General features: G+C 43.6%; 1 protein-coding gene across 1 annotated transcript; it reads left to right on the top strand.

Moving 5' to 3' along the window:
* The first annotated feature begins 278 nt into the window (after positions 1-278).
* BFSP2 (beaded filament structural protein 2) lies at positions 279-86,148 on the top strand. Its single transcript, XM_064277303.1, has 6 exons — positions 279-1,044; positions 37,972-38,054; positions 54,504-54,660; positions 57,383-57,544; positions 80,090-80,221; positions 85,924-86,148. The coding sequence occupies exons 1-6, from the start codon at positions 556-558 to the stop codon at positions 86,146-86,148; spliced, it is 1,248 nt and encodes a 415-aa protein (XP_064133373.1). The 5' UTR covers positions 279-555.
* Positions 86,149-121,896: the final 35,748 nt, after the last annotated feature.

The raw sequence follows: 121,896 nt of genomic DNA, 5'->3' as shown, positions 1-121,896 counted from the left end.
CCCCCAGGACTGCCTCCCCCCATGCTGGCCTTCATCCACTTTCATCCTCTATTACCTGTTGACACATGTGCACATTCAGACCAGCAGCACAAACAGGCACTGAAATGAGGCCTGGAACACCTGGATGAAGCTTTGGCTAAACCGCTCGCTAATGAGCTGAGGTCTCTTGTACCTCAGTTTATTTATCTGTGAAATGGGGCTGCTTGAGACCTGCCTTGCCCTCTCTTAGATAGTGAAAGCCTGTCAACACATGTGGCCCAATTACATGAACCCCCCGATGAACCACCCTCACAGCCTGCACTGTTATAGCCTCCCCGCCCCCACACCAGCTAAACAAGCTAGGAGGTTGGGCACGTGGTCCTGCAGAGAATGCCTGAGTGCCTGTCTGCAGCAGCCCTGGGCAGGGCCTGTCTCAGCGAATTATGGAAACTCATGGAAGTAGCAAACAAAGCAGCCTGGGGGCGGGGGAGCTTCCAGAGAGGTCTGTGACCAGGCCACTGGGACTGGACTCCAAAAGCCACTGGACTGTGTAAACCCACAGAGACAGAAGGGGTGATGAGCGAGAGGCGAGTGGTGGTGGACGCACCCACCGGTGCCAGCTTCAGCATGTCCCTCCACAGGCGCAGGGCGTCCTTCAGGGGGACTCAGTCATCATCTCCCCTGGAGAGCGCCCTGGGCTCCAGGGCCAATGTTGGGGGTAGCCTGGTCCAATCACCTCTGATCTATATAGGCACAACACCCACCGGGTACATAGGTGGCCAGGGTGCCCACGTGACCTGCCGAGCCCTGGGCATCAGCAGTGTCTTCCTACAGGGCCTTCGGAGCTCAGGCCTGCCCTCTGTGCCTGCTCCTGGCCTGGAGGGGGACCATGATGCTGCTGAGGACTTGGGGGGCTGCTTGGTGGAATACACGGCCAAGGTACGTGCCCTGGAGCAGGTCATCCGGGAGCTGGAAAGGCAACTGCGGACGCACCTGGAGAGCAAGGCTGCAGGCTCGGGAAGCTGGGGTGCCCTCAGGGCCTCCTGGACCAGCAGCTGCCAGCAGGTGAGTGCCTGGGCCGGGCCACCTCTGCAGAGGGCCTGGAGGGAACAATGAAGGCTGCCTGTTGTACCATCTCTGGGGTCATTGTCAGAGAGCCCAAGGGCTGGGGTAGGGGACAGGGGAGTGAGTGATCCAAGGCCCAGAAACTGACCGCAGACCTTTACCCTCCCGTGCTAACAAATACTACTAATGATAATAATAACAACAACAGTGACAGTGGCTACTATTTACCGAGGTTCACTAGGGGCCAGGCCCACACTCGTTCCTGTATGCACGCTCTCTCCTATAATGTTCACCGTGTAGGCAGTGGCTCCATCATGGATTTCATCTTTCAGATGAGAAAACCAAAATCACAGAAGTTAAGAAACGTGCCCACGATCACACAGCTAATTGGGAGTTGAACCTGACATTTGAACCTGAAATTTTCCATCTTCAAAGCTTGCACTTGTCCCATTACCCTGGGCCGCCTGTGTCAGCCTTTATTGTTGTTACGTGCCATCGAGTGGATTCCAGCCATCATCAAATTCAATACCACTGAATGGATGTGGTACTAAAAACGATGAGAAAATGGAAGCGTGTTCCTCTATCCACCCATAACAAAACTGTCCAAAAGAAATGTAACATGAGCCACGGAGGTAATTTCCAGGTTTCTATTAACCGCCACAGTAAAAAAAAAAAAAAAAGGGAAAAAGAAACAGGTGAAATTAATTTAACATTATATGTTATTTAACCCAACATATATTTTTTTTTATCCAAGATGTTATCATTTTCAATATGTAATAAAAAAAAAAAAAAAGCTTTCTATCTTAGTACCTTTGACGGGCCACCACCTGTCTGTCAGTTTGTTGTACCGCGGTGGCTTGCATGCTGCTATGATGCTGGAAGCTGTGCCACTGCTATTTCAAATACCAGCAGGGTCACCCACAGTGGACAGGTTTCAGTGAGGCTTCCAGACTAAAAGGGACTAGGAAGAAAGCCTGGTGATTTACTTCCGAAAGTTAGCGAGGCAAACCTGATGGATCACAACAGTACGTTGCCCAACTCGCTTTCTGTGGACATCCGGAGGGCTCAGTCACTGGAGGAGGATGTCATGTTTGGTGAAGTACAGGGCCACTGAGGGTGTGGGAGACCCTCAGTGAGATGTATTGGCACAGCACCCATAACAATGGGCTCGAACATAGTGGAGATTGTGAGAATGTCGCAGGACCAGGCAATGTTTGGTTCTGTTTTCCGTAAGGTCACCATGAGTCAGAGTTGGCTCATTGGCAGCCAACAACAACTTTTAATGGCACTTTTTTACCACTTTTTGAGCAAGAGGTCCCATGTTTTCATTTCACAGCGGGACCCACACATTACATGGACCATCCTTGTTACAGAGTTACTGTATTATGAAGTTCCTTTCCATTTCCCAGCCTCTCTCTTCTGGCTCCCAGGCTGTGTCCCACCCTCCCAGCCACTTCTCTTGCTAAACACGGAAGCAGACTGAAAACCCCCAGGCACTGGGCAAAGAGTCTGAGGGGGACCCCCGGCCCCTGCACACTTCTCAAGGAGTGTTTCCCTCTCGGCCTTGCCAGGGGCTCCAGACTCTTCTTGCCACGTAAAGGATGTTGATAATCACCTCTGGCGGGAATATCAGGCCCTTTTCATCGTCAAATAGGCCAAACACAGGCTTGGAATTTGGCAGCCACCCTGTCTGCCTCAGAGCTGCAGATAAAAGGAGAGGGGACGGAGAAAGGAGCAGGAAGGAGCTGAGGCCAGGGTTAGGGGGACGCTGGCTGGGGAAGAAGGGAGGAAGTGTGGGCCTTTAAATTGTCACCACTCTGTTATGGAGCCACGGAAATTAGGGGTCTCCCCTGGAGAAAACGTCAGCTTATACCTCCAGTGGCAAAGGCTGGCAGCTGGAGGAGAAGGGGAAGTGAATATTATAAAAAGTTAAGAAGATTAGAATTTAAAACGGGCCTGATCTGAATATTTTTCCTGCTGCTCACAGTCCCTGTTTCTGCCCCTTGCAGAGAGACAGCCCCTGCTCTGGGGGTCTGCCTATCTGGAGAAGATGCTGGAAACTTAGGTAGTCTAAGTCAGGGCCAAGTTTCTCTCCCCACAGAACCTGTGGCCCTAGGAGCTTTTTTTTTTTTTTCTTTTAAAAAAGAAGAAACAAGAACAGTTCCTCTGCTGAGTGAAAAAAGAAAGGCAACAGGATCATTGTTCATGATTCAAGACCTGGTGTCCCTGAAAGGGGAGAGGGACTTGAGCTATTTTTAGCGTGTGTACTCCCTGAATTAAATAATACATTGACCCAAGACAAAGCCACCCAGCCTGTCTGGTCAGAGCAGGTCACTCTGTTAGCCAAGCTATAAGGGACACTGCAGTATCATTAAAATATAACTACCAGGAGAAAAATATATTTAGGAGAGTTTCAATTGGGGAAAGTGATATGTAAGACTTCAAGAAATATTTTGACAGGCCAGGGGAGGGGGCAGGGGCATGAGATCGCAACCAAGGAGGTTGGTCAAGTAATATTAAAAAAAAAAAAAAAAAAACCCATTGCCTCCTGGCTGATTCTGACTCAGGGCAGCTCCATGTGCGTCAGAGGAGAACTGCAAGTTTTCTCGGCTGTGCTCTTGCCACAGGAGGTCATCAGCCCTTTCTTCTGTAGCACAGCTGGCTCCACCAACCTTTCCGTTAGGAGCCAAGAGCAAAGCGTTTGTGCCACCCAGGGTCCTTCACTAAACTGCTTGCTAAGAAAGGTGGCTTCTGATTTCCTTTTTTTTTTTTTTTCTTGTTTTGCTAAGTAGACCGCGTCTGGGATGGAGCAGAATTGCTGAAGAAAATAAGGAGAGACTGAGTCATCCCTTGGGGCCTCTTTCTGTGCCCTTCCCGTACATCACACTCAGCCACTCTTAAAATCTCTGAGAGCCGGTTGAAACCAGTTGCCATTGCATTGACTCAGACTCATGGCAACCCCATGTGTGTTGGAGTAGAAATGTGCACCACAGTGTTTTCAATGGTTAATTTTTCACTAGTAGATTGCCAAGCCTTTCCTCTGAGGCACCTCTGGGTAGACTTGAACCCCAACCTATTGGTTAGCAGACGAGTGCATCAACCATTTGCACCTGGGGGCTCCAAGATCTCAAAATGTGAGGTCCGTGTTGAGGAATGGAGGGTCAGGGGCATCGATGTAGTGAAAAATAGGGAGATGTGTTTCAAGGATTGAGGATTCTGAAGCCAGATAGCCCTGAGCTCAAACTCTGCATCCCTCCCCCAACACCACCCTCCCACCACTAACTTGAGCTAAGTACTTTATTGATATCTTGAGCTAATGACCTTGATCTAAGTTCTTCATTGATCTCTATCTCAGTTTCTCGTCTGCATAATGAGGATACCGGGATACTTACGTGACATGATAAAACAGCATTAAGGGGGAAGCATTAGAGGCCTTCCTGCAGAAGGAGGAAACAAGAAAAGAATGCCTCTATTACTCTGTAACATTGGTAAGAGCTAGTAGTTCTGCGATTAGATGGGACAAAGCAATTGGAGGCATAAGAATTGGAAAGGAAGAGGGAAAGGTATGTGTATTTGTGGATGGTATGGTTATATTTCAGGAAAAGATCAAGATAAACATCTTACAACAAAGAGTAAAATAATTTCATGAAAGAGCAGGCTATGAAGTAATCCCCAAAACCAAACCCACTGCCATCAAGTCGATTTTGACTCCTAGTGACCCGAGAGCACAGAGTAGAGCTGCCCCATGGGGTTTCCAAGGCTGTAAACCTTTATGGAAGCACATTGCCACGTCTTTCTCCCACAGAGCAGCTGGTGGGTTCGAACCTCCAACATTCTGGTTAGTAGCTGAGCACTTTATCCACTGTGCCACCAGAATGCTCCTTAAAAGTGAGGATGGTGAGACTTGTCTCTCTTTCTTTGGACATGTTATCAGGAGGCACCAGTCCCTAGAGAAGGACATCATGCTTAGTAAAGTAGAGGGTTGGTGAAAAAGAGGAAGACCCTCAATGAGGTGGAGTGACACAGTGACTGCAACAACAGGCCCAAGCACAGCACCGATGGTCAGGACGGAGCAGCACTGGCCAGCGTTATGTTCTGTTATACAGGGACTGATTCCACAGGCCCTAACAACAAAGTAATATCAAAAATCGATGGCCTTCATATATACAAACAAAAGATGTGATTGACAAGAAATTTTGATTTACGGTAGCAAAAAATAAAATGCCTATAAATAAACTTAACAAGAAATGTCCAAATTCTTGGTGAGACAAACAATAAAACCCTCCTGAAACACACAAAAGTAGCCTTGAACAACGGAAAGAAACGACGTCTTCTTAGAAAGACAGTAGCATAAAGATGCCAGTTCTCCCTCAGCTAGTTTATACACTTAACGCAATCCTAATTTTTAAAATACTATAGAGTTTTCTTTTTTTCTAGAACGAGGTTGATAGCTGTAAATTTCATTTGTAAAAACTAAAAGGCAAGAATTGCCAGAAAAGAAAAAACTGAAAAATAAAGGTGGGGGAGAAGCAGCTCTACCAGACATTACATTACAAAAAAAGCCACCAAACTCGATGCCGTCGAGTCTGTTCCGTTACATCAGGTTTAAAAAAGAAATTGTTGGAGAGCGAGAGTGTCTTTTCATAGATGCATTTGAGCCAACAAACAAAAAAATGATGCAACCATAATAAAGTAATGGATCCAGGCAATGATCACCAAATGGCTGCTAGCACACCCCTCCTGGTGGAGTATACGCCACCCCCCATGAAGCCGTCTTGCCAACAACACTAATGATAGAAACCGAATGTGATTAAGCCTCTAGATAACACAGCTAACTTACGGGAAATACAATGGTCAGATGAACACAGTAATTGACACCATGGGAAGGAAATCAGTGACATCAAGATTATGGAAAAAAAGACACAATTTTTTTCAGCAAATAAATTGCAATGAAAAAAAGAGAGATGAAGAGAGAAACCTACAAATTGAAAGCAACCAAATAGCTTTATCAACCAATTGAAATGTTTGGGCTTTATCTGGATCATTATTCAAGCAAGCTGTTAGAAAATATTAAACAATTAAGGTAAGATGAACACTGAGGATATTCGGCAATATTGAGCCATTATTTTTAATTTTTAGGTGTGGGTAATGATAGCAAAGTCATGGTTTTTAAAAGCACCCTTATTTTTAGCAGTACATACTGAAATATTTGAAGAAGAAATCATGTATCTGGAATTTGTTTAAAATAATCTGGGTTGGAGTGGAATCGTGCGGGGATGTAGGTGAAGCAAAATTGTTGCTGTTGTTATTGGATGCCGTGGAGTCAATTCCGACTCATAGCGACCCCATGCACAGAGTAGAGCTGCTCCATAGGGTTTTCTAGGCTATAATCTTTACAGAAGCAGGTCACCAGGTCTTTCTCTCTCAGAGCCTCTGGGTGGGTTCAAACCACCAACCTTTTGGTTAGCAGCCAAGTATTTAACCATCGCACTGTCTGAGCCCCCTGAAGCAAAATTAGCCATAATTTATAATAATTGAAGGTAAAGAATGTATATGTGGGGGAGGGGGCTTTTATACCATTCTCTCTTCTTTTATAAATGTTTGAAATTTTCATAATAAAAAGGAAGATATAATACCTACCTCATAGTGTTGGCCCATGGTAGTAAATGAAACGATGTATGTAAATTGCCTGATACATAGTTAATATCTAATTCCTGTTTTTTGAATTGAATAAACTTGAAGATACATGTATAAATGGGTAGTAACGTAAGACAAGGTCCCTGGGTGGTGTAAAGGGTTTGCACTCAACTAACTGAATCCACCCAAAAACTCTATGGGGCACAGTACTACTCTGATACACATAGGGTTGCCATGAGTCAGAATCGATTCAATGGGTTTGGGTTTTCTTTTTGGTTTGCTGTTGTTGTCAGGTGCCATAGATTTAGTTCCAACTCATAGCAACTTTATGTACAACAGAATGAAACGCCGCCCGGTCCTGTGCCATCTTCACAATCATTGCTATATTCGAGCCCATTGTTGCAGCCACTGTGTCGATCCACCTCATCAAGGGTCTTCCTCTCTTTCACTGACCCTGCACTTTACCAAGTGTGATGTCCTTCTCCAGGGAAGGGCCCCTCCTGGTAAGTCCAAACTACAAGAGACAAAGTCTCGCCATCCTCACTTCCAAGGAGCACTCTGGCTGGACCTCTTCCAAGAGAGAGTTGTTTGTTCTTCTGGCCGTCCGTGGTATATTCAATATTCTTCACCAACCCCATAATTCAAAGGCATCAATTCTTTTTCTGTCTTCCTTATTCATTGTCCAGCTTTCACATGCATATGAGGTGACTAAAAATACCATGGCTTGGGTCAGGTGCACTTCAGTCCTCAAAGTGACATCTTTGCTTTTTAACACTTGAAAGAGGTCTTTCACAGCACATCTGCCCAGTGCAAATCTTGATTTCTTGACTGCTGCTTCCATGGGTGTTGATTGTGGGTCCAAGTAAAATGAAATCTTTGACAACTTCTATCTTTTCTCTGTTTATCATGATGTCACTTATTGATTCAGTTGTGAGGAATTTTGTTTTATGTTGAGGTGGTTTATGCTCATGTATTCATGAGTTATTCAACCCACACATGCTGTGGAAGTTTAGAGAAGGAGCAGGGTATTGACTGGTCCTCAGTGAGGCCGAATGTGGGGCTCAAAGAACATGGCAGAAGATGGGTTTTCAAGGGGCCCAGCATGGACAAAGTTTCTGAGTCAGGAATAGGCATGGCCATCTGTATATGGGGCAGGCTTCCTCACCAAGCCCAAGCTCTTCAGGATTACCACCCTGTCTCCTTCACCTCTGTTTTGAGAGTCTGGTTCAGAGAGGATATACCATGGCACATAGTAGGTGTTCAGCCAGTAGTTGGGCCACGAGGGCTGAATGTGGAAACAGAGGCCTAAGGTTTCACATCAGGACCCTGAAGAGAGAGCTGCTGCTTCTTTTTCATAATTTATTTTTTGTTGATGTTGACAATGTACACAGCAGAGCACACACCAATTCAACAGGTGCTACATGTACAAATCAGTGACACTGATTACACTCTTCAGCTTGGGCAACCATTCTCACCCTTCTTTTCTGAGTTGTTCCTCCCCCATTAACACAACCTCACTGCCCCCTAAGTTTCCTATCTAATCTTTCAAGTTGTCGTTGTTGATTTGGTTCCATATAGATAGTTCTTAAAAGAGCACAATGCTCAAGGCACACATTCTTTACAAAATCAAAAACCAAACCTGTTGCCACTGAGTCGATTCTGACTCATGGCAACCCTATAGGACAGAGTAGAACTGCCCCACAGATTCGAACTGCCAACCTGTTAGTTAGCAGCTGAATTCTTAACCACTATGCCACTAGGGTTTATTCCTTACTAGTTAAACTAAAATATTATTTGGTTTTCAGGAGACTTCAGGGGATTTTATATATATATATATATATATGGTTTAAATATTATCTCAGGGCAATAGTTTTGGGTGTTCATCCAGCCTTCGTGGCTCCAGAAAGTCTAGAGGCCATGAGAATTTGAAATTCTACTCTGCATTTTCTCCCTCTTGATCAGAATTCTTCTATAAAATCTTTGATCAAAAACGTTCAGTAACAGTAGCTGAGCACCATCCAGCTATTCTGATCTCGTGGCAAAGGAGGCAATTGTTCATGTAGGCAATTAGCCACACATTCCATTTCCTCCTCCTATTCCTGACTCTCCTTCTTCCTCTGTTGTGAGAGAGCTTCTTTTAAATCTCAGATCAGACGTAAAAGACAGGAAACAACCTGAAAGTAACTTGCCTCAGAATCCTTTACGGCTGTAAGAAAAGAACAAGGAAGCTCATTATATATTGATGTGGAACAAGCGCTAACATGTAAAAGGGCAAGCTGTAAATCACTGTCTGTGCCCTCCTACTATTTCTATTCTCTTAAAAAAAAAAAAAAAAAAGGCAAGTAGGTTAGCAATTACCAATAACTGAGGGGGAGAAGGGAATGGGGAGTTTAGGGTACAGAGTTTCTGTTTGGGATGTTGAAAAAGTTTTAGAGGCAATTAGTGGTGGTGGTCCCACAACATTGTGAGCATAGTTAATGTCAACGAGTTGTACACTTGAAAATGGTTAAAATGGCAAACTTCATGCTATACAGTGTATATTTTACCACAATTAAAAAAAGAACAAGTGGGAGAGCAGACTCTCTCTGGAAGCATACATAGAGGAGAGGGGAACCGGTTGGCTGCAGACGGGTAGGATGAGCCTTACTTTTGGCTATATATTCTTTTTTACTGTTAGAATGTTTTACCTCAAGAAAAACATGAAGCAATAAATAGAACTATTGCCAGTGGTTTATTACAGGAGGGTGAGTGTGCTGGGTCCCAGTCACATGAGGGACCGGTGAGTCTCACAGGAGCAAGAGAAACTTTCTACTGATACATCCCAGTGGGAGAGGAGGAGGCCATCTCAATAACCCCCTCTCATATAAAAATCCAACAAACTTAAAATTCCATGAGTAAGAGAAATAGAGAAGCCCTGATGGTGCGATTGTTAAGCACTCAGCTGCTAACTGAAAGATCAGCGGTTTGAACCCCTCATCAGCTCCCTGGGAGAAAAGACCTGGGGATCTACTCCGATAAAGATTACAGTCTAGAAAACCCTACGGGGCAGTTCTACTCTGTCATATAGCTTCTCTATGAGTCAGAATTGACTCAATGGCACCCAACAACAATAACAGGAATAGGAAAGACCTTTCCATGGGCTCTCCTTCCCAGAAGAGCAAAATTAAAACTGAATCCAGCATCTGGCACAAGTGCCCGGGACATACGTGGTGGCTCTTTACGGGGAATTACTGGAAGAATGGCTGAACCAAGCAGAATGTTACACAGGGTCCCTGGCATTTCCCCAGAGGGTTTATGCTGATCCACTGGAGTTGAGGACTCAGTTTAGGAAAATAAAACCTAGTTTATCGTTGTCTGGCTGGGGAAAAGCACATAAAGCCTCATTTATCCGGTTGTAAATGAGCTAGTAGAGCTGACTGTCACAAATGCATTATTCAGCAGAAATGAGAAATTATTTCAGCTATTATCAGTAGGTAATGAAATGCAGTGACAGGGAGTGGAAAACTCCATTACAAAACTGACCTGCTATTGGAAAACAACTTGTAATTTTTATTTATTATCTATTTCAGGGGCCAGTGAGTAAGCACCTAAATAAGTCTTAGCGGGAAACATTACGGTGTGGAGAAAGAAAGAAACTAAAGGTAGAAAGGCTCCTTCCAGCAGGCTCTGGGCAAAGTTATACAGGAGGCAAAGTTCCTTGGCTGAATTCTAACTGCCTGTGCCTGTCCAGCCCACCCCCAACACCTCATCGGTCCCTGTTCCTGCTCCCTCAGCCTGCCTCAGCCCCTCCTCTTCACCCCTGCTGCCCAGAGCACTTCTGGGCATCCTCCCAGCTATAACTGTCACCACATATTCATTCCCACCACACCAGGTGAGAACCCAGCCCTCAGGCCTACTCCAGGCCAACTCTTAAACCAGTTGGAGTCCATTCTAACTCATGGCAACCCACTGTGTGTCAGAGTAGAACTGTGCTCCATAGGGTTTTCAGTGGCTGATTTTTTAGAAGTAAACCACCTGGCCTTTTTTCCAAGTCAACTCTGGGTGGGCTCTAACCTCCACCCTTTTGCTTAGTAGCCTAGCACTTGTTAACTGCCACACCCAGGGACTCCGGCCAGCTCTTAGGAGGAAGGTTATCTGGTAGCTGAATGTATTGTCACTTGGTTGTCCAGGAACCTTGGGCATGTCTCAGTCTGTTGATCTGCATAACGAAGATGGAAACGTCTCTCTCACAGTGTTGCTGTGAAAAATAACCAAGAGGAGGAGGTAAAGCCCCTGGGGCATCTCAGGTGTTCATTGAAAGTGGGCTCCTTCCCTCTCCTAAAGGAGTGCCATTTGGGACGTGAATTGCTCATGGTGGTATTTTGGGGACTCTGCTGCCAGGAACCACCTCCAGGGGGCAGCCTTGGGCAGGTCCCTGAATCCCTGGGCTTAGTTTGCCCAGATCCCAGCCACCCCCCTGGAATGAGCACCAGTACTCCAGAGGTTCTACAGGTTCGCCTCCAACGCGGACTTTGAGAGGACCCGTGAAGATAAAATCATCCACACCTTCGCTGGGAACAGCAGGCCACAGACATGGCCCCCCTAGTTGTGTGGCACTTGCAAATGTTAACAGGAACTTTTATTCGCTGTCTAATTTGATCCTCTCACCCGAAGGAAGATGGGGTTACTTCTGCCAATTTTATAAAGAAAGCGAGACCCAGAGAATTATGCTCCTCATTGAATTAATATCCCAGTCAAGAGAAATTCAATGTTGTTTCTACCCCCCAAAACATTGCTAAAAGCCTCCTGTTATAGTCATTTATAAGGAGCCCTGGTGCCACAACTGTTAAGTGCTCCCTGCTAACTTAAGGGTTAACAGTCTGAACCCCTCAGCAGCTCTAAGGAAGAAAGACCTGGCAATCTGCTTCCATAAAGATTACAGCCTAGGAACCTCTATGGGGCAGTTTTAATCTGTCACAAGGGGTCATTATAAGCCAGAATATACTGGATGGCACCCGACAGCAACAACATACTTATCTTTAAGACTAGCGTCAGTCTTGATGGAGCCAGTCAGCACCGGCCCTCTCCATGAGGAGTTTAACTGGGGGATACAGCCTCCTTTTCCGTCCCTTCTTTGCCCCTTTTAACTTGGAAGAACCCGTCAGAAGTGGTGATTGATCCCCACGGGAGCACTGCACTCCTGGGACTAGCTGCTGTGACAGGGACGCAGGAGGCTGGGGCGGTTGGGGCTCCTAGTCAGACAGCCAAGACCTGAGGCTTGAAAGTTTAATAGCTATGCTGCCAGGGAATGGCACAGCCCCCTGGGATTTCTATTTTTCTTTTTCAGTGATTTTAATCCTTAAAAAAATGTGCTGAGCAGTCAGCCCTGGAGGCAGAATGTCTTTATCTGAGCCGAGATCAAGGCCTCCCTGTGGTGCGTGGCTCCAGGCGGGGGGGGGCATCCGCCTGGGTCGGGGAGGCCTCTGCCTACAACCCAGGCCACATCAGTGGTTTTCCGAGACGTCTGGGCTGGGGTCCCTGTCCCCTATAGGGGTGGGCGCCTCCCCACTGCCACTTCGATCATAGATTACTTGAAGAGCTGAAAGAGTTGGGTAGTAGTAGGAGGCGAGAGGCCATGCCCAGTGCAAGAGGCCCCAAATGCCAAAGTCCTGTGGGCCCTGGTCTGGAAGCCCACAGCCAAAGACCCAAGAACAACCTGAAGGTGGACACAGGTTTCTTCGCTTGCTGCAGCAAGGAAGGAACACCCTAGGAGGATCCAGGGCATCTCAGGAAGAGGAAGTTAGGAGGGGCTTGTTAAGAGATTTGGGTTTGTGCTGGGTGATTTTGGCAAAGGCTGAAGGAATCACGGGCTTGTTCTGCATTTGGTGCTCTCAGGAAGCGGGGTCATTTGATGGCTCGGCACCCTACTCATCTCCTCCAGGAGGTGGGGGATGGGGCAGACATAGTTGAAGGTAAAGAAGCAGTAGCCACTCCTCTCTCCTGTTAGCTGCAGAGAGGACGCTTGGTTTGTGTGGCTACACAGTGTCCTTGCCTGTATGTCCAGACCTGATTACGGGTGGCCTTATCATGATCGTAGTGTGACCTTGGCTGATCATCCTTGATATTCCGTGAAAGTTTATGTTCAGTGGAGAATACCATGGCCTAGCTGTCTGCTGCCAACTGTTAGGGCTGTGGTTTTACTTCGTCACTTCCAAACTCCCTCACTCTCTTCATCCACAGGTGTGGGAGGCCTGGGGGGATGTGGAGACAGAGCTGGTGAGTTAGGGGGCTTATATATGACTCTGCAGGATGCTTAAGGCCATGGGGCTGAGGTGTGCGTGCCTTAAGCTGGCTGTGACTTTAGGAGGCAGGTCCGCTTGGTAGCTCACAAGCGCTAAGTGGGACATGTCTCTGGGACACACTTCCCTATCTGCCCCCCTCCCCACTCTCCCGGGAGTCTGCTCAGGCAGTTGTACCTAAGCCATAAACGGAGATAAAATCAAGTGATGGATAAGAGCAGAGCAGTGACCTCAGACAACACCTAGCTCTAGACCCAGCTTTATCCTTACCAGACAAAAGGCTTCAGTCAGGTGACCAGTCCCCTGAGAGTCAGTGTCTTTATATTGTTGTTAAGTGCTGACAAGTCGATTTTTGACTCGGCAATCCCATGTGACAGAGTAGAACTGCTTCGGATTCCTGAGGCTGTAATCTTTTTTTTTTTTTAGTAAAGCAAAAAGAAAGTTTTATTCCGAATATATTCAAAAAGGCAAAAGTGGGAAGTGGACATTCATGCTGCCAGCCATGTCTGCCTGAGACCAAGGAAATATTACAGAATAAGAGAGAATGGGGAAACAAACAGGCATGCTGCCACAGCCATGTCTGTCCAAGTCCGAAGAATATTACAGAATAGGCAAGAATGGGAAAACGGACAGGCACGTTGCCATGGCCATGTCTGCCCGAGTCCAAGGAACGTTACAGAACCATCAACATATTAACGTTATAAATGGGCAAAACCATTGAAGACTTCACCTTTTCACAGATTGGCTAGAAACGGTGATCCTGCATTTTGAATTGCCTTTCTTAACCATCATTGGTACAGGTTTCAGTAAGGGACAGTCAGAAGGGTCTTCACTGGTCCATCAAATTTTCTATTCATTAAATGCTAACAGGAAAAGATAGTAGAAAGTCTTTTATGTTCTGACTTATGTGAAAGGTTCCCTAAAAGATATTTTCCAAGATTATCCTTGCTGCTGTCTTTATACCTCAGGGCCCAATTGATGTGTCATTGTGAGTCTTTGTGAGCCCTTGTAAACCCAGCTCCAGCTGGGTCACATTCTCTATGCTCAAGGACAGGGAATAATGATTCCAATATTGTTTCCTAAATCATTCCCTCCTTTTACTCAGAGATTGAAGATAACACATTGATGATCAATACCTGGATTTAGTCGAACTCCTAAATGGCCGCCATTGTAGGCTCTTTAAACTCACAGTGCTGGTTTTCCACCAGGTACCATTTGGATCTTCTCCAGGATATTAAGTAAGAGCGATGTTCTTAATTGCATTGTGAGGAATGAGTAGACTCAATGTCTAGGCTGTAATCTTTACAGGAGTAGATGGCCAGGTCTTTCTCCCCTGGGTGGGTTCAAACTTCCAACCTTTCGGTTAGCAGCCAAGCCCTTAACCATTGCACCACCAGGGCTCCTCTTCCTTATCTATAAATTAGGAGAAATTATTCCTATCTCATAGGATTGTTATGAGGACTCTGGGAAACAAAGTGCGTGAACTAGAAAGTAAGCTTCAGGATGCAGAACTTAGCCTCTTTTGCTCCCTGCTCTTTCTGTAGCACCTAGGATGGTGCCTGGCACATAGTAGGCACACAGTAAATATTAGGTAAATGAACAAATGGGAGTGCCCAGCAAAGCAATAAGTTAATAAAAGGTAGCTTTTTTTTTTCACATTATAATCCTGATTTAAAATGTTTTGTCCTATTTCCTTAAATGTCATTTTAAAAGGTTTCAGAAATTCTAATATTTCTGTACCTAACTCATTCACTCTCACTTTCTTTTGCACTTGAAATCAGATCCCAAATCATATCAAACCCAATGCCCCAGCTTGGGGTTCAGTAAGTACAGTGTAGTACAAAGAGCCCAAACAAGTATTGTTCACATAGTAAAAATACCAGTTGCCATCAAGTCGATTATGACTCATGGCAAGCCAGTGTGTGTCAGAGGAGAACTGTGCTCCATAGCGTTTTCAACAACTGGTTTTTCAAAAGTAGATCACCAGGCCCTTCTTCAAAGACACCTCCAGGTAGACTCATGCCTCCAAACTTCTGGTTAGCAGCCAAGTACCTTAACCACTGGTACCACCCAGTGACTCCATTCACATGCTGTGTGACCTTGGACAAGTTACTTCTCTCTGAGCCTCAGTTTTCTCAACTGTTAAGTGAAAGGATTGGATCAAACCGACATCTCCCTGCTAAAACACAGGGATAAACCAATATTCTCTTCCATGACTCCAGTCACACAGAGTGGTCATTTGACAATCCTCTGTGGACATGAAGAGGCATGCCCAGTTGACCACTGCCTTCACTTAGGCTGCTGACTGGTTGTGTGCGCTGAGGAAAATCCCTTTCCCCCAGAGCTTCCGTCTCTGCCCTTCCAAGCCTCGAGCTGTAGACCTGTCCCTCTCCCTCGTCATCTCTGAGCAGTGGATGAAGCCTAAAGAGTGAGCCCATCTCCCAGTCCTCTAGGGCCCCGGCTGGTTGACGGGCTGGGACCGGCCATGTGGGCCACCTCCTGTATTCTGAGGGTCAGGTGGCGTTTGCCCCAACACTGACAAAGCAGCAGTTTTATTAACTCCCCACAGCTGCCCGAATGTATCCCAGGTCTGGCCAACTGGCGGTGAGGGGAGAAATTGGCTAGAGAAGGGTTTACTGAGAAAGTTCAAAGATCACACCTCACCCAAGCGTCGAATCACTAGATTAAATTAAACCAACAAGCTGCTGGAATTTCCAACTTGGACAACTCTCAGCCTCACTAGTACCGGATACACACGAACCTCTTTTCCCCTTCTCTGACACACTGCCATCATGGCCCCAAATCACCCCACTATTGTAATTCTGGGCCTGCGTGCTACACTGAGAACACTCAAGAACAGGTGTATGGTCTGACCATTACTAAAGCTGAGACCTAACACAATGCCCACAACACCCAGCACAAAGGAAGTTCAAAATGAAGGAGTGCAAGGAAGGGAGGGAGTGAGGAAGACAATAGTTAATGCTGCAAGCTACAAAGTCCAAAAAAACTAGATCTAAACTCTGGCTTTGCCATTCACCAACCTTGTGACCCAAGACAAATCTCTTAGCCTCTTTGAATTTCAAAAAAGGAAGATAATAACATTTACACCCACCGGGTTGTTGTGAGGATTAAAACAAATAATTCACTTGTAGCGCTTAGCACAGTGCTGGGCCATGGTAAACACTGTGGTAGTAATTTGTGTCATTATTTGTAGTAATTAAAACAACTACTCAAATCAGTTGGACCTCCTGCCACCCTCTGCCAGCCAACTCTGTAGGACCCAAGAGGAAGGAATTAGCATTTGCACATGGGCATACAGGAACGGTCCTCTGGTGTCTGGGGTGCATTCCACTTTGTGGCAGAAATCCCAGCGTGGACTCCAGGCCAAACCAGAGCGGCTAGGTAGCCCCTTGGAGATGACAGAGTCCCGGCCTGCAGCCTTTGACCAGGTTCTCTTGGCAAGTGGCGCCACCTGCTGGCTTCCCTGGGCATTGTCTTGCATACCTAGTTAAAAAAAAAAAAAAATTTACCCAGCTGCAAAATCCTCTCTGTCAAGAGCTGGATTCCCATACGTAATCATCCCCTCATTGCTGAGGCCACCCTGATCCTGACAGGCCAGCCTCACAGTTACCACCACCCTGCTTCACTTACGTCAGAATTTCCATGACAGCTCCCAATTTCCTGAGGATTATAAATCAACCACAAAATTTCACTCTGCCCTGAGATTTTGCATATGTTAGCCAGCAAGCCTGTTCCCGTTCTCTTCTGCTTCCATTTGTGATGACAGATACTTCCTTATGCTTTCCTCTTTCAGTTGCATTTTGCATTTGCTCTGGGTTTTAGGTCAAAACTTGAATTTGGAGTCAGGGTCCTGAGTTCTAGTCTCAGCTCACCAAATGCTTTGCCCAGATCAGTTATCCCTCCCACCTTCAGCTTCCTCACCTGGGGACAGCGGGGGTAATTACACCACCTCATGGATCTTCTGAATTTAAAGAAGAATCGCATGAGAGAAAAAGGGCTTTGCCAGTGTCAGCGATTAGGCTACACTCCTCCGGCTCAGGGGGTGTAATTAGCATCTCAGGTAGGTACTGAATCTTTAGTGCTCTTGGCATGCATCGGGCTTGCCTCCTTCCTCACAGCAGCCTCGACAGTGTGACATTTGTCAGGGTAGCTAGTGGGGACCTGGTACAGAATTCTGCTTTATTCTGTTCATTCATCTCAGGCTCTGAACGCAAGCCTACTGTGCACCAGGCACTATGGGAATTCAGATACAAAAGAGGCACGGTTCCATGAATGCAGGACCTGAAGGTCTGGGAGGGCTGCTGAGTAAATAAATCCACACATTGGTTAGACCCTGCTGAGCGCCTGCTCTGTGCCAAGTACAGTGCGGGGCACGTGATGGATGTCAGCCGTGAGCTAAACCAGACAGACACACGAGGTGAAGTTATAAACGCAGCTGTGGTTTTTCCTCTCCCACGGTCCCTTCCAACCTGCTCAGTGAATGGTAGACGCGCCTCCTGCCCCTGGATGAAAACCTGGAGGGTCTCATGATTTTTCTGATCACTTTTAGGTAACTAAAAATTCCGCAATCACTCGAAGTCACAGAATATAGCCTCAATTCAGTCAGTGGAATGTCTCTATCCATCCCCCGTTGCCGTGGTCGATTTAACTCATGGCGACCCCAAGCGTGTCATAGTGTAACTGTGCTCCATAAGGTTTTCAGTAGCTGTAATCTTACAGAGGAAACCTTGGTGCTGTAGGGGTTAAGAGCTACAGCTGCTAACCAAAAGGTCTGCAGTTCGAATCCACCAGGAAACTCTATAGGGCAGTTCTACTCTGTCCTACAGGGGTTGCTGTGAGTCAGAATCGACTCAATGGCAATGGGTTTTATTCTTACAAAAGCAGATCACCAGCTCTTTCTTCTGCAGCGCCACTGGGTGGATTTGAACTGCCAACCTTTTGGTTAGTAGTCGAGCGCAAACTGTTTGCACCGCTCAGGGACCTAAATAGAATGCTAGTCAATTATTCAACATATCAATCCTCATTTTCTCCCCTCCCCAAGTAGGACCAGAGCCCACACCTGGGGAGAGGATGCGCTCGGCTTCTCCTCTCTCTCTTGCTGCTCTTTTTAACCCAGCCAACTTCTAAGCAGGAAGGAGGTTGACGAGAGGACGACAGGAAAGCTTTTCCTTGGCAGATACTGTAGTAAGATGGCTAACATTTAAAGCAGATTATTTCTCTTGGGGACACTTTTCTGGATTCTCCTGAGGACCCCCTGATGGACCAGCTGCAAGATCAAGCCCCTGCTTCAGCTGACCACTGCAATCCCCCAGCTTCTGGCCCTAGAGTGTCCCCCACAGCTTCTTCCTACTGGCATCCCCTCACCCCAGCATGTTGCCCCTCTTGGGCAGGACTCCTATTAAAAGACCCCAGGCTGACACTCTTGTTATAGGTTCCACATCTGCTGCCCAAGATTGATGCACTTTTGGGGTACTTTAATAGGGATACCCACCACCCATCAGTCAGTTTGTCATACTGTGGTGGCTTGCATGTTGCTGTGATACTCGAAGCTATACCACCAGCATTTCAAATACCGGCAGGGCCACCGTGGCGCACAGGTTTCAGTGGAGCTACCAGACTGAGACAGACTAGGAATGAAGGCCTAGTGATCGACATCCAAAAATTAGTCAATGAAAACCTTGGGGATCACAAGACATTGCCCGACTAGCTTGCTTTGGACATGCCATCAGGAGGGATTACTTGCCCGAGGAGAGCATCATGTTTGGTGAAGTGGCAGGCCACTGAGGGTGTGGGAAGCCCCCAGTGAGATGGACTGGCACAATAGCCACAACGATGAACTTGAACATGCTGGCAATTACAACGATGACGCAGGACCAGGCAACATTTTGTTCTGTTATACATAAGGTTCCCATATGTTGGAAATGACTCAATGGCAGCTATCTATCTAGAGGGATGCAGTGGCTTCCCCATCTCAGCTCTGTATCTTGTTCAGATAATCTAAAATCTGCTTACATGTACATTTCTTTTAATCATCTTGCTTGCCTTGGGGAGAAAGTTTCCTTATCCCCATTCTACAAATAGGGAGGCTTTTACAGCAACACACAATCACCAGTGACAAAGACAGGTCTGAAGCCCTGTTTCGCCAAGTTAAGCCCACGATCCTCCCATGAGTCCTTGCTGCCTGACTCCAAAAGGCAAAGGACCGACTCTGGGGTCTGGGTCAAATCACTAAACTGCTGTCTGCCTTGGTTCTTCATATTTCATGATCCCTAAGAGTCCTTTTCAGGCTAAAACTCTGTAGTAAAATCCCTGAGTTACACTAGCCTGGAAGCAGATTGCTAAGAATTCTGCCAAGACCTCATTCTCGAGTGTCAGAGCACCGCAGCTTCGATCTCCCCTTCCTGGTCTCAAACGTGCGTTTGCCTTAAGTGAGCGCATGTGTGGGGAGGGCTGAGATACCACGGAACGACGCTGGCAGCTCTGCTCCCTCCCTGAGGGTAAGCTCCACACTGAGCATCAGCTGGAAGGCATGAACTAGCTTCCTCTTTCCAAAACCAACTGCTGTCTAGTGGACTGCAGCTCACGGGGAACCCGTATGTGTCCGAGCGGAGCTATGCTCCACAGGGCTTTCAATGGCTGATTTTTCAGTAGATTGCCAAGCCTTTCCTCTGAGGTACCTCTGGGTGAACTCAAACTGTCAGCCTTTCAGTTAGCAGCCAACAACTGAGTTAATCATTTGCACCACCCAGGGACTCTTGCTTCTTCTTCAGTCAGGCTCAGGTCCCACATGCCTCTCATGGTGAGAGGCTTATGCAGTGCGGAGCATGATGCTGGTGTTTCAGGGGAGGAATTTTCCAGATAACATGACTGCTAATTTAAGTCAACTGCCTCATCTGGAGTTCAACCAAAGTAACAACAATGTACACAAACGCTGGAGAGCTGCGCTGGACTTCTTGAATGTGGGTCTCCAAGATGGCACCTTTCTAAGGGATTTTCAAGGATAATCTAGACTATGCAATTGCAATGTTCTCCTAACACCCTCACACTGGCACCTAAGAGAGGACTCCAGTGCATAGCAGCCCACAATATCCAGCATGTTCTCAAACCCTGGTGGTGTAGTGGTTAAGTGCTACAGCTGCTAATCAAAAGGTCGGCAGTTCGAATCCACCAGATGCTTCTTGGGAACTCTGTGGGGCAGTTCTACTCTGTCCTACAGGGTTGCTATGAGTCGGAATCAAATCAACAGCAAGAGGATTGGGTTTTTTTGGTTTTCTCTCTGTGGCTCTCTCTAGATCCTCACGGCCTCCCTCTGGAGTAAGGAGCACAGGTGTTACTACTCCCTTTTCACAGATGAGGAAACTGAGGCTCAGAGACATGCAATACAAGGTCTGATAAGAAACAGAGACAGGCCTCCATTTCACAAACCAAGTCTAATACTTTGACTTCCTATACCCTCTTTCTTGCTGATGTTCACAAAAGACTGAGTGGGCGTTTCCCTGCCCTTCCCTGATCCTTGACACACCAGAACCGCATTCCCAGACAGAGCCCCAATATTTCTTCTTGCTCTTCAGCCACCCCAGTAGTGGGAGAGGTGGTGGTGTCTAAGGCAAAGGAGGATGAGGAATCTTCAATAATCCTTTCAGCTGAATTTTGGCCACATCTACCCTGTCAACAATCCACTGAATTGTCCATTCTCTTCCATTGTGATAAACTGAGGTTGTATGTAAACACAACAGAGAATGGCTTGTTCCCTTCATTAAATTAGTCAAGATGTGCAGATCTAGGCTCAGGTGTAAAATATATCTATTACTTGATTGCCTTTCAGTGCCCCTTAAATTTCATTTATTGAGCATGTACTATGTGCCGGAATTTGTTCTGAGAGTTTTGCATATTTTAACTCATTTAATCTCACAGCACGCAGATACTTCATGACCTCTTTTTTATAGACGAGGAAACTGAGGCACAGTTAAATAGCTTTTCCAAGGTCAGACAGCTAGAAAGTGATAGAGATGAGATTTTTAACTTGAGTAGCCTGATTCCAGAGTCCCTGCGTGGTACAAATGCTTAATGTGTTCTCACTGCTAACTGAGAGGTTGGAGGTTCATGTCCACCCAGAGGCACCTCAAAAGAAAGGCCTGGCGACCTAATTCCGAAAAATCAGCTCCTGAAAACCCTCTGGAGCGCGGCTCCACTCTGACGCACGTGAGGTCGCCATGAGTCGTCAGAGCTGGCTCCTCAGCAGCTGGTTTTGGGGGATTTTTTTTTAGCCTGATGGCAGAGCCCGTGTGCCTGGCACCCTTCTAGACAGACAAAGGCTCAAGATACCCTGACGCCCTGTGGATTTCTAGGAAGAGGAGCGAGAGGTGAGAAGAACACCTGTCTTACATTGGAGCCCCAAGAAGCAGAGCCCAAGGTGAGGACTCATTTGCGGAAGTGCTCCTGGGGGAAGCCTGGAAGGGAGCAGAGGAAGCCAGACAAGGGGGGGCGGGGAACAATCCAGGGGACATCTCAGCCTGCCCCACAGGGGGACTCAGCAGTGAGGTGAACCTCAGCGTTGCCCCAACCACAAGCGAGGAGCTGGGCTTTCCTACACCCACCCCTGTTGGTCGTTCCTTAAGGGCCAGTCCCAAGTAACATAAAAGTGGACTCGAGCAGCCTGAGTGGGCTCCTTCAAAGAAAAGCCGCAAGTACTGACTGTTGGAAGTGAAAACACGCCGAAGCTCGGAGGGGAGATACTCAAAATAAAAAAATGGTGGGGGAAAAAAAAAAAACCCAAGGGGATCTGGGTGGACCGTTGACACTATCTGCTCCATCAGTCACACCTGAAATATGAAGGAGAGATCGTTATTTGGTTTAGGTCTCAACAAGTCCCAAGTGTGTATCTGAGAAACACAAACTCCTCTGACATTGGCAAGTGCCCAGAAAACAAATCTTCTCAGCGGGAAGCCGGGGATAAGAGAGCCGGAGCAACGTGACCGAGTCCATGTGACCCACCCACGCATCCGCGGCCCCCTCGCCCGCTGCTTCGGCCCTGTCACCAGGCAGAACTCACAGTTCCCTTCGCTCTCTGCTCCTGCACTTCCACCCCTCACCTTTGCCGGCAGCGCCCTCCACCCACCGATTCCTCTTCCTGGACGGTTCCCATCCCATCTACCTTCCCTGGTGCTGTATGAGACCCTTTCTGGAGTGCTAGAAGCTCTCACTGGTGGCGCCACAGTTAAGCGCTAATTGAAAGGCTGCTGGTTCAAACGCCCAGTGGCTCTGCAGGAGAAAGACCCGGCAATCTGCTCCCGCCACGATTACAGCCTGGAATGCCCTCCTGGGCAGTTCTGTTCTGTCCTGTGGGGTGACCGTGAGTCCGGCCATTCGGCAGCCCCTGACAACAGAGGCTCTCCCCTTCCCTCCATCCGTTCACTGTCTGCCCTTCTCAGGACTGCCTCCTCCATCTAACCTGCCCCAGCCAGTCTCTCCCTAGGGGCCTACTATGTGCCAGCCACTGTCCTAGCTTCTTTTCTTCCTACTTAGTTTTGTTTATCTCATTTTTTTCTCCTTAATTATGAAATATTTTCAAAACTGTAAAAGAGTGCCCCAATACCCAGCATTGTCAACTCAATGTTACCTGTTGCAGGCCTTTTACTTTTAACATGAAATCAAAGAAGCCCATTGGTGCTCCATCCTAATTCAATTTCCCTCCCCAAAGGTCAAATTTGCTGTAAATTTGGCATTTATCATTCCCACAAATATTCTACTTTGCTATGTATGTATGTAAACGCTTTATAGGATTATTTTCACATGATTTTAAACTGCACATCGAGTCTTATCATACTGTTTACTTCTACAACTTGATCTCTTCACTCCTCATTGTGTTTTTGAGATTTATCCATGTTGACGTATATAGCAGCTCATTGTGTTATACCACAGGTCATGAATTTCTCTGTTCATGGACATACGTTGGCTTCCAGTCTTTATCAGAAATAAGAAACAAAAAAGTTGTCAGTCAAGTCAGTCCAGACTCGTGGTAACCCCGGTGGGTCAGAGTGGAACTCCGCTCCAGCAGATTTTCAACGGCTGATCTTTCAGAAGTAGATCACCAGGGCTGTCTTCCAAGGCCCCTCTGGGTAGGCTCAAACTTCCAAACTTTTAGTTAATAGCTGGGCCTGTTAACTGTTTGCACCACCCAGGGACTCCATCAGAAACAAAAGGGGGCATAAACATTCTCATGGAAATATAGGACAGTTTCTTTAGTCAGGGGTGGGCAAGCTACAGGTGGGCTAAATCTGGCCAGAAACCTGTTTTTATGAATAAAGTTTTATTAGAGCACAACCACGCCCATTCATATACGAATCTTCTATGGCTGCTTTCACAGTACAGGGATAGAGTTGTGCCATTGAAACATAGACCAAATGGCCCACAAAGCCTAAAATACTTACTGTCAGGGCCTTAATAGAAAAGTTTCTGACCTCTGCTCCAGGTCAGTCCCTGGTGTAGAACAGCTGTGTCAAAGTCTGTGCCCATCTTTGCCTTTTATATGGTATTGCCAGACTGTCTCCAAGGTGGTTACACCGATGTATCCTCCCACCAACAACGCACGAGAGCTCTGCTTCTTCCTCTCCTCACCTCCGTCGGTATTGTCAGACTGTAACCAATGCCTGTGAATAAGTTTCTCGGTGTTGTTTCATATATTCAGCTCCTTAAACATATATCACTTATTCGTTCATTTAACAAACATCAATTAGAAGATACTATGTGCCTAGCGAGGGCAATGGTAGTTCAGTGGTAGAATTCTCACCTTCCATGCAAGAGACGTGCGTTCAATCCCCAGCTAACGCACCTCGAAAGCACCCACCACCAGTCCGTCAGAGGAGGCTCGAGTGTTGCTGTGATGCTGAACAGGTTTCAGGGGAGCTTCCAGGCTGAGACAGACTAGGAAGAAAGGCTTGGTGATCTACTACCGAAAATCAGCCAGTGAAAACCCTGTGGATCACGACAGTCCCATCCTGTTGTGCATGGGGTCACTATGAGTCAGGGGGACCAAATGGATGGCAGCCAACAGCAACGAGCGCCTGGTACTCTCTCAAGCTGCCCCATTGTACAAGAGAGGGAACTGAGCTCATTAGTGTTAGGATCACGATTCAGACATAGGTGGTAAGGCAAGATGGTTGAGCATAGGTTTTGCAGCCTGTCCTGGAGAAGGTAGCACTGTGAACCAGAGTAACTGGAGAGCTGACATTACGCTGCAGGCTGGAGGATGCTTAGTTGGAAAATAAAACAATAATTTGGCTATCTACCCATCTCTCCTGACAGCGAGAGGAGCCTACATCGTAATTCTTAGCAGAAAGAATGTATATTTCACACAGGCATCTGTAGACTAGTTTAGTAATTAAACTGTTTTTTGTCTTCCTTTTTGACCTTAGAAAATAAAACAGCTGTGATTATAAGGGAGCGAGTGCGCGCAAGAAAGAAACTGGCTGTAACTGCTGCAGCAAGAAATAGAGCTTTAGTATTTAGTTTCCAAGCTAGCCAGTAAGGGAAGCGGGGAGCGGGTGAGAGAGTTAAGTCTTCATCCGTCATCCAGGAACTCAATACATGGTGTCTGTGGCTGGAAACTCAACAGACCAAGCAGACGTGGAGAAATACGGGAGTAAGTCCTGTCCCTATGCAGACCTGAAGCTGCAGGAAAGTAGGACACGGGGATAGGACCTGAGGGCAGGGAAAGATACTTCTTTAAAACGTCTTCCAAAAAAAGCCCAACCCACCGTCGTCAAGTCGATTCCAGCTGGTGGCAACCCCGTGAGTTACAGAGAAGAACTGCCCCACAGGGTTTCCATGGCCTTCATCTGTGTGGAAGCAGGTCACCACGTCTTTCTTCCTTGGTGCCTCTGGCTGGGTTTGAACCACCAATCTTTAGGTCGGTAGTCGAGTGCAAACTGTTTGGACCACACAGGGGCCTTATAAGATCTTCAGTATTGTTTAAATTTTTAATGAAAGGCATGTATTACTTTAATCATTTCTTTAATTAAAGAACAAGAACTACAAAATATAGAGAACAAGAGCCACTGGCATATTTACAGATGAAGTGATATGCCGTCTGGGACTGGCTGCATAATAATCTCAGAGGTGGGGGTAGGAGTTAAGATAAAAAGGGGCTATAAGATCACAATTGTTAACTCAGGGTAACGGATGTGGGGGGGGGGTCATTGTTTTAGTCCTGCCACCTTTATGAATTGAACTTTCCCTTAATAAAAAGTTTTTGCTTTTGTGTTTTTCAGACAAAAAGAGCTATAGAGTCGAACAGATCTGGGTTTAAGCTCTAGCTCTGCCGCTTAGTACTATGGGCAAATTACTTAAACTCTCTAGGCCTCAGTTTCCTCATCTGTGTAATGGGGATAACTACTGTTAAGTCCATTTTGCATGACCTATCACATTGGGTTATTGTGGGGATTGAACGCAGTCATTCCTGTGAAGGGCTTAGCACGGGAATACTGCATAGGAAGTGCTTTCAAAATATTTGGGTTTCTTTTGTTTGGTTGCTTTTATTTTGGATTTTATGAAGAAAGTTTGGTTCTAAAATTTGTGTTCTGCTTCTCAGGCACTTTATACCTTGTTCTACACATCTAATTATGTTTCGCTGTATATGTTTGCCATTGTTTGTTTTAGTTTGCTCTACCCAGCTGTCCTGCTCCATCTACTTAACTAACAAATATTTATTGAGCCCCTACAGTGTGCCAGGCACTGAGCTGGGTGCTGAGGAGACAGAAATGAGAGATGGTCCTTGTCCCAAAGAGCACACAGGTCAGTGGTGGAGAAAGGCAGAAAAAGATCAGAATAAAATACAGCATGGCAACTGCTTTGAGGGGCTATGGGGAGTATAGAGGATGTCTGTCCCAGCCTGGAGGCTCAGGTGGCTCCTCAGAGGGAATGGCCTGGGCAGGGTTTTGAAGGATGGGTAGGAGTTCGCCTGGCAAAAAAGGAAAGAATGGAGAGAGGATGGCATGGTTAGGGTGTGACATGAGTGAAGGCCTAGAGGCTGGAAAGGCTTGAGTCTATTCAGAAAAATAGTTCAGTCCATGGCGGAAGGAGCGGGGGACAAGGGAAGCAGCAGGTGGGAGAGATAAAACTAAGGCGACAGGCAAGGGCCAAATTGCCAGGGGCCTATATGTGAGCCAGCCTAAAGAGCTCATAAAACATAGGGGACTCGGGAAGTTTTTTCCCGGGAATGAGGCATTCAAATTTTCATCTTAGAAAGGTCATTCCAGTGGGAGGGGGGATGGGAGGCTGGAAAGCAGATGCTCCAAATATAGAAAGCAGAGAGAGAGAAAAAAAAAAAAACAAAGTTACAGAAGCAGAGGAGATCAGCTGGTTGCCCAAACACAGCCTCCCCTGGTGACTGTACCTTGATGTGCCTGGTGCTCAAAACTTAGATTTTGTCAGAGCATCAGAGAAAATTAGGCCCTGAGGGCTGCTGCCTCATGACAAACAAACTCTTCAGTGTCTGATGTACACACCAGGACAACCTTATTAGCATACCAAACAAAAAAACCAAACTCATTGCCGTTGAGTCAGTTCTGACTCATGGTGACCCTGTGTGTGTCAGGGCAGAACTGTGCTCACAGGGTTACAGTCTTACAGAAGTAGATTGCTAGGCCTTTCTTCCACAGTGCCACTGGGTAGATTTGAGCCACCAACCTTTCAGTTAGCAGTCAAGCACAAACTGCACCACCCAGGGGCCTTAATGGTGATTAAACTTCTTTAGTGTCTGGCACCGGCACCTGCTGTCCAAAGCAAGCCCTCCCTATTTGCAGGGTACCTGGGAGGCAGATGCTAAGTGAGCCCAGAACCAGAACTTAGAGGGGCGGAGAGGCTCACTGGGAGGGGGAGGACAAAGGAACTTCGTCCTCATCAAAGCTCCTCTGGGGACCAAGGTATTCTTGTCTGCACAGCAGTGGTGATGAATACCACTCACCAGTCTGGCTTTCACTCCATGCTCACCTGACTCCTATGAACACACTCTTTCTTTGGCCAGAACACAGTCTGATGGTGAGGTCAAGGCTTATTTGCAGTACAGACTCAGAACGGTCCATTATTCGGGCCCTTCTGAGTGAGACCCAACCTTAGCCTTCAGGATCCCTGATTCTCCTTGGATACCCAATGGCCGAGACTGTGCTGGGGTGAAGTGTCTCTGCGATGGCTGAGCTTCATTACTTGAAGACATTTTCCCTCACTCCACTTTCCAATACAAGCTTAACTCATTGTGCTTGGGCTTCTTATTTTCTGTTCCCCAGGTAACAACTATGAGGTTAAACCTGAAAAGAGATAATTAAGGCTTGAATCAAGCCTGGATAATGGAGTTGGAATGGATTTGAGGCACATCTATGTGATGAGTGGATAGTTTTGTTTTTGTTTTTGTTTTTTAACTTGGGAGATGAGGGAAAGGGTGGCGGCGTCACAGGTGATTCTCAGGTTGTGGTCAGCCTGAGGGTAGGCACCAGGTCTACCCTGCTTTGGTTCTCCATGAAGACTGTGGCACTATTGCTGGGCTCATTCATTCAAGTGATGCCTACTGGCCAGGCACTGTGCTAAGAATGGAACGACAAACAGGGCAGAAAGGCAGTGCCTGACCTCAAGGAGTTCATATTATGGTAGGAAACACAGAGAAAATAACTAGTATACCACTAAGTAAAAAGTAATAATAATTACAAGCTATGGTAAGGGTTTTAAAGAAAAACTAAAGAGGCAGAGAGGAGGAGAGTAAAGGGGAGGTTCTACTTCAGGTAAGGTAGTCAGAGACGTGAGTGCCATTAAAGATGGGGGAGCCAACCATGCAAAGAAGAGGGAAGGAGTGGTCCAGGCAGAGGTGTCAACATATGCTAAGGACTTAAGGCAGAAGAGAGACTAGTGTGGACCAGAAGGACCAGAATTCAGAATGGCTGGAGCCTAGTGAGCAAAAGGGTGATTAACAAGCCATTTGAAGGCCACCATTAAGAAGTCTGGGTTTTATTATACCCACAAGAGACACCTCTTGGAAAGTTTTAATTGGGCTCATGGAATAACATGATCTGATTTGAAAAGGATAGAGGATGAATTAGAGGAAACAGAAGCACAGGGTTGGGAGGATGTTGCTGTGGTATAGGACACCGTGATGGTGACTTGTACCAGGGTAATGTCAGTGGAGATGGAGAGCAGTACACGGATTTAAGACACACTGTGGATGTAGAATTGACTAGACTTGTGTTGCCACTGGTTACTGGGTTGTGTTGGATTAGATGTGAGAGATGAAAGAAAGTCAGGTGTCAAGATAACTCTCCAATTGCTGTCAAAGCAACTGGGTAGATGGTGGGGCCATTTACTGAGATGGAAAGGATTAAAAGGTGTGAGGAAAGGAAAGTTTTGAAAAAGAATTCCATTTGGGGACATGTTAAGTTTGAGAAGTCTGAGAAACAGCCAAGTGGAGAAACATTACGGGAGTGAATATGCAAGTCAGGAGTTGAGAAGAAAGCTCTGAGCTAGATTATATATAGCTCTAAGGACTAAGGTGCATCTGACACAAGCCATGGTGTTTTCAATTGCCTCATATGCATGTGAAAACTGGACAATGAATAAGGAAGAGTTGAAGCCTTTGAATTATGGTGCTGGTGAAGAATATTGAATATACCATGGACTGCCAAAAGAACAAACAAATCTGTCTTGGAAAAAGTATAGCCAGAATGTTCCTTAGAAGCAAGGATGGCAAGACTTCATCTCACATACTTTGGATGTGTTCTCAGGAGGGACCAGTCCCTGAAGAAGGACATCATGCTTGGTGAAGTAGAGGGTCAGCAAAGAGAGGAAGACCCTCAAAGAGATGAATTGACACAGTGGCTGCAAAAATGGGTTCAACAGTAACAATGATTGTGAGGATGGTGCAGAACTGGGCAGTGTCTGTTGTACATAGGGTTGCTATGAGTTGGAACTGACTTGATGGCACCTAACAACAACATATATATACAACAACATATGTACATATATACACATACATCATTATCACACAGATGATATTTAAGTCCATGTGACTAGATCAGATCACTTAGGGAAAGAGTACAGATAAAGAGAAGGAACTTAAGACCCAAAGCTGAGGAAATCTAGCATTTAAAGGTCAGATGAAGGAGAAAGGCCTAGCAAAGGAGACTGAGAAAGAATGGTCAGTGTGGTAGAAGGAACTGCTGGAGATAGTGGGGTCATGGAAGTAAGAGAGAAAAGTACATCTCCTGTGACAAATGCAGCTGGGAGATCAAGATGAGAGCAGAGAAGCATCTGTTGGACTTGCTAAGATGGCGGTCTTTGCAGTATCACTGGGCACTAGGGACAGAAAAGGAGTTCATGTTTACTAATAGACAGAAGCAAGTCCTGCTGAGCATCTGTCCTAAACTTGAATGTCCGATAAGCAGGAGAAGGGCTTCCAAAGGGGATCTTGCATCTCATCGCTGCACCAGCTGAGTTCAATCTCCCAGGAGCCCAGCCATGCCCACCTCCTCCCCAGGCCTTAGCTTTAGCTGCTAGGATGCCAATATTTTCAACTCCAAATAAAGCATTAATTGTACCCTTGGGCCCTCTCTTGGATATCTAGTGCTGTTATAATAGAAATACCACAAGTGGATGGCTTTAACAAAGAGAAATCTATTCCCTCACACTATGTGAGGCTAGAAGTCCGAATTCAGGGTGCCAGCTCCAGGAGAAGGCTTTCTCTCTCTGTTGGCTCTGGGGGAAGTTCCTTGTCATCAGTTTTCCCTGGTTGAGGAGCTTCTCAGCCCAGGGACCCTGGGTCCAAAGGATGCGCTTTTCTCCCATCTCTTATTTCTTGATTGTACGAGGTCGCCCTGTCTCTCTGCTCGGTTCTCTCTTTCATATCTCAAAAGTGATTGGTTTAAAACGACCTAATCTTGTGGGCTGAGTCCTGCCTCGTTAACATCATAGAGGTAGGATTTACAATACATAGGAAAATCACAAGAGATGACAAAATGTGGACAATCACAAAATACTGGGAGTCATGGACTAGCCAAGTGGACACATATTTTTGGGGGACATGTTTCAATCCCTGACAGGCCCAAATAATAACCCTTTTAAAAATGCTGCTTGTCCTTGCCTTTTAAATACAATGCTGATCAACTCCTCAGCCAGCCACAGCTCTGTTTAATAACTACATCCACAGTGAAGACTGCAGTAGGAAGGAATAAAATCCTTATCATCAGAGGACCAGTGGGCTGGGCTTTTCAAGTGACTATGGACAGGAAATTCTGAAAGAAAAAAATACCAAGCCACCAGATGGAAGTCTTCATTCAACAGTGTGTGCATTCAGGATGAGCTAAACAGGAACCGTGCCAGACTGCACCAACCATCAAATTCAATTTGACGGTCATTTAACAACTGCTCTGCACAAAGGCAAATAATGATAGTAATGAGAGGCACCATTCATGGCACACTGACTCTGTGCCAGGCAGTCTGCTGAGGGCTTTACATTCATTGGCCCATTTAATTATCACAGCTTCTCTAGGTGGTAGGGGATAATATTATCCTCCATTTATAGGTAAGGAAACTTGAAGTCAAGTTACTTACCCTAAGTAACAGGCCCAAGCTGGTGAGTGGAGGCACTAAGTCCCAAAAATAGGAAAAAACTGTCATGGTCTGTAATGCATTTATACTAAGCGTGGTAAGAAAGGATACTGTGTCACCAGGTGGGATGCAATTCAGGTGCAGGAATGATCCAAGAGGGAGGAAGAGAATCAGCAAAGGCTGCACCATGTCTCTAGGAGCTCAGGTTAAAAGCCTACGGCTCATCCTTGATTCTTTTCCTTACTCTTCCTTCTCACCATGCATCTCTCAGGTTGTCCTACTCTGGGGCCTTGCATGTTGCTGTGATGCTGGAAGTTATTCCACTGATATTTCAAATGCCAGCAGGGCAGAGGTTCTCACTCATCTTTACCAAGAAACCTGGCCAACCAACTGGAAGAGATCCATATACATGCTCATTCCAAAGAAAAGTGATCCAACAGAATGCAGAAATTATCAAACAATATCATTAAAATCACACAGAAGTAAAATTTTGCCAATGATAATTCAAAAATGATTGCAGCAATGACGGGGACCTGCCAGAAATTCAAGAAATCCAAGCCGGATTCAGAAGATGACATAGAAGGAGGGATATTGTTCTGGATCTCAGATGGATCCTGGCCAAAAGCAGCGAATGACAGAAGTTTCCCTGTGTTTTATTGACTCTGCAAAGGCATTCGACTGTGTGGATCATAATAAATTATGCGTAAGGGTAACATTGCAAAGAATGGGAATTCTAGAACACTTAATCGTGTTCATGAGGAACCTGTACGAAGACCAAGAGGTAGTCTTTGAATAGAGCAAGGAGATACTGTGTGGTTTAAAATCAGGAAAGGTATGCATCAGGGTTATACCCTTTCACCATACTTATTCAATATGTACGCTGAGCAAATAATCCAAGAAACTGGACTATATGAAGAACAGGGCATCAGGATTGGAAGAAGACTTATTAACAACCTGCAATATGCAGGTGACACAACCTTGCCTGCTGAAAGCAAAGAGGACTTGAAGCACTTGCTGATGAAAATCAAAGACTACACCTTTCAGTATTGATTACACCTCTACATAAAGAAAACAAAAATCATCACAACTGGACCAATAAGCAACATCATGATAAATGGAGAAAAGATTGAAGTTGTCAAGAATTTCATTTTCCTTGGATCCACAGTCAATGCCCCTGGAAGCAGCAGACAAGAAATCAAACGACGTATTGGATTGTGCAAATCTACTGCAAAAGACCTCTTTACAAATCAAAACTACAATAAGATTCCATCTCACTCCAACAAGGCTGCCATTAATCAAAAAAACACAAAATAATAAATGCTGGAGAGGTTGTGGAGAGACTGGAACACCTAGACACTGCTGGTGGGAATGTAAAATGGTACGACCACTTTGGAAATTGATTTGGCTCTTCCCTAAAAAGCTAGAAATAGAACTACCATACGATCCAGCAATCCCACTTCTTGGAATATATCCTAGAGAAATAAGAGCCTTCACACAAGCAGATATAAGCACACCCATGTTCATTGCAGCACTGTTCACAATAGCAAAAAGATGGAAACAACCAAGATGCCCATCAATGGATGAATGGATAAATAAATTATGGTATATTCACACAATGGAATACTATGCAATGATAAAGAACAACAATGAATCTATGAAACATCTCATAACATGGAGGAATCTGGAAGGCATTATGCTGAGTGAAATTAGTCAGTTGCAAAAGGACAAATATTGTATGAGACCACTATTATATAAGAACTCAAGAAATAGTTTAAACACAGAAGAAAATATTCTTTGATGGTTATGAGGGTGGGGAGGGAGGGAGAGGGATATTTACTAATTAGATAGTAGAAAGAACTGTTTTATGTGAAAGGAAAGACGACACACAATATAGGAGACGTCAGCACAACTGGACTAAACCAAAAGCAAAGAAGTTTCCTGAATACAACTGAACAAAGGCCAGAGTAGGAGGGGCGGGGGTCTGGGGACCATGGTTTCAGGGGACATCTAGGTCAATTTGCATAATAAAATCTATTAAGAAAACATCTGCATCCCACTTCGGTTAGTGGCATCTGGGGTCTTAAACACTAGCAAGTGGCCATCTAAGATGCAACAATTGGTCTCAATCCACCTGGAGCAACGGAGAATGAAGAACACCAAAGACTCAAGGTAATTATGAGCCCAAGAGACAGAAAGAGCCACATAAACCAGAGACTCCATCAGCCTGAGACCAGAAGAACTAGATGGTGCCTGGCTATAACATATGACTGCCTGACAGGGAACACAACAGAGAATCCTTGAGGGAGCAGGAGAACAGCGGGATGCAGACCTCAAATTTTGCTAAAAAGACCAGACTCAGTGGTTTGACTGAGACTAGAGGAACCCCGGAGGTCATGGTCCCCAGACCTTCTGTTAGCCCAAGACTGGAACCATTCCCAAACCCAACTCTTCAGACAGGGATTAGATTGGACTATAAAACAAAAAATGATCCTAGTGATGAGTGAGTTTCTTGGCTCAAGTAGACACATGAGACTACGTGGGCAGTTTCTCTCTGGAGGCAAGATGAGAAGGCAAAGGGGGACAGGAGCCAGCTGAATTGACATGGGGAATGCAGGGTGGAGGGGAGGTATGTGCTGTCTCGTTAGGGGGAGAGCAACTAGGAATACATAGCAAGGTATATACAAGTTTTTGTATGACAGACTGACTTGATTTGTAAACTTTCACTTAAAGCACAATTTTAAAAAAAATGATCTTTTTAAAGTGCTGAAAAGTAAAGATGTCACATTGAGAACTGACCCAACCCATGATATTTTCAGTCACCTCATATGCATGTGAAAGCTAGACAATGAATAAAGAAAACAGAAGAGCTGATGCCTTTGAATTATGGTGTTGGCAAAGAATACTGACTATACAATGGACTGCCAGAAAAACAAACAAGTTTATCTTGGAAGAAGTACAGCCAGAGTGCTCCTTGGAAGCAAGGATGGCGAGACTTCATCTCACATACTTTGGGCATGTCATCAGGAGGGACCAGTCCCTGGAGAAGGACCTCATGCTTGGTAAGTACAGGGTCAGCGAAAAAGAGGAAGACCCTCAACCAGATGGACTGACACAGTGGCTGCAACAATGGGCTCAAGCATAACAACTATTGTGAGGATGGTGCAGGACCGGGCAGTGTTTCTTTCTATTGCACATAGAGCCTCCATGAATCAGAACCAACTAGACAGCACCTAACAACAGCAAGAACTCTTTCCAAGGCCATTCCATCACCAAATACTATCTGTTCCATCCCTCCCAATAGGTTTTAAACCTGTCTGCTTCTCTCCACCTTCCCTACAACCACCCAAGTCAAAGCCACCAGCATCTCTCCCTGGGCTATTGCAAGAGCTTCCTTTCTGGTTCCATGGTGTCCCTTCCTGCCCCTCCACCATACACCCTCCCCACAGCAGTTAGAGGGATCTACTTAATACAGATGACATCTGTGCCCTGCTCAAAACCTTTCAGTGGCTTCCCAGGAAATCCCATCTCCTTGCCATCGTCTCCTAGTCCTCCCGTCAATGACTTGGCCTTTGTCTAACTTTTAAACTTCATTTCCTACAATAGCTGCTGATTCCCCCACAGCCAGCACAGAGCCTGACACAGAGTAGACAATAATTAAGTTCTGAAGAAATTAAGGCAAGAACAAATGAATAAAAAGGCTTTGTAGAGGAAGCCGTATTTGAGGTGAGCCTTAACGTGGGGCAGGATTTCTCAGGCATCAAAGGCTGGGGTGTGTGGGGTGTTCTAGATATGGGCAACAGCACATGCAAGGATATGAGCTCCAGGCGCAGCATGGGAGACAGCATAAATAAGCTGGGAGGCAGGTCTGTACAAAGTAGCATTTCTCAAAGTTGAGTGTGCATCAGAATATCCTTGGAAAGCTTGTTAAAACACACACACAGAGATTGCTGGGACCCACCCCCAGGGAGGCTGACGCATAGACCTGAGGTAAAGTCTGAGAATTTGCATTTCTCACTAGTTCTCAGGTGACACTTACACTGCTGGTCCAGGGACCACACTTTGAGAACCACTGAGGAACAGAGGAAGATAGAACTGGGGAAGTAAACTGAGACTGCTTCATGACAAGCCGAGAGCAGTTTCATCTGGCGGAGCCCATGGCCACCCCTCCCGACCAGAACATGCCCCACGACCTACCTTAACCTCTGGCTACGCACTCCCCTGCTGCTCAACCCACGCTGCTCTGCCTGGGCAGAATTTTATGCCGTGAAGGTATTGCTTGTTTCCCTTTCCATCAAAATTTACTGGTCCCGAATCCCACTCCCTCAAGGCCAGCTAATCTCACATAGCAATTCACACTTACACTGCTCTGGCAAACAATGGGCCTTTTTTAAAGGAGACCTGCCTGAAGACTTGTAGCTGGTGTGGAATTGCAGGCTCTGTTGGGCTGGTAGGAGCAAGGGTTGGAGGAGAGGACCTCCCTGTGGCCTCCCATCAGGCCATGTGGCAAGCTGCCAGCTTGCTCACCCTTCAAGTTTTCCCTTGACAGGGTCTATTAAATTAGCTTATACTTTTTTTTTCCAAATAGAAAGGAGGGCAGGAGTGGTTCCAGGGTCGTGAGTAAGTATACTTGTCTTCATAGCATCAGCCCGTTGACTAATACATCTTATATTCAGTGTTTTTATTACCTTCTCCCTGGGAAAGAAAAGTTGATTGGTGAGGCAAAGTGAACTTGCATCCACTTCGACCATGAATTAAAGAAGATCAGACAACTAACTAATGAATATCTTCTCGAGGTTTTAAATACAAAAGATCTTTCTGCTCTGGGGCTTGATGGCAAAGTTCTCAGCAGCACGAGTCCTCTGGGCCCTCAAAGCTGGACCCACAGGTCTGCCTCCAACTCTTCTCAGCTTATGGGCTCTGAAATGAAAGCTCTAGATTTGGAGCAGGAGATGGTGTGGTGTGGGGTGGGGTGGGGTGGGGTGGGGTGGGATGGGGTGGGGTGGGGTGGGGTGGGGTGGGGTGGGGTGTGTGGTTTAGCAGCCTCATACCCAGTGCAGGAGACTTGTCTGTTATCTTCATGATGCAGTCCAAGTAAGAACCAGGAGTCCTGGGTGTTCCATGTTACAGGAAAAAGAACAAAATCCTCCACAACAGAGTCTCTCTCTTGAGTTCAATATGCCTTTTAGCTTCCAAAGCTGATTTCAAAAATATGCATGCTTTCAAGTCCTGTTGATCTGATTTGGCATTCTGGCTCTGCCATTTTCCAGCTGTGTGATTTTGGGCAATTAAGCTCTCTGAGCCTCAGCAGCAGCATCTGTAAAATGGGTGGGTTTTTACCAACTTTAAAGGCATTGAATGAGTCATGAATGTTAAGTATCTAGTTCAGTGTGTGTGGCGTAAGAAATGTATAGTGTTTTCCAATTTCCTTGGTGTAACTACTCTCGCCAGAGGTGATTTCAAGCTACCAACATGCTGTCACTGAATGCAAAATTTGGAAGGATGCACAACGGCTCACCATTGAGTAGTGTTTCTACCATACAGATAAAATAGACACAAATAACCTCTCAAGAACAGAGGGAATAGTCCAACATAGTAAAACAATTTGTTAGTGGCGAATTTTGAATATTTTTACCTTTGTTTCTAGTATAATTTATTTAATTTTAACTTTGCATGATTTATTCTTTAATGATGGCTATGTTTAACAACCAGGGCCCAAAACTCCTGAAAATTTAACAATCAGGTTTCGTGAGCCCATACAAGCCAGCGCAAGCCAGCTCCAGCACACAGCTGGGCACATCTGTAGGTGCTTAGTAAACATAGCTTCCTTTCCCTTTCCCTTCCTGTCCTCAGCCCTGGGGAAGATGTGAAGGTTTTCCCAGGTAGTGACAAGGCTGTTTCCTGCTCCACGGCAGCCTGCTGTCACTGCAAGCTTTCCTTTTGGCCTTCACCCGCTGGGCCACCATACCAGTCCTCAGCCAAGGCCCTAACCTTCACAATACCACCTGACTGGCCTTTTCTACAGCCAAGAGGCTAACGAACCACTAACACTGGAAAGGACATTGCTTCTGCTCAGCTGAGGGCTACTGGGAGAGAATAGCGATGGACTGTCTATGGCTACATGGTGGAGACTGTTGATTTATTTTAGGATCCCTGTCCATGGCCAGCAAGCTGTACTTTGGCAAGTCAGAGCATGCAATTAGCCTCTGCTTGAGGCTGGAATAAAAACCTGGTTGTTACTCCGTAACAGCTAAAACAGGAAGGTCTCCAGCTCTAGAGCTGCACGAGCCTCCTAGAAGGCACATTTAGAAAAATCTATTTGGAAACCCTGGTGGCATAGTGGTTAAGTGCTACGGCTGCTAACCAAGAGGTCAGCAGTTTGAATCTGCCAGGCACTCCTTGGAAGGTCTATGGGGCAGTTCTACTCAGTTCTGTAGGGCAGCTATGAGTTGGAATGGACCCGACGGCAGTGGGTTTTGGTATCCACTACAATGGAGTTGCTGGGTGGCAAGGAGCTAAACTTTTAAAGAGTTTGGCTGCTAACCGAAAGGTTGGAGGTTTCAGTCCACCCAGGGGTGCCTTGGAAAAAAGAGTCACCATGGGTCAGAGTCAACCTGACAGCAACTGGTTTTGGTATCCTCTACCATATTTAGAGTCAGATAGTTCTGGAAAAGCAGAGAGATGGCTGAAAATGCAATCACTGTAAGTCCGTGACCAGGAATGCTAAAAGCCACTAAGTAAAGCCAGTGGGGTGTCATTTAAGGAGCCAGGTGCTCTTCCCTAGAGAGCTGAAATCTCACCCCCATGACAAGCTGTGAACACGTCTGCCTTTGAATCATCTTTTTGCTCCAAAAACCCAACCCTAAAACCTCTTAGAAGACATCATATTTTGTGCTAATTTATTGTTTGCTAATCTGCTCCCCCTTCTTTAAGAGAGACATATTTTTAATTCTAAAAATATTTGCTATAAGAAAGGTGCTGCAACAACTCTTCAGACAGAGATTATAATGGACTATAAAACTTTTATGATACTCGTAAAGAGTGTGCTTCTTAGTTCAAGCAAACACATGAGATAAATGAGCAGCTCCTGTCTGGAGGCAGGATGAGAAAGCAGAAAGAGATAGGAGCTGGGTGAATGGACACAAGAAACGCAGGGTGGAAGGGGAGAGTGTGCTGTCATATGATACAGATAACAACTAGGGTCACATAACAATACGTGTATAAATTTTTGTATGAGAAATTAACTTGAGCTGTAAACTTTCACCTAAAGCACAATTAAAAAAAAAAGAAAGAAAGGTACTCCAAGTTACCCAGAGCCTTAGAACTGTGCCCAGTGTGAGTCAGGGTGGTAAGTGACAGAAGATATCCCCGGTGACCTTGTCTTCTTTGGTGTGTGTGATCATTCTAGGTGGGTGAGGCTGTCTTGGAAAATGCCCGGCTCATGCTGCTGACAGAGAATATCCAGGCGGGGGCGGAAGACTTTAAAGAGAGGTAACACTCTACTGGGTGGTGTAAATGGCTACGACACATTCGGCTGTTACCTGAAAGGTTGGCAGTTCGAGTCCACCTAGAGGAGCCTCAGAAGAAAGCCCTGGCTCTCTAATTCCAAAAAATCAGCCATTGAAAACCCTATGAGGTACAGCTCTGCTCTGACACACATGGGGTCACCATGAGTCAAAACTGACTCCATAGCAATGGTTTTTTGTTGGCGAACTTTAATGCTTTACTGCAAAGAGGACAGCCCCTCCATACTCCTGGATTCCTGGGATAATGCTGTTCTGGAGCATGCCTCATTTACCCCCTACCTCAGAGAGGCTGGGGTGAGATTACAAAGGTCCTGGAGGATTCAGAGCCGAGATTGCCTAGCTCAACCTCTTTTTGTATACACAAATGAGGTCCCAAGGGCTTTGTTTAGAGCAGAGGTTCTCAAACTCTAGTATGCTTCAGAATCACCTGGCGGGGGGCGTGGCGGGGGGGGGGACTTACAGAAAACACAGATTGCCAGCCCCAGTTTCTGTTTCAGCAGATCTGGGGTGGGGCCCAAGAATGTGCATTTATAACAAGTTCCTGGTGATGCCTATTCTGCTGGTCCTGGTACCACACTTTGAGAACCACAGGTTTAGAGCAGTGATTCTCAGCCATGACTGCACATTGGAATTACGCGGGGCACTTAAAATGTCAGCGCACAAGCCCCACAGACTAATTAAGTCAGGGTCTTTGGGGGTGGGGCACAGACCTCAGTCTTTTTAAAAGCTTACCAGGTGGTCTCAATGCGCATCCAGGCCTGGAAACCACTTCTTTGAAGTCTAATACAGTGTTCCCTAGAGTGTGGTGTGTATACTGCTGATGCAGATCACTTTAATCCATAAGGATAAGCATTTTATTTTTAATAGTTATGTATATAGTTACCTTCTGTTTATAACCCATGAGACTGTTTTCACACTTACAATAGCATCACTTAGAGTAACGAGTTTATATAAACAGCTTCTAAAATTTATTTATTTAAAAAATACTTTTTAAGTATGTATAAATTTATTGGGAAATGTTAAGTAAATGATGGCCCTGCAGATAAGCATTTAGAGCAAAATCATAAACGCGAGTGAAGTTTGGAAAACACTGGCCTAATGGAGAAGCAAAATGAAGAAGACACTTTTATGGATGAACACAGTAATTCTGAGATTATCTTGTGGGGAAGGGCCTCCTGGAAATTAAGCAAATGGATGGGTGATTGGCATTGTTATTCGAAGGACTGTTTCCCTAAATTGATCAGGACAAAAGAAGAAAGGCATTTAATTGGAGGCCTTTGGGAAAGACTGACCCCACAATCTTTGATAAGAAAGGTATTGTGGTGAGAAGGAGAATCTCTACCACCCCATCACACCTTTCATCATTTCCTTTCTCCACCTGCTAACTAGACCTCCACTAGAGGCCACTCTTGGACCAAGGTGACTCTCAGGCAGCCAGGGCTTCTGTGCTAGCCAAGGTCACAGGAACACAAAGAAGTGAGACATCCCCCTGGCCACTGATAATTTACTATACTATTAAAAGATAGAAGCCAATTTCTGGCCAATATGGTGCCATAGACAGAAGCACCACACCATCCCTCCACAGCACAGACCCGAAAAACTAAGCAAAACAGAGACAAACATCAGTCCTGGAACCTGAAGTGTCAAATGAAGTGATAAAGAACTCAGCCAAGCACCAAATGAAATAAGAAACTGACAGAGAACAGAGAGAAAGAAGAGATACGTGTGGAGGTTCCCTATCAACTGACACAGCACGGATTTGCCATCTTGGACTCCTGTAGGAGATCGGCAGACAGGAGGCATGGAAAAGCAGCTTCACAGAGCTCCCAGCAGGAGACAGAGCACCTGGTACCCAGAGATACACGCTTTCCCACCCCCCATCCTCTCCCTGCTGATCTACGTCTGTGTTTTCTGGCTGGCAGCAGTGGCTTGGCTGGCCAGGAAGTGCAGTGTCTGTGCTGCATGGATTCACCCCACCCACATTGGAGATCGGTGGAAAGGGAGTACGGGAAAGTAGCTTCACAAAGTTCCCAGTAGGAGACAGACCACCCAGTAACCAACGATATACGCTTTCCCAACCCCTGCCTGTCTTTCCTCCCCCCCCCCCACCTTCTCTGCTTCCCTCCAGCCACAGTCTCCTGGCTCAGAGGCAACTGCTTTGGCTCTGGACTGCTTGGATTCACCCTGCCCACACTGGCTGGCTCCCTGAGTGCCATTTTTCTGTTGGTGATGTTGCTTTTTTCTGTTTCTTTTGGTTACTTCCATACCTTCCACCACCTTCCTCTCCTTTCTCTCAAACAACTGGCTCTGTGTGCCATCTTTGCTTCCTCTTGAAAGGCTGTGAAGTGCCGCTCAACTGGAGAACCACTTCCCCGACCCACAACACCACGCTGGTGGGATTCTGGGGCTTTTTTTTTTTCTTTCTTTGTTTTGTTCTGTTTATTTGTTTGTTTTCTTTTTCTTTTCATGGTTTGGGAGCCCCTACTAGCCAGGCTGCACTGCACAACTTAGGAGCCACTCCCTCAATCTGCACATCCACATAGGTGGGATCCCTGGGGGCATTTCTTTTCTCTTTTCCCTTTTTTCCCTTTCCCGCTTTCCTCATTTCTTGGTTCTCATCTCTCTGCACTTATCCTTTTTCCTGTCTCTTGAATACCTGGCACTCTGTGACATTTATGCCCCCTCTACCCAGTCTATACTCCTCAGCCTGGGTGCCACTCCTTGGTCTTTGCAGCCACACTGGTGGGACCCCTTGGGGCTTTTCTTTCCTTCCAAATTTTCATCTAGTTTTTTTGTTTTTTCTTCTTTTCTTCCCTTTTGTTTTCTCCATTTCTCAGTTTCTCATCTATCCACTCCAATGGCAAGCTCCCTTAGCACTCTTTTTTTTTTATGGCTCCCCTTTCTCTCTCCTCTCTCTTCTCTTTCCCATACTCATATTAGCTCCACACATCACAACCTCCCCCTCCTTCTTGCCTGCTTGTGCCATGCACTGAACTGCATGCCCCTGAGCAGCACAGGCATGGCCTACTGGAACCTGCCCAGCACTGATTCCCAGCCCACCCTGTAGGCCCTCATATGTGCCACGAACAACCCACCCCAGCACCTCGCTTTCAGCTGGACCTGCCCTGCTGCACCAAAGCTGACTGACTGGCCCTGCCCATTGGACGAGGAGGTGAAAAGAATTATGACCACAGACGAGTAAACAACAAAGGATGCACAGTCTACCAGCTTGGACATAACCAAATAAAACAAAAAAGAAGGAAGAAACAAACAGGTCTACAATCAACAAACAAAGAAAATAACTACTGAATGTCCTGAAGACAGCAGACAATATCAAAACATATTTTTAAAAATAGGACAGAATGGTTCCAGCAGGCATCCAAAATAAAACACCAGATGACTTTCCAGTAGAAGAAGAGGAACTAGAACTACCTGATAGAGAATTCAAATTTCTAATATTCAGACCTATCCAAGAGTTGAAGCAAAATGCAGACAAAAATGTGGAAAAAAATAGACAAATTCATGGAAAAGGCAGACAAATTCATGGAAAATACAGACAAAAAAAATGGAAGAATTCAGGAAAATAATACAGGAATAAAATGCCAAAAATAAATTCACAACTAAAAATCATACAAAAACAGTAATTATAATCCAAAAGATAAACAAGATTTCAGAAATGGACAGTGTCATAGAAGGGCTGAGGAACAGGCTTGAAATGATGGAAGACAAGATCAGCAAAACTGAAGACAAACACTTGGATACAACATGATTTGAGGAAAAATCAGAAAAAAGAACAAAGAAAAATGAAGAAACCCTGAAAATTATGTGGGATAAAATCAAAAGCAAAAATTTGCAAATGATTGGAGTTCCAGAATAAGGGGAGAAAATGGAAAACACAGAGAAGATCATGGAAGAACTGCTGACAGAAAATTTCCCATATATCTTGAATGATGAAAAGCTGACCGAACCCCATATAGGATAGACCCCAAAAGAAAATCACCAAGGCATATCATAATCACACTGGCTAAAACCAAAGAAAGAATCCCGAGAGCAACTTGAGAAAAAAAAAGTCACATACAAAGGGTAAACAATAGGACTAAGCTCTGATTATTCGTCAGAAACCACGCAGGCAAAAAGGTAATGGGATGACATATATAAAATCTTGAAAGAAAAAAATTGCTAACCATGAATACATTTCCTGCAAAACTTTCATTCAAATATGATGGTGAAATTAGGACATTTCCAGATAAACATAAATTAAGGGGATATGTAAAAACCTAACCAAACTTAGAAGAATTATTAAAGGGAGTCCTTTGGTCTGAGAACAAACATCAGGTCACAGCTTGAATCTAGGATGCAAGATTGTACCCACCAGATACCAACCTAGGAAATAAACTCTCAAGAACTATCCAAAACCAAAAGAATTACAACATGGAACCAGAGAGGTTATTCTGTAAATGACAACATCAGAACAATAAAAGAGGGAATAAATGGTGTAGGTATAGAACTTTTTAATGTAGAGGAAGGCAAAGCAATACCAATTAATAATAGACTGGTTCAAACCTAGGAAGATAAGGGTAAGTCTGAAGGTAAACACAAAGAGTTAACAAATCTACTCATCAAAATACAGACGAAAAACATAAAGTCTCAATAAAAACAAAATCTACAAAAACAAAAGAGATGAAAAAGAAACCCACGAGCAAAAAGAATTCAGCACAGGATAATAACAGGAATAAGGAAAAAGTCAGCACCATATAAAAAACACTACAAAATGACAGCAATAAACTCACACCTATCAATAATTACACTGAATGTAAATGGCCTAAATGCACCCATAAAGAGACACAGAGTGACAGAATGGACAAAAAAAAAAAAAATGGGATCCATCAATATGCTGTCTACAAGAGACACACCTTAGAAACAAAGATGTAAATATATTAAAAATTGAAGGATGGAAAAAAATATATCAAGCAAATAACTACCAAAAAACAGCAGGAGTGGCAATACTAATCTCAGATAAAATAAACTTTAAAACAAAACCTGCCACAAAAGACAAAGAAGGGCACTACATAATGATTAAAGGGACAATCCATCATGAAGACTTAACTGTAATAAATATCTACGCACCCAATGACAGGGCTCCAAAATACATAAAACAAACTCTAACAGCTCCACAATAGTAGTAGAAGACTTCAATATACCACTCTCAGTAAGGAGCAGAACATCTAGAAAGAAACTCAACAAAGATACAGAAGAGCTAAAGAGCACAATCAGCCAACATGACCTCATAGACATATATAGAATACTCCACCCAGCAGCTGCAAAGTACGCATTCTTTCTCCAGAATAGACCACATCTTAGGCTACAGACCAACCCTCAACAAAATCCAAAATATTGGGTATCTCCTCTGATTGAAATGCAATCAAAGTAGAAATTAACAACAGGAAGAGTAAGGAAAAAAAAATCAATTACATGGAAATTGAATCACACCATGCTTAAAAACCACTGGGTAATAGAAGAAATCAGAGATGGAATCAAAAAATTCTTAGAATCAAATGAGAGTAAAAACACATCATACCAAAACCTTTGGGACACAGCAAAGGCAGTCCTCAGAGGTCAATTTATAGCAACAGATGCACACATCAAAAAAAGAAGAAAGGGACAAAATCAAAACGTTAGCTACACAACTTGAACAAATAGAAAGAGAACAGAAAAAGGAGCCCACAGCCACCAGAATAAAGGAAATAATAAAGATTAGAGCAGAAATAAATGAAATAGAGAATAGAAAAATAATAGAACAAATTAACAAACCCGAAAGTCGGTTCTCTGAAAGGATCAACAAAATCGACAAACCACTGGCCAAACTGACAAAAGAAAAACAGGAGAGGATGCAAATAACCCAAATAAGAAATGAAATGGGGGACATTATAAAGGATCCAACTGAAATAAAAAGGATCATAACAGAGTATTACAAAAAACTATACTCCAACAAATTTGAAAACCTAGAAAAAATGGACAAATTTCTAGAGACACAGCACCTATCCAAACTAACAGAAAATGATGTTGAAAATCTGAGCAGACCCATAACAAGAGAAGAGATTGAAACAGTAATTAAAAAAAAAAAAAAAAAAAACCCTGGCCCAGACTGCTTCATTGGAGAATGCTACCAAACATTCAGAGAAGAGCTTATGCCAGAACATAGAAAAGGAAGTGATACTGCTGAATTCATTCTATGAAGCCAGCATAACCCTAATACCAAAACCAGGGAAAGATACCATAAAAAAAAGAAAATTACAGACCAATATCTCTCATGAATATAGATGAAAAAATTCTCAACAAAATTCTAGCCAATAGAATTCAGCTTCAGCATCATATCAAAAAAATAACATACCACGACCAAGTAAAATTCATACCAGGGGCCTTCGTTATCTAGTGCTCCTATAACAGAAATACCACAAGTGGATGGCTTTAACAAAGTGAAATTTATTTCCTCACAATCTAGTAGTTTACAAGTCCAAATTCAGGGTGTTGGCTCCAGAGAAGGCCTTTCTCTCTCTGTCAGCTCTGGAGGAAGGCCTTTGTCCTCAATCTTCCCCTGGTTGAGGAGCTTCTCAGGTGCAGGGACCCCGTGTCCAAAGGACACACTCTGCTCCTGATGCTGCTTTCTTGGTGGTATGAGGTCCTCAACTCTGCTTGCATCCTTTCCCTCTTATCTCTTGAGAGATAAAAGGTGATGCAGGCCACACCCCAGGGAAACTCCAATCCCAACCTAATCCTCTCAACATAAAGTTACAATCACAAAATGGAGGACAACCACAGAATACTGGGAATCATGACCTAACCAAGTTAATACACATATTTTGTGGGGACATGAATCGACTCAATGGCAACGAGTTTGGTTTTTTTGGTTTTGATTCAATCCATGACACCAGGTATGCAAGGATGGTTCAACATTAGAAAATCAATCAACATAATCCACCACATAAATAAAAGGGAAGAATCATGTGATCATCTCCATCAATGCACAAAAGGCATTCGACAAAGTCTAACACCCGTTCCTGATAAAAACTCTCAATAAAATAGGTAGAGAAGGGAAATTTCTCAACATAATAAAGGTCATCTATGAAAAACCAATGGCCAACATCATTCTTAATGGGGAGAGGCTGAAAACATTCCCCTGGAAAACAGGATCAAGACAAGGATGCCCTTTATCACCACTCCTATTTAACATTGTGCTGGAAGTTCTAGCTAGAGCAATAAGGCAAGAAAAAGAAATAAAGGCATCCAAATCAGTAATGAAGAAGTTAAACTGTCCCTATTTGCAGAAGATATGATCCTATATATAGAAAACCCAAAAAACTCCATGAGAAGACTACTGAACTGGTAGAAAGATTCAGCAGAGTAGCAGGATACAAGATAAGCAGCAGTTGGATTCCTAAACACCAATAAAGAGAATGATGAAAAGGAAATCAGGAAAACAATACCATTTATAATAGCCCCTAAAAAAATAAAACACTTAGGAACAAATCTAACCAGGAATATAGAAGACCTATACAAAGAAAACTGCAAAACACTACTGCAAGAAACCAAAACAGAGCTACATAAATGGAAAAACATACCATGCTCATGGATAGGTAGACTCACCATTGTGTAAATGACAATTCTACCCAAAGTGATTTACAAATACAATGCAATCCCAATGCAAATACCAACAACATTTGCTAAAGAAATGGAAAACCTTATGATTAACTTTATATGGAAAGGGAAGAAGCCCTGGATAAGTAAAGCACTATTGAAGAAGAAGAATAAAGTAGCAGGACCCACACTACCTGACCTCAGAACCTATTATATAGCTACAGTAGTCAAAACAGGTGGCTACTGGTACAATGACAGATACACGGACCAGTGGAACAGAATTGAGAACCCAGATGTAAATCCACCGCTTACGGTCACCTGATCTTCGACAAAGGACCAAAGTCCATCAAATGGGGAAAAAAAACAAATGGTGCTGGCAAAACTGAATGTCCATCTCCAAAAAAAATGAAACAGGACCCATACCTCACACCATATACAAAAACTGACTCAAAATGGATCAAAGACCTAAATATAAAGCCCAAAACCATGAAGTTCATAGAAGAAAAAAATAGGACCAATGCTAGAGGCCCTAATACACAGCATTAACAGGATACAGACCACAACCAATAATGCACGAACTCCAGAAGATACGCTAGATCACTGGGATCTTCTAAAAATGAAACAGTTATGCTCATCAAAAGACTTCACCAAAAGAATAAAAAGAGAACCTACAGAGTGGGAAAAAAATTTTGGCTATTACAAGTCTGACAAAGGTCTAATCTCTAAAATCTACAAGAAAACCCAACACCTCTACAACAAAAAGACAAATAATCCAATTAAAAAATGGGCAAAGAAAATGAACAGACACTTCACCAAAGAAGACATTCAAGCGCTCAGCAGACACATGAGGAAATGCCCTCCATCACCAGCCACTGAAGTGTGGTGCTATCCATTTAGAGAAATGCAAATTGAAACCACAGTGAGGTACCATCTCACCCTGGCATTACTGGCATGAATCAAAAAAACAGGAAATAACAAATGCTGAAGGGGCTGCAGGGAGATTGGAACTCTTACGCACTGCTGGTGGGAATGCAAAACGGTGCAACCATTTTGGGAAACACTATGGCGCTTCCTTAGAAAGCTAGAACTAGAAATACCATATGATCCTGCAATCTCACTTCTAGGAATCTATCTTAGAGAAATAAGAGTCATCGCATGAATAGACATATGCACACCCATGTTCATTGCAGCATTGTTCCCAATAGCAAAAAGATAGAAACAACCTAGATGCCCATCGACAGATAAATGGATAAACAAACTGTGGTACATACACACAATGGAGTATGATGCAATGATAAAGAATGATGAATCTGTGAAGCATCTCATAACATGGATGAATCTGGAGGCCATTATGCTGAGTGAAATAAGTCAATCACAAAAGGACAAATATTGTACAAGACCACTACTGTAAAAACACATGAAAAGTTTACACACAAAAAGAAGTAATCTTTGATGGTTATAAGGAGGTGAAGGATGGGGATGGAAAAACACTAAATAGACAATAGATAAATGGTAACTTTGGTGAAGGGTAAGACAGTACATAATACTGGGGAAGCCAGCACAACTTGTACAAAGCAAGGTCACGGAAGCTTCGTAGATACATCCAAACTCTCTGAGGGAATGAATTTCTCAGCTGAGGGCTGTGGGGACCATGATCTCAGGGAACATCTAGCTCAACTGGCATAACATAGTTTATAAAGAACGTGTTCTACAGTGGTGAGTAGCATCTGGGGCCTTAAAAGTCTGTGAGCGGCCACCTAGGATATTCCACTGGTCTAACCCCTTCGGGTCAAGGAAGAATGAAGAAAACTAAAGACACAAGGGAAAGATTAGTCCAAAGGACTGATGGACCACATCTACCACAGCCTCCAGCAGACTGAGTCCAGTACAACTAGATGGTGCCCAGCTACCACCACTGACTGCTCTGACACGGATCACAATAGAGTGTCCCAGACAGAGCTGGAGAAGAATGTAGAACAAAATTCTAATCCAAAAAGAAAGACCAAGACTTGATGGCCTGCCAGAGACTGGAGAAAACCTGGGAGTAAGGCCCCCAGATGCCCTTTCAGCTCAGTAATGAAGTCACTCCTGAGAGTCACCCTTCAGCCAAAGACTGGACAGGCCCATAAAACAAAACGAGACTAAAGCGGCACACCAGCCCAGGGACAAGGACTAGAAAGCAGGAGGGGACAGGAAAGCTAGTAATAGGGAATCCAAGATTGAGAAAGGAGTGTTGACATGTCGTGGGGTTGTTAACCAATGTCACAAAACGATATGTGTACTAACTGTTTGAGAAACTAGTTTGCTCTGTAAACCTTCATTTAAAGTATGATAAAATGAAAAAAGAAAATCCTATGGAGCACAGTTCTTCTTTGTAACACATGTGGTCACTATGTCACAATCAACTCAATAAATAAATAAATAAAATAAAGGTAGAAGCCAGTAGTCATGAAATCATTTGCACTAAATTTCAAGTAGAATTTGATTAAGTATAAAATTAAGGCAAGATCTTGTTATGGATTGAATTGTGTTTCTCAAATATTTTGTTGTAAATCCTAACCCCTATATCTGTGGGCTGGTGGTTAAAAGCTCGGCTGCTAACCGAAAGGTCAGCAGTTTGAATCCACCAGCCACTCCTTGGATACCCTATGGGGCAGTTCTACTCTGTCCAATAGGGCCACTATGAATCAGAATCAACTCAACGGCAATGGGTTTGGTTTTAGGGGTTTTATACCTGTGGATGTAACCCCATTTGGGAATAGGGTTGTCTGTGTTATGTTAATGAGGCTATATCAGTGTAGGGTATGTCTTAAACCAATCATGTTTGCAGTTCAAATCTACCATCCGCTCCTTGGAAACCCTATGGGGCAGTTCCATTCTATCCTATAGGGTCACTGTTAGTCGGAAACAACTCAGTGGCAATGGGTTCGTTTTGGTTTTGGTTTAGGCATTGAATGGGGGAAAGATAGATGCCTGAGGAGATCTCCAAGGACTGTTGAGAAGAATGCTAGAGAAGTTAAAACAAGAATTTTCCCCTAGAGCAGACAGAAAGAGCCTTCCCCTAGAGCCAGTGCCCTGAATTTGGACTTCTAGCCTCCTAAACTGTGAGAAAATAAATTTCTGTTTGTTAAAGTCACTCCCTTGTGGTACTTCCATTACAGCAGTGAAGAAACTAAGACAGACCTGAACTGAAATTTCTTTCACTCACTCATTCATGTTTTCCTTTATGCCTTTATTCAATCATACATACATTTGTGTGGTCATTCAACAGATCAGAATACAACACAGTGAAAGCAGGGTGTCTTAGTCATCTAGTGCTGCCATAACAGAAACACCACAAGTGGATGGCTTTAACAAAGTGAAATTCATTTTCTCACAGTCTAGTAGATTACAAGTCCAGACTCAGGGCATCACCTCCAGGGGAAGGCTTTCTCTCTGTCTTGGCTCTGGAGGAAGGTCTTTGTCCTCAATCTTCCCCTGGTTGAGGACCTTCTCAGGCACAGGGACCCCGTGTCCAAAGGATGCATTCTGCTTCTGGTGCTGCTTTCTTGGTGGTGTGAGGTCCCCCGTCTCTCTGCTTGCCTCTGTCTTTTGTATCTTAAGAGATTGCCTCAAGACACAATCCAATCCTGTAGGTTGAGTCCTGCCTCACTAACACAACTGCCACCCATCTTCTCTCATTAACATCATAGAGGCAGGGTTTACAACATATAAGAAAACCACACAATACTGGGGAATCATGGCCCAGCCCAAGTGATACACACATTTTTGGGGGGGCATAATTGAGTCCATGACACAGGGGCTTGGTCTCTTTTGTTCCCCATTGTATCACCACCACCTGTAACAGTGCCAGGCCCAAGATAGATGCTCAACAAATATTCGTTGAATGAATAAACGGATGCACTAATAATTTGAATGTCTGCTCGATGCCAGGCCCCTTGCTGGGTACTGTGAATAAAGTGAATAGGATGTTGTCCTGACCTCAAGTAGCTCACAGTTCATTGGCAAAGACGGATGAGTAAACAGACAATGGCATTACTGAGTGTACGTGCCATCGCTGAAATTAGTACAGGTGAGGTGGGGACATTTGACTAGGCCAGGTGATGCCTGGTTTGAGTGCTAAAGCCAAAGTAGGAGCTGACCAGGCAAGTAAAGGAAGGGTGACTTCCCAGGCGGAGAGGACAGCTTGTACAAAGGCAGGAAGACACGGAGCATAGTGGAATTTCAGTAGCTTGTTAAAACCACTACATATGGAGTAAATGAAGGAAGGTTACTGATAAGACTTGAAAACTAGGGAGAGATTAAATCCTGGAGGACCTTGTCAGTCGTACCAAAGAGCTTGGAAATTATCCTGGGAGCAGGGGAGACCCAGAAAAGGGATTTGAGCAGTGGGCCATCCTGACCAGACTTTAGCTTTACACCGGGCGAGAGGAGAGGCAGAGTGTATGAGTGGGAACATTGGGAGTGAGGATACTGGGCTGATGGAAGTGCAGGTTCTGTACCGGGGATCAGTGGCTGGAATGGTGTGGGGAAATCAGATTATTGAGGGACCAAAGGATGACATGTAAGGCTTCTGAGCAGAGGAGTGACTTATGGTTAAGAACAGTCACTCTGGGGACAGTATTGTAGGACTGGGAAGACAACAGGGAGGACACCATAGGTCAGGCATGAGGTAACAAAGGCCTGCCTGGGATGGTAGAAGTGGGCAGGCTTAAGGGACGAGTCAAAGAAATAACTGGCACAATTTGACAATTACCTGTATATTATACAGCCTGAAAAGGCAAGTTCCAGGTTCAAACCTGGGTTATTGAGAAGACTGTGGTTCTATTAACGGCAATAGAAAACTGTCTAAAGGTTCTTGGGGTTGGGGTAGATAATGAGTTTGGTTCTGAGTAAGCTGAGATGGAGCTGACGATGGTGGAACAACCAAAGTAGACATTATGGGAGGCCGTGGAAGATGTTGGGTGCGAGTGGCCTACTGAGCGAGACAGTCTGGGTGGCATGAGCACAGAAGAGCTAATTGAAGAATGAATAATAGGAAAAGGGAAAGAGTATATAGCAAGAGAAAGCTAAAAGTTTAACAGCAGCCTTGGGGACATCAAAGAGATACTCCAAACCCTTAGAGGGATCTCCACGTGGCATCCATGTTTTTCCACCCGTGACTGCTTGCTCCTATGCCTAATCTGCTCCTTTTATAGCTTGAAAGTGATTGATTTAAGACATACCCTACGCTAAACATGACCTTATTAACATAACAAAAGAAACCCTATTCCCAGGTTACATCCATGCGTATATGGGTTAGAATGCCAACACGTATTTTTGCGGGACACGATTCAGTCCATAACAGTAGGGTACCTAAGACCTTCTGTGATGTCGAAGGGAGCATATACTGGCAGGGACCAGGCTCCCTGGAGAGGTGAGCCAAACAGGACTGCAGAGGTGTGAAGGGGACTCTTCCAACTTGGGTCTACGGGGCCCAATCCTGGGTCATATGGGTGGTTTTTTGTTTCAGCTAGAGGGACAGAAGGAGCCCTGTGGTGCAGTGGTTAAGCTCTCGGCTGCTAACTGAAAGCCTGGCGGTTTGAACCCACCAGCCACTCTGTGGGAGAAAGATGTGGCACTCTGCTTCTGTAAAGACTTACAACCTTGGAAACCCTATGGGGCAGTTTTACTCTGTCGTGTAGTGTCATTAGGGGTCACACAGCAGTAGGTTTAGGTTTGTTACTTAGGGTTCAAATACCAGATACACCAAGAGAGGACAAGAAACTGGGTTTAAAGCAGTCCTTGTGAAAAATGCCCAGGGGTTCTAATGAAAGGAGGCTCCATATTAGTCAGCAGCAGATACAGCTGGTAACAGTCAAATGAGCAAACAAAGAGGACTCACAAAACAAGCCTTAGGGTCCATGATGAATAAGATTAGAAGGTTTTTAAACAAAGGAGCAGACAGTTCCAAGGGACTCTGAATTGATCAAGCAACATCTGGAGTTTTACATCCAGTTCTCTCTATCACATTCTAAAGAAGGACATAGACCAACTGGAGTATCTCTAATCATTCCACAAGCATATCTTAAGCCCGGAGCTGGGTACTAGGAACACAAAGATGGGAAGGTATAATCCCTGCCCTCAGTGAGAAGGGACACGGAAACCAAGTCATCTGAAGAATGGAGGAAGGAACTGGGCATGTTTAACCTGGGAAAGGAAAAGTTTGGAGAGGGGGAGAAAAGGGAGAGAGTAACATAGGGGCCATATTTGTAGGACTGCCAGAAAGGGGGCAAGATTAGACTGACTTTGGGTGTTCCAGACAGTAGAACTCAGACTCTTAGAAGAATGGAGACTAAAGTTTTTAAAAGGAAAAAATTTAAATAATTATAGCTGTTCAAAAATGGAACTGTGGCCTTGACAGGTAATGAGTTCCCCCTCATGGAGGTTTTCAAGCAGAAGCTACGTGATCACCTATCAGGAATGCCATGAAGGGATTGTCACTGGGTTAACATTTGAATAATTGAACTCTAAAGTTCTTTTTATTGTGGTGGTTGTTATACTTTAGATGAAGGTATACAGGGTTAACATTTGAATAATTGAACTCTAAAGTTCTTTTTATTGTGGTGGTTGTTATACTTTAGATGAAGGTATACAGAACAAACTACCTTCTCATTAAACAGTACACATATTGTTTTGTGCCATTTGTTACCAACCCCACGACATGTCAACACTCTCCCTTCTTGACCTTGGGTTCCCTATTTCCAGCTTTCCTCTACCCTCATGCCTTCTAGTCCTTGCCTCTGGGCTGGTGTTCCCCTTTAGTCTCGTTCTGTTCTATGGGCCCATCCAATCCCTGACTGAAGGGTGAACCTGAGGAGTGACTTCGTTACTGAGCTAAAAGGATTTCCAGGGGCTATATTCCTGGGGTTTCTCCAGTCCCTGTCAGGCCAATAAGCCTGATCTTTTTTTGTGAGTTAGAATTTTGTTCTACATTTTTCTCCAGCTCTATCTAGGACCCTCCACTGTGATCCCTGCCAGAGCAGTCAGTGGTGGTAGCCAGGCACCATCTAGTTGTACTGGACTCAGTCTGGTGGAGGCTGTGGTAGTTGTGGCCCATTTGTCCTTTGGACTAATCTTTCCCTTGTGTCTTTAGTTTTCTTCATTCTCCCTTGACCCGAAGGGGTGAGACCAGTGGAGTATCTTAGATGGCCACTCACAAGCTTTTAATACCCCAGACGCTACTCACCAAAGTAGAATGCAGAACATTTTTTTATAAACTATGTTATGCCAATTGAGTTAGATGTTCTCTGAGACCATGGTCCCCACGGGCCTCAGCCCAGCAATTCGGTCCCTCAGGGAGTTTGGATATGTCCATGGAGCTTCCATGACCCTGCCTTGTACAAGTTGTGCTGGCTTCCTCAGTATCGTGCACTGTCATACCCTTCACCAAAGTCACTACTCTGGACTCTAAAGTTCTTTATGAGGACATTGGTAGTTCAGTAGTAGAATTCTCTGCTTCCATGCAGGATACCTGGGTTTGATTCCTGGTCAAGACACCTCATGTGCAGCCACTGTCATTGAAGTGTCATTGTTGCTATGATACAGAACAAGGTTCAGTGGAGCTTCCAGACTAAGGTGGCTTAGGAAGAAAGGCCTGGTGATCTACTTCCGAAAACCAGCCAGTGAAAACCCTGTGGGTCACAATGTTCCGACCCACAGCCGGTCACGGGGATGGCGCAGGGTTGGGCATTCCCGTGACTTGCTCCGATGTGCATGGGGTCACCATGAGTCGAGGGTCAGCCCCACGGCAGCTGACAACAACAACAACAACAAAAATCCTTAAAATTCTAAGACACTGAGATGCTTTCTGGTATGAGAGGTACGCGATCTCTCCCCTCTGTGGACGGATAAAGGTAAGGTGTGAAATTTGACTGAGTGGTACAGATGGGTGGACGGCCATGGAAGGAAAGGTGTGACACTGGGAGAAACTAGCTAAGGGGTTGGGTAGTTTTTAGAACTGTGCAAACCAGAGATTTTGTGAACTGGGGTTAAGACAACTCAAAGTGAGCAGTTTTCAGATTTGTATGTCTGTTTGTGTGCAAGTGTGTTATTGTACAAATTACAAATTTTTAAAACTCTGGATATTTCACATACAAATTCAGCTTTCCCACTTCTGCTGAAAAGAACTAGCATTCCTGCCCCAACCCCCTTCCCACACAGCAGCAATGGGGAGGAGCTGATCAACAGCTACCCCTTTAGGTGAAATATGGACTCTCCTGAGTACTTCAGTCCCCACCACTCTCCGGCCAGGTCCCTTATCCACCTTTCTCACTTGACACCTGAAGGCATCTGGGTTGCAGCCACTGTTCTGGAATTCCACGTGGCCTTGTTAGAGACAGCGACTTGATACTTCACAGATGCTCAGGAAAGTCTGCTAAAGGATCCTTGGGAGAAAAGAGAACAAATCAAGGGTAAAGGTTAGTGATGAGCATACCAGAATCCCCTAGCCTAGATCTGAACTCCTGGAGAAGGTTCCCCTAGAGCTCTATGCTTCAAATGCCCCACGAGGCAGGCACCCCATAAAGCCAGCTTATCAGAAGTTGGTTGCTATTGCTTTCATTTTAATAAATCAGTGAGTGAGAATTACACTAACAGTGCCCTCAAAGCTGTTGGAATGGTGATACCTTTTAGTATTCACTAACTATCACATAATTGGGTCATTGGCAACATTTATAACCTGATTTTTCTTTCCTTTGCGGGTTACCCAACGATGCTGATAAAGTTCCTTTACCTGCAGATATGAAAATGAGCAGCCATTTCGAAAGGCAGCGGAAGAGGAAATTAACTGTCTGTATAAAGTCATTGATGAAGCTAATTTGACAAAAATGGATCTGGAGAGTCAAATAGAAAGCCTTAAAGAAGAACTTGGCTTTCTTTCAAGGAACTATGAAGAGGTAGGTGAGGGCTGGGGCGATGCTGGGTTGTCGCATGGCCAGAGGCCTGTGCTTGCTTCAGAACCTGTGGTAGCTCACCTTGGCCTCTCCACACTGCTTGCCCAGACCTGCAAGGAAAGGGGAGGTAGAATATTTTAATCCTCGTAGTGGCTTAGGTTGAGGGCAGTGGTTGTTCAGTGGTAGAAGTTTCACTTTCCATGCAGGCGACCTGGATTCAGTTGCCAGCCAGTGCACCTCAGTGCGACCACCACCCGTTTGTCAATAGAGGCTTGCCTGTCGCTATGATGCTGAACAGGTTTCAGCGGCGCTTCCAGACTGAGACACTAGAAAGAAAGGCCTGGCAATCTACTTCAAAAAATCAGTCAATAAAACCCTATAGGTCACCTGCAGGCAGACCTTTCTCCTGGCCATGCCAGGCTGCAGGCCTTCTCCAGGTCTCTGCCCTGTTCAGGCAAGTGTTACAACTCTTCAGCTCAGCTGAGAGGAGACCTCATCCACCAGCAAGCTTCCTGCCCGAAGGTGCTCAACTCTCTCACTCTGTGGGTCAGCAAGACTACTGCAGCCGTCTGCCAGTCCTGTGGTTCTCACCACTCCTGCTGCTGCTGTCATTTCTTTGCTGCTGAGCTCTGCCGTGGTTGCCACTGTGTCTCTCTCACCTCATACCATCTTCAGTGTTACAGCTCTCTCTCTCCTGGGTGTAGGAGGTTCTCAGTGCACGGACCCTGGGACCAAAGGAGGTGCTCCACTCCAGGCTCTTCCTGATGGTAGTGAGGTCCCCCTGAACCTTTGTGGGATTGGCCTTTATATTCAATTTCAAGGCATGGCCCTCCCAGCCAGACCACAAACTAACCAATCGCCTCGGTAGACCACGATCACTCAATTTGTATAGTAATCGACCAGTTCCCACAAGGTCACTTAATCCTATTTGATGGTTTTACACGTGCTATTTGTACAGTATACTGGCCAATCCCTTGCAAAATTGTGACCTAGCCAATCATTTTGGTAGAATTATAAACTCAAGACCAGAAACGCCATATATAAGAGAAGCCCATCGCACTGCACTGTGTAAGTGCATACCCAATTTAAAAGTTGCTAACATGTATTTAACATGTATTAGGTTCTGCAGCATGGAAAGAAACAGGCAAACAGACAAGAAGATATTTAAAGTTCAGGTTTAGAAGATTCCTCTTAGTGGCTAACAAAAAGTTGGGATATTTGAGCCCATCCAGAAGTGTCTCAAAAAAAGGCCTGGCACTCTACTTCCAAAAAATCAGTCATCGAAAGCCCTATGGATCAGAGTTCTACTCTGACACACATGGGCGGCAATGAGCTGGAATCAACTTGAAGACACCTTTTTAAAAAATATTTTCCTCAATAATGTACATTTAAAAAAAAATCAAATTCAAGGGTTTTGAGATGTGAAATAAGGCCTAATAGACGCAGATAGCCAGGGTTTACATGACATTGTATGAATCCACAAGTGCTTCCTAGAGATTTTGTAAGTAGTTCAAGCTTGCTACATTTTATCATTTCACATGTCATCATTTCTACTAAAAAATTGTTTAGCTGTGACATCAACAATGGCTACATTTATATTCACAGTCCTATGATCTCCCAAGTAAAACTTCTCTAATCTACTTATCACAGAGCTAAAACAATAGGAAATATTAAATTTTAGTCAATAAAAACTCTTGCCTTTGTATCAAAACTTGACCTGTCTGGTATCTTCTGTTCTTGATTAGGTTATCATTAATATATACCAACCATCAACTATAAAAGGAAAAAGGATTCAAATTATCAGTAGTATAAAAAACAAATGATTTAATGTTAAAAAAAAAAAAGTATCAGTCACAATGGCCCAGTCCCATTATACATGCAGTTGTCATGAGTCAGGGACAACTCAAAGGCAGCTAACAACAGTGGGATCTAAACACAAAGGGCTCTGGGGACCAGACCAATATATAAATGGGGAAGGCATCGTGTCAAAGCCATAGTGAGTGACAACGGTGCCTGTGTTGAATTGAAGGGGGCATTCCCTAACTAAAGGCATTCTATTTCAGGTTTTTTTTTTCAATAATGTATAGGACAAACAAAATAACGGTGAGGGTAGGTCCAGCTTGTGGTTTACATGTACCCATTAATGAAATTAGGTCACATCAGAGTGACAGGATATTACGTGGCCTAGTCCCCTGCAAAACCACACTGATTCTAAGCCAACTCACACATACCACTGAACCAATCTCTAAGGTGTTGCCAGTCGAGTCTACAACCTCCCTTCAAATCCCACTTAACAATGCTCACATCAGGAAGTTTCTTCTTGAGTCCGACCTTAAGCTAACCAGGAACAATGGGCACACTTCCTCGTCTTCTTAGCTCAGTAGTTTGACAGCCGTCTCCAACCGAAACCTTTCAGAGGCTCCAAAATTATCTTTAAATCTCTTTCCACGTAGTCTGACTTTTTGCCTAAATTCATTTTGCTGCTGTTGCTTAGTTTGTTGTCATTTTTGCTTTGACCTGAATTTGTGAAGATCAGCCTAAGAAATACACCTTGGGAAAAAGAGAATATGGCATCTATGGCTGGAAGAGGGTCGGGGACTTTGCGACATTTGGCGGTGGCAGAATGAAAAATGAATTGTCCACAGAGCTGAGCTTCTACTGGCTAAAATTCCAGGTCCGTTCTTGCTCTCCTGGAGCTCATGCGAGGTGTCATTGTTGTTTTCAGGACGTGAAGCTGCTGTACAAACAGCTGGCTGGGTGTGAGCTGGAACAGGTGGAAGTTCCCATTGGCACTGGTCTGGACGACATCCTTGAGACCATCAGAACTTACTGGGAGAGAGATGTCGAAAAGAGCCGGGTAGAGGCAGGAGCCTTGCTGCAAGCCAAGGTGAGAGGCAGGCCCAGCATCCTTCGCTCTGCCCATGCAGAAGGATGTCAAGCAAAGACGAAAAACAGACAACACACAAAAGAGGAAATGCAACTGTTTAGCAATAAGTTCAATCTCATTAAGCATAGAAGAAATGTAAACGACAATAATAGTTTTTGCTTACCTGTCTAAAAGCAGAAAATGCTTTCAGTGGTAATACTCAGTGCTGGCAATTATGTGGGGAAGCAGACTCCCCTCAACATCTTTCAGTAAGGAATTTGGTGATTTGAATTGACAGCCTTAAAGATGCCCACATCTACCAGTAAATAATCTGGACACTATCTTAAAGAAATAATTGAAAATACTGATAAAGTTTATGTCCAAATATACTCAGTGAAGCATTATAAAAGTGAAAATATTGGGGGGGGGACCTACATAAATGTTTAATAACGGGAGAATAATGAACTAAACCACAACCTAACCACGTGATAAAATATCAAGCAATTAGAAATGATGAGTACAAAGCACTTTTAGTAGCATGGGACAATGCTCATACTATAAGGTAAAATGGAAAAAAAAAAAGAGTGCAGAATGGCCTTTACCAGGGGGTGACAAACTTTTTCTGCAAAGGTTCAGATAGCAAATATTTTAGGCTTTGTGGAACAGATGGTCTCTGTCACAGCTGCTTAACTCTGTTACTGTAGTGTGAAAACAGCCACCAACAATATGTAAATGAATGAGCATGTGTTCTAATAAAACTTTATTTACAAAACTAGGAGGTGGACTGGATTTGGTCTGTAGGTTATAGTTTGTCAACTTCTGGAATACACAGTGGAGTAAAGCATGCAAACAAAAATTAGGCATCAAGATTGGAAAGGAAAGATTAAAATACTAACAGTGTTACCAGTGCTTGTCTTTGATGACAGACCTATCTGACCCTTTTTTTCTTTCTCGTTTTGAGTGTTTCTCAATTGTTTCTTAAGTAGCATTAATTATGTTCATGGTGGGAAAACAACTTTTATTAAACCTCATGAATTATAAAGGAATTAACCACAAAAGAGGATACACGGTATTTATTTTTCCTTTCAGAGCTTTGTTGGCACTGTGGTTAAGAGCTCACCTGCTAGCCAAAAGGTCTGCAGTTGGAATTTACCAGCCACTCCTTGGAAATCTTATGGGGCAGTTCTATTCTGTCCTATAGTGTTGTTATGAGTCAGAATTGACTCGGTGGCAACGGGTTTGTGTTTTTTTTTTGTTGTGTTTTAGTCTTCCGTTCTCTATGTTGGGGTTCATGACTTTGGGGTTTTAAGGCAGAGGAGGAAAAGAGCAGAAGAGAAAGGAAAACATGAAGCAAATGGGGAAAATAAGGTAGATGTTTAAGGGAACGCAAGAGAACCGCTCTTGCACTCTTAGGAATCACGTGTTGTTGTTGTGTGCCGTCAAGTTGATTCTGACTCACAGCGATCCCGCAGGATAAAGTAGAGCTGCCCCACAGGGTTTCCAAGGCTGTAAATCTTCACAAAAGCAGACTGCCACATCTTTCTCCCACAGAGCGATTGGTGGGTTCAAACCACTGGCCTTTTTGATTAGCAGCCCAGCACTTAAGGGCCGCACCAACAGGGTTCCTTAGGATCCAATTAGTGGTTTTCAACTCTGGCTGCACAGCGGAATTACGTCAGAGGCTGTCTTTAAATGCCGTGCCCAAACCCAGACCAATAAAATCTGAAGGAAGGGAGGGGCTTTGTGATTTTAAAGCTGTCTGGGTGATTGTCATATGCAGCCAGGGCTGAGAGCCATGACAGCTATAAAAGCTACCAAAAGAAAACTACGACAACTCTTTCTGTTCTTTCCACCCTCAACGCCCCTGCCCTCTAAATACCAATAGGAACCTTCCCAGCAGGGTCTTCAATTCTGGACCTCTCAAATGTTTTCCAGCCCAGAGAATCTCTCTCACTCTTGCATTTCTCCATCCCCTGTTGTTGTTAGTCATCACTGAGTTGGCTCCGACTCATGATGACCTCATGTACAACAGAATGAAACATCGTCTGGTCCTACCATTTTCATGTTCGTTGGAATGCTCAAGTCCATGATTGCAGCCACTAAATATTTTGAGTGCCTTCCAACCTAGGGGGCTGATCTTTCAGCGCTATATCCAAAAATGTTCTGTTGTGATCCATAAGGTTTTCATTGGCTCATTTTTTGAAGTAAATCACCAGATGTTTCTTCCTAGTCTTTCTTAGTCTAGAAGCTCTGCTGAAACCTGTCCATCATGATTGACCCCGTTGGTATTTGAAATACCAGTGGCATAGCTTCTAGCATCATAGCAACATGCAAGCCACCTCGGTCCAATAAACTACCCCCTTTCAATAGCTTCTTTTCTTTTAAACCTTCAATTCTTTGGGCCAGGTTACTACAAACATTTTGTGTGTGTGTGGCAAATAGGTGCCTAAGTAGCTAAACAAAATGCAGCCCCACCCAAGCCTAGCGAGAGTTGGAACAACACAGAGGTAAGGTGAAGTGAAACCATAGATTTGATTTGGTTCCATTTCTTCTTTTTTAAGACTCATGAATATTTGTAACAATTAAGGACCCAAGAGATCACCCAATCCTATTCCCTCAATTTAAAGGTGAGGCAACTGAGACCCAGAGAGGGCAGTGGCTTTCCCAAGGTCACACAGCGACTGGCAGCACCACTGTCCAACTCTCCTGGCTCTCAGCACAGTGACCTTTACCCCACTTGGACTGTCATTTCTCTCTGGCTTTGTTTCCAAAGCTAAATCTTGGTGCCCCTGTGGTTTGCCACCTTGCTTCTCTCCCAACACTCCTGTGGGGTACACTACATAGTAGTGATTATTTCCTTGAGAAAGGGCAAAGCTATTACAACTAAAGGAAATAAATCCTGTATGTTATGAAAAGGGGTCCTTGGGTGGCGCAAATGGTTAACACACTCAGGCGCTAACCAAAAGGTAGGAAATTTGAGTCTCCCCAAAAACACCTCAGAAAAAAGGCCTAGTGATCTACTTCTGAGAAATCAGCCGTTGAAAACCCTGTGGAGCACAGTTCTACTCTGACACCCATAGGGTTTCCATGAGTAGGGGCCTCTGTGAGTCAGGGTCCCCAAGAGTCGGAGTTGATGCCACTGTAACTAGTATAGTATGAAAAAGAAAACAAAAAAAAAAACACCTGGCATTATTCACCTCTCACCCACTTGAGAATCCTCACCAGCCCAACAGTAACTCAAACATTAACTCCGAACAGATCCGTTCATGTTTTAATAGAGTGATCTGAAAGCTGCATCTCAGAGAAAACAGCGGTTGTTTCCGTTTAGCCGGAGCCTCCTGGGCCTCTTGCAGAGAGGCAGAGCTCCGAAAATATTTGCAGAATGAGTGAATGCCTCTGATCATCAACAGAGATCAGAGCTGACAGCTAGAATGCCTCCAATAAATAGTTTTGTCAGTTGCAGCTGTGCCCTAGGGGGCTGACATTTGCCCATCCTGAGCTTCTCTTGTCGGGTTCTTGGCTGCAAAGCACAAATGTAAAATGGCTGAGCAAGCACTGCTTTCAGAAACTTGCAAAGAAAATGCAAACATGAGCTAAACTGCCTTTCCGCCCAGGGATTAATGTACGTCTTAGTTTGGGTGCCCCCAGAAGCAGATCCTGAGACAAATAGCGAAATGGAGGTGATTTATGTGGGAGCTGGGGGTGGGGGACACCCGTAGAAGAGGAACAGAGAAGTGAGGCAGAGAAGGAGATAGAGAGTGAGCTGACCAACGACAGCATCAAACCAGCCACCACCAGGGGCCTGGGGGCACAAGGCCACGGAGAACTCTAGGGAATGGTATAGAATACAGGAGGTGGGAAAGGCCAGGTAGCTAGGGTATTGTGGCCACCTCCCACCGGTCCCCTGCCCTCTGCTAGCAGAATGGCCCTTAGAGAAAGGCCTCGGGCAAAGCTGTGTGGCTGCTGAGTGGGAAGCTGCGGGGTGCTAGCAGGGTAACATCTGAGGGATAGGTGGGGGCCATTGTCAGCATCTGCTACAATTTCTCTCCCAACTCTTATTTTTTTAATCATTCAGAGCTTATAAAGAGGTTCTGGCTAGCGGCAATATGACCCCCACATTCTCTGCAGCCACTGGGATAGGGACTTCACTCACCTTGGGGGTCAAGGTCTTGGAGCTTCTAAGCCGTAGGATTCGGTGATGGGGGAGGGGTATCAGATTAGTCCAGGGAATTTCTGGAGGGTCTTAAAGTCTGGCTCTTCCTTGTCTGTTTGCTGTGGGACTCAGTGTATTTGCGGATGCTTGGGACCCTCAGACAATACACCGTACCACTGTGCAGACATCGGGTTAGCCGTGGAATATGGTCCACAACCTGCAACCAATAGACCTTTGAAAGGCCACCATGGGGAATGCTGACAGCTTGCTGCCATTCACACTGTTTTGTAGGATTCATGTGCTAAGACGTGTCCATCCTCTAGATTTACAAAAAGGAGCCCAGGTGGCACAGTGGTTAAGTGCTTGGCTGCTAACTGAAAGATCGGCGGTTCGAAGCCACCAGCTGCTCTGTGAGAGAAAGATGTGGTAGTCTGATTCTGTAAAATCATTGTTGCTAGGTGCCGTCGAGTCAGTTCCTACTCATAGCAACCCGATGAACTATAGAACAAAACACTGCCTGGTCCTGTGCCATCCTCACAATCGTTGTTGTGTTTGAGCCCATTGTTGCAGCCACTGTGTCAATCCATCTTGTTGAGAGTCTTCCTCTTTTTCACCTACTCTCTACTTAACCAAGCATGGTGTCCTTCTCCAGGGATTGCTCCCTCTTGATAACATGTCCAAAGTACATGAGAGGAAGTCTCGACATCTTTGGTTCTAAGGAGCATTCTGGCTGTCCTTCCTCCAAGACAGATTTGTTTATTCTTCTGGCAGTTCATGGGGTGTTCAATGTTCTTCGCCAACACCATAATTCAAAGGAGTCAATTCTTCTTGGGTCTTCCTTATTCATTGTCCAGCTTTCACATGTATATGAGGCCATTGAAAATACCATGACTTGGGTCAGGCGCACCTTAGTCCCCAAAGTGATATCTTTGCTTTTTAACATTTTAAAGAGGTCTTTTGCAGCAGATTTGCCCATTGCAATACCTCGTTTGATTTCTGGACTGCTGTTTCCATGGGCATTGATTGTGGATCCAAGTAAAAAGAAATCTTGACAATTTCAATCTTTTCTCCATTTATCATGATGATGTTTTTTGGGCTAGTTGTGAGGATTTTTGTTTTCTTTATGTTGAGGTGTAATCCATACTGAAGGCTGTAGATTACAACCTTGAAAACCGCATGGGGCAGTTTGACCCTGCCCTATAGGGTCACTATGAGTCAGAATTTACTCAATGGCAATGGGTGGTGGTGAGAGTTAACAAACAAAACACAGCGCTGAACGCGTGTGTGCTGTGCCCTGACCTTGACCATATTAAGGTCTCTCAATGCCCTTATCCCCTAAAACATTTGTAGACTTTGTGGGCTTATTGAAATCACCCCATTAATTATTGTTAAAAGACCTAAAACCCAGAAATAAAACAGCCCAATGAGAGCACTTTTACTCGCTAGCACCTGGCCACTCAGGATAATCTCCTTTTTTGATCAACTCAACTCAAAATCAACTAATTTGGTATCTTAATTACAGCTGTAAAATCCCTTCACTCTTGTCCTATGATGTAACCTAAATGTGGGCATAGCGCCAGGGGACAGAGATCAGGGAGACCACCTTAGAATTCCATCACACCAGGTCTCCAATAGAAAGACATCCTTTCTGCTCATTCAATTCTTAAAACAACCTCGAACACAGGTACCTTCATTATTCCCATTTTACTGATGTATTTACTGCTACTGGCAAGAAACAAAGGAAGGGAGAGAGGCAGGCAGGGAGAGAAGGAAGGAAGTTTCTAGTTTTCCTGCAGCTAGGTTATTTCCACTAAATTTTACTTTCACAGAATGCAACTATTTCAAAGATTCTTTATTACCGACAGGAAAAGGATGTTCTGGGTTGTAAAAAAACACCTTCGAGACTATCAGGCAGTTATTGTCTTTCATGCCAGTGTTAGTACACTGTGAGGAATATAGTCAAATATTTACTCTAACTGACACTTTTTCTTATAATATGTGAACCTCCTAGAAACAGGGCCACCCTAAAACCAAAAAACCAAACCCATGGCCATTGAGTCGCTTCTGATTCATGGTCGAGTCTACAGGGCAGAGCAGAACTGCCCCATAGGATTTCCAAAGAGGGCCTGGTGGATTCGAATTGCCGACCTTTTGGTTAACAGCCAAACTCTTAACCACTATGCCACCAGAGTTTCCAGGGCCACCCTATAGGCTAAGAATTTCCAAAAGGTCTGAGCCAAGCCACTTGAGATTCAAAAGATTGGCCCTTCCCACTCCCATTTGTCCATGGATGGGATATGAGCCCCGACAAGACTGCAAGATTTTAAGATGTATTATTCATTTTCTACTGCGGCATAACAAATTGCCACAAACTTAGAGGCTTAAAACAACATTGATTATCTCATAGTTTCTACTTAGTAAGGGGCCTACAGTTACAGTCTTCTGCTCAAGGTCTCACAAGACTGCAATTAAGGTTTCAGCCAGGGCTGTGTTCTTGTCTGGAGCTCAGGGGCCTCTTCCAAACCTACCCAGGTAATTGGCAGAATTCAGTTCCTTGCGGATGTAGGACTGAGACTCTCAGTTCCACAGACTGGTCACAGCATGGCTGCTTACTTCTTCGAGGCCAGCAGGACAGAGTCACTCTTTTAAGGCTTTAATCTGTTTAAGTCAGGCCCACCCAGGATACTCTCACTTCTTATCAACTCAAAATCAATTGATTTGGGAAAAATCCCTTCACCCTTGTAATGTAACTTAACCTAATCAAAGAATTAGTCCCTGGAGAAGGACATCATGCTTGGCAGAGTACAGGGTCAGCGGAAAAGAGGAAGACCCTCAACGAGGTGGATTGACACAGTGGCTGCAACAATGAGCTCAAGCACAACAATTGTAAGGATGGCACAGGACTGGGCAGTGTTTCGTTCTGTTGCGCATAGGGTTGCTGTGAGTCGGAACCGACTCAACGGCACCTAACAACAACAATCAAAGAACATCAGCAAAAAAGAGGAAGACTCTCAATGAGATGGATTGACACAGTGGTTGCAACAATGGGCTCACACAAAGATTGTAAGGATGGCACAGGACCAGGCAATGTTTCATTCTATTGTACATATGAGGTTGCTATGAGTTGGAAATGACTCAACAGCACCTAACAACAACAACAATCACAGGCACGGGGACATTGGTGGTTCATTGGTAGAATTATCACCTTCCATGCGGTAGACCCAGGTTTGATTCCTGGCCAGTGCCCCTCATGTGGGAGCCACCACCTGTCTGTCGGTGGAGGTGTGCGTATTGCTATGACGCTGAAGAGGTTTCAGCTGAGCTTCCCAACTGAGATAGACTAGGAAGAAAGGCCTGGAGATCTACTTATGAAAATCACTCAGTGAAAACTCTGTGGACCACAATGGTCTGATCCTCAACCAACCATGGGGAAGGTGCAAAACCAGGCAGCATTTCGTTCTGTTGTGCACAGGGTTGCCTTGTGGGGGCTGACTCAATGGCAGCTAACACCAATAATCACAGGCTAACACCAGCAGGCAGAGGTCATGGGAACTATTTTAGAATTCTATCTACCATACCAGGTCCCCAATGGTGAAGCAGAAAACTAGAACTGTATCCCTCTCCCACCTCCTGCTGTCTCATCTTCACTTTCAGGCAGACAGCTCTTCTTCAGCAGATGTCCTTCTTGGGGACCCCAGGTCATCTCTTCCTTGTCCTCAGTCTGGGCACTGGGGGGCCTCTGCTCCCTCACCCTAAGCCTGATCTGAAGTCATCTCTCAGCCTTGTTACCCTGCTCCCTGAGATGTTCCTTCTACTCTCCTTTATCCAAGGCTAACTCCACACCCTCATTCCCAGAAGCCTCCTACCTCTGTCCCTCTGCAGCTGGATAATATGTGCAATAAACAAAGGCTTTATCAATTATGAGCAAAGGCAGAGATATAGGGTGGGTGAGAGAGAACTCAGCCTCTTTTCAATAAAGGGAGTCCCTAGGGGCTGTGAAGTCCATAATAAACCAACTGCTCCCATGCCTTCAGCTCTGACAGTAGGTCTGCATTTGCCTCGGGTCATCTTAAGGCATTTGTGGTCAGGAACTCTGTCTGAGCTATAATGGTCAGAATGATGGATTGTGGAGACTATTAAGAATGGAGAGAGGTAAACAGACTGAAATGAATTGTGAGGTTTCTGGATGTCAATCACCTTAGAGTAGGAAGAGACATTAGAAATTATCAAGAGCACCGCCATTCAACAAACCTGTCTTTGATGATGGAAATGTTCTATAAAGTGAACAGAAGTCCAATATGGCAACCACATGTGGTTACTGAGCACTTGAAATGTGGCTGATACAACTAAGGACTGAATTTTAAATTTTATTTAATTTTAATGAATTCATATTTAAATAGCTACATGTGGCTAGTGGCTATAATATTGGGGCAGCACAGCTCTAGATTTATCCATAAGGATATGAGAGACCTTAGATAATATATATGTCTGTCTCCATATCACCCATATTCACAAATAATAATTTCCTCTGTAAAAACAAATATTTTATGAAGGCTGCTCTATCTATGCCATTTCTTTTCTTGCTTTTACCAAGAAGAGCCAATATTGTCTAGTAATTATGAGATGGATTAAAATGGGTTTCTGTTTCTCGGACTGAGGCCACTGGCTCTACGATGCAAGATGGCCTGATGTGGCATTGCCATGTTAGCCAACTGGGAGATTCCTTTCAAGGAAAATAGAGAGAGCAAAATCCCTGACAGAATCTTGTAATCTAAGGGGGCCTGCGTGGTGATGAGGTGGCTCTAATTGCTGGTGGCTCTTCAGTAAAACAAGTCATGATTTAATTCTAGTTTGCTCACAGCAGCCACTAACGGGGAGTCACCTAGTATTTCTCATAGTATGTCCCAGAGAGCTTTACAAAAGGGTCCCTGGTTGTTTCTTTTCTTTTTTAATGTAATTTTGTTTAAGCATTCATTTGGTTCAAAATTCAAAATGCACAAAATGATATACAATGAAAAGTGTTATCCAACTCATGTCCCAGCCACTCAGTTCCTTTCCATGGGCTTAGTCAATGTTATCCTCTTCTCGTGTATCCAGAGACATTTAATGCATATACAGAGAAGCAGGTGTATATTTTCTCCCTCTCTTTTAACACAAATGGTAGTATTTGGAAAACACTGCTTTACAGGTGTCCAAGATTATACCACGGGGCGGTGGCGGGGGACAGGCTATGGCCTACATGCCAAATCTGGCCTCCTCCCTGGTTTTGCAAACAGTTTTTTTTTTTTTTTTAATAATATTTTACTGTGTTGTCAGTGAAGGTTTGTACAGTAATTTCGGCTCCCATTCAGCAATTTCTACACAAGTTGTTCAGTGATACTGGTTACATTTTTCAAAATGAGTGGACATTTTCATTTCTATTTTGGTTGCTCTATTTCCATTAGTCTAGTTTACCTGCCCCCTTACATTCTCATCTTTGTTTTAAAGTAGTTATTAGCCATTTGGTCTCACATAGGTGATTTTTTTTTTTTTTTTTTTTTTAAGGAGCACAGTTCTTATGCGTGATATTCATTATTTTTCGAGCCAACTAGTTTTTTAGCTACAAGGGGACCTCCAAGAGTTAGTTTTGTTTCAAGGTTTGAAGAGTATCTCAGGACAATAGTCTCAGCCAGCCCAGTAGGTCTGTTTTTTTTTTGTTGTTGTTGTTTGTTTGTTTTAGGAATCCGAGGTTCTGTTCCTTGTTTTTTTTTTCCCATTGCAAGTAAAGTTTTATTGGAACCCAGACATGCTCATTTATTTATGGCTGTGTTTGCACTACACAGCAGAGTTGAGTAGTTACAAGAGACTGTATGGCCTGCAAAGTCTAAAATATTATCTGACTTCATACATAAAAAGTTGCCAACCCGTCTTCTACTACATGGATGTGTCAGGATTTATTTAACCGGTATCCTGCTGATAAACAAACCTTTAGGAGGCTTCCCATCTTTTGCTATTACAAGTAAGATTGTAAGGACTAACTTTGTATACGTCCCATTTCCAAACATGGAAATATATCTATCTGTAGGATAAATTCCTAGACATGGAATTGCTAGAATTTGCATGAACTATGCACATTGGTAATTTTGATAAATGTTGCTAAAATGCCCTCTACAATGGTCGTAACAATTTTCACCCCACTAGAAATATTTGAGAATGCCCATTTCCCCAGTCTCACCAATAATGTGAATTCTCACACTTTGTGATCTTTGCCAATATTATAGGTTAAAACATAGTTTTTCAGTGTAGTTTCATTTTGCCTTTTTCATATTACGAGGTAAATAGAACATCTTTGTAACATGTTGGATTTCATACCATATTTCCCTTTTTGTGTACTATTAGGTCTTATCTTTTGCCTACTTTTTAGAAGGTTTGTACCCTTTATTGATCTATAGTGGCTCTTGTGTCTTAGGGAAATTAGTCTTCTCTCTGTGACATGAGTTGTAAATCTATAAGTTTGTCACTTGTCTTTTTATTTGATTTATGGTGATTCCAGCCAGCTTTTGAAAAATATCGTTAGCCAGTAAGGAAGGGTTTTTGTAAGAGCCAGTTAGGCCAGTATTTGATTCCTGTAGTTGTATGCCACAATAAGGTATCCCAGCTGGTGGGACAGGGGACAAAGTGTGTGTGGGGGTGAAGGGGGGAATCAAAGTAGTTTTTAAAAGGAAAATTTAGAAGACTGTTTCATTGAGGTAGATCCTGCCTATTCTTTGGTTGTTCTTTACCCTACCCAAGGCAACATATATAACACGCTAGAAGGCACTCCTAGGCCTTCATCTTCTATAGTGTGTTTTCAAACCCACAATTGGTTGAACATCAATATCTGAGTAACTATTTAGGGATTACCTAACATTGCAGTCTCCTCCTTATACCTTCTATCAAGGAATGTCCACTCAGGCATTCATTCAAAATCCATTTATCAAATAAAATCAGGTGTTAGGCCCTGCACTTGGTACTGCAGACACAAAGTCCCTAGCCTCAAAGAATGTGCATCCCTGCCCACCTGATCTCAAAGCTTATCTCTGATATTTTAATACTAGCTCTTTCCCACGAAAAGGGTGGGGATCCCATTTCTAAAAGAGGAGATTTGCAAAAATGAAACAACACAAATACCTGAGAAATTAAGTTAGCGCATTTCATATGCAACACTTGGTAGTCTCCCAGAAGTCAGAGCAGAAGAGTCTTGTCTTTTTAGGAAGGAGACAATCTCAGTCAACTCAAACAAAAATCCTACAATTTAGACTTCTGCAACAATTACTTTAAGGAGAAAAATATATTTTTCTCTTCAGAATTAGACTCACTGCTGAGCCTCATCTTCTGCATGTATCAACAGGGCATGCTTACTTATGACCAAGGGGGCAACAAGTCCACAAAGCCTTTGGCTGTTCTGTGTTTCCTTTGGTGGCTTCAACAGAGGCTGGGAATTGATCCTTGTTAACTTCACTAGTGGGGACAATCGTCTGCATCAACAGCCCAAGGGTGATTCCTGTGAAGTGGAGGTCAAACACATCTCCACCCTCCAACCTTTTTACCTATTCTCACACCAGCCATCCCTCCCACGGCACTCTCTGGGTTCGATAATTCATCGCAATGGCCACACAGAACTCAGACAATACTTGCAATTATGGGGTTTATTAAGAAAGCTAGAGGTTACAATTCAGGATTAGGAACAACTCAGGATACAGTTCTTCAGTCAGGACAGCTTTTCAGCTGTGTCCACAGGCAGGCCTCTCCCTCAGCCCCTGAGCCCCTGGACCTGGCCTCTGCCCTGCTCAGGCAAGTGTTACAAAGCTCTTTAACTCCACTGATAAATACCCATAAGTACCCCACCCTGCCAGGAACCCTCCAGCCTGAAGGCACTCAACTCTCTCTCTCCATGGGTCAGCAAGCCTAGCTCTGCCAACAAGTGCTCAGAGGTACCCCACTCTACCAGGAAGCCTCCTGACCAAAGGTTCTCAGCTGTCTCTTTCCATGGGTCAGCACACCCACCATAACTGCCTTGCTTCTGAACTGGGAAGTCTACCGCTCCATCTTGCACCAGTCTCCTGGCTCTACTGCCGCTGTTTCTCTGCCACTGTTTCTCACCGTACCATGCTGTCTCCAGTGTTACAGCTCTCTCTCTGTCTCCTGGGTCTAGGAGGTTCTCAGCGCAGAGGCCCTGGGTCCAAAGAATGTGCTCCACTCCCGGCTCTTCTTTCTTGATGATAGTGAGTTCCTCCCTCTGCTCTGGAATTGGTTCTCTTTTAAGTGTAACAGGTTGACAAAACTGACCAATCCCCTCATTAGGGTTCTAGTCACCTTATTTACATGGTCCCACCCCCACAGGGGTTCCATGAACCTTATTTGCATAGTCCTACCCAATTACTCCCCAACCTGTCTGTCAGTTTGTCGTACTGTGGGGGCTTGTGTGTTGCTGTGATGCTGGAAGCTATGCCACCAGTATTCAGATACCAGCAGGGTCACCCATGCAGGACAGGTTTCAGCTGAGCTTCCAGACTAAGACAGACTAGGAAGAAGGGCCCGGCAGTCTACTTCTGAAAAGCATTAGCCAGTGAAAACCTTATGAATAGCAGTGGAACATTGTCTAATATAGTGCTGGAAGATGAGCCCCCCAGGTTGGAAGGCACTCAAAAGATGACTGGGGAAGAGCTGTCTCCTCAAAGTAGAGTCGACGTTAATGACATGGATGGAGCAAAGTTTTCCGGACCTTCATTTGCTGGTGTGGCACAACTCAAAATGAGAAGAAACAGCTGCAAAAGTCCATTAATAATTGGAACTTGGAATGTACAACATATGGCTCTAGAAAAATTGGAAATCGTCAAAAATGAAGTGGAACACATAAACATCAATATCCTAGGCATTAGTGAGCTGAAATGGACTGGTATTGGCCATTTTGAATTGGACAATCATATAGTCTATGCTGGGAATGACAACTCGAAGAGGAATGGTGTTGCCTTCATCGTCAAAAAGAACGTTTCAAGATGTATCCTGATGTACAACGCTGTCAGTGATAGGATAATATCCATACGCCTACAAGGAAGACCAGTTAATACGACTATTACTCAAATTCACGCACCAACCACTAGGGCCAAAGATGAAGAAATAGAAGATTTTTATCAGCTGCTGCAGTCTGAAATTGATCAAACATGCAATCAAGATGCATTGATAATTACTGGCGATTGGAACGTGAAAGTTGGAAACAAAGAAGAAGGATCAGTAGTTGGAAAATATGGCCTTGGTGATAGAAACAAGGCCGGAGATGGAATGATAGAATTTTGCAAGACCAATGACTTCTTCACTGCAAATACCTTCTTTCACCAACATAAACGGCGACTTTACACATGGACCTTGCCAGATGGAACACACAGAAATCAAATTGACTACATCTGTGGAAAGAGACAATGGAAAAGCTCAATATCATCAGTCAGAACAAGGCCAGGGGCCGACTGTGGAACAGACCATCAATTGCTCATATGCAAGTTCAAGCTGAAACTGAAGAAAATCAGAGCAAGTCCACGAGAGCCAAAATATGACCTTGAGTATATCCCACCTGAATTTAGAGACCATCTCAAGAATAGATTTGATGCATTGAACACTAAGGACCAAAGACCAGACGAGTTGTGGAATGACATCAAGGACATCATCCGTGAAGAAAGCAAGAGGTCACTGAAAAGACAGGAAAGAGGAGACTCTTAAACTTGTTCTTGAGCATCAAGCAGCTAAAGCAAAAGGAAGAATTGATGAAGTAAAAGAACCGAAGATTTCAAAGGACCTCTCGAGAAGACAAAGTAAACAGTTATAATGACATACGCAAAGAGCTGGAGATGGAAAACCAAGAGGGAAAACACATTTGGTGTTTCTCAAGCTGAAAGAACTGAAGAAAAAATTCAAGCTTCGAGTTGCAATAGTGAAGGACTCCATGGGGAAAACATAAACGACGCAGGAAGGATAAAAAGAAGATGGAAGGAATACACAGAGTCGTTATACCAAAAAGAATTAGTCGACATTCAGCCATTTCAAGAGGTAGCATATGATCAGGAACCGATGGCACTGAAGGAAGAAGTCCAAGCTGCTCTGAAGGCATTGGCAAAAAACAAGGCTCCAGGAATTGATGGAATATCAATTGGGATGTTTCAACAAACAGATGCAGCGCTGGAGATGCTCACTCGGCTATGCCAAGAAACATGGAAGAGAGCTTCCTGGCCAACTGACTGGAAGAGATCCGATCCAACCGGATGTGGAAATTATAGAACAATATCATGATTATCACACGCAAGCAAAATTTTGCTGAAGATCATTCAAAAACGGCTGCAGCAGTATATCGACAGGGAACTGCCAGAAATTCAGGCCAGTTTCAGAAGAGGACCATGGGTATCATTGCTGATGTCAGATGATTGGTTTAAAGTCAGGAAAGGAGTGCGTGAGGGTTGTATTCTTTCACCATACCTATTTAATCTGTATGCTGAGCAAATAATACGAGAAGCCGGACTATATGAAGAAGAATGGGGCATCAGGATTGGAGGAAGACTCATTTACAACCTGCGTTATGCAGATGACACAACCTTGCTTGCTGAAAGTGAAGAGGACTTGAAGCGCTTACTGATGAAGATCAAAGACCACAGCCTTCAGTATGGATTACACCTCAATATAAAGAAAACAAAAATCCTCACAACTGGACCAATGAGCAACATCATGATAAACGGACAAAAGATTGAAGTTGTCAAGGATTTCATTTTACTTGGATCCACAATCAACAGCCATGGAAGCAGCAGTCAAGAAATCAAAAGACACATTGCATTGGGCAAATCTGCTGCAAAAGACCTCTTCAAAGTGTTGAAGAGCAAAGATGTCACCCTGAAGACTAAGGTGCCCCTGACCCAAGCCATGGTGTTTTCAATCACATCATATGCATGTGAAAGCTGGACAATGAATAAGGAAGACTGAAGAAGAGTTGTTGCCTTTGAATTGTGGTGTTGGTGGAGGATATTGAATATACCATGGACTGCCAAAAGAACGAACAAATCTGTCTCGGAAGAAGTGCGGCCAGAATGCTCCTTAGAGGCAAGGATGGCGAGACTGCGTCTTACATACTTTGGACATGTTGTCAGGAGGGATCAGTCCCTGGAGAAGGACATCATGCGTGGCAGAGTACAGGGTCAGCAGAAAAGAGGAAGACCCTCGATGAGGTGGATTGACACAGTGGCTGCAACAATGAGCTCAAGCATAACGATTGTAAGGATGGCGCAGGACCAGGCAGTGTTTCGTTCTGTTGTGCATAGGGTCGCTATGAGTCAGAACCGACTCGACGGCACCTAACAACAACAATCCCACTGGGTGGGAGTTACAATACTATGCATGGCTAAAAGGGCCATATTAAGTAGTTCACTACGCCATAGTCCTACACCTATCTGAGAGAAGCTTCACAAGGGCCAGGCAGTCCTTTCATAAATTCAGAGAAACTTGGCTTAGCCAAGCCAGGCTAGGCATTCTGCCAATGTTGACATTTCACGAAGTGAGACATGCACTTCTTTTTAATTCTCACTCAGAAGAACCCATGTCACTGGGCAAGGCTGAATCGCATCCAGCCTTCTCCCAAATAAACCCTGCAACTAGCTGAGGTAGTCAGGGGTATGCATCTGCCTGTCAAAAGCTATCCTTAGCTAAATAACATTTACAAGGCATGGCATGACTGCTAAGTGACTGACAATCAGTATAATAATGACAGTTAATCCTTCTAATGAAAAGGATATTTGACTTAATTCCTTTCCTGGTAGATCGTCCTTCTCCACTTCCGAGCACCTGCCTGGCATATGTTGTAGACCTTGAGTGTTGAATGTATCCGAGGTGTAAAAAGCCATGTTAGGTCTTCCAGGGAATATAGAGGTGAGTAAGAATTGTCCTGGCACACAAGGTACCTGCAATCTAATGCAGAGATTGGCTGGGGTGTGGGTATGGGGCAAGGACTAGATAACAGCAACCAGCTGTCATCAAGTCGATTCCGACTCACAGCAATTCCATGTACACAGAGCAGAATTGCTCCGTAGGGTTTTCAAGGCTGTGGCCTTTTAGAAACAGATCACCAGGCCTTCTTTCTGAAGTCCTCTGGGTGGGTTTGAACTGCCAACCTTTTGGTTAGTAGTTGAGCATTTAGCTGTTTATGCCACCCAGGGACTCCTAAGAACTGGATAGCCCGTTACCATCAAGTCAATTCCAACTCATAGTGACTCTATAAGACAGAGCAGAACTGCCGCATAGGGTTCCCAAGGCTGTAAATCTTTACAGAAGCAGATTGCCACTTTTTTCTCCCACAGAGCAGCGGTGGGTTTGAACCGCCAACCTTTTGGTTAGCAGCTGAGTGTTTAGCCACTGTGCCACCAGGGCTCCTTAAGAACTGGATAGAGAGACTCAAATCAGTCTTCTACAAGGCAGAATGTGATGTGCCATGAAAGCAATGCCAACAAAGCATTTATTGAGCATTTGCCAAGTGCTTTTATGGTGCTTTTCTAAGCTCTTGACATGTTGTGTTCTCATTTAATCTTCCTAACATGAGATAGGTATTGTGATTTTATCCATTTTACAGAGGAGGAAACTGAGACACAAAGAGGTTAGGTAACTTGCCCAAGGTCACAGTTAGAAAGTGGCAGAGCTGGGATTCGAACCATGCATCCCAACTCTAAAGCCAACACTCTTAACCACTAGGCTGAACTAGGCAGGTCACATGGGCGGAGGGACCTTTATTCATTTTCTTTCCTAAGAACGAGAAAGTGACATCTTGTGGAATATGAGGTTGGGAAGACCTTTTCGTCAAAGGGCTAAAGGCTATAGCAGGCTTCTGATCAGGTCTTTTTAAATCAAAACTCTGTGGGATCAGATTTAAGGTTGTTCTAGGATACAAGACTGGGAATCCTTGCATCCCCTTTCTTGTCCCAAGGAATCCCTTCTTTCCCTTTTTACACGATAGTGAACATAATGACATAAATGTGATGTTGAGTACTGAATAGCGCTTATGAGCCAAGGTAGTTAGCTGTACTCTGAGGCACAATAATGCTCCTAAAACCCTGTTAGTCACTGGTTGCAAAAACCAGAGAGCGCAGGTGACTTGTTCAACAGCAACGGCTCAGAGAAAGATAGAATATACGCTACAAGCCCTGAGCGCTCATCCTGGATACACGTCCTGCTAAGAGCCTACTCACTATCTCTCAGGTCATAGGAGTATGATTGCTCTCCACACTCTGATTTCCCCGAAACTTCTTTCCCTCACGTTACAAAGTGGCATTTCTTCCAATTCCAGGTCATCATCCGAGGGTGTTTTTAGGAACGGCAGTGCTAATCAGGAAAGTGGCCTGGGTTTGGAGATGGCTTTTTCTCCCCTTTCCCCGCCCCCCCCCACGTATATCTCCAATAGTCAGACTCTCAAATACTTAATTCTGACTTATATAAAATCATTCTGCTTTTTTAATCTTATGTCTATCCTTCACTTGCAAAATAGCATGCAAGCATAATTTTTTTTTTCAAAATCTGAAGATCTTTAGCATATTTCAAAATGTTAACATGCTTTCCTGCTCCAGAAATACAGGTGGAGTATAAACACGGACAGCTCAGGTCCTGTGCAGTGGAGCCAAGATTTCAAACTGGTTCGAAAGCCTGGGGACCAACATATTTGAATCACATTACATATCCTGGCAACCAGGCTAAACAACAAAACAAGCCTTATCTTCCTATCCTCAGGGCTTATCACAAACACACCATTTGGTCTGTGAGGGGAAAGCTGAAGGCATCAAGTTGAAATGGAAGCAGAAGTAGAGATATTACAATAGCTAGCATGGGAAACTCTGGTGGCTTAGCGGTTAAGACCTTAAGGCTGCTAACCAAAAGGTCAGCAGTTCGAATCTGCCAGGCGCTCCTTGGAAACCCTATGGGCAGTTCTACTCTGTCCTGTAGGTTTGCTGAGTCAGAATCGGCAACAGGCAGGCAGACAGGCAGCTTAACTCAGAAAAGCCATTGGAGAAGGAAAATATGTAATGCTTTTAGGTAGATTAAGGTGTAACTATTCCAAAATGAAGGCCGTGTATCACTTGGGATAAGATGGTTTTAGGAGGTAAGGGACAGGATAATAATAAAAGACACTGAAACTCACTGTGATCAAACTATTGTCTTTTTCACTCTTGATTAAATAAGAAGAAAGTCTCTATTTGGTGCTGGTAGGTCTTTAACACCTCTCTTATACTTATCAATCTTACCTTCCAACAGAGCAAAAGCAGGCCTCAGGACTCAGCAACTTGACAGGAAACATTTGCTAGAATTTATTTAATAACATTGATTTATTAATTTTTCAGTTATCTTCCATCAATGGTGAGTGACACTGGTTTCCTGCTTTTGTTAGTGATTTAGAACTTTGCCTAGGCCTCACCTGGGAGTTGGAAATGTGGATTCTTGGGCCCTATCCATGATCTCCAAATGTAGATCCCCAGATGCTGGTGATGCATATTAAAATTTGAGAACTAATCTATAGTTTCCATGTTAAATGCATTTACTTACATAGAAAAGGTTAATTTAAATAACATAATAGGAATTAATTCTCAGATATGTGAAAAACCATGTTGGTGATCCAGGCTGTTTGGAAATCACTCGGGTACAGCATTTCGCTAATGTAACTAAGACCTGGGGTTTCATTGCTCCACTGAATATAAGCCACTCGCTGTCTGGGTTGAGAGGAGGGACGAATCACGTAGCGGATTGTGATAACAGTTTTGGCCAGTAGCTTTAAACCAGACCAGTCAACCAGGGCTTTGAAATTTGCTCTCTGTGAGACTTGGCTTCCACACGTCCCCTGGCTCTTACCCACCTGTGCTGGTAAATGCTTCCCAACGGGCCCTGTAGGCGGAAAATATATACGTGTGTATCCAGGTGCAGTAAAAGTTACAAGACCACTTAAATGTAACATTAAAATTTCTGTGGATGTTCTCTTTATGTATTTTTTAGAAATAACAATTTTTAAGCTAAAACACTGACTTTGCTTTTCTGTTTACACCTAAAACTTCCGCGTGACTTGCTCTATCTTCCAAAATCCACTATCAGTTTTTGTACTGGGTGGTGCAACAGTTAAACACACGGCTACTAACCAAAAGGTTAGGGGCGCGAACCCACCCAGCAGCTCTGCAGGAGAAAGGACCGTAAAGATTCCAGCCAAGAAAACCCTATGGGACAGTTCCACTCTGTCACATGGGGTTGCTATGAGGAAGAATCGACTGGACAGCACCCAACACTAACATCATCAACAACAGTGTCACAAAATCAGACTATAAAAAAATTACTAATACGTGATAGTCACTCACCTCATATATGAATGAAAATAGTTCCAATATGAATTTTGATCGATATTTTTGTTTTCCTTCATGAGTTTATTCATCAGTGATGTGAGTGACTTCTTTTCTGAATCAGATAATCGTTTTCAAATACTGGAAATATATTCTCTCCATTTTTTGTGCTACTCGCAATGTAACAGCTACAGACATGACATACTTTGACATTTAATCTGCGTGATTAACAGGTTCCATCCCTTCGTTAAGTCTAGACAACTAACAAAATAATAAATCAAGCCTTGATTTATAGTGTTTGCTGATTTGCATAGTATAAATACTCCAATCATGCCTGATTTCCAGCTACCGACTTGACGTAAACTCCCAGAGTCGGGAAGAGACGTACAGCAAAACGCCACTATGTCCTGTTTCCCCTGCACAGATACTACAGGCATAGACAGCAGGGACAATGGCCCTCCACCACCACTCGGTGGGTGTCAGAGTAGAACTGAGCTCCATAGGGTTTCAATGGCTGGTTTTTCAGAAGTAGATCATCAGGCCTTTCTTCCAAGGCACCTCTGGGTGGACTTGAACTTCCAGCCTTTCAGTTAGCACCTGTGTTGACCATTTGCATAAATAATGCTAGAGTAAAGTGATTAGGAAGCGAGGAGTTTTGAGCATTTATTACCATTGATTTTATGTATAACTTACTGAATTGTAAGTCTGTATAATTTAATTTTTAATGATGACTGGGTTTAACGTAGTAGATCTTCCTGTGTTTAACCTGCTCACAAAATTCCTGAAAATTTAACCATCGGCTCTTGTGAGCCATTAGGAGCAAGCTACGGCTCACCACTGCTCCTGGCCACTCTGTGTAGCTACACTGCCTACCCCATTTGTCCACCAGGACACCACCGCCCCCTTCCTATCCACCTCCCTGCCCACATAACCCATCCTGCTGGGGCCCCAACCTCCAAGAGTGAGGAAGAAAACATGGACTACTGATCACAAGGCAGCTGGGCAGATAATGAGGATATTTCAGAGTCAGTCACGTTAGCTTTGGGGAAAACAATTCCATTTTCAAGGGTCTTAAGTTGCTGGACTGGTGAAGGTGACATCATTAAATACTGATTAAGGGCACAACTCGGGGCTGTGCTTCCTTGGCTTGAATCCCATGCTGCCTTTCCGTAGGCTATATGGCCTTGAGTAAATAAGTCAATCTCTCTGTGCCTTAGTTTTCTCATGTAAAATAAGAATAAGGACACTTGCCTTATAGGGTTATGAAGATTAAATAAGATAATGAACATAAAGCTGTTAGCACAGTCTTGGCACAGAGTAAGTGCTTACTGAACGTTAGTTATTGGTTTTCGTAACGACTTTTACAAACTCATTTGTTGACTCACTTTTTACATGTAGAAAATAATATACAGCTAGTATTTGCATGTATGTAAGGCTCTAAGGTCCATGCATAGCCTGATGGGAGTCTCACAGTGACCCTGAAAGGTAGCCGTCATATGATTATCATTCTCCACTTGTGTCCTCTGCATTTTATGGGCAGGGACTGAGACTCTGAAAGGGCGATGGGGTGCACAGCCTTTGGCTGTCAAGAGCCCTCAGCTTCTGTTAAGGTCATTTTGTCGAGCTCTTTATAGCCTTTGGGGTCCCTGGGTGGTGCAAACAATTAACAACCTTCATTGCTAACTGAAAGGTTGGAGGTTTGAGTCCACCCCAGAGGCATCTTGGAAGGAAGACCTGGCAATCTACTTCCAAAAATCAGACATTGAAAACCCTATGGAGCTGTTATACTCTTTCACACATGGGGTCACCATGAGTCAGAACCAACAACAGCTGTGGTGTCTCCATCCCTTTGATGTTGTTTTTCACAGCCTTTAAGCAGCAACGGTTGGAAGAACTACTATTGGATATGAGCATCTTGACTTGGGATTTCTTTACCCAGTTGATTAGATTGGACTATTTTTGCATAATTCTATAAGTGAGTATTTAGTATAAGATAAAAACAGTAATTCCAGAAACCTAGTGATCTGGGAAAGGAAGCAGTTTTTTTCTCCCCTAGGCCACTGGCTAGGAGGCATCCCAATAGGCTGCACTGAAGACAATGAGTGTGCTCTCTTCTTTCCCTTCCTCCACAAGGAGAGGGGAGACAATGACCTGCTCCCTCTGCACGTTGTATGAAGGGATCAGAAGCTGCCCCTCTTGCTCTGGGGATAAAGTTCAAACCACAGACTTTCTCCTTATATTCACAATTGTGGCCAGACTGGTTTTTCAAAGGAAATGAGGGATGATCAGGATGACAGAGATGAACACATTGGGTAACTCCTTGTTTGAGGAAGGTGTGGGGAGATTGGCACTTTCCTACACTGTTGGAAGGGCTTACAAGTTCTCTGGAAGGCGATTTGGCCACCGTTCATCCAAATTACAAATGCATAGCCTTTGACTCAGCAGTTCCACTCCAGGAATTCATCCGACAGAAACACTCCCTTGTGTGGAAAATGAGGGGTGCATGAAGTTAGTCTTCGCATTATTATTGTGATATATGGAAAGACAGGAAACAATCTAAATGTCCATCAGCAGGGGACTTCAAAATAAATCCCAGCACTTCCAGATGAGGTAATACTATGCAACTGTTAAAGATAACGCAGTGGGTCTTTATATACTGATATAAACTAATTTCTAAGATAGACGAAGTGATCAAAGAAAGGGGGAATGATTAGATATATTTATTTTTAAATGTATTAAATATTCCTGGAAGGAGGCATAAGACACTGGAAACAGGACAAGTGGGTAATTAGGGCACAGGGAGGAAGGAAACTTTCTACTACATATCTTTTAGAGAATCTTTTGAATATTATTCCATTTGCATACATTATATACTCAGAATAAATAAATATTGTATACAAGTTGATAAGGAGTCTGTAGAAAAAGAGGGATTTAAAATCTGACAGATAAGTTTCTCCTGAGTTCAAGGCAATGGAGTGGCAGTTAAAAAGGGTGAGAGGGAAGGTCGGGCTTTAAGCTCGTGACTCATACCTGGTTATACTGAGTCCTGACTCTTCACAGCAACAGGCGGGGGTGGCCCGCATGGCCCAGACCCAGGAAGAGAAGCTGGCCGCTGCCCTCAGGGTGGAGTTACACAACACTTCGTGCCAAGTCCAGAGCCTCCAGGCTGAGACAGAATCTTTACAGGCCCTGGTGAGTGCGCCAGAAGAGTCCTGGCATTTCCCGTGTCAATTTTAACTCTCAGCTGTTGGGTTCCAGTCATATGGGTTGTTGTTTGCAAGGCAACTTGGTTTTCTCATGAGTTTTGAGGCCTAAAATATCCTCTGACTCCCAGGGAGCATCTGAGACTGATGTACACAGCAGGAGTAGTAGACACTTTATCAGGCTGCTGTGAATGTTGGCTGCTAAAAGCCCACAGGTGCCCCTTTTAGCTGCCCCACTTCTCCAGAGAATTGCCCTCAGCTAAACAAAAGCCAGCTGGCCCAGGAAGTTAGGCCCTGTCCCCAGCCCTCAGCCGATAACTGACTGACCCAAAACCCAAACCAAACCCACTGCCGTGAAGTGGATTCCAACTCATAGTGACCCTATAGGACAGAGTAGAACTGCCCCATAGGATTTCCAAGGCTGTAAATCTTTATGGAAACAGACTGCCACATCTGTCTCCCACAGAGCAGCTGGTAGGTTTGAACTGCTGTCCTTCCAGTTAACAGCTGAGGCATAACCACTGTACCACCAGGGCTCCTTTGACTGACTGACAGGGGTGTTTAAAAGCCCAGCCCACTTGCCTCAAAGTGCAACCAATTCTACGGTATAATTCACATTCCAGAGCTCTCCATGGAATCAAGCAAATGCCATACTCCAGCTGAGACCACATCCTTGCTCAGCCGTTCCCCTGCTTTCCTTGCTTCAGCTTTCCTGAGAGCACTTTCTTTACTAATTACACATACCAGAATCCCTGTGTCAGGCTGCGCTGCTGGGAACCCAATTTAAGACACCTAGTAAGCTCCTCAGGCTCAATGTGGTTTGCAGGCAGGTATCTTGCATTATTAATAATACAGAAATCCACCCTCTGATCTCTTAAATGGACTGAAGTTCTATTAGGATATCAAACACTGCTCCTTCTAGATGCCCCTTCTGGGGACCATTTGCCCTGACTCTAACAACAAGTTTGTTGGTGTAAGCAGGAGGGTGTGAAGAGGTTGGTCCGTGTAATCGTGGTGCACCTGAGACTGGCTGGAGTCCAGTGAGGCCAAGTAGCTCCTATTATAGGACCACACTAGCCTCTTTCATCAACTTCAAGTCTTAGGGCTTCCGCCACTCCCTATACACCCTCGTCTCAATTCTGCCACCTAAATAGGCTCCATCACCAAACCGCCAGTCCCACCTCCCACTAGGACCATGGACTACCATGGAGTTAGCTCAAGTATTCATTCTAGATGGTTCCCCTCAGATGGACAATCTTCTTGCCCTCTGTTGTCAAAATCATCCCAGTGCCCCTCAGTTCCCATTCTCCACTCAATCTGCAATTCGGTCAGGGTTTGGTGGGGATAGCTCTGCTGTGGCTGGAACATGCAAGGATGGCGTCTTCAACTTACATGCCTGGTGCCTCGACTGTGTGGCTGTCTCTCCCTGGCTGTCTCCCTCTCTCTCTGTGTCCTCTCCATGTAGCTAACTTGGGCTGCCTTGCAGCATAGTGGTCTTCCAATCACTGGGCTTCTTACATGGCATCTGGCTTCCTTCAAAGCATGAGCACAAAAATCTACCAGGCCTCTTAACACCTGAATAATATTACTACCACCATATTCTGTTGGTCGAAGCAGTCCTAGCACCAGCCCTGCTTCTACAGAAGAGAAATAAAGTCCACCTCTTGATGAGGCCTCACACTAAGGAAGAGCATGTGGGATGGAGCTAACTCTTGTAGCCACCCATGGAAATGTAATCTACCACAGGATCAGAATAGAATTTACCTCAGAAAATCACTGGGGTGACTAATTAGATTATGCATGTCAAGCCCTTAGCACAGAGCCTGGCACAGAGTGAGCATTCAATAAACAGTATCTATTATTATTTATAGTTATCTATGTAAATTTTTTTATGTAAATAGGTAATACATAAATCATATTATTTATATCTCTATGTACCTATTATATCTATATATAATAAATGCAATTATCATTATAAAATTATTATTATGACCAGTGGTATAGTAACCCCAAGTTGGCCTCAACCAGCTGGTCACCCCACTAAAACTCCCGGAAACCTCATCCTGTTGGAACAAAATAACAAAAATTCACACCCCAATCAGAAGACTTAGGAGTAGCGCCATTATGGCTGTGCTTGGGGCTCAGGATGGGCTGCTCTGGTCACTGAGCCTGGCAGCCAAGGTTAGGAGCCCAGACTGAGCCAGAATAGGTAGCAATCCCTGCTACAGCTTCCAAACATGGCAGGGATCATCCAGCCATCCCTGTTCTCCTCAGTCAGAGCAACCTGTGCACACACAGGCCCCTGCAGCTTATATAAGCCCCAGACAGCCGAGCTGGTAAGACTTTCGGCCCCCTTTGTCAACAAGACACCGTTTATATTGGCAGCCAGGCACAAATAATGGTGTTTGAGGCCTACTGAGTTCTGTGTTCAGTCAGCTCAAATCAGGAATGTAATTTGAGTCCAGGAATCACCGATGTTCACTATTTTACTTTCTGGAGGGTTTAGCAATTCAAGAAGTCCCTTCAAATCTCCAGAGACCTGGGGAGTAAGTATGTTTCTGTGATCTCAGTTTGCTCGCTAGTACTATCCATGTCTTTAAAGAGGCCATGGCTAGAAGATCTGCAACAGTGGCCTGATCAGACTCAAGCTCAATCATCTCTGTGAAAACCAGGCCTCCTCTGTTTCTGCCAAAACATCAGGGACTTAGGTGGGGAAGCTGGACTTTGATTATGAGGAAGGGAAAAAAGAGATATAGGCCCTCCGATAGGAGCTTCCATGAACTCCCCTTGGGCAGTGGGTCCTAGGTCATCAAGGGGAAACTCCAGGCCAGCAGGAAAAGTCACCTAGAACATGGAGCAAAAACCGTAGACGGTCCAGCCAACCAGGATTCTGTGAAAGGCCTTTCCAAATCACAGGTGTTCCATGGGTCCTACATCAACAACCAAGAAATGTCCTGAGAAACAAAGGGAGAAAATCCAGGGAGGTTGGAACAAATGAGTCTCAAAGTCCACCTGACCACTTCTGCATCCTCACGGCTACAGATGGGTTTTCAGATCCCACCAGTCAAATTACAGCCCTGATCCAAATACTGACCTGGATTTACTTCCTACTGATCACATTTTGTCTCCTATAAATGTACCAAGGATGGGAATCTGACTCAACATCCTCATATCCTATGGAATTTAAGATTTAAATAATATGCTTACCCTGCTTAATAGCAGCGTAGACGCAAAATGGTGTCATGGCCAAGAATCTTCCACATGTACACATTGGCCACAGTGGTCAGAAGGGGGTGAAAAATCTCCTGGGCAGCGAAGTACAGAAACTTGTTTAATTAAGACTTGACTCACTCCAGTTTAGAAGGATATGTATTTGTTTCTTATGTGTTACATAAAAAAGCCAGCTTGGTGGTTATAACAGTGATGATTTTTTCATATTCTCTATTTCCAAAACTTTCTGCAAAGTCATAATAATACTTTTAGAAAAGGAAGTTTTTACAGTTTAGTGGAGTTTTTTTAAACTTCAAGAAAAAAGTTTTTTAAAGATAAAAAAAAGTATCAGCTCTACAGTTTGCAGGGCATGGTATATGGGAAGACGTGAAGAACAATAAGTCACTGAGGAGATTTCCAGTCCAGTGGGGAGACAGAGAGGTAGAGTAGTAAGTGTAATCATAGGTGCTGTCATTCGGTGCGACCTGCATGCACCACGCCCCTGCTCTGTGCCAGGCCCTGACTTGTGCACTGGGGTTGAGACTTGGTCCCTTCCTTCAAGGAGCTCACCTTCTGGAGAAGACACACTCCTAAGCAAATTCCATCCGCTGTGAGAAGTTCAAGGGCATTGCGTGTACTTGGGGAGCCACAGAAACGCAGAGGAGGGGCTGGCAGGGGTAAGGGCCAGAGAATTTCAGGGAAGGTTGCCTGGAGGAGTTGACCCCTGAGTTTGGCCTTAGAGATGAGTAGCAGTGAGCCAGATGAAGCTGCTGGGAGGAATGGAAGAAGATGGTGCAGGCATAGGGAAGAGCACGGACCCAATGAGTTCAAAGACTAGAAGTGTTGACACTACTGTGAGGTAGAGAGTGAAGATGGCAGATACTGGGGCCAGTTGTGTGTATCATGTTAGGGACCCTGGGGAGCTACTGATGGGATCTAAGGGGAGAAGATACGAGCACAGACTTGACTTTAGGCAGAGCACTGTGGCTGCTGTGTGGAGAATGCAGCAGTAGGAGGAGACTAGAAGCAGGGAGCTAAGCTAGGAAGCCACTGTGTTTACCCAAGTGAGAAAGACTAAGTGTCCAATCCCAGGCCATGGTGGCTGGAGAGGAGAGGAGGGGGAGAGTGTGAAAACGTCTCAGAATATGCAAGGATGAATACACAGTGATGGTAGAATTTGGGAGGGAAGGAAGGGCAGAGGTCAGGGACACCTCTTTCCTCAGGTTCTAGCTCAGGTGAGTTCACCAGCAAAGCACAGACTAGGAGGGGTCAACAGGTTCAGAAGGAACCCAGTGGCTCCATTTCAGATGCTTTTGAGGTGTCCGTGGACTGTCTAGTAAGAAGTTCAGTAGCTGGTCCACCACCTGGGGGATAGATCTGTACCAGAGGAGTCACTGGCATAGATTCAACCATTAAAGTCATGAGTGTGTCAGGGACCAAGTCAGCCCAGTGAGAAACAGGCTCAGCCTGGGGCCATGGGAAACCTCACAGTGAAGGGGCAGCAGAGAAAGAGGAACTAGCACAAATGTGCTACCAAAACATGAAAAAAAGATTAGGTGACACAATATAAGGTCCCAGTTAGAATGGGGGGGGGGGGATATAGGACATAATTCATAAAAAAAAAAAAAAAAAAGACCCTATTTACTGGTTTGGGAGAGACTAGAGGAACCCCCAATACTATAGTTCTTAGACACCCTTCTAACTTGGAACTGAAGCCACTTCCTGAGTTCTCCTTTCAGGCCTATAAATAAATAATACCACAGGTGACCAAAAGGGTAACAGCTGTCCAAAAGCAAAGATAAGAAGGCAGGAAAACCGGAAGAATGGAAATAGGGAACTCAGGGTGGTAATGGGGTGAATGCTGACACATTGCAGGGTTGCAACAAATGTCAGGGAACAATTTGTGTATAAACTATTGAATGGGAAAACTAATTTGCCCTGTAAATCTCAACTAAAGCACAATAATAATAATAAAATTGGGTGAGTGTATAAAGGCTGGAGATAATCATTCCAACTGTGGTATCCTGGGAGGTGCGCTGGAGGCAAAGCAGGTTAGCTGGATGATGAATGAGACTTCCGCAGTGAGGGCGTAAGGGCTCCCGGGGGCGGAGGTGAAGAAACCAGAGGCAAAAAGGCCCAGAGGCAGTCTCAGAGAGCAAGAGTTCTTTGAAGAAACACCTGCAAACTCTCTCTCTCTCTCTTTTCCTCACCCCTTCCTTTCCTCCCCGCTCTCCCTCTCATCGAAAGGATCGCTGAATCGGACCAAACCAGAGTCTGGCCTCCCAAGGAGGATTCATTATTTCCCCCACCGAGCCGCCTAAGATTGGCCCTTGTCAGCACGCATAACTGGCAAGGTCCTCGTGCTGGGAGAACTGGCAGCGACCAGGCCAGCACCACACGCTGTCACCGCGCTGCACACCTCCCTGGTCAGGCCCGGCCCTGCCTCCCGAGGACTTACACGCCGTGTTCGCTCTTTTGTAGAAACGAGGCCTGGAGAACACCCTGCACGATGCCAAGCACTGGCATGACATCGAGCTCCAGAATCTGGGCGCCGTGGTGGGCAGGCTGGAGGCGGAGCTCAGGGAGATCCACGCGGAGGCGGAGCAGCAGCGCGAGGAGCGCGAGCACCTGCTGGAGCTGAAGTGCCAGCTGCAGAAGGAGCTCGCGGCCTACCACGCCCTGCTAGACAGGGAGGAGGGCCGGTAGCCTGCTTTCTTCTTTAATTATAAAGGGAACACATACTCGTGGTTTTAAAAATAATTACTTTTTCAGACTCTATAGAAGCATATAAGGAATGCCTGGGTGGCTAGCAAACGGTTAGGCTCTCTAGCAGAAAGGTTGGCTGTTTGAACCTACCAGCACCCGGGAAGAAAGGCTTGGCGAGCTGCTTCCAGAAGGTCACAGCCATGAAAACCCTATGGAGCACAGTTCTATTCTGCACACGTGGGGTCACAGGAGTTGGAATTGCCTCTGTGGGAACTGTTTTGTTGGTTTTAATAGAAGGAATTAAGGTAAAAAGGAGAAACCACCCCAAACTTCTCTCAAACGTACACATACACATTCCCACAACCTAGCTGTGTCTGCCAGGATTTTTCAATTCACATACAAATATATATATAGTCATAAACATGCCTATACATAACACAGGATCTGTTAGGAATGTTTTCAGCTGCATAAAATAGAACCTAATTAATGGGGCTATAAACCAGTGCTCCTAAAACTTTAATACCCACCCGAATCACCTGGACTTCATTTCAAAATGCAGAATCTGCTTCAGTCAGTCTGGGGTGGAGCCTGAGATTCTGCATTTCTAACAAGCTCCCAGGCGATACACTCTGAGTAGGGAGGGCATAAACCATACTTATTAAGAGTCCCAGTAGTAAGTAGTCTAAACCCACTGCCATTGAGCCAATTCTGACTCACAGAGACCCTACAGGAGAGAGAGAACTGCTCCATAGAATTTCCAAGGATTGGCTGGTGGATTCAAACTGCCAACTTTTTGGTTGGCAACTGAGCTCTCAACCAGTGACCCACCAGGGCTCCAAGTGGTCTAGGGCCACTCAGTGATTTCGCAAAGCATTCTAGCTCTTTGTTTTTATCTTTCTGATAAGCTACTCCTGGTATATTGGCTTTCTGTCTTCATTTGGGCACCCCGTGGTTACCAAATGCCAGCCACGGTTCCAGACATCACATCCCCATTCATGACAAGTAGAGGGAAGAGGCTTCAGCAAAAAGGCTATGCCCTGAGGAGCTCTCTCCTTTTATCAGTGAAAGGAAAACATTTTAAGAAGTCCTCCCAGGACTTTTCTTTATATCTCATTGACCAGAACCTGGTCACAGGACCACACCTACCTGCAAGGGAGGCTTGGAAAGCAACCACTTGGCTTTTCCAGCCTCTGTAGTGGGGGCAGGCAAGGGGTTGGTGAGTGGCAGTTGGGTTGGCCAACCAAAGAGTCTGCCACAATCATATATATTTATATCAATGCAGTTTGTGGTTTGTTTTGTTTTGCTTTGCTTATTGCGTAAAGATTCCAGGACCATATGCATCGGCCTTGGGGCTTGACTTCCTTGCCAGCTCTTTCCAGAAATTCACACATTCGTTTTTATCATAGTTCTATATCTGTAAGGCCAGAGAGCCACATGGAAGTAACCTAACCTTTCAAATGGAAAATGTGTCATCCAGCTCCTTTCCAAATGGCTTTTTATTGGATTGATTTCTGTTAATTATAAAAGCCAGATGTTCCTAACAAAGCTAAGTTTTTCAGAGGCCTGTGAGCATCTGAATAAATAAGCAAAGTTATTTTAAACAAACGCAGAAATAGCATTAGGCTGAATTTCCTTCAAGAACGCAAGTACTCCATTAAGTGAATGCCTGCTATATGCCAGCAGTCTGTGCTATCTTTTCTCCCCTAAACCCTGCCACGACTGCATCATTATCCCCATTTTACAGATGAGGAAACAAAGCCTTCAGAGCGTAAGTCATTTGCCCAAGGTCGCATAGTTAATAACCATGGAGCAGGAGTGTGAAACCCAAAACTATCTTATTCCAAAGCCCAGATTCTTTCCTATGAACCACCTGCCTTTCCTAAAATCCTTTTGTGATATTAGGGATTTTCCTCATCCATGGCTTCTCTGACTCAGATGTGTGTCTTTTCAGTTAATGGAAAAACATTCTCTTCTCACAATGACAACGCTGCCTTCCTCACCAAGTGACCAGGGAAGCTGCTTGAAGAGTTTTACCTGGAGCTTCAGTCATTGCCTGATTCCTTCTCTGATTCAGCTTGAGCTAAAAAAAAAACTTTCTGGAGGTGGAGAGGGTCCTTCTGCCTTGATTTAAGTAGTCTGTAGTTTGAGCAACCTTCTGTCTCTCTCCAAATAAATGCTTTGCCTGCAGCTTCCAGTCTGCCCACCTTGTTCAAACTCACTATGGGATCTAGATGGGTCTCACTTGCCCTGGCTGGCCTTTGCTGGAGGAACCATCCCTTAGAGGTTTCTGGAAGAGTCCTTGAGTGTGACACCATCTGCCTCATCATCCCAGGGTCAACGGTTCTTGTTTTATTGCCATAAATGTGCTGCTTGGGCAAGAGTTGTGCTGGTGGCATTTTGCCACAACTTGGGGCAAAAACAACACTCTTGCTGGAGAGTGGATCAGCGTGTTGCTTTGCTGCATGTATCGTAAGTACAGGGATCCCAGAGTGTTTAGACCTCCTTAATGTACTCCACATGTGTATTTATGCACACACGCACACACACACACACACACACACACTTTATTTGCCATTGGCAAAGCACCTCTCAATCAGTTTAAAGGAGACTTCAGCTTAAGCCCATGGGAGTATTCATTAGGTCGTGGTTGCTTACCTCAGTGCACAGCCTCAGAGTTGTCTTCCAGGGTCCTTTCCCCAGCCCTCTCAAGGTCTGGGCCAGCCAAATATAGTCCGTGCATCTGCCACCCACCCACGCAAGGCTCCCCTGCCTTCCGATTAAAACTGAAACCACCACCTGTGTCCTACCGCAGGCTCTCAGTGCCTCCAAAACTGAAAAAAATAAAAAAAGGCCCAGCCTAAATTTCTTAATCCTTCCATCCAGCTTCTGTCAGTCCACCTGTCACACAGAATTACAGACCAAAATATCCAGGCTGAGTCTTTGTCCTCATGAGCTGCTAATCCAGACAGGGAGGGTGTAAGCAATAGGGATACATTCAAGGACCGTCACACCTGGGCCTCCAAATAACCAAGCCTGACACACAAACCAAAGACACCTTTTTTACCCTTAAGAAAGCTTAAAAGAGAAGCAAGAAATGGGTCTCCTGGTTGAAATTACTCCAAGTGGGTTACCTTTGTTGGCCTGCAAGATCAAAGAAACTGTTAGTAAGTCATATGGACAGGACAGGTATTTACATTTTGCATGACATTTTACATAATTCGGTTTGTTGTCTGAGGCATGGAAATAGGGCAGATGCCACCTCTTGCTGCATTTCAGAGAAAGCACCAATCTCCTTTGTGGTGGCACACCAGGGGGCTGCCCATAATTGAACCACCTGGGGACAAGTGCCTTGTGAGAAGACAGGCTGTGCGGCTGGCCCGGCTACCTTGGATATATCATACACTGAGGTTTGCTTCTTTTCTTTCTCGTTACTATTAATTTTTTGCCCTCCAGCCAAGACCTAAATCCCTAATTGAAATACAGCTGGTGGCTCGAAAGGTGAGTGTAGCCAAAATGGTGGCCATCAAAAGGAGGTACTTCTGTGGCTGCATGGCAATGCATTTTCTAGTATCTAGAAATTTTTAGAAGTCATTTCAGCCACTGGAACAGGGGAGAATGGATTTGCACAGGCTCCTGAGTTTCCACCAGACGGCAGGCTGTGCAGGGCTGCTCACCCTCAGTCTTCTTTGTGCTGTGATCTCAGAGCAGCTGCCGTATATCATGAAATTAATTGCCTTCTGGCAGAGAGAGCCAAGCCGACTGGTGCTTTAGTTCTCAGCACAGTCTCTTGCTGTTTCTAATGAGGCTGCATTAACAGGTATGAAAAGGCACTGCTGGCCTCTTGACTCCACCAAGGCCTTTTTTAAATCAGGCTTTCTCTCCCAACATCCCGGTACAATTACACTTTGGCAGTGGTTCACTGACAGGTGGCAGGGAAGGCTGCTGCCTGTATTGGTGTCAAGGACAGAAGCATTTGTTCTGCAGCAGACAACAAAAGAGCTGCTGGCGAACTCATCCCAAAGCATGGTTGAGCTCTATTTCAGGACTGGACAAGCCCACGGGCCTTTGGCCTGGCCGTTGGAGCGCAGGGTGAACTCCCAGTGAGACTGCTGGGACAATCATTGGCCTGGCCGTTGGAGCGCGGGTGAACTCCCAGTGAGACTGCTGGGACAATCATTGGGCTGGCCATTGGAGCGCAGGGTGAACTCCCAGTGAGACTGCTGGGACAATCATTGGGCTGGCCGTTGGAGCGCAGGGTGAACTCCCAGTGAGACTGCTGGGACAATCATTGGGCTGGCCGTTGGAGCGCAGGGTGAACTCCCAGTGAGACTGCTAGGACAATCATTGGCCCTCAGATATTTTGCATCAAGACCCTTAAATCTCACCTTTGTTATCATCTATTACACTTTTTAGCACCAACTGTCATCCAGACCTATTGTGGGCGTTGGGGATACCAACGGGGGCTGATTATCAAATAGGCAAGTGCCTAAGGGTGGGTTCCCTAGAGAAGCAAAACCAGTGAAGTATCTATCTGTATAGAGAGAGAGCGAGAAAAAGAGAGAGAGAGAGAGAGAAATTTATATCAAGGAAATGGCTCACATAATTGTAGAGGCTAGAAAGTCCCAAGACTTTGGTTCAGGCTGGAGGCTTCTCCAGACTCACGTAGCTGCAGGGGCTGGTGAACCCTAGATCCAGACCACAGAGGCTGACGAATCCCAAGATCAGCAGGCAAGCTGACAGGTAAGCTGCTAGCTCAAGTTCCAAGAACTGGAGGTCAGACATACAGGACATACAGCTGCAGGATCCAGAGTGAGCAAAAACCCTACAAACCTTACCAGAAACTCCACCTATATTGGATGCAGGCTACACCCCCAAGGAAACTTCCTTTCAACTGACTGGCTACACATAGCAGATCCCATTGTGGAAGTGATCACATTATATTAATCATGGAGATGATTAAATCATTACATGACTGCCAGACTACATCGTAACTACCAAACCACTGAGAATCATGGCCTAGCCAAGCTGACACACAACCTTAACAATCACAGCAAGGTAAGCATGGTGCTTACCTTGCTCACTGGGTTATCTGCTCCTGTCAGGGATTGTAAATTCGAAAAGAGGTGGTGATTCTGTAGGAAGGTGCCAGCCATACCTAGAAGCAGAATATTTGCTGTGGTAAAAAAATGTGAAATTGTTCACTACAGATGATCTGGTAAGGAAAGTAAGCGCTGTGCTTACCTTGCCTATTAGATAATTCGCCCCTGGATACCAATTTCTGCCCTCATGAGTTTACAGTCTTGTTAGGGAGTCTAGATATGCATGCAAAAGTGTAAACAAAGCTATCGGCAAAGTATAAACAAAGCAAACAGAACTACACATTACAATTTAAATGACCCCTTCATATAATTCAGTTTGTCCTTGAAGACATGAAAATAGGCATCCGGATCTGATCTCACTTGGTTTTCAGCAAGAAGAATCATGAAGCCCCACTCTGGTCTCTGATTATCTCTAAATACCCCACAGATTTTCTTCAATGAACCGTTATATCACCTTTTCTTTCACAAGTATGAAGCAGGTTTTTCATTCCTATTTCACAGCTATGTGAACTGAGACCACCTAAAATGGCTAGCCAGCCAGGACCTTAAAGATGCCCAAAACAGGAAAAGGATGAAGCCCTTTGATTTCAACCATTCATGCAGAAAGGGCCCCTGGGTTGATCCATAAGCAAAATAGACACTGCTCTCTTCTCCAAAGCGTACAGAGTTGGGACTTTAAGCTCCAATTTGTCTTCACACCATTCTGCCTCCATCCACCACGCAAGCACTGTGTCTATGGTGCTGTTGCGTCTCCTTCACTCACAGCCCATCCCTGTCCCTGTCCCTCTACTCTCCCACCTGCGTGGTTACTCTGGCTCCAACATCTCCAGGCACTGCTCACACAGAGACACACAGACACAAAGCCCATTTAGCAGCTGGAATAGAAAGTGGACAGATGGTTGTTGGAATAACTTGGGCCACCTTCCCTGCTTTCAGGCCCCCTATTGACCCCACCCTGCCTGCTCGCTCATTCGTTTGCCCCACTGAATGGACTTTCGCAACTTTCTGTTCTCAATGGGCCCTTTGACAGCCTGACCTTCCACTGTCATTGCTTTGCATTATCACCATCTACTATCAGCCTGGGCCAACATGGTGACCACTACTAGTAGCTCTATTTGAAAAGGAAATATGATATTTTTTTCAGTAAGGTATCTGGATCCAGTTCAGTTCAGCTCAGCAAGAGCTTATTGGCTATTGTGTGACTGTGACAGCATCTAAAATATTTGAAGAATGCTTTTTGGAACTTCTCTGTGATTTGTAGAAACTTGACAAGCACAAGTTAAGGGATTTAAAGGAAGGATACATAGGTAAGGAAGGCAAAGGTAATCTCAAGAATACAAATTCCCAATAAAACCTTCCTATAATCATACAATCAATAGTTAAGTTCATTTGTTCTATTAATGAGTGGGGTTGGTGGGTTTCTATGCATATCATCAATGTTGGATGTCATGGCAGAGATGAGGATATATAAATCAAGAACCCTTTCTCAGATGTATACTCTGAAAATGGCAAGAAAAAAAAAACGCCTCAAAAGCTAACTGAAGGGCAGAAATAATAATTAGATTACATTTGTAGGAAGATGAGATCACTGTGGGTTGGGTGGTAATTGAAGAACTGGTCTAAAGGGGGTGGAGGTATGTTATACTGAATGATGTCAGAGAGGTATGACTCAGCATGCCCAGGGAATGGGATTTGGGTGTTTGTGAAGGGAGCTAGTGGGGCATGAAGTTGGAAAAGAAAGTTCAGCATCCAATCTTTTTCCTGACATCCGTCTAGTTCTGCATTAATTAATGGCAATTCTCCCCTGAACATCTGTTTTATCTAAGCTGCTAAAACACACAGCCCTGAAATAATCAAAATCTGTATGGGAGTTGTAAGAAACGGCAGAAGAGGATTTGCCTCTCTGTGGCCAGTTTAGCATCGCATCTAGGGTTGCCAGGCTTAGCAATTAAAAATGTAGACACCGAGTTAAATTTGAATTTCAGATAAACAACAATTTTTTTTTTTTTAGCATAAGTATATCCCAAATACTGTTCGGGGGTATACCCAGTGCCACTGAGTCAATACTTATACTAAAAAGTTACCTGGCAACCCCAATCATACCAGACAGGAACACTCCATACTTCATATTCCCCACATAGTTTCCTGCCAACACACAGGAAGAGGAAAGTGTTGATCCAAGGCTTTCCCCAGTCTCAAAAACACAACAGGCCCAATCAGACTGAAGAAATTAACCTGCTGGTTGAGAGAAGAACCAAAGCAAACTATTTTCTCAGCTGAAGTACCTGGTTTAGTTAGACCATATAGACTGGTCATTCTGAACAAAAGGTCAGGCAGGAATCTGAGTGGAGCCCACATGAACGTGCTGCCCTACAGAGCTGACAGAAACCATCTCCTCTGCCATGGCCTCGTAGGTGCAGGAGGTCATTCCTACCACAGGGGCCAAGCTTTGGGTGTAATTAAGGGACTGCTCACAAAAGCCATGTTGCCTCTTAGGAGAAGAGGCTTTCTAAGGAGGCAGATTTGCAAGATTGGATGTGTAAGTAGACGGCAAAGCGGATGAGCAGCAAATTTCTGAATTTCTTTGGACTCGTCATAGGCACTTTGTATTTTATTTAAAAAATTTTTTTTCTGCAGCTAAAGTTCTTATTGGTGTCCCCGGGTGATGCAAACAGTTATCGTGCTTGGCTACTAACTGAAAGGTTAGAAGTATGAGTCCACCCAGAGGTGCCTCAGAAAAAAGACCTGGCAATCTACTCCTGAAAAATCAGCCATCGAAAACCCTGTGGAGCCCAGTTCTACTCTGACACACCAGCGGCTGTCATGAGTCCAGGGCTAACTCGACAGCAGCTGACAACAGTAACGAAGTTCTTATTGATGGCTTGGACAAAAAAAAAAAAAAAAGGACAGTAAAACCTGCGAAAGCCAGGACTGTGTAAGGCAGAAACCAGTCAGAGAAGGAAAACTAAAATATTTCCTACTAAACCGAGCTATAGAAAAGTGGTAAGGCTGCCCCCTGTCAAAGGCAGAAAACTTGTGAGACCTGGAAACACAAGGCAGTCCCACCGAGTTCTGACTCTCACAGGTTTAGCAGTATAAGTGAGGTTCACAGTTTTGAACTAAAAAGGCTACTTGGCAAACGTTACTAAATAAATGTTAGATATTTAAGACTTCAGTTGTTGCTAACTCTCTTTATGATAATTAGTAATGCTGTGGGTGATTTGAGAAGAAAGCAAAAGGAGAGGGGTCAGAAAATCCACATAGTCTAGTGGTAGGTTTATTGCCTCGTTGGTTTAGCTACTGATGGTGACCAAGAATGTCTTAGTCATCTAATGCTGCTATAACAGAAATACCACAAGTGGATGGCTTTAACAAAAGGAAATTTATTTGTTCATAGTAAAGAAGGCTAAAAGTCCAAATTCAAGGTGTCAGCTCCAGGGGAAGACTTCTTCTCTCTGTCCGCATTCTCAGCAATCTTCCCCTGGACTAGGAGCTTCTCCACGCAGGGACCCCAAGTCCAAAGAATGCACTTTGCCCCCGGTGCTGCTTTCTTCGTGGTATGAGGTCCCCTGTCTCTCTGCTTGCTTCTCTCTTTTATATCTCAAGAGATTGCCCCAAGACACAATCCAATCTTGTAGATTGAGCCCTGCCTCACTAACACAACTGCTGCCCATCCTCCCTCATTAACATCATAGGGGCAGGATTTACACCATACAGGAAAATCACACAGTATCAGAAATCATGACCCAGCCAAACTGATACACACATTTTGGCAGGGGACATAATTCAATCCATGACAAAGAGGCAAGAGAAACTGTCCTGGGGAAGTGAAATAATGGTTTTACAAGCTGTTTTGGAAATTTAGACTTAGCAGTTCTCCTGAGAAACCAACATTCTGTGTAATGGAAAACTCTCTCCAATTTTAAATCCTCTTTGTCAATAAATATTTATGCAACCCCTGTTACACCTCAACACCATGTTAGGTGATGAGGATATGGAGATGTACAAATGTAAACTTGCCTTTAGATAGTCTAGATGAGCGCTGTTCAATAGAAGTAGAATGCAAGCCACGTGTGTATTTTACATTTTCTGGTTGCCACATTTTTTTTAGTTGTCACATTAAAAATGGGAAAAAAAGCAGGTGAAATTAATTTTAGTAATATATTTTACTTATCTCAATATATCCAAACTCCTATCATTCAACATGTAGTCAATCTTACTTGTATTTTGCCCTTATTGTTGTTGCTGTTGTCACTAGTTTCCAATGAGTCGATTCTGAATCATGGTGACCCCATGTGTGTAGAGCAGAACTGCTCCATAGGGTTTTCAAGGCTGTGACTTTTCAGAAGAAGATTGCCAGGCCTGTCTTCCAAGGCACCCCTGGGTGAGTTCAAACCACCTTTCAGCTAGCAGTCAAGTGCTTAACTGTGCCAACCAGGAACTCTGTTTAACCCTTATATTCCACCTCAATTTGGAAACTAGATTTTCATCAGAAATATTTGATCTCTATTTAGATTTCATAAAAGTTATAGTTGAAAAAATTGTTCCAAACATACTAAAAAGTCTTCCAATAACTGAATCGATGTTCACATCCTTATTGATAAACCTGGTTCATCTTTTCTAGATGAGTTTATTTGACTTTGAAGCAAAAGCATGTCAGCTTCAAAACTATACCTGTCCAAGTTCGGTAAATTCACTAGTTCTGGGTCAACTCAGTATTATTAACATCATAGTCAAACGAATATTGTATCAGCTGAAAATAAACTCTAAATTTACCAATATTAAACATTTTCCAAAATTTTCTTATAAATTTTGCAGGACAAATATTTTATACTGCTTCAGTTTTTAAATTTAAATTAATTTGAATTAGATCAATTTTAAAATTCAGTTCCTCAGTCACACTAGTCATATTTCAAGAGCTTAATAGCACATGAGTCTAATAGCTATCGTATTGGACAGTGCAGATGAAAGTTGAGCAGAGGTTGGTGGGACATACAATAGGCTTCACCAGCTTGAGAAAACAATGAAGTCATATTTACAGGATTATTTGTGAGAAGTCCTCCTTTCCCACTAACTTATCTCCCCAAATATGTCCGAAGTACTTGGCAGCTGGGTATCCCCCCTATAAACAGAGTGGTTGCCATTGCAACAGTTTTACAGGCCTCCTACTGTATCTAACCCAACCGCAATAATAGCACACCATTGACTTATCACATCCTGGTTTCAGAGATGTTAAAATGTAACACAGTGTGCTTCTTAGAATCAGTAAAATGTGGTACATTAGTCCATTAAAATAGTAATGTAAGTTTTGACCCTGATTTGGCTGAATCCATAACAATAACAACAACAATGATGACCGCGACAACAATCGCTACTATTTTTCAAGCTCCTACCATGTGCCAGCCTTCTTACAGGCTGTTTTCTCTGTTCCTTATGAGATTAGTGTCATCACCAGAGACTTGAAAGATAGATTGGTGGTTGCTACAAAGTAAACAATTAGCTTACTCAACTGGTCAGTGCAAAAGTCAGGAGGATCACGGAGAATGACCACAGATTATCACAAAGTAATCAAATGGTAAGGTGCATTGGTATCTTTACTGGAGCAAATCCACACAGCCTCTGGCAAACACTGTTCTCCCATTCTCCTCTGCCACATTGTGGCAGGGACAACAGTATATCTCTATAGCCTTGCCTCAAACTATGTTAGCTCTCTCGTACTTGGTCATGATGTAGTTTGGTGGGACCTACAGAACGCCATGCTGACCCAGTATGTGTCTTCATTATGCTGCTTAGACCTGGTGAGCCCAAAGAATTAGACCTGGGTACCTGTCTTAGTTACCTAATTTTACTATAATACAAACAACACACATAAACCAAAAAACCAAACCACTGCCATTGAGTCGATTCCAACTCATAGAGATGGCTTTAAAGAACAGAAACTTGTTTTCTCACAGTTCTGGAGGCTAAAAGCTCAAAGTTTCAAGGTCTCAGCCTTCTTTGTTGGTAGCCCTGGGTATTCCTGGTTCCTTGACTTGTAGACGATCCTCACATGACGTCTGTCTTTCCCTTTGTATATGTCTCTGTGTCTATTCTGGTCTTTTTGTAACTCAGAAGATTTAGGATCCACCCCTATACCAATATGACTTCATTAACATATCAAAAAACCTGTTTTCAAACAGGATTACATCCCCAGTTACAAGGGCCAGGAATTCAGCATATATTTGAGGGGACACAATTTAATCCATGGCACTTAGTAGGGCTCCTGCACACCAGAGGGTGGGAGATAAACCCTAAGAATGTTCAGGGCCTGCCACATAGGTAAAGCTTTGAGGGTTCAATGGTCTGCAGTTTGTTGGGATAAACCCTCTAAAGTGAGATACAAATTGTTGTGCTACACACCAGCACCCATGAAGAAAGAGGCACAAAGCTTGATTTTCAGAAGCAACACAAACCATACTTGGGTGTGTTGCTCTGAACCATTAACTTGGTAACCCCATCAGGCTGCAAGGTTATTTTGGTTTGGTTTTGTTTGGAACTTTTTATTTTGACGTAATTTCAGACTTACAGAAGAGTTGAAAGAATAGTGCAAAAACTCACATACAACTTTCACTCAGATTCCACAAATGTGAACTTTCTCAACAGACAAATAGATACAGAGATACACCATTCCAGAAGTTTCAAGCTGTTTTAAACTTTATTAACTTCAGACATATAAATGGTACCAACTTACAAAAAAATTATTTGAAAGTTGAAGTATTTTAATTTATTTTATACTTATTTAGTTCACAAATTCACAAAACTAATTTTTTTCTGAACCATTTGAAATCCAGTTGCAGACATGACTCTTTACCCCTAAATAATTCAATGAGTATTTCTTTAAAATAAGACAATTATCCTAAATAACTACCTGAAGTTATCTAAATCAGGAAATTAACAATGATAATACCGTTATCTAATCTAAACACCTTATTCAGATTTCACTGTTGTGTCAAAAATGTCCTTTAGAGCAAAAGAAAATTCCAGGTCATGGGGTACATTTAATTGGCATGTCTCTTTAGTCTACCTGAATCTGAAAAAGTCCTCAATCTTTCCATCTGTGTATCATGACATTGACATTTTTGATGAGCAAAGACCAGTTGTTTTATATACTGTTCCTCAACTTGGGTTTGTCTGATGTTTCCTCATGATTAGATTCAGGTTGTGTACTTTTTGTTGGAATACCATAATACTGATCAAGAAGCGCACGGTACCAACCTGTCCCATTGCTGGTGGTGTTAACTTTGATCACTTGGTTAAGGTGGTGTGTGGCAAGCTTCTCCACCATAAAGTTACTATTTTCCCCTTTGGAATTAATAAGTGCTGACAAAAAAAAAAAAAAAAATTTTTTTTTTTTTTTTGTGGGAAGATACTTTGAGACTCTGCAAATATCCTGTTATTCCTCAAACTTTCATCTACTAGTTGCAACATCCTTTGATGGTTCTTGCCTGAATTATTACTATAATGGCTGCAAAAGAAAGACGTGGCAGTCTACTTCCGCTCCTTGGAAACCCTACAGGACAATCCTATTCTGTCTTACCGAGTCGCTGTGATTCAGAATCAACTCAACAGCAATGGGTTTTTTTTTTTTTCAGTAATGGTTGCCGAGTGGTGACTTTCTAATTCCATCACTTCTACATTTTTCTGTTGGTTTTCTACTGTAGCAGAGTTTCCCTTCTTTTTATGCAGTTATGAGTTTATATTCTGATATCAGTGTAACCTCACGGGTAGGTTTAAGTTTTGAGTAGGGCCTAAAGCAAAATAGGGATCTGGAGCAGTTCCCATGTACACTGCAAGCTGCCTGGCCGCTCGGGCTCTATGGCCAGCACACCCTATAACTTTGGAAGTGCATCTGTTGCAGGCTGTAAAAATGGCATGGCAGGGGCATCTGAGCTCCTCTAACTTCACAAGGAGGAAGAAGAATCAAGATCAACAGCCCAAGGCTAATTCCTACGAGCCTCCATGCTCCTGCCTTTTTACTAATTTTAACACCAACTGTTCCTCCCACGGAAAGCTTGGGGGCATGATGGTTAAGAGCTACAGCTGCTAACCAAGAGGTGGGCAGTTCAAATCCACCAGGCGCTCCTTGGAAACCCCATGGGGCATTTCTACTCTGTCCTATAGGGTCACTATGGGGTTGCTATGAGCTAGAATCGACTCAAAGGCAATGGGTTTGGTTGGTCCCTACAACAGCACTCTACTTCTCTGCTGAGTTTGAAAATTTTGTGCAATGGTCACACAGAACTCACAGATAATACTCATGATTTGGGGGTTTATTAGGGAAGACACAGGTTACAAGTCAGGCTCGGGAACACTCAGGATACAGTTCTTTGATCAGGACAGCCTCTTCTCAGCCGTGCCTACAGGCAGGTCTCTCTGACCCTCGGTCCCCGGGCCTGGCCTCTGCCCTGTTCAGACAAGCAATTTTAGCTCTGTCTATAAGCACCCAGAGGCACCCCGCTCTGCCCGGTGGTCACCACAGGTGAGCATACCAGGTTGTCTACTCACTAGCTCCCTTTAACTCCCTGGAAGGGCACTGATGGGCACTGACTTTCCCTGCCTAGATGCAAATCACTTGCTCAAAATTCAAAAAGCAAAACAGTTACTTTTTTTTCCTGCAGATCCCTCCTTCAGGTGCAAATCTCCTATTCTCTCAGTCTTTTCAAATGCAAAATTTCCTGCCTCTAAAGTGTTAGGTAGGGCTCAAGTATGCAGTAAAAAAAAGGCCCCCCTTATTCAAGGAGGATATGTTCCAAGACCCCCAGTGGATGCCTGAAACAGCAGCTAGGACCTAACCCTATACATACTATGTTTTGTCTTACACATACATACCTATGGTAAAGTTTAATTTCTAGATTAGGCACAGTAAGAGATTAGCAACAATGACTAATAATAAAATAGAGCAATTATAACAATATACTGTAATAAAAGTTACGTGAATGACAGAGCAGGGCAGCGTGAGATTTCATCACACTATATACTCATTTAACATTTTCATACCTTGGTTGACCACAGGTAGCTGAAACCACAGAAAGTGAAACCGCCGATAAGGGGGAGCCACTGTACATAGGCCTAGTGAACAGCCTGTGTTTCTTTTCGGCAAATCTTAGTTCCCCTCTTAACATATCCAATCAAGTATTAGCAGAAGGCAGAGTTACACGCTCTCTGTATTTATTTTTATCATACATTTAGATCTGTTTTACAACACTAGGTAGGAGAAACATTCAATATCCATAGTACATTCAAATAAGCACATAACCTTTTTATAAACATTCCAGTTTCTTCTCCTCCACCCCTCGACTATCTTCCCATCCATATGCATATGGCTTCGGGCCTCTGGCTGGGTGGACAAGACCTCAGGCCCCCTGTCAATCATCCCATTTAACTGGCCTGAACTTGCCCCAGCCACTCCAGATGAGGCTTTTCTCCCCTCAGCTGTAGCATAACATCTCTCACTCTTCTTTCAGACATTACAGGTAACAAACAAAGTAACCATCTAAGAATCAAAAGTTTCACTTTCTACACCCATTTGTTCTTTCTCTTACAAAATCCCATGCTTCCATGTATCTGAAGCCATTGCAAAGATCCCAGCTTCTGACACCAACAGTAAAAATGGCATGGCCGACCGCCCCTCCTACTACATTCTCTACTTCTCTGCTTCATTTGATAATTCATTGCAATGGCCACAGAGAGCTCACAGACAATACTCATGGTTATGGGATTTATTAGAGAAGTAACAGGCTACAATTCAGGAATGCTGAGGATGCAGTTCTTTGGTAAGGACAGCCTCTTCTTAGTCATGCCTGCAGGCAGGTCCCTCTCTGGCCCTCATCCCCCTGGTCTGGCCTCTGCCCTGCTTGGTAAAAGAAGTACTAAAAAGCTCTTAGCTCTGCTGATAAGTACCCAGAGGCATCCCTACTCCAGCAGTAAGCCTTGGGCCAAAAGGGCTCTGCTGTAGCATCCTGGGCTGGCAAACCTAGCTCCACCAAGTGCCCAGAGGCTCCCTACTTTGCCAGCAAGCTTCCTGCCTGAAAGCACTCAGCTTTCCTGCTCTGTGGGGTGGGAAGACCCCCACATCATCTCCCACCAGTTTCCTCGTTCTTCTGCCACCGTTTCTCTGCCACTGCTTCTTGCCATCTCCATTGTTACAGCTCTCCGTCTCTGTTTTCTGTGTTATAGGATCTACTCTCTCTGTCTCCCTTTAAGCCTAGTGGAATGACAAAACTGATCACTCCGCTCCCGTCATTAGGGTTCCATACACCTCATTTGCATAGTTCTGCTCAGTTATTTGGTGGGAGTTAGAAAGACTATAGCTAGAAGGACCATATGAAGTAATTCACTGCATCACACAGAGACCCTCTATAGAACTCATGGCAAGCCACGACAGGAGAATCACGGTGCAGATGCTTTTTTTTTTTTTTGGAGAAAAGCTTTTGAGTTTTTTAGAAACACTATGCCCACCTCTGCAGCTCCTAGCTTGTTCCTGAAACCTGGTGAAGACTGAGCACCTGACTTTGGGACACCTGCTCTGTACCTAAGGAGCCCTGGTGGCATGACAGTTAAGCACTCAACTGCTAACTGAAGGGCTGGCAGCTCAAACCCACCCAGTGGCTCTGCAGAAGAAAGACCTGGTGACCTGCTTCCGTAAAGATGACAGCCTAGAAAACCGTATGGGGCAGTTCTGCTCTGTCACATGAGGTCCCTATGAGTTGGGATTAACTCAACGGCATCTAACAACAACAACACTTTGTACATAGAAAGTTGAACCGTGTGGATTACGTGAATTGTGTGAATGGGCTCTTTTTCCTCTGAACTCCAGTGCATTCAACAACAGGGAGCATTTGTGCAAGAAAGAGGCAGGTGTGGTTCAGTGGTAGAATCCTTGTTTTTCCTGCGGGAATCCAGGTTTTGGTTCCCAGCCAATTCACCTCGTGGGCGACCACCACCAGTCTGGCATTTGAGACTTGCGTATTGCTATGATGCTAAATAGGTTTCAGTGGTTCCAAACTAAGATTGACTAGGAGGAAAGGCATGGTGATCTGCTTCCAAAAATCAGCCAGTGAAAACCCTCTGAGTCACAAAATTTCAATCTGCAACCAATCATGGGGACTGATCATGGGGATGGCACAGGACGAGCACAGCTCTGTTGTGCATGGGCTCCCCGTGAGTTGGGGGCCAACTTGAACGTGGCTAACATCAAGGAGAACAAGAGAGGGAGGAGAAGGAGGTCAGGACGTTTGTTCCCTTGCCTCTCCCTGCAGTATCACCTTAGGCTGAACTGGTACCTACATAAAGGTTACAGCTGTTGTCAGTTGGCCCTCTCCACACAACTCTGTCTTTCTGAGTTCTATCCGTGGCTCCCTCACAAACCTAGAGGTGATAACCATGCCCCATTGTTCCTGGCCTGGGGAGACTGCACGACTTCATGACATTTCCTCTACAGCTAGCATCTTTGTAACTAATTCATTTGTTAAGCTCCCCTCGAAGTACCCAGTTGAGTGTGCCATCTGTTGCCACCCAGAACTCTGCTAACACGTACAACTGTATCAGAATGTCACGCAAGCTGCCCTCGCCAGTGTTCACAAACACCCTAACAGAGGAGGTAGTTTACATATATACAGGAGGCTCCTTCCAAACAGATTACATGCATGTCTGCATGCTCTTCTAACATTGTCACTTGGGCAACGTTAAGGTAACCCTTGATTTGTTTTTTAAATCAATGGCCTGATTGTTTTTATTAAAATGATACCTGCTTCAGTAATGAGCCATATCGATACTGTGTGCCTGCACATGACGATGTACTGAGCAGGACAAGCATCGCTCTTGTGATATTCCGGCCAAAACTGCATAATTTGAATCTAATCAAGAGAAAACATCAGACAAATTCAAATTGTGAAGCATTCTACAAAGTAACTGGCTTATTCTCTCCAAAAATGTCAAGGTCATGAGGAACAAAAAAGACCAAGGGGCTCTTCCAGATTAGAGAAAACTAAAGAAACTGATGACAACTAAATGAAACCCATGGACCTGGATTGGACCCTGAACCAGAAAAAAATGCCTTTTTCTATAAAGGACATATTTTGGGACAGCTGACAAAATTCGAATACAGTTTATAGGTTAGGTAATAGTATTGTATCAATGCTCATTTCCTGATTTTGATCGTTATACTGTAGCTGTATAAGAGAATGCCCTTGCTTTTAGGTAATATACCTGACGTTGTTGGGGTAAAGTGGCATCATGTCTACAACTTACTTCCAAATGGTCCAGGAGGGAAAAAATATCTGTATTATATATCAGTATTGACATAGAGAGAATGATTAGGCAAATATTTTAAAATACTAATATTTGATGAACCTGGATGAAGGGAATATGGGAATTCTTTTTACTGTTTTTGTTACTTCTCTGTAAGTCTCAAATTATTTCCCACTAATAAATTTAAAAGCCTGTTCATTCTAGAAATTTTAAGCCATATTGAAAAGTTCAAAGAAGAAATAATAAATCACTAGAAATCCCACCCACCTAGAAATAATCTATGTTCGCATTTGGTGATTTTTTAGCCCTCTGTCTATGTCATTGCAGGGTGAGAAATATTGGTCAAAAAAGAGGTTTATACGATGTTCTACATCCTAGTTTGGTGAGTAGTGTCTGGGGTCTTAAAAGCTTTTGAGTGGTCATTTAAGATACAACTATTGGTCTCTACTTGTCTAGAGCAAAAGAGAATGAAGGAAATCAAAGACTCAAGGAAGAAATTAGTCCATAGGACTAATAGCCCACATGAACCATGGACTGTTCTAACCTGAGAACAGAGGAACTAGATGGTGCCCAGGTACCGCTGCTGACTGTTCTGACCACGGCACAATAGAATGGAAGAAAAATGTAGAACAAAATTAAAATTCCTAAAAAAGGCTAGACCTACCAGACCTATAGAGATTGGGGTAACCCACAAGACTATTGCCCTAAGATACCCTTTGAACTTGGAACTGAAGATATTTCTGGAGGTTACCTTTCAGCCAAATAATAGATTGGCTTATAAAATAAAAAATATCACCTGTGAGTAATGTGCTCTCTTAAACAATCAAATGTATGAGACCAAAGAGTCAACATGTACCCAAAGGCAAAGATGAGAAGGCGAGAAGGGAAAGGAAGCTTGATCAATGGAAACAGAACAAAGAAAATGGAAATAATGAGAATGTTGACACATTGTGAAAAGCATAACCAATGTCACAAAATAATCTGTATAAAAATTGTTAAATGGGAATCTAATTTTCTGTGCAAATTTCACATAATACACAATAAAAAAGTAGAAGAAAGTAAAAGGAAACTAGAGTACTGAAACTATCAGAACACAATTAAAGAGAATGTTGACACATTGTGAAAAATGTAACTAATGTCACTGAACAAATTGTATATAAATTGTCAAGTGGGAACCTAATATGCTATGTAAACTTTCACCACAAACACAATAAAAAAAATTGTTTTAAAAGAGAGATCTATATAAAGAGAGGAAACCAGGAATAATTGTGTAAGACTAGGCTCATACTATAAAATACATAGCAATTTTCCAGAAAACCGAGGTCTTGGTTCAATTTCATTTGAATTTAATAGAAGGAAAAATACTATCTGAAATTGAAAAAAAAAAAAAAAAAATGCTGAATTTTTGATAAGTGTTTTTTCACTTTAAGAAATATTAGTTCCTGTAAGCTTTTTTTGAGCCTTTACCAGTTATCAGCTCCTTCGAGGCCAGTCGATTCTGACTCTTGTCACCCCATGTGTGTCAGAGAAGACCTATGCTCCATAGGGTTTTCAGTAGATGATTTTTCAGAAGTAGGTTGCCAGGGGTTTCTTCCAAAGCATCTTTAAGTGGATTCGAACTTCTGGCCTTTTGGCTAGTAGCCAAGGACATTACTGTTAGTACCACCTAGGGACTCCCTTCTGGGCCTAGGGTTAAAAAAAAAGAAAAAGAAAATGAAACTGTCAAGACGTTGGAATACTATGAATTACTTTTAAATACATGTTTCAGTTTTAGATAGAGTCAGTTGTTTCCTTACCATAAAACATGATATTATTAGCACAACTACACTTTTCTCTTTCCCTCTCAATTTTTTCTTTGCTCTCATCATTTTTACTTTATCAAGGTTTATAATATTCACACTCTTTTCTGCGACCATAATTCCTCTTGAAGTTTAGCCTTAAAAAAAACCCCGTTGCCATCGAGTTCAGCTCATAGCAGAGTAGAACTGCCCACAGGGCTTCCAAGGAACAGTTGGTGGATTTGAACTGCTGACCTTTCGTTTAGCAGCCGAGCTCTTAACTACTGCACCACCAGGGCTCCTGTTTAGCCTTAGTCTATCTATATTTAAGTGAATCATGAGTACTTTTATCACAGCTTCTTTACTCCTAGATTGTTTATTTTGTTTCATCTCTTGATTAACTGAATTTATCTTTGAGAAATTTTTCTAGAAAGGCTGATAGGCAGTATATTTTCTTATTTCTTTGATGTTCGAGCATGTCTGGTTGTTTCTTTTATATTTTAATGAAAATTTGACTAGATACAATGTTTCTAGGTCACGCTTTATTCCCCTCAGAACTTGGTAGAAATTGACTCAAAGTCTCTTGACTGAATGTTGTGAAAAAGTCTGAGGCCAGACGAACTCTTTACTCTGGCTTCTCCCCGGGCGCCTGAAGACTCTGTCTTTATTACTCAAGTTCTTAAATAAATCAGACTGCAGGTGTGCTTTGATTGGTATCATCCTTAACCAATTTTTCCAAGCATATGATCTGCTCTGTCTGCCTGCAAATTCTATTCTTCTCTTGTTCCAGGACGATTTCTCTGTATTATATCTCTCAATATTTTTTCTGTCCCACTTCTTAGAGCCTACTTCAAAGTCATCTGTCATGGATCGTATTGTTCCCCTCTCCCTCCAAAATACGTGTCAACCTAGCTGAGCCATGATTCCCGGTACTGCGTGGTTGTCCTCCATTTTGTGATCTGCTTATCCTCCATTTTGTGATGTGTTGTAAATCCTAGCCTCTGTGCCTGTGGTTATGGTCATGTTGATGACAATTAGGGTGGGATGCAATACCGTTACTCAGGTCACAGCCCTGATCCAATGTAAGGGGAGTTTCCCTCGGGTGCAGTCTGCATCACCTTTTATCTTATAAGAGATAAAAGGAGAGAGAAGTGAGCAGAGAGAGAGGGACCTGATTACTACCAGGAAAGAAGAGCCGCGAGTGGAACATGCCCTTTGGACTTGGAATCCCTGCACTGAGAACCTCCTAGACCCAAAGGAAGATTGATACCAACACACACGGAAACCTCTACGGAACTCCAGTCCCGGAGATGTTGGAAGGAGACAAGGACCTTCCCCTGCAACCTACAGAGAGAGAAAGCCTTCCCCTGGAGCTGGTGCCCTGAAATGAGACTTGTAGCCCCCTAAACTGTGAGAGAATAGATTTCTGTTTTTTTTTTAAGACATCCCCCTGTGATATTTCTGTTATAGCAGCACTAGAAACTAAGACACCATCAAAGGATCATTTTTGCTCTCTTCTAAATCTAACATCTTCTAATTTCTTTAATCTTTTTCTCCTTTCCTTTGCATTTATTATGTTTATCCCGAGCCTCTCCACCATGCCAAGATTTGATTTTCAGGCATGTCTATTCAGTTTCTAACTGTATCTAGTTTATTTATTAGACAATTAGTGTTAATTTTTCTTTAGCTCTGCAATATCCTTTTCAGCCCATTCTGTTATCTTAGCTTCTTGTCTTTTAGATCTTTTTATATGAGCTTGGTATTCATAGGGAAAAGCACTTATAAAGAATATGCCCCTGTTTGAGGGTTGCATTTTTTTCTATACTAGGATCTTTGTATGTCTTTTGCCCTTTAATCATTTATTTGACATGTATTTATTGAATATCCACTATTGCAAGATACTGTTTTGGACTCTGGACATATCACAAAACAGAGAAGTCCTTGCTCTCATGGTGCTTACATTGTATACATGCACACAGTGTACGTGTGTGTGTATTTGTGTGTAGGCTTCCTATTATATATTTACATAATCACTACTTCAGCTCTTGCTGTTTTACTCATAGTTAAACTGGGCTGTGCTACGCAGATTTTTCATTTCTCTGAGAAAGTGAGAGTGAATTTCCCTGACATTCTTTTCACATGATCTGGAACCAGTATGAATTTCCTTTAGGACTACAGATTAAATTCTACATACTGATTTTAATCCACTTTTATGTGGCCCGAGGAAAGGATTGGTATGATCAAATCTGTGGACTTCAACCTTACAAAAGGGAATGCAGTTTGTTGTCAAAATTATTCTTTGTAAATTTAATTACAAATAATATAACTGGATTTTGAAAAACTGAAAAATAACAAACTCACTCACATATAATTCTACTAGAAGAGAATTTTATGATTTTTAAAGTAAATAGCCCACTATCTAAAAATAAAGAAGCCAAGGAACCCAATAGAAGCAGCCCATAGTCTCTGTGATAACCCATATGGACACTCATCTTATGACTGAAAATTCTTTACTGTTTAGAAGGAAACTACTGAGATTCTTCTAATAGTTCCACACAAATGAGCTAATCCTGAAAATGTTCCTTGTCTTAGTTGTATTTCATGACAAAAACGACCAAATTTTTTTACGATCATGTTCAAATGTAATTTCATTTGTGTCCAGACTGGAAACATGGCCTCTGCTCCTCATTTATCTTCGTCTTGGTCAAGAGTCATGGTCGTTTCTTGGGTGGGATGGAGAGGAATGGTGTCAAGTATCATAAATAAAATATTTCTTCTCTAAGGCGTCTCCAAAACTAAAGGAGAAGACAGGCAGAAACTTTAGCAAACCCGTTAAAGAAAATGATGTCTTAATAGCCATAAAGAGACTTTTCAAAGGATATTACAGACACTCTAAGGAATCCAGTACTGAATGATAATACCGATCGGGACTAAAGAACACTTCTGGTAGCCAGGACAAAGAGAAATGAAATAGGTGTCATGCTTCTGTTGGACTTATAAAATGTATATTTCCCAGACTCTTGGTTGAGTCAAAATTTCTTCCAATCTTTGAACTCTCAAAGGACAATATTTACATGGATATTTATATATAGAACCATGAACAATGAAATGGACAATATTATCAATGATAGTTTTAACAAAAAATAACGAGAGATCTATGTATAGCTGTTTCTTCCATGGTGCCACATAGGAAGGCAGTAAAACTAGCTGTCATTCTATAAAGTCTATGCACAAGGGAAATTCTTAAAAGTCTTGTCTAGGCTAATGAATCCATTGTGAGTCTGTCTTCTCACTCACTTTTCTATTTTCCACTGCTCCTGCCTTTGTATTTTTTCTCTTACTCTGTTTCTGTCTTAGGGGTGAAAGCATTATCTGTTACAAGCCATTGTTCACCAAACCACCCTGATAGCCAGAAGAGAATGAGTAAACTGTCCTTAGAGGCAGGTGCTGATAAAAGAAGAAACCATTTTTTATTTGATGCTCTCATTTCTCCATGCCCTTTGTTTTTTCCTCATTATGCTGTAGGTGAAACTTTACAGATCAAATTAGTTTCTCATTCAACAATTTATACACAAATTGTTTCATGACATTGGTTGTAATCCCGCAATGTATCAACACTTTTCCCTTAAACATTCCAATCCCCATTTCCATCGTCCATTTTTCCTGTCCCTTCCCCGCCTTCTTGTCATTGATTTTTGGCCTCATATACATGGTTGGGAAACCCTGGTGGCATAGTGGTTAAGTGCTACGGCTGCTAACCAAAGGATTGGCAGTTCGAATCTGCCAGGCGCTCCTTGGAAACTCTGTAGGGCAGTTCTACTCTGTCTTATAGGGTCGCTATGAGTTGGAATCGACTCGACGGCACTGGGTTTGGGTTTGTTTTTTTGTTTTTGTACATGGTTGAGAGAAGAAGTACCTTCCCTGCATGTTTTGTTTGTTTTATACCAAAAAAAATCAAACCCACTGCCATCGAGTCAATTTATAGACCTGTCTAATCTTTGGCTGAAGGGTGAACTTTGGGAGTGGCTTCAGTTCTGAGTTAAAAGGGTGTCCATGGGCCATAGACTCTGGGTCTCCATGTCCTTTAGATTTCCCCACCCTCCATCAGCCCTCGCTGCTCTCTGGCCTTGCTACTGTTCATGGCTATGTTGATCCAGGATTGCCTTCTTGATATTGCCATAGCTTTAAAATTACCTCCTCTTTTTAAATTTTCTATCAAAACCTCTTTTTCCTCAGGCTGAATGCAGCATCAAAAGGAAAGTATGTATATATATTCAGACTCAATCAGAGAAGCAGAACCACAATGAGCTACAGAATAAAGGATTTGCAATTAGATCTTACACAATTAAGAGAGGACCTGGGAAGCGAAGGTTGGAAAGGCAGAGTAGGAGAATCAAAGTCACCAACCTATCAATCTAAGATGTACATCTTACTGTTGGACTGGGACATGAAGGAGAAGCTGGCAGAGAAATCTACAGGAAGCTACCACCTTGTTGGCTCTGGGTCCACAGCCAAGCATCTGATGATGGACCTGGTACCACTGCTGGTCATCAGGATCAGCAGGTGAATAGAAGAGCTGGTCCCAGGGTGGAGGAGGGCAAGGTCAAGCTGGAATCTGTGTCTCTGTCACGGCATCTAACTGTGATGGCCTTCTGAGAATAATGGATGCCACTTCTCCTCTACCTCCCAAATTTTGGACAAGTTCGTCTTTTGGCCACTTCTAACTTCACACTATAGAGGAAAGGGATTCTGAGAAATACAGCTCTCAGTTTAACCAAACTGACAATAGAACAATCCAATATAATACATTCAGGTAAGTTCACACTGAGTTACAATGCCTGGTATTCACTCTAAATCCCCCTCAGACAGACACTTTCCAGTAAAGAAGTTTATTAATTCAAAGCAGTCTCAGGCACTGACATTTTCCTGCTGCCCCAGTTTACTTACTTTAGAGCTTTGCAATTTCTCCACCAAAGAATCTATAATTATAGAGGGCAGTAAATTTAGAACTCAAGAGGGCTGAGGTCATAGCCCAAAAGGGCTCACCACAAACTCAAAATTTCTTTGAAGTCCCTGCTTTATCTTCAATATTCTTGCAAATCTTATATCTTACTTCACAAGACACACATATTTAAGTATAAAATAAATTTTTAATGGCTTGCTGGATATATTTCTTAATTTTGTTCTCCCCCAAACTTTCAATCGCATTTAGGAAGTTATAGCCATTTATCTTGTTTCACAAGCCCCAACCACACCACCATGTGTCCCCGGAAAGTGCATACCAAAGACTGAGAAGCGTGAACTTTCCTTTAAGGCTCAGCCAATGGGCCACACCCCTGCTACAAACCTAAGACTCCCAACTGCTATCAGGATCAAGTCCAACCTCCTTAACCCAGCATCCAAGGTCAATGTGATGTGGGTTCAGTCTAATTTTCCTGTCTGGTTTCCTATCCATCATTACTCATCCCCACCTCTGGAATCTACCTCCCAGCACACTTCCTGTGGATCCCTGAACACACTGTGCTCCTGTTGTGTCTACACCTTTGTTCAGATGGTTTCCTTTTCTCCATTTCACTTATTCACCTGGAGAAATCTTCCTCTTAAGACCCAAGTCAAACGTCACATCCATGAATCGCCTCCCCTTTTCATCTCTGCTCCTGCTGATCTTTATTTGCTCCATTAGTGCTGCCCTTTACATTCTGCATTACATGTTAGTGTTTTATCTGCCTTTCCAGGTAGCCTGTGAGCTACTCAGTGGCAGACACTGTTGGAAGCCTACCCAACAGCCATTCCCCTCTTCTCTCTTGCTAACAAAAGGCCAATTTTACTTGGATAAATCATGATTATTCTAAGCCAGTCATGGCAATCCCATTGTCCTCTGCCGGTGAGTGATATAACAGTGGGCATGCAACTCAATTCTGCTGAGGAGATGCTGAGAAAGATTTCTTCCCCTAAAAAGAGAAAGACACTTTGAGGAGAAAGCACTTCTGGCTTCCACGGCCCTAGCTTCCTGCTTTGGACACAGTTGTGTGATGTTTGGGGTTGTGGTAACCATCCCGTGAACATGAGGAGACAGATACAGACATACCAAGGAAGGCAGAGCAAAAAGACAGAACCTGGGTCACAGGTCTACCTGTGCCTCCTTTGTCATGAGACGGGAAGAACTGGATGCAGGTATTGAATCCTGATCTGATAGGCAATCCGCCAAGCTTTGACAATAATCATTTCTTTTCACCCTCGCGACAACCTATCAGTAGGAGGACAGATCGAAGGGCCCAGATGTGGAACTTTGCATTTTAAATCTGGGACGAATTGGTCACCCTGCCTATCAGGTCAGTTCAGAGTCACATTCTGACTTTTGTGGGCCATAGCCACTTTTGCCCTTTTGGGCCTCTTCTACCAGAATATATTTTCATGGGCCCTAAAAAATTTTTTCTGACATGAGGAAAAAATTAAAACATTTTCTTTGACCCTCAAAGTTTTTTTTTTTTTTTCCTTCTGTTTAAAAAAATAGGGAGAGAACATTTTAGCATGCCCCTAAAAGCATTGTGAGCCCTAGCCACTGTGCCTATGCGCGAAGTGGATAAGTTGGCTCTGGCCAGTTCTATCATACTCTGCACTTCACTGAGAGGTTAAGTAATTTGCCGAAAAATCATACATCTAGAAAGTGGTAGAGCTAGGATTTCAATTCATGCTGCCTAACTCCAGAGCCCCTGATCTTAACTACTACGTTGGTGGTTTTCAAACAGTTTAACGGTGACTCATAATAAGAAATAAATGTTATAGCATAATGCATTACACACACACACACATCCCACATGTATAGCTGAACCAAAAGATTCATTAACAATATTTGTCCTTACTACACATGATTCGTGCTGATATTCTGTATTCTATTCTATTTAGTTCCTGTCACTTTTTAAAATGCTGATTGCAGCCCACAAAACTGAACTCATGACCCATCAATATATTGTGATCCATGACTTGAAAAACACTGCACTCCACTATAATACCATTTAATAAATATTTGTTGAATGAATGAGGAGCAGGAACAGAGTAGGGATATCACCCAACACAAATATTTTCAGCCAAGTACCTACCAATTTCATCTGTCTCTTTAACAACTGAAATAACATTAAAAGGAAACATGTGTTATTTTAGAAACATGAAGCCAGCGGTTGATTTACTATTTTAAAGTATTTGCTTCCTGGAGAGAATGTGGTGAGAGCTTCGATTTTATACGGTTTTGTCTTGAGTAAGTCTTAAGATTCCATCCTTCTTTAACAATTCTTAAGGCATGAAAACCTGCTTGAGAAAATTCATGAACTTGGGCTAAAATGAGACAGCTCAATCTCTTAGGCCTGTTTATGCCTATTTCTTCTTTGATTAATCAAACATGAGCCTGTGGCTGGGTGTCTTTAACTGTGTGCTAGGAGAAAATGTGTTCAGTTTCAAGCTGGCTAGCTAGACAAATAATGGTACTAAACTAGGCCCAAAATGCAGATCAGGAAATGCAAACATGCTACTGTTGTTGTTGTTAGGTGCCATCGAGTCTGTTCTGACTCATAGGGACCCTATGTACAACAGGACAAAACACCACCGAGTCCTGCTCCATCCTCATAATTATTGTTATGCTTGAGCACATTGTTGCAGCCACTGTGTCAACCCATTTCGCTGAGGGTCTTCCTCTTTTTCAGTGAACTTCTACTTTACGAAGCATGATAACCTTCTCCAGGGACTGGTCCCCCCAGTAACATGTCCAAAGTATGTGAGATGAAGCCTCTTCATCCTCGCTTCTAAGGAGTACTCTGGCTGTACTTCTTCCAAGACAGATTTGTTCATTCTTCTGGTAGTCCACGGTATATTCGATATTCTTCACCAACACCAAAATTCAAAGGCATCAATTCTTCTTCAGTCTTCCTTGTTCATTGTCCAACTTTCACATGTATATGAGATGACTGAAAAAACCATGGCTTACGTCAGGCACACCTTTGTCCTTAATGTGACATCTTTGCTTTTTAATACTTTACAGAGGTCTTTTGTAGCAGATTTGCCCAATGCAGTGTGTCATTTGGTTCCTTGATTGCTGCTTCCATGAGCATTGATTGTAGATCCAAGTAAAATGAAATCCTTGACAACTTCAATCTTTTCTTCATTTGCCATGATGTTGCTTATTGGTCCAGTTGTGAGGATTTTTGTTTTCTTGATGTTGAGGTGTAATCCATACTGAAAGCTGTAGTCATTGATTTTCTTCAGTAAGTATTTCAAGTCCTCTTCACTTTCAGCAAGCAAGGTTGTGTCATCTGCATAACGCAGGTTGTTAATGAGTCTTCACTCTGAAGCCTATAAGACCTCTGAACCCTTGAGCAAAGATGCTAACACATCATTAGATATTCTCAAGTAGCACTAAGGGGATGGCTTTCCTGTCCTTCCACATATGGGGACTAGATTTGATAATGAAAGTAGCACAAAATTTGCATTCACTCGGACCTTCTGACAACCGGCTGTATACCTGATGCCCAGACTGACACAGGGTACCAACTGTTGTTTTGTGATGTCGAATTGATTCCAACTCATAGTGACCCTTCCCTATATAACAGAGTAGAGCTCCCCATAGGGTTTCCTAGGCTACCATCTTTACACAGCAGATCACCAGGTCTTTTCTCTTGCTGAGTAGCTGGTGGGTTGGAACCATCTACCTTTCAGTTAGCAGTCAAGTGCTTAACCACTGCGTAACCAGGGCTCCTTGGGCACCAACTGAAACAAAAAACCTGTTGCCATCAAGTCAATTCTGACTCATGGTGATCCTACAGGGCAGAGTAGAACTGCTCCATAGGGTTTCCAAGGAGCAGCTGGTGGATTCAAACTGCCGACCTTTTGGTTAGCAGCCGAGCTCTTAACCATTGCACCGCCAGGGCTCCTGGGCACCAACTAGCAGTTGGTAAATGATGGATGAATAAGGACCTGAATGAAAGAGTGAATAAATGTTGGTGAAATTATCTCAAATCAATGAAGTTCAGACCAAGAAGCTATAAAATTCAAGCTTTCAGAGTGGGACTCAGAAAAGAGGGAGAGGCAAGAAAATGGAGAAAAAAGAACAAGAACATAAGGATCATGATTTACTGAATGGCAGGTAGGGGACCTAGGTTCTATTGAGATTGGTGTCTTCCTTGTGTGTGACTTTGGCAATAAGCTTCACTTTTCTGAGCCTCAGTTTCCTCAACTGTAAATTGAGGTGTCTCCACCCAATAACATTAAAGCCTTTTCTGGTCCCAAATTTCAGAATGTCATGGATTCACAGACCTGAACAAATGAAGGTCCTAGCTATATCAGGCATGAGTGTAGCAGTTATGGGTACAGGGCATTGGGGAGGGCTTCTTGGAAATTTTGACATTAGAAAGGGTTCTTCATGCCCAAAGAAGTTGGGCCTATACTCATGTCTTGACTAAATGGCACTGCTTTCCTGAAACCACGCTTGGGAATCTTGATTCCTGCATAATTTGACAGATAACCTAAGAGATGCCCCAGTACCCACTGTACTTTTTATATTCCTAATTATAAGTGCAAATGTGCTAGTAATTGTGGAGATAAGTTCTTTACAGGCATGATCTCATTTTGTCCTCACAACAACCCAAGAGGTAAGCGCTATACTTTATTATCCACATGCTGCAGATGGGTAGAGAGGGCTCAGAGAGGTTAAGTGGACCTCCCCAAATCATTTAGCTAGGAAGTGATAGAGGCTGTATTTGAACCGAAAGAAATTTGCCTCCAATTCCCATGTTGTTTCTATATTACCACACCACACAAGTCTCAAGGTCTGCACAAAAAGAGTTTCCACCGTCCCCACCCATTTATGGGCATGTCAAGTGGTTAACGATATATCCCAATCCATGTTTTCTATTTCTTTGTAATTTATAGCCCATTTGCTTCCAGAAACAGATCTGAAGTAACTCAAAATTTCATAACACTTAATATAGGACAGTTTTTAAAAAGTAAAGAATACACACATACACACACACAAATGAATGCAGGTTTAAAAAATGGTGAAAACGGCAAATATTTGTAGTCTAGTCAACAGTAATCACCAATGTCAGGTTCCTGCTTTTGTTACTGTACTACACCTATATGTCTCCATTGGAAGAAGCTGGGGTAAAGGTACATGAGATTCTTTGTACTATTTTTGCAACTTCCTGTGAGTCTATAATTATATCAAAATAAAATATAATTAATAAATAAGATTAAAAGGAATCAAATAATTTAAGATAAAAAATAAATTTTTTCAAGGAACCTGGGATAGTGTGCCACAGATTGCTGGCCCTTCACCTCAAATCTATTTCATCTTTTTCCTGGGCACACAGCTAAACTCTATTTCCCATCCTTCTCTGGAGTTAATAGCCATGTGACTTGAGTTCTAGCCAATAGACTGTGAGGAGAGGATGGTACCACTTCCAGGTCTGGACTATAACAACTTCCCAAATGCCTTCTTCCATGCTCTTTCCCTTCCCATTAACTGACTCCAGATGATGGCCAGATTCTAGGAGGTGGTAACACTACAAAATGGAAGAAGCATGAATAACTGATTAGAGTGTGGAGGAGAGCTCCCCACTGACCTTTCCACCTTGGACCATTACGTGAGTAAGAAACAAACTCTTGGCTTGAAACTACACAAAGAGTTCTAATTGTGTAGACTATATCCATTGATATATACTAGAAATTAAAACTGAGAAATGTTTATAATATTTATTTAATTCATTTAAGAATAAGAATAATAAACCCATTACATGTTAAAATAAAAAGCATATTTGTATTAAAAAATAAATATATTTTTATGGGAGGCAGGAGGAAAAGAGGGGTTAATGGTTAGGGAAAAATTGTTTTGATTAAGGGTAGGTTTGTGGAGCCGATTAGCGTAATTGCTGTCAATTAGTAGTAGGCTTGTAAAAAATTGAATTGGCAAATGTTCTGTGATAGATATTGTCATGAATTGAATTATGTCCTCCCCAAATATGTGTGTATCAGTTTGACTGGGCTATGATTGCCGGTACTATGTGATTTTCCTGTATGTTGTAAATCCTGCCTCTATGATGTTAATGAGGAAGAATGGGCAGCAGTTGTATTAGTGAGGCAGGACTCAACCTACGAGATTGGATTGTGTCTTGAGGCAATCTCTTGAGATATAAAAGATAGAAGCAAGCAGAGAGACAGGGGGACCTCATACCACCAAGAAAGAAGCACTAGGAGCAAAGCATGTTCTTTAGACCCAGGGTTCCCGTGCAGAGAGTCTCCTAGTCTAGGGGAAGATTGATGAGAAAGACTCCTCCAGAGCTGACAGAGAAAGAAAGCCTTCCTCTGGAGCTGACACCCTGAATTTGGACTTTTAGCCTACTTTACTGTGAGAAAATAAACTCTCTGTTAAAGCCATCCACTTATGGTATTTCTGTTACAGCAGCACTAGATAACCAAGACAGATATATTTAAAACAATGACAAAAAAAAAGACAGAGAGAGAGAAAAGCTGCCGAGGCTGCTTAACGTACAATCAAGTACCTCGTGGAATTTGGTTCCTTGGTTTGGAGGTTTAAGGTCATGATTTCCTGGAATATCCCAGTTAATTGGCCTAATAACATGTTTAGAGAACCTGTTGTAACTTCTAGTTCAGCACATAGTGTCTGAGGTCTTCAAAGCTTGGCAAGGGGCCACTCAAGGCACAACAATTGGTCTCTATTCAGCTGGAGCAACAGAGAATGAAGGAGAGTCAGGAATAAGAGGAGGGCATGGAATGTGTGGATAACTGCCTCTGTGAACAGCTGCCTCCTTTGCCATGAGACCAGAAGAACTGGATGGAGCCCGGTTACCATTACTAAACATTTTGATCCAAGATTCCTTAGAAGAATCCTGATTAAAAGCGGGAAAATGCAAAACAGGCTTTCAAATTCTCATGGATTCCAGACTTTCTGGAGCTGTGGAAGGTGGATGAATCCCTAAAACCATTGCCCTAAGATAATCTAGAAGGTGTGTTCCTTATAGATAGCATATTGATGGATCCTGTTTTTTTTTTTTTTTTAATCCATTCTGTCACTCTGTGTCTCTTTAGGTGTGCATTTAGTCCGTTTACATTGAGCGTAATTATTGATAGGTGTCAGTTTACTGCTGTCATTTCATAGTCTTTTTTGTGGTGCGAAAACTTTCTTTGTTCCTCTTACTCTCCTGTGCTGAGGTCCTTTTGCGAGGTGGGTGGGGCAAATCCAAGCAGCACGGACGCTGCACTTTCCAGCTAGCAGGGCCACTGCAGCAGCCCGGAAGCTCAGAGGTAGAGCAGTGGGGAGAGAATGAGGGGTGGGAAAGCATGTATTGCTGGTTACCAGGTGCTATGTCTCCTGCTAGGAGCTCCATGAAGCTGCTTTCCCATGCTCCCTGTCCGCTGATCCCCGACAGGAGTCCAAGACGGCAAATTTCTGCTGTGTCAGCTGATAAGGCATCTCTGCACTTACCTCTCCTTGCTCTCTGTCCTCTGTCAGTTTCTTATTCCATTTGGTGTTTGGCTGCATTCTTTATCTCTTCATTTGACACTTCAGGTTCCAGGAATGATATTTGTCTCTGTTTTACTTAGTTTTTTGGGTCTTTACTGTGGAGGAATGGCGTGGTGCTTCTGTCTATGGCACCATGTTGGCCGGACGTGCCCTGAGATAATCTTTAAAACTTAAGCCAAAAATATCCCCTGAAGTCTCTTTAAAAACAGATAATAATTTAGCCTAACTAGTGAAAAATGTCTACTTTGAGCATTATGCTCTTTTAAGAACTATCTATATGGGATCAAATTGATGGAGCAACTTGAAAGATGATGAGTTGGAATCAACATGGCGGCAATAGGTTTTGTTTGGTTTTTGGTGTAGGGGCCATGAGTTTATTAATGACAGAGGAACAACTCAGAAAAGGGGGTAAAAATGCTTGCACACCTTGAAGAATGTAATCAGCGTCACTAAATTGTACATATAAGAACTGTTGAATTGCTGTTATGTTTTGCTGTGTATATTCTCAACAATAAAATAAAATTTAGGAGAAAAGGTAAATAAATTTTTTTAAGTTTTTATTTTTTTTCAAATCCTTTTAATGCCTGGCTTAATAGAAGACATCTGTTTCCACATTAAATCTATGAAATAAATTGTTTTTGTTAAAGTATATTAAAAAAAAATCCAGCCTCACATAGGTATATAGTTGAAAAAGGAGTGGTATTTTAATAGCCTTTTCAGATGATGGTGCATATTCTTCTTTAATACTACATCCAAACTCAACAAGTGATAGTTCAAAGGTTAGTTGCAATGTGAAACCTGGACCTTACTAATGACATTTTTGTACTCTGTACATTAAAATTATTGGACTGTCTTGTACTGTGAATGGGTCCTTAACTCATGCATGATTTTGTAGCATCATTCATCGGTCATTTGGAAACTGTGGCTCACTGAGGTATGCAGATCTTACCCAATGTTAACACTTTGCATTACACATTTTTTTAAAAAATCGTATTTGCTAATATCACCACCAATGTTATCAGAAAAGTCTTCCAGTATTGTGAAAGCGTAACATTCATAATGGTAGATAAAGGTTTTCCTAAGTTCTAATTTTCACTTGAAAGATTGAGTATTATATCACTGACAACAAATATTGTCCATTTGCTTTCCTTAAAGTGACAAGCTCATTTCTGTCATTTTCAGGAAAAATGTTTGCCTAACGCCCAGGTCTGAATAACAATAGTTTGTCTGTCTGTCGCTCTTTCAGGTAAAACTGATATTCTATGGGAAAAGCATCCAGTTCATTCACATCCAGTTCACAACTCAATTGCATCAGTGCTTCCCCCAAGACAACCATCCCACTTCAACACGCAGCAGCAGTGCTTTATGCGTCCTTCCCATTTCATCACACAGAATATTAAAACAACATGCATTCAAGGGAGTGATTTAATAATGTTAATCATTTTTACCACATTCATAAGTAAGACTGGCATTTCTTTTTACCGAAGTGTATGTTTTATGATGGTAAGCACATGGTTTAAAATCAGGAAAGTTGTGCATCAGGGTTGTATTCTTTCACCATACCTATTCAATCTGTATGCTGAGCAAATAATACGAGAAGCTGGACTATATGAAGAAGAACATGGCATCAGAATTGGAGGAATACTCATGAACAACCTGCGATATGCAAATGACACAACCTTGCTTGCTGAAAGTGAAGAAGGCTTGAAGCACTTATTGATGAAGATCAACGACTACAGCCTTCAGTATGGATTATACCTCAGCATAAAGAAAACAAAAATCCTCACAACTGGACCAATAAGCAACATCATGATAAACAGAGACAAGATTGAAGCTGTCAAGGATTTCATTTTACTTGGACCCACAACGAACACCCGTGGAAGCACGAGTCAAGAAATCAAACAATCCGGTGCATTGGGCAAATCTGCTGCAAAAGTCCTCTTCAAGGTGTTAAAAAGCAAAGATGTCACCTTGAAGACTAAGGTGTGCCTGACCCAAGCCATGGTATTTTCAATCATGTCATATGATGCAAAAGCTGGACAATGAATAAAAAAGACTGAAGAAGAACTGATGCATTCAAATTATGGTGTTGGTGAAGAATATTAAATACACCGTGAACTGGCAGAAGAATGAAAAAGTCTGTCTTGGAAGAAGTACAGCCAGAATATTTCTTAGAATAGAGGATAGTGAGACTTTGTCTCACTTACTTTGAACATGTTATCAAGATGGACCAGTCCCTAGAGAAGGACATCATGCTTGGTAAAGTAGAGGGTCAGCAAAAAAGAGGAAGACCCTCAACAAGATGGATAGACATAGTGGATGCAACAAGGAGCTCAAACATAGCAAAAACTGTGAGGATGGTGCAGGGCAAGGCAGTGTTTCATTCTGTTGTACATGGGTCACTATGAGTCGGAACTGACTCAACAGCACCTAACAACAACATGTTGGTAAAAATATATAATGCCAATAAGGACCACAGGATATTTGGTGCCACTGTCTTGATTCATGCTTAGAAGCCACCACTGCTTTTGCATCATTGGGGAAACAGTGAAAAAGGCAAATAGAGTCTTATGAAAATAGTTTTGACCTTATGAACTCCCGGAAGCACTTCACTCCCCCAGTGTTCCACAGACCAGGCTTTGTGAACCACTCAGGAGAGGCAGGGTAACCTCAAATTAATTTGTTCTCTTCTCTCTCTCTCTCACTCTTTAATCTTTGTCATTAGTTGTCTCAGCTTAGCTGTTGGCCGGTTCTAAAAGAAATGGATTCAAGGATAACACATTGACTTTCTTTGATACCTTCAGAAGAAAGACAGAAAATATAAACTGGAATTATAACCATTATTCTTCTCTTTCTTTGATGGTCCTCAGAATGATATATTTTGTCTTAGGAAAAAAAAAAAATGGCCAGACTTACTGCACCAGTGAAGGCTGGATGAACCCTCAAGATTATTGCCCTGGAATACCCTTTAAACTTGGAAATTAAACCGCTCCCAGAGGTTTCAGTTCAGTTCAGTTTCACCTTTCAGCCATGTGACAAATCGGCCCATAAAATAAATAATATCGTCCATGAGTGCTATGCTTCTCCAAATAATCATCTAGATTAAACCAGACAGTAAACATTTTCCCCAGACCAAACATGAGCAGGTGAGGAGTACAGGGAAGTTAGATTACAGAGCAAGCAGAACAGAAACGCCGAGAATGCTAATGCATTGTGAAAACGTAACCCATGTCACTGAACCATACGTATAAAAAAAAAATTTTTTTTTTAGGAGACTGTTAAATGAGAACCTAATTTACTGTGTAAACTTCTACCAAAAACACAAATATCTTTTAAAAAAAGAAAAAACAAGGCCAAAAAAATGACATATTTTGGTATATTTTTGTCTTATTTTATGAGGCTTTCTTTTTTTTTTCTCTTCTTGTTCTGTTTCTTTCATTTATTTATTTATTTTATTAATGTACTGGTGCTGGGTACTGGTGTTAGTAACAACCAAAAAAAAAAAACTAAACCCATTGTCATCGAATTGATTCAGACTCACAGCAACCCTATAGGACAGAGTAGAACTGCCCGGTAGAGTGTCCAAGTAACACCCGGTAAATTGAAACTGCTGACCTTTTGGTTAGCAGCCATAGCTCTTAACTAGTATGCCACCAGGGTTTCTGAATTTCATAACAAGAATTCCAGCAGTCCCAGAGGCTTCTGGAAAATTCTTGAACTGAAATGGAAAGGAATTTCCCTTCTCTCGTAAAGCTGCCCAATTATTTCTATCCGATTAAAATAACTACGTGTAGCAAGGTCACAAGATCTACAGTGATAAGAGAAGCCCCCACAGAAGGGAATCCCTGAGCCTCTCATTTTTCTATGCTAGAGAGATTTCATTTTCTCTTTTTCTGCTCTTTTCCTACTCCCAGCTTTCAAACTCCCTTCTGGGGCCCCTACCTGATCCCTGAATCTGATTTTCCTTCCTTCTTCTTGGTTAAACTGACTGTGGAAATCTCACAAGATTCTAATACTTGCTCCTCTGGTATTTGTTATCCAGGCTTTATTATAT

Source organism: Loxodonta africana, chromosome 26 (genome assembly GCF_030014295.1).
Source record: "Loxodonta africana isolate mLoxAfr1 chromosome 26, mLoxAfr1.hap2, whole genome shotgun sequence".
Taxonomy (NCBI): domain Eukaryota; kingdom Metazoa; phylum Chordata; class Mammalia; order Proboscidea; family Elephantidae; genus Loxodonta; species Loxodonta africana.
Note: the sequence above shows the minus strand (reverse complement) of the source record. Positions and strands in the feature narration are given on the sequence as shown.

Bases quoted from the DNA above. Each gene is read 5' to 3' on its own strand.
- BFSP2 (XM_064277303.1), top strand. From the start codon at position 556: ATGAGCGAGAGGCGAGTGGTGGTGGACGCACCCACCGGTGCCAGCTTC. The intron at 1,045-37,971 runs GTGAGTGCCTGG...TGATCATTCTAG, and splicing joins GGACCAGCAGCTGCCAGCAG to GTGGGTGAGGCTGTCTTGGA. The intron at 38,055-54,503 runs GTAACACTCTAC...CTTTACCTGCAG, and splicing joins GCGGAAGACTTTAAAGAGAG to ATATGAAAATGAGCAGCCAT.